The 135,068-nt window shown below is 27.3% G+C and overlaps 2 protein-coding genes and 1 pseudogene across 2 annotated transcripts in view; all 3 read left to right on the top strand.

Moving 5' to 3' along the window:
* The window catches only part of LOC113372656 (chitin synthase chs-2-like), a 40,486-nt gene extending 11,598 nt beyond the window's left edge, over positions 1-28,888 (top strand). The window contains 19 exon segments of the mRNA XM_026613011.1: positions 856-879; positions 882-931; positions 3,415-3,538; positions 6,325-6,527; positions 6,614-7,153; positions 8,955-9,219; positions 9,284-9,757; positions 9,815-10,108; positions 11,834-12,135; positions 12,227-12,532; positions 14,764-15,011; positions 15,836-15,974; positions 16,072-16,224; positions 18,262-18,438; positions 18,852-19,028; positions 23,188-23,355; positions 26,185-26,425; positions 28,323-28,465; positions 28,679-28,888. Coding sequence (XP_026468796.1) covers positions 856-879; positions 882-931; positions 3,415-3,538; positions 6,325-6,527; positions 6,614-7,153; positions 8,955-9,219; positions 9,284-9,757; positions 9,815-10,108; positions 11,834-12,135; positions 12,227-12,532; positions 14,764-15,011; positions 15,836-15,974; positions 16,072-16,224; positions 18,262-18,438; positions 18,852-19,028; positions 23,188-23,355; positions 26,185-26,425; positions 28,323-28,465; positions 28,679-28,888 — 4,238 coding nt within the window.
* Positions 28,889-35,584: 6,696 nt separating this feature from the next.
* On the top strand, positions 35,585-51,367 carry LOC113373339 (chitin synthase chs-2-like). Its single transcript, XM_026613648.1, has 21 exons — positions 35,585-35,673; positions 35,775-36,019; positions 37,010-37,176; positions 37,769-37,895; positions 38,002-38,078; positions 38,141-38,264; positions 38,672-38,871; positions 40,634-41,210; positions 41,279-41,470; positions 42,726-43,199; positions 45,140-45,433; positions 45,509-45,810; positions 47,442-47,756; positions 47,816-48,057; positions 49,114-49,261; positions 49,319-49,471; positions 50,239-50,415; positions 50,479-50,649; positions 50,712-50,934; positions 50,999-51,117; positions 51,236-51,367. The coding sequence occupies exons 1-21, from the start codon at positions 35,585-35,587 to the stop codon at positions 51,365-51,367; spliced, it is 4,548 nt and encodes a 1,515-aa protein (XP_026469433.1).
* Positions 51,368-54,072: 2,705 nt separating this feature from the next.
* Positions 54,073-127,715, top strand: LOC113373338 (annotated as a pseudogene).
* The last annotated feature ends 7,353 nt before the right edge of the window (positions 127,716-135,068 follow it).

Below are 135,068 nucleotides of genomic sequence, written 5' to 3'. Positions count from 1 at the left end.
TATTTTCTAAAAATAGTAAAAATTGGAATTGGGTTTAGTCTAGGTCATACTGAAGAGAAATCTCTAAAGAAGAGTCTTTAAAAAATTCAAATAAATCGGTTCAGTAGAAGTTGAGAAATCGTAGGTATCGTATCGAAAAGACAGTTTCGAGAAAAACTCGTCTAACATTTTCCTAAAGAGAGAATTAATATTGTGATCTAACAGCTTTATCTCCTAAAATAACGTTATTTTAAAAACCCTCTTCTATATATATTTTTAAAGAGTTACACTTAAACAATAAAAAAGATTTCTTGAAATATCTATACTAGAACATATAAAAATGTTCTTATCTTTAAATTATAAGAAATATTAGTTTTGGATAAAATATTATTTTTTTTGAAATATTTGATATATCTTCTCATGTTTTTAATAAATTTAAAAATGTATAGAAAAATAAGATGTTAATTAAAAATTAAATACCATCGTTTTGTTTATTCAAGTATAGTGCAGATATGTACTTTTTATAATTAAGAAATAATAAAATACTAATTAAAAATACCAATTCATACTGGTGGTAAAAGTGTGTTTTTTTTTAAATAAGTATGGAATATACATTTATGGAATCTCTCTATAAAAAGACATCAACTTTCTGGACTTGGTTCAAAACAATTAGACTCATTTACATAATATATTAATTAATACAATTTATCACCATTCTCAAAAATGAGAACCAAAACTAACTATAAGCTTTTGTTTTATAGGTATATTCATAAGTATAGATATTGATTTTATATAGCAAGTAACGTTTCAAAAACACAAATTCCTCACGTTGATAACTTTTTTAAGTATTTTTATATATAATTTAAATTATTTTAGGTTTACTATCCCGAGGCAGTAAAGATCTAAAAGGGCTGTTAAAGTAATCGTCGATCTTGTTGCAATTGCAGCTCAGGTAAGAAGAACTATAAATAATACTATATATATAAATATATATATATATATATATATATATATATGTATATATATATATATATATACATATATAATATTTATAATATTTGTCAATTTTTTAGTTTCAGCCAATTTTTTAGGATAAGAATGGACACTTTCAATTTTCGCAAGCCATTTTTAACCATCATATAGCAAAAACTGATTTCAAGTTATTGATTTGTATTATTTTGTACAGATTTTATTTTTAAGATGTTTTTTTTTTCATTTTAAACATATCTCATTTTAAATTAAATTTTGAGAGATTTTTTTCACGTAATATTTATAAGTATTTTTTTTTTTCCGCGACTTTCCGGGCTTTGTGCATTTAACCTGATTTGGCACGTCGTTCCAGGTTGACGGCAAACGCGCTATTACACATTTGCCGGACTTTGTAAAACCAAATTTTTTAAAACTAGCAAGAAATTAACAGGATTATTTTTGTACTTATTATTGTTTTATCCTTTGATGAATAATAAAGAATAAAGGCTAATATTTTGAATCATTTGATACACTTGTATGTATAAAATAGTGCGAAGTTACTTAGTGTACATATATCAACTTTGACTCATTAAGTATAAAGTCTTGTATAGATATTAAATTCAGTACAATGTTGTCCATAATCAACTTTAGTAAGTAATATTGCTTTAAATGGGTACAAATTTTATAAAAAAAATCTAGTTAAAATAAATATTGACAATGGGATAAATATTGCTTTTTAAAAAATCCGGAACTATAATAATTTGAGACTGTTATTGGCATTATATTTGAAAAGCTCGTGTTTTACTTAGGACAATCATAAAAATCGTTAATATTACGTCGTAAAAATATATTTAGCATGTCATGCATCTAGTATATATTATTAATTTTGTTAGTAATTTTATTAGCTCAGAGTTCAGTTTAAAAACAAAAATCAGACCATACAATTTAACATATTCAAGTATGAAAATTGGACACTGTGATATTGGAAACTTATTAGTTTCGGGTGGTCTTTTTACAATTTGTGTTATGTATATGTATATGTATTTAATTCACACATATTTCATATTATCTGTAGGTTTATCACACGTGATATTATATTATATTATGAAATTGTAACGCTCCAATTACATTACAAGACATTCGCATTGCGTTCAGAAAGTGTCTACGCCTTGTCGTTGATAATAGACAGACAGCTAGTAAAAAATTTCAAAATTTAACAAATTCAATTAACAACCCTTCAAATCCATTAAATATAAATATTTAATAATTTATCAAAAATAAAAAAGACTGTCTTGTAACCATGCAAATACCATGCAAAGCACTCTTGTTGCAGAAGACATAGGACCAATTATTATTAGTTCGTCGTTAGTATTGTCGCCAAATTTAATTACCACTAAATTTCTATCGGTTTCATTGTTATGCTACATAATTTATATTTGCATAGCATTGTCATCATTACATCTATCATATATGATCATTTATTAAACAAACTTAATATATTGTAATCACTTTGAATGAATGAAGTTTTCACGTTGAAAATCATTAAGGGGCACAACTAGTGTAACCGCCTAAAAAGGTGAATTTTGGGAATTTATATTAAAAAAACTACTTTATCAATCTGTTCTGAATTTTGGGATATATTTATACATGTTTTAAGAATACAGAGTAATAATTTTAAAGAAAAAAATTAAATATTTTTTAAGTTATCGTCGATCTCCAACAGCACGACAAAAAAAGGCCCTTCACTGCTGCAGTGATTCCGGCCTTCTACGTGGATGAAATTTGAAAAAAAAATCTCGTTAAACTAGATAATATTGTCTGTAAAATGAACTATGATAGAGAAAAAAAATCAAAAATTGATAAAATGACGGCGTTTTTTAAAAAAAAAGTCGAATTTTACCCAAAATTTTGGTCGTTTTTGGACTGCCAAAATTTGATTTTTGATCCGATCAAAAAATCGATAGTTCATTTTACGGAGAACTATATATAAAACATGTAAAAAAATTGATAGTGATCGAATCATTTGTTTTTGAGTAATCGCTGCAGCAAATTTGGAAATGCTGTTTCGAGAAAAACGCGTTTAAAGATTAAATAATCGTTATACTTTATAATATATACTCTTTAAATGGCTGTTATTCAATAACTATTTAAGATGTCGATTTAAAATTTTGGTATGTTATTTTTAAAAGTAAAACCTATCGAGATATGAAAAAATTGAAAATTCGATTTTTTGAAAATTTTACACTAGTTGTGCTCCTTAATTCAACTAGTTGTACATAGCCAAGTATTTTCATACTTGCTAGTAGCTCCTTTGTGTTCAACTAAATTTTTCATGCGTAAAATTGATGGAAAATCACGAAATTTCTTGTAAAATGATTTTCTCAAATATATTACTATTGGCTCTCGTTCAATGATTTATGTATATCTATATATGGATTTATCTATCGAGTTCTTGTACTTTCACAGGTGACCGGCTTTGTTGTGTGGCCACTTCTGGAAGGCAAAGCCGAGCTCTGGCTAATTCCGATCAGTATCGCCTGCATATCTTGTGGCTGGTGGGAGAATTATGTCTCTGATCAGAGCCCTTTAGGTAATAAAATAATTAGAATAAAAAGGATAATAGAAATATAGAGTTATTTGACAAAAACCAAAAAAATGCCCGAAATTTCTGCTAAATGCTAAAGAATGTGAAAGATCGAATTCAAAGGCGTTTTATCCTAAAGTTTTATATCGGAGTGTATATAAATGTTGGTACGGAATCGTAGTAAAATTTATCTAGTTTCTCCCTATCTAACTGAAAAGGGATGCTTTCATATGCTATTTGTGAGTTATTAGGTTGTCAAATATCTCCCTTCCGCTTTTTTGCTCTTGGTTTATAATACAAAAAGGCGGAAGGGAGATATTTGACAACCTAATATTTGACAAAAACCAAAAAAATGTTCCGAATTTTCTATTTATTTCCAAAGAATAATGAAAGATCGAATACAAAGTCGTTTTATTCCAAACTTTTATATCGAAGTGTATATAATTGTTGGCATGGAATCGTAGTAAATTAACTGATTAATTAATAATAAAAGTAGGGGTGCAAAACAATATAGATAAAGAAGGATACTTATATCTTTTTGATACAAAATCTGTAAAATCCGTCATTGTATTATTAAATATTTTTGACTGCGTCTTATCAAGAATATATCATTCTAAGACTTATAATTACGACACACAAGATTTTTTAATAAAATACATTAATTTCTTTATTTCACATTACAAATGTATCTGAATACATGAATTAAAAAAAATAAATAAAACATATTAAAAAAATATAAATAAAACATTTTTTGGCATAAAATACTTTTGTAAGAGACAAACCATCAAAATCAACCGAAATATTCAGGTTTTTTTTTAGATAAAGTATAATAATATAGAATTGATCTATGATTTGTTTTATGCTCTTATTTATTTTAATGAATTGATAATGTTTGACTCATCACATCACAAAAGCGACTTTTGACACAAATGACTTATAATATTTTTATATTACAAATGTATCTGAATACATTAATTAAAAATTAAAAAAAATAAAACTTTATTTTTTGGCAAAAAATATTTTTGTAATAGACAAACAACTAAAATCAACAGAAATATTTATGTTTCTTGTTTTAAATATATTCTATAAATATATAGAATTAATCTTTGATATATTTTATATCATTGTTAAATTAAATTTTTATAAGATAGTCTATAAAATCTAGATAGGTTGACCGTTGGGTTGCATAAACAGCGTTAAAAAATGTTTTTACCATCAAAAGAATTTAAAGATTTACAAGTCTTAAATAAACTATCTCAATATTATAACTTTTTTCCAAGTTATTGCATTACATAATACTAATGTTAGGCTTGATATTATTTTAGAGTTGTATTTTACTGTAATTAATTCAATTGAAAAAATTTATATCCTGTAATTACTAAATTTAATTTTGTATCCGTAATATAAATAAATAAATATAAATATAAATATAAATATAAATATAAATATAAATATAAATATAAATATAAATATAATATAATTAAATATAATATAAATATAAATCTAAATATAAATTAAATATAAATATCAATATAATATAATATCCCTATAAATATAAATCTAAATCTCCCTCTCCTCTCCTATCCTCTCCCTCTCCCTCTCCCTCTCCTCTCCTCTCCCCTCTCCCTCTCCTCTCCCTCTCCCTCTCCTCCCCTCTCCTATCCTATCCCTCTCCCTCTCCCTCTCCCTTCTCCTCTCCCTCTCCCTCTCCCTCTCCATCTCACTCTCCCTCTCCTCTCCCTCTCCCTCTCCCTCTCCCTCTCCCTCTCCCTCTCCCTCTCCCTCTCCCTCTCCTCTCCCTCTCCCTCTCCCTCTCCCTCTCCCTCTCCCTCTCCCTCTCCCTCTCCCTCTCCTCCCCTCTCCCTCCCCTCTCCCTCTCCCTCTCCCTCTCCCTCTCCCTCTCCCTCTCCCTCTCCCTCTCCCCTCTCCTCTCCCTCTCCCTCTCCCTCCCCTCTCCCTCTCCCTCTCCCTCTCCCTCTCCCCCTCCCTCTCCCTCCCCTCTCCCTCTCCCTCTCCTCTCCCTCTCCCTCTCCCTCTCCCTCTCCCTCTCCCTCTCCCCTCTCCCTCTCCCTCTCCCCTCCCTCTCTCCTCTCCCTCTCCCTCTCCCTCTCCCTCTCCCTCTCCCTCTCCCTCTCCCTCTCCCTCTCCTCTCCCTCTCCCTCTCCCTCTCCTCTCCCTCTCCCTCTCCCTCTCCCTCTCCCTCTCCCTCTCCCTATCCCTCTCCCTCTCCCGGCATCCGCGCTCTCAAAACAGAAGTTCTGATTGCTTTTAATAATGAGAATAAAAAATAACGTTTTGACTTGATGACATTTTAATTTCTGGCAATTTAAAAAAAATGTTGAAAACTGTTCAGAAAAATATTTAACAAAATACACGAATAAAATTTAATTTGATTCACAACTTTATGTGAAATAATACTATGTTGTGTATATGAGATACAGTAATTAATTTAGTTTACAATGAAAATTTTATACCATTAAATTAAATTTTAAATTAAATTAAATTTATGAAATTTTATTTAATCTTTTACCGTGATAATTTTAATAATATACTTAATTACATACTTTATTTTTTAACTTGCCCATGGAGAAACTTACGTTTTAGCTAGAAAATTTGGTTTGCTAATTATATTTTATTTTAATTATTTATTTATTAATTTTTGATTCAAGTCTGCAGTGTGAATTAATACAAAAAAGTAAACAAAAATATATTTAATATTCCTACACATATTAATATTTTATTTCTTATGAATTTTACTGTATTATCTCATTTTTTTGTTTTTTTTTACCCAGGATTTATGAAAAAATTAGGTCGCATGAAAGAAAACATGAAGCACTCTCGATATTTCTGTTATATATTTATTAGCGTTTGGAAACTAGTCGTATTTTTTGGATCATTACTTTTTATCATTTGGGCAAAAGGCGACGACGTCGGCAACTTTTTCCTCATGTTTAAGTCAGGATTTGGAGATCACAAAATAATCGTCGAAGAAGTCGTAAGTATAATAGACATATGTAATTTATTATTATTAAGATAATATATATATAATAATTATTTTTATTATAATATTTTTTTCCTCAGGTTCAACAGTTTCAAAGTGGTACTATATTATCTGATGCAAGTGAAATAGCTCAACAAGGCGATTCGATTGACAAAATGGCTGCAAACAACGCACCAATATTTTTGCTTATTATCCAAATTTTGTCGGCGTATTTTTGTTACGTCTTCGGCAAATTTGCTTGCAAAATTTTAATCCAAGGTTTCAGCTACGCTTTTCCTGTAAATCTTACCATACCAGTTTGCATATCTCTTCTGATAGCAGCTTGTGGTATAAGAAATGGTGATCCTTGCTTTTTCCATGGTACATTACCTGATTATTTATTCTTCGAAAGTCCACCAGCCTATTTTTTGGAGGAGTTTTTGTCAAGGCAAATGGCCTGGGTTTGGCTGCTCTGGTTGTTATCACAAACTTGGATAACTTTGCATATTTGGACACCGAAATGTGAACGTTTGGCGACTACTGAAAAATTATTTGTATCGCCAATGTATAATGCACTTTTGATTGATCAATCTATGGGGTTGAATAGACGTAGAGACGATCAAGCCGATGTCAAGACTGAGGTAATAAAAATCAATTAATTAATCTAAAGTACAATTTTACTGTTTTTCTAGTATTACTTTATAATTCAGAATTTTTATTTATTTTATATATTAATTTTTATTTTTATTATTATTTGCTTTTATTTTATATTAAATCCTTCGTTTAACCACAAATCGCTCCACCTATAATAAAATTGACGATAGATTTTGTAATAGTAAAATATTATACGATGTTCGATATTTTTCGGTTTTGAGCACCGTTATTTAGTTTGCAATAGGTAAATAATTTTTTAGTATGCTTTAGTTAATGGTTTTGTGAGGTTTAACAGTTAACAGTTTTTTCATAAAATTGCTCTCAAAAATCAATAAAATTTGTTATAAAATACTAGTCAGATATAATTTTATCAAAATTCGTTATCTTTTGTTGTTGGTTTTTAAGGAGCTCTCATGGACGCACCGTTTGTACTACAGTCTTGAAATTTTTCAATATAATTAAACAAAATTTCTATTTTAACAACAAATACTAAAATCAATAACTTTAGTTATAACATACAATTTAAAAATAATTTTATCAAACATTTCTTGATTAGTGCACAAGTTCATGTAAACAGTTGTTGGTTTTTAAGGAGCTCTCAGGGACGCACCGTTTGTACTACAGTCTTAAAATTTTTCAGTACAATTAAACAAAGAGTCTATTTTAACAACAAATACTAAAATCGATAACTCTTGTTATAAAATACGACTTAAAGGTAATTTTATCAAACAATTCTTGACTAGTACACAAGTTCATGCATACAGTTCTTAGATTTTAAGGAGCTCTCAAGGACGCACCGTTTGTACTACAGTCTTGAAATTGTTCAGTATAATTAACCAAAATGTCTATTTTAACAACAATAATTAAAATTAATAGTTCTTGTTATAAAATCCGTGTTATAAGTAAATTTAATAGATATTTCTATTCATACTCTATTTTTATTAGTTGCGAATCGACGGTTGGATATGATATAAGCGGTACTTTTGAAAAATGTTTTAAAAATATACAATATTATACTAGAGCTATGAAATTTTAGTATGTTATTACCTAATATATGTACTCAATTATAAAAATATAAAATCACATATGTTTCTGACAAAAAAGCTATAAATGTGCAATTTTATAAACAAATGCGCTCTTGCATATATAGTTTCCAATAATTGCTAGTCCACAGTTTGATGAGTATTTTGAAAAATATTTAAAAATATAAAACGTTATACTAGAGTTACAAAACTTTAGTATGTTATTTCTTAATATGTGTACTAAATTATAAAAATATAAAATCACACAAGATTCTCTTAAAAACAGCTAAAATCAATAACTTTTGTTATAAAATACGACTTAAAAGTAATTTTATCAAACAATTCTTGACTAGTACACAAGTTCATGCATACAGTTATTGGTTTTTAAGGAGCTCTCAGGGACGCACCGTTTGTACTACAGCCATACAATTTTTCAATATAACCAAACATAATTTCTATTTTAACAACAAACATTAAAATCAATAACTTTTGTCATAAAAAACAATTTAAAAGTAATTTTATCAAAAATTTCTTGACCAGTGTACAAGTTCATCCATGGTATTGGTTTTTGAGGAGCTCTCAGGGACACACTGTTTGTACTACAGTCTTAAAATTTTTAAATATAATTAAAAAAAATGTCTATTTTAACAACAAATAATAAAATCAATAACTTTTGTTATAAAAAACAATTTAAAAGTAATTTTTCAAAAATTTCTTGAGTTTATGCCTACAGTTGATTTTCAAGAAGTATTTCTTACCCTTTTAGGATTTGGCTGAAATCGAGAAAGAAAAAGGTGACGAGTACTACGAAACCATATCAGTGCACACAGACGGTTCAGCAAATCAAAAAACAATAAAATCATCAGATCACATAACCAGAATATACGCATGTGCCACCATGTGGCACGAAACCAGAGACGAAATGATAGAATTTTTAAAATCAATTTTACGCCTGGACGAAGATCAATGTGCTCGACGTGTAGCCCAGAAATACCTTCGAGTCGTTGATCCTGATTACTACGAATTCGAAAGTAAGGGGATAATTGACTCACATTTCAATATTTGGGTTAAATATACTCATTGTTTTATTTTCAGCACACATTTTCTTCGATGACGCCTTCGAAATATCGGATCACAACGACGACGATTCCCAAGTCAACAGATTCGTAAAACTTTTGGTAAATACAATAGACGAGGCAGCTTCTGATGTACATCATACAAATATTAGAATACGTGCTCCAAAAAAATATCCAACACCTTACGGTGGAAGACTGGTATGGACTTTACCAGGAAAAACCAAGATGATAGCTCATCTCAAAGACAAATCTAAAATTCGGCATAGAAAACGATGGTCACAAGTCATGTATATGTACTACTTGTTGGGGCATAGGTTGATGGAATTGCCTATATCAGTCGACAGAAAAGCTGTGATGGCTGAGAATACTTATTTGCTAACTTTGGATGGTGATATTGATTTTCAACCACAGGCTGTACAATTGTTGGTGGATTTGATGAAGAAGAATAAAAATCTGGGAGCTGCTTGTGGACGTATTCACCCAATTGGATCAGGTACTAAAATATTTGTCAAAATATAAATATTTGGGTTCAACTATTTTTTTACCCCAGGTCCTATGGTTTGGTACCAAATGTTCGAATACGCCATCGGTCATTGGCTCCAAAAAGCAACAGAACACATGATAGGCTGTGTACTTTGTAGTCCTGGATGTTTCTCACTTTTCAGAGGCAAAGCCCTTATGGACGACAATGTTATGAAAAAATACACCACAAAATCTGATGAAGCCAGGCATTATGTACAGTACGATCAAGGAGAAGATCGATGGCTTTGTACACTTTTGTTACAAAGAGGTTACAGAGTCGAATATTCAGCTGCTAGTGATGCTTATACACATTGCCCAGAAGGTAAAAAATTGTAAAAAATTTAGTAATCTTATATATAAAAATGGAGCTAAAACTCGAAAACGGCTAAACCGATTTGGCCAGTCTTAGTCTTGAAAAACTCGTGCTAACCAGTAGGTTGTCGTAATAGTGAGATATTATTTCAAAATCGCCTAGAAACTTTACATTTTTAATTTGATTTTTTTTTTGTAGAAGCGTAATTTAAATAAAACAATAGACGGTGGCTAATACGTCAAATGTCAAATGTTTTTGACAGACAATGTTCAATCGTAACGCCGCAACGGTGAGATATTATTTCAAAATCGCCTAGAAACTTTACATTTTTAATTTGATTTTTTTTGTAGAAGCGTAATTTAAATAAAACAATGGACGGTGGCTAATACGTCAAATGTCAAACGTTTTTTTACAGATTATGTTCAATTACATTTAATAGGATGTTTTACGTGAATATTATTTAATTATGATTAAATTGTAGCAAGTAGTTTTGTTCGTAGTTATATTTATACACATAAACGTTTTGACGTAAACAAATTGACGACTTAAAATATATTTTAAAAATATAAAGCGTTGTAATACAGTTATGAAATTATAGTATGTTATTTCTTAATATGTGTACTCAACTATAAAAATATAAAATCACACATGTTTCTAACAAAAGAAACTAAAAAATTGTAATTCACACTTGTATACTCTATTTTTATTAGTTGCGAATCGACGGTTGGACATGATATAAGAAGTACTTTTGAAAAATGTTTTAAAAATATACAATATTATACTAGAGCTATGAAATTTTAGTATCTTATTACCTAATATATGTACTCAATTATAAAAATATAAAATCACGCATGTTTCTAACAAAAAAAACTAAAAAATTGCAATGCACACTTGCATACTCTATTTTTATTAGTTGCGAATCGACTGTTGGACATGATCTACGAAGTACTTTTGAAAAATGTTTTAAAAATATACAATATTATACTAGAGCTATGAAATTTTAGTATGTTATTACCTAATATAAGTACTCAATTATTAAAATATAAAATCAAATATGTTTCTAACAGAAGAAACTAAAAAATTGCAATGCACACTTGCATACTCTATTTTTATTAGTTGCGAATCGACGGTTGGATATGATATAAGAAGTACTTTTGAAAAATGTTTTAAAAATATACAATATTATACTAGAGCTATGAAATTGCAGTATGTTATTACTTAATATATGTACTGAATTATAAAAATATAAAATCACATATGTTTCTAACAAAAAAAGCTATAAATGTGCAATTTTGAAAACAAATGCACTCTTGCAATAGTTGCAAGTCCCCTCGGTTTGATGAGTATTTTGAAAAATCTTTAAAAATATAAAACGTTATACTAGAGTTACAAAATTTTAGTATGTTATTTCTTAATATGCGTACTTAATTATAAAAATATAAAATCGCACAAGTTTCTTACAAAAACAGCTATAAATTTGCAATTCAGTAAAATCAGGTAATAGGGCTGCAAGTGTTACTACAAACTCAACAATATCAACTTTTTTGAAATGTTAATATGAAAATGCATTTTTTGACGTTGTAGCACTTTTTTTTGCAATACAGCATTGTATATAGTATTCAAACAACAGTATTATTTTTTTTTGATTCTTTAGAAATTATTTAGAATATACCATACTTATATGTCTACCTTACTTATCAGTATAGTACATATATAAATGTGGTGTTTTTTAAGGTTTCAACGAGTTCTATAACCAGCGTCGTCGTTGGGTACCATCAACCATGGCTAATATTATGGATTTGCTCATGGACTACAAAAAAACAATCAAGATCAACCCTGACATTTCTCTTCCTTATATTTTCTACCAAATTATGTTGATGGGTGGCACAATTCTTGGCCCAGGAACAATATTTCTCATGTTGGTGGGAGCTTTTGTGGCAGCTTTTAAAATCGACAATTGGACATCATTTTATTATAACATTTTCCCTATATTGCTGTTCATGCTGGTGTGCTTTACGTGCAAATCTAATATACAGGTAAGGGAGATATAAAAGTAATAATTACCCTTGAAGTGTTCATAATAATTATTTAATTTATATATAATTATTTAATATTTCTATTATCTAGTTACTTGTGGCTCAAATTCTCTCAACTTGTTATGCAATGATAATGATGGCTGTGATAGTGGGTACAGCCTTGCAATTAGGCGAGGATGGTATAGGTTCACCATCAGCAATTTTCTTGATAGCCCTATCAGGATCGTTCTTTATAGCAGCTTGTTTGCATCCTCAAGAATTCTGGTGTATTGTACCAGGCATAATTTATTTGTTATCCATTCCTTGCATGTATTTGCTCCTTATTTTGTATTCCATCATCAATCTGAACGTCGTTTCTTGGGGAACTCGAGAAGTCGCTGTGAAGAAAACCAAAAAGGTAAATGGTAAAGGATTTTTGGGTATGTAACACCTGCACATTATCATGCTTTTATTAAAAAATTAACTAGTGGTGTATGGCGTCGTGCCTTAAGGCAAATTAGTAATGGAATATTCTAGAAATTTTAAACGTTTTCAAATATATTATTACAAACACTGTAACTTTCATTATTTTTGCTATCTTGTTATATCTGAGCAAATCAAATGTAAATCATAAATCAAATTATCTTCAGAACATTAACAATCGTCATTTCATTTCGAATTCAATTTCAAAAAAATACCTAAATTGCCTAATTTGCACAAAATTGAAAAAGTGCTCCCGTATAGTCACAGTCTAAACGCACTTGTAAATAATTCTGTGCGACATGTTCACTTATACTGCGCTTAGCATGGCGGCATTTTCATATTTTTCAAAAAAAGTACGTTAGCAGTCTAAACGCACTTGGGTAAACATTTGCACCAGAGTGGCGCTTAGACTGTGCTTAGCCTGGGTAATTTTTTCAATTTTTTGACACACATACACACATCCATTTAGTTTCTGAGGCATGCCCCTTAAAAATGTTCAGAAACTTTCAAAACGTCGAGAAGTGCAAAAATTTTCATTTTCGATTTTCTGCCCATTACTATAACTTACCATACGGGAAGTTAAAAATTAGGAAGTTTGGCCTAGAGAATTAATAAAAGGGACTCTACTAACGAGGAAACTAATATTTGATATAAATAATTTAAGAAAAGGGACTCTACTGGCGAGCAAATTTTGATTTCGATTTTTAATCTAAAAAGGAACTCTACTGACGAGCGAACTTTGCTTTGATCTTAACATAAAAAAGACTCTATTGACAAAATTTTATTTAAGAAAGGAACTACTGACGAGCATAGTACAATAGCAATCTCAAATATAAAAAGGGACTCGACTGGCGAGCAAAATAATTTAGCAATCTTTAATGTAAAAAGGGACTCTACTGACGAGCAAACTTCAAGGTGATCTTAAATATTAAACAGAGACTCTACTGACAATCAAACTTTGATTTAGATTTAGAGAAGCAAAAGGGACTCTACTGACGAGCAAACATAATTTTGATCTAGAATATCAAAAAAGGGACTCTACTGACGAGCAAATACAATTTTTATTTTGAAAAGGGACTCTACTGACGAGCAACTTTGATTTTGATGTGAAAATTGAGGAGCAAACTGCAGATGTGATCTAGAATTTAAAAAAAGAGACTCTACTTAATCACACTACTCAATTACAAAAATATATTATGGAAAATGAAAAAAGATGTAATAACTTTTTATCCCCAAAAGCAATTGTTTTGTCAATACAAGCAGAAAGTTTTTTAGATCATTCAAATCGGACGCTTAGTTCACTCAAAAACTGTCATTTTTTGCACATTTAGCTCTGTATCTTCGAAACGGTGGGACCTGTCTTTGCCAAAAACTAATCACCTCTTCACCCAATTATTACAAATTAAATGTTTTTTAGATCATTCAAATCCGATACTCCGTGCTCTCAAAAACTCGATTTGTATTTCCTGCACTCTTTGCTCCGTATCTCCGTAACGGCTGGACCTGCTTTTTCCAAAAACTAATCAGCACATCTCCCTGTTAATAGGGATCGAATGTTTTTTAAACCATTCAAATCGGTTGATCCGTGCGCCCGAAAACGTGGACGAAAAAATGCGGACATACAAAACACACACATCCATTTTTTCTGAGGTATGCCAAAATGTTCAGAAACCTTCAAAACGTCGAGAAATGCAAAAATTTTTATTTTCGATTTTCGGGACATTGCCATAACTACCCTACGGGAAGATAAAAATTAATAATAGTTTATAATTCACTAGAGTAGCCTTACACATAACTTGCTTTGCATCTGATTTTTAACAAAAATAGTTGCATTTTTAACAAAAATAGTTGCATTTTTAACAAATTTAATTACAAAACCCTTGCAGGATTTTGCCCACAGTTCCTGTAGGCTTAGTGCTATGTGAGAAAAATTATCATAATTAGATTTTCACTAAAATTTTTTTTAATTTTGAGATGCCATATGATTCATACAGGTGTTGGTTAATATTTTGTCCATAACCGTAAATTTTATGATCATCTGGTGGAGGAAAAATATATTTTTGGTGCACAAGGCGAAGGAAACATTATTCCATCCTGGTACGTTCCAAATGAATCATCAAAATCCTGTTTTTTATATTTTTTTTAACATATCAAATTTTTATTTAGGAGTTGGAAGCTGAAAAGAAAGCAGCTGAAGAAGCTGCTAAAAAGGCTAAACAGAAGTCTTTATTAGGTTTCCTTCAAAGTGGAGGCGGAGGCAACGATGATGATGAAGGTTCCATTGAAATATCCTTTGCAGGACTTTTCAAATGCCTACTGTGCACCCATGGTAAAACATCTGATGAAAAAGCACAGTTGATACATATTGCTGACTCTTTGGATTCGTTGTCTAAGAAAATGGAAAATTTGGAAAGGTAAAAAAAATTATCTACATATATATACAAATAAGTTGGGTTTTCCTTCCTGACGATTTAACTTCAGAACGCACGAATCGATTTCGACATTTTTGCATTCGATGAAAAGGTCTCGGGCTCTGCAAGGTTTATAGCTCAAATTGAAAATTAGTGGTGCACGGCATCGTGCCTTAATGCAAATTACTGGAACTTCACGCACCGTAATTAAAAATTCGAGTAATGACATTAGTGAGACTTATCAGAATTATGCTTGGTTAAGTCAACGAGCAATTCTTGCCGCAAAGAATAATGATGTACACACACTGAATTTCACCATTCAATCAAAAATTGCTGGCGATTTGGTGATATACGAATGATTCTGACTGGTCTTCCGTTTGACTTCAAACGATTGCAATATCCAGTTCGCCTTGCTTAGTGTTTGCGGGATAAATTTCAATTAGATTATTTAGAAAATCATTATTTTTCACACGGACAGTTATACGTTGCCTGTTCACGAGTTGGAAAACCATCCGCTTTGTTTGTGTTAACGTCAGACCAAAAAACAAAAAATGTGGTTTACCAAAGAGCACTTGAATGAAACGGATAATTTGCGGATTCACTTTCATTTACTTAGAGAAGTTCAACTAAAAAACACTTCATTTTTGTAATCGAAATAAATTCATTACTGTTATATAATAAAATCAAATTTTTCCTTTTCAAATATAAAACTAACAAAAAATTTCTTCATTTTTCTGACGAAACCATCTGGTGGCAAAACGGAGTTCGTCGGGTTTGCTAGTTACTTATATGATTTGATTGGAAATTGTATTTTTTATTATTTTCAGGGCAATTGACCCCCATGCACCACGTCGACACAGAACAACATCATCAGGATCTAGGGATCACCATTTATCAACTTTGTCTGAAAATCATGAAGGCGACAGTAGTGATGAATCCAGCAGTGAAACTTCAACAGTTCCCAAAGTAACTAAAAAATACTATATATATATATATATATATATATATATATATATATATATATATATATATATATATTATTCATATGTGTTTTATTCCTCAGAATGAAAGAGATCCCTTAACAAATCCTTATTGGATAGAAGATCCAGAGTTGCGTAAGGGTGAAGTTGATTATTTGTCGACATCGGAAATTCAATTTTGGAAGGATTTATTGGATAAATATCTGTTTCCTATTGATGCCAATAAGGATGAAGAGGTATTTTGTAATATAATTATTAGAAAATTAGAAACAGTTTTTGGAAGATTTTTATTTTTGAAATGTTAGTCAAGGCAACATTCAGTCGAGTCAATGTAGTCTTCAGAATCAGCTCTGAGTTTGTTTATTTTTATAAAATTTTTGTTCGAATTTGAACTTAAATTTCAGTTTTTTTTTGGTTAAACAAAATGCATATCATTCACCAAAATTATTTTGCTTAAACAAAATGTATATTATTTATACAAGAAAATTAGTTTTTGAGTGATTTTTTTTAAAAAAAAATCGTGTATTAATTTTTGCGTCAAAAATAGTTATCGTAAATGAAGTTATTATTAATAAAATCATATTTACATCTTTGTTAGTTGAAAAAAATTTTTTTTTTCTTTTAAGTCAATTTCGTTCATAAGTGACATTTCTACCAAAATTACTTTTGTTCATATTACATCTAGAATTTACTTTAATATGAATAGTTTGATGTATTTTAGCAGTAAAATATATTTTAAAAAGTAGATTCTTTTTACATAAAAGACTATATAAATGGACAAATCTGAGTATGTAAATATTAAATTAATTTTTTTCTAATGGTTTTCATAAGTGCAATTTTTACCAGAAATAAATTTAATCGTATTTCATATAGAATTTACTTCAATATAAATAATTCGATATTTTTTAGCAGTACAACATTTATTAAAAATAATACAATTTCTAAAAAATAAATAAATATAAATGTACAAAATCGGAGCTGTTTCTTAAGACCGTCTGTGGAAAGCTCTATTGACTCGACTAAAAAGTACTATTTTCGTAGACAAAAATTTTAAGAACAAAATTGTGATAATTGTGGATAACAATATTCGTAAATTTTGCACATTTCTACATTTTTAATACAAATTTTAAATAGAAATTTAAAATTTAGCTACTACTACGTGTTGAACTAGATATAAGGGGCACAACTGTGTAACCGCCTAAAAACAAGGTGATTTTTGGGAATTTATAATAAAAAGAAATACTTTATCAATCATTTCAAAATTTTAAGAATATATTTACACATGTTTCAAGAATACATAGTAAAATTTTTGAAGAAAATAATTAAATATTTTTTAAGTTATCGCCGATCTCCAACGGCGGTACAAAAAGGGCCCTTCACTGCTGCAGTGATTCCGGCCTTCTACGCGGATGAAATCTAAAAAAAATTCTCTTTAAACTAGATAATATTGTCTGTAAAATGAACTACGATAAAGAAAAAAATGAAAAATTGACAAAATGACGGCGTTTTTTAAAAAAAAGTCGAATTTTACCCAAAATTTTGGTAGGTTTTTGGCTTGCCTAAATTCTATTTTTGATCCGATCACAAAATCGATAGGTTATTTTACAAAGAACTATATATAGAACATGTAAAAAAAATTGATAGTGATCGGATTATTTGTTTTTGAGTAAACGCTGCAGCAAAGTCGGAAAATGCTGTTTTGAGAAAAACGCGTTTGAAGGTAAAATAATCGTTATAATATATACATATATTATATATTTGAATATAATATATACAAATATATATATATATATATATATTTGAATGAATGTAACTCAAAAACTATTTGAGATATCTATTTGAAATTTTAATATGTTATTTTTAAAAGTGTAATCTATCAAAATATGTAAAAAACAAATCGTTTTTTTCGAAATTTCACACTAGTTGTGCCCCTTATACAAAAAACAGGATTTATTGGGAATATTTTGAAGGCAAATTAAAGCACAAACAAGTTCATGAAACATTTTAAATTATTATCAACTATATTGCCAATTATCAAGTTTTTGGCATATACAGGATTATTTCTATCTAACATTACATTTTGAGTCGTCTTCATCTAAATCCAAAATAGAAATGGATTTTAGAAATTTAGGCTATGGTTTCCTGATCCCTTCAGGGACCAAATCAAGGGTACAAATCCATGTATAGTTTTTAATTTTTTGAGTGGTTTTCTGGCCTTCTCTTGGGTCAATTACCAAAGGACAACTCTATATCCTCCTCCTGCTACATTTTAGAAACGTATCGCCAGCGATTTGAAGGAACTCCGAGATCAATCCGTGTTCGCATTTTTCATGCTGAACGCCCTGTTTGTCCTAATTGTCTTCCTTCTGCAGTTAAACAAAGACCTCCTACATATCAAATGGCCCCTTGGCATTAAAACTAATATCACTTATGACGAAACCACACAAGAGGTAAAATTAGTAATAAGATTTTAACCGTAACGAAAAAGTTGGCCGAGGTAATGGAAATTGGATTGAGGTTGAGTTTTGCTGGTTGGGAGGAAAATGATTTATGGGTGAAGCCAGAGATAAAAGATAATGAAAATAAGTACTGAAATTTAATGATTTTATTAAATTAAATTAGGTATGAGTGGCATTTTGCCCTGCAATATGAAAAATATAATTTGGCTTTGCCCATAGAACCATCATGTACTTTATTTTTCAGCACAACTTCTTTTTCAGGGCGTTCGTCGTAGGAGGTCATTTATATTATATTGTGTTTTTTTTACCATCACAATGAGCAAAACTCAAATCAATTTCGTTCAACTTTTTCAATTTCTATTCATCTATTTAACATATTTTTTTCCCATTAATCATTTACCCAGGCAAGAGTGGCCGCCGAATTGATCGAGCTCAGGAACAAATCAGTCTTCGCATTTTTCATGTTCAACGCATTATTTGTACTGATCGTATTTTTACTACAATTGAATAAAGATCAATTGCACGTCGATTGGCCTTTGGGAATTAAAACGAATATTACGTATAACCAGGAAACGGCCGAGGTACAGAGCGATTTTTTTTCAACAAAAAAATCGCTTTTTTGTCATTAAAAATAAGCGCACCAGGTTATAGATTAAACTGGACGTTATATGTGTTCCTTTTTTTGTTGGGACTTTTTGTTAATTCTTTTTCTTTTTTTTTTTTTTTTTTTGTTTTGTGCTCACATTATACACGTGCAAAATGGGTCTAAGGAAACATAATCGTCTAAATAAATTTTAAGCTAGTTGTCTAAGTCGTGCTCCCTAATAAGGCTGAAAAGCCATCCAAATAACATTTTTTGGACAGCTTTATGAAAAAAACTACTAAAAAATTTCTCATTTTTATTTAGTTGAAAGTAGAGTGAAAATTAAAGTAAAGAGTAGGGTTGCCTAAGTCGTACCCCCAAATAATGCTATAGGATTTGCAAAAGAACTTTTTTCTTGAAAATTCCTTAAAACTGATTTTTTGTCAATGTTTTTTTATTTGAAAGTAGAATGAAAAGTACAAAGTACTGAGTAGAGTTGCTTAAGTCGTATCCCCTAATGATGCTATAGAGCTTGCAAAATATTTTTTTTTTAAATTTCATAAAACTAAATATTTTGTCATTTTTTTATTTCAAAGTAGAATGATTGCAGAGTATAGGTTAGGGTTGCTTACATCGTACCCCTAATAATGCTAATAACTTATTTTTGTGAAAACCTCACAAAAAACTACTGAATATTTTCTCAATTTTTTTTTATTTGAAAGTATAATTAAAAGTACAGAGTACAGGGTTGCTTAAGTCGTACCCCCAAATAATATTATAGGCATTGCCGAACAACTTTTTTGAAAATCCTATAATAAAAATTCTTATTTTAATATATTTTTAATTTTTTTTTAATTTGAATAAAAAGAACAGAGTGTAAGGTGCAGAGTACATAGTAGGGTTTCTTAAGTCGTACCCCCTAATAATGCTATAAGGTCCGTCTTTTCTTTGAAAATCCCATAAAAAATTTACTAAAATTTTGCCAATTTTCTTTTCTGCTTGAAAATTCTATTAAAAAAATTCTACATATTTGCTTATTTTTTTATTTGAAAGTAGAATGAAAAGTGCAGAGTACAGAGTACAGCGTAGGGTTGCTAAGTCGTACCCCTATAAGGTCCGCCAAACAACTTTTTTTTGAAAATTCCATAAAAAAAATCTGAATATTTTCCTAGAATTATTTATTTATTCGAATAAAAAGTATAGAGTACAGAGTAGAGTTTCTTAACCCCCTAGTTAGAACCTAATTAATATTTTCTTTTTTTCATCTGAAAGTACAATAAAAGTACAAAGTACAAAAAACAGAATACAGAGTCGAGTTGCTTAAGTCGTATCGCTAAATAATAATAAAACTACTCAATATTTTTTAATTTTTTTAACTGATTTAGTTGGCTTTTTATTAACAATTGCTAATTTTTTTATTATTTTAAAATATGTATTTTTAAGTTTTTCAAAAGTCGGCTTTCGGCATTTAGTCGCCTAAATCGTACCACCTGTAACTTAGTCGTACCGACTACTAAAAAACTATAGAGAATTGATCTACGATTGAGTCAAAAATATTAATAAAATTCATACTAAAGGCTTATTTTTTCATTAGTTTCGTATTTATATTTATTCCATAAATATATATGAAATTTTTAAGACCCATTTTTGTACGTGTATATACAAAAATTATTTATAACGACTTGCTAAAAGTACTGACTGTAATTAAAACAGAAATAACAGTCGAATCTTTTTCAAATTCACACAGAAAAAATTAATGGGAATCTGGGACTTATGTGTTTTGTTTATAACGACATAGATCATGACTATAATCTAAATTTCATCATCATTTCAATAATATATTAATAAAATAATCGACGTTAATAATCGCCAATATCAAGATTCATTGCATTATTAATATGTGTAATTCATTTTATTTTATTTTTATTTAACTTAACTCTATTTTTATTTTATTAGTTATTAAACAGAGTACCTACATTATTATTAAAGTAAAGTATTATGATTAAAGTAAAGTATTTTTAGATTATACGTTCATATTTTAGGCACTTTAAAATTTTATTTTTAGAAACCAAGATTCATATTCTGTCAGACTTTTAATGGTAAAATTTAAAATTACAGTAAAGCAATTTTTTTATAAATCATTTAAACAAAATAATTTAATAGATTTAAACAAAACACACTTAATACAAAAATCAACTTTAGTGATAAATACCAAACAAAATTGGATGTATTTAGTCATTTACACGTTTTGTCAAAAATCTGGTTTTAATTTTGTGGAACTAATTAATGTGTGAAAAAACATAAAAAAATAATTTTTAATGATTGTATATATTTTGTTAGATAATTTGTTATCTACATACTTATGCTTCTATCTTTTGCTAATAATATTTCAACTTTAGTAGTTTTTCGTAGTATTAGAATAAACCTCTATTTAAAAAATTTGTAAAATTTTCTTATAAATGATAAAACGTTTTTAATTAAAAGACGCCATCAAAATAATTATATTACTTTATATATTTAGGAGATTACATAATATATATTTACACTACATATAAACAAATTAATATTTATCAATATAGTATAAATTTTACAATTTTATGATTTACATAAAAAATAAACAAAATAAATAATTTTTTATCAAGTCTGGCAGAACTAAAATCTTGGTTGTATTTATTCTGTTGGTTTTGCACCATCACAAAACTTATTTATTTAAATCACCAAAAAGTATCGTTCCTATTACAAAATTAAAACAATTTTTTAAAAATTAAGGAAACCATGCTTTTGTGAATTATTTTGCACTCACATTATATGACACGAAATAAAAACGATCACCTAAGGACTATCATACTGACGGAAAAAAAAATGTCAATATTTATTTTATATCATCATTGGCTTTGATAATTAATAAAAATATTTTCTTTAGCAAATTATTATTATTTCCAGCTGATGCCAGTATGCCAGCCCTCCAAAAATACATGTGCAATATAACACATCACCATTTGTGAGGAACACTGACCAAAATGCAGATTATTAATAATTTAATTGTTCAATAATTGTTTTTAGTTGGTTTATTTGATAGTTTGTGAAATTTTATATAAAAGAAAAATTTTGGAATATTTATAATACATAATAATACATATAATAACACGCGTTTTTGGTGATAACAACGGAGTTGCCTTGAAATACATTTGTGATAAGATTGTGTTCATTTATATTCAAAAAATTTAAAGAAATAATAAAAAATACTATGAATAATGTCAAAGTTTGATTTCAGAAATATCTAGGTTTTCAATACAATTTTTGTCACATACTATTTTTTTTATAAACAAATAATTTTCCAAGATTTGTGAAGAATTTACATAATTTATTAAAAAATCGAACATAATACAGATATAAAATATTTTGAGATTATGTTAACAAATCATGAATTTAATAACACACTCTTATAAATATTTTTTAAAATCAAATTTAAATTTCCACTACAATTTATCTATCAAATAAAACAATTACTATTTGTCTTTTTAATATACATATCACAATGGAGTGGAATAACTTCATATATGTGTTAACTTTTATAATACTGTTGAAATTTCTTAATAATTTTTGTAAAATAGTTTTGAATATATTTTTATAATATGATTTCATTTATTTAATTTCAACAGTATTATATTTTATGTGGTTTTGGTAAATATATGTTCTCTTCTGTATAAATGTGTAACACCTAATATTTCAGCACTATTTATTTTTAAGCCAAGTGCTTATGCTAAATTTTAAATTGAAAAATATTTTAAAATTATTGTTATGAAAAATCCAATCAGTATATAACATGCTTTTTACAAAATTTAAAATTTAGTATAAGCACTTTTATATATATATTATACAAAATTCTTATAATCTGTTTCTATTGGAATTTCGATTTTTAAATAATATTTAGTACAAAATTAAAATTGTTATAAATTCAGATATACATTGCAAATAATGCTTATTTTAACTGGAGTACTTTCATAATTTTTTTTCAAATTTTAACTAATATAATATGTTTAAATTTCACTACTTTCATATGTGATAAATTTTAATAGAGTTTTAATCGAAGTTCCAATCGCAATATCATATAACAAATTCATTTATAAATATTCTATTTATTTTTTATATTTTAGGTACACATTTCAAAAGAGTATTTACAATTGGAACCCATTGGTTTGGTGTTTGTGTTCTTTTTTGCATTAATTTTGGTGATACAATTTTCGGCTATGTTGTTCCATAGATTTGGAACACTTTGCCATTTCTTGGCTTCAGTTGAACTCAACTGGTATTGCAACAAAAAGGTAAGAAATAAAAAAAAATTAAATATATATATATATATATATATGTATATATATACACATAATATTCATATTTATCATCTTTTTTTAACAACAGTTTCTAGTTTCTATAAACTCATAATAGTAAACATCTACAGCTTGAGGTATTTTCAATTATAATTTTTGGTGATTCCAAAATTTTTTAGTTTCATAATTTCTCAAAAACGGAAGATTTCATAGTACTAATTTACAAAAAATATTGAGAAATTAGGAATTAAATGAACCATTTTTCAGAAAAACGGGAGGCTTTTATATCACGAAATAAAATCATAGATTAATTATAAATTGTAAGTAATAAAATAAATTTAAACAAGTCAAATTAAAAATTAAATTTAAATTTAGTTCTACCGTACACATTAATACTACACTTTTATTACATGATAAAAATTATATTAATCAATATTTGTAATCTATTATTTGGTCATTGTTCCACATAGTCATAAATATTATGGATTTCAAGATTAAATGATCAAATTCAGTTATGTCTTATTCAGATTATTCAGTTATATATATATATATATATATATATATAATTCAAGTCAGCTTATTTTATCAATGCCTACAAACGAAATATAATAATATTTATATATTCTAAATTAAATTTGAAAATTTTATAACATGAAAATTTTTGGAGACGATATAAGTATTAATTTCATTAATGAGAATAGATTCTTCAAATACCTATTTATTTATGGGGGTATTTCAGTGTATAAATTCCAAAACATCGTTTCCTTGATTTTCATATTTTCAAAGCTTAACTATTCAAGAATATGTGTACGATAGGATTTTTTAAAATTTACATTGTTTCTGTTTCTTTTCTTTTGCAACACTTTGAACTTGTTTTTCTCAAAACTATGTTTATAAATGAGATTTATTAGACCAATACTTGAAATTTCTGGAGAATCTTCTTTATTGACTTCTCTCAGACACATACTAGCCTTATCTCCAAATTTTAATCATTTATATTTTAAAAAAAATGGGAAACTCAAAAAAATGTAATAAGAAAATTTAATATTTTCAAACAGTCGCCATCAAAATAAAAAAAAAATGATTTGATCCTAGTATATGCCATTGCGATATCGTTATAAATTAATAATCTTTATTTTTATTCGGGCACGGTCACGTGACCATTTTTTGTGACTTCAAAAACTGCTAAATTTTGAAATTATTAACATTTTTGTTCACTTTTTTTAATACTCTTGTAACGTTGATAACTTAATTATGAAAAACTAATAGTAAATAAAATATTCACGATGATTTAAAAATGACCTAAAATTCATCCCTCTAACTAGAATGCCCTTTTAAAGATTGAACTTAAAATATATATATATATATATATATATATATATATATATATATATTTCTATGTACTTATGAACCTATCTATGAATGCAAAAATCTAAAAGTGGTTTAGAGTAGCCCTAGCCTCTGACTTCAACAATTTCAATCTTCAATTTTCAAACTTACAAAAATTAGCAAAAAAATTATGTAAACAAATTTTTTTATTGAATCGAACAAATGCTTCACGCGAAGTAACAAGACTCGACTTGGTATAAACATACTAAAAGTGATATTTTTTAATGAACTTAATTGTGAAAAACTATATATACAAGCGAAACTAAAGGATAAAAAAATACAAAAAAATGCATTTTTTGTCAGTAATCCTTTTTTTATTTAATTTATTCTGCAATCTGTTTTACATGAGCATTAACATTAAGCAGAGATTGTTAACAATGATTATCTTACAATATAAACTAGAAGATAGTAGCAACACCCAGCGGCGTGTCTACTAGGTCTAAGGACTAATTTGCTGACATCTTTATTATATGTGCAACTATACCCACGAGAGGCGATTTTCACTTGAGGCTATATTTGAGATCTATGACCTCAAGTGGAAATTTGACATCAAAGTTGCCTGATGTCAGGCTTGGCGGTAGCGTTGCCAGTAATTCTGATAACAGAAAAAATATTTATATGAAAAAAAAAGATTTTTATTGTTTTTTTAAATAGTCATTGTAATGTTAAAATCATATTCAAGTGACTTAGTATTAATATACCTCTTTCTCACGAATTGGTATAATATAATCATATAACGACTCACATCTGCGTAAAATTTATGATTATCTTAATTTTCTTAATTTAATAAACAAGGTACTATATATATGTAACATCAATAAAAAACATGAATTTCTTTCAAAAATTTATTTTAAATCCATACGTTTCGGCTATAATCCTAGCCTTCATTCAGCGGAAACTAAAAATAAAATTAAAAACTAAAACAACTGAATTGGAGCGAAAAGAAAAAATAAAATAGTAATTAGTACTTACAATTAGTAGATCTTAGTGTTAATTTGGAAAACTTTAATAATCCATGGTATTAGGATATGGTAATGCACTACACTATGTATTATAAACATTAACTTGAAATTACACAATATTTTCACAAAATACTGATTTGAAAAAATCACAAATGGTCAGTGTGTTATTCGTAGACTGGTTGAAGATGTAATGGAGAAAGACATTTTTTAAAAAATATTTTTACCAAGATTCTAACATGTGTGGAACGAATTGCGAATCCTTTGCACGAACGCTTTTATTGTTTTGTAAGAAATTTGGAAATGTTATCTAAATAGAAGAGATTTGTGTCGCACAGCGTGTTGAGTTCATTCCGTTTGTTTATTGTCTTATTGTTATAAATAGTTAAAAAAGATTCCTCTATAATTCTTCGTTTAAATAAATTTTGTTCGAATTTATAATATACATATACACACATTACATAAATCCTTTCCTCAGGTGGAGGACCTTTCGCAAGACGCGCTCCTCGACCGCAACGCCGTGCAGATCGTGAAGGATCTGCAGAAGCTGCGCGGAATCGACGGCGACTACGACAACGACTCGGGAAGCGGCCCGGACAGGGTGGGCCGACGTCGAACGATACACAATCTGGAGAGGGCGAAGCAGAAGAAGCGGCAGATTGGGACGCTCGACGTAGCCTTCAAGAAGCGCTTCTTCGGCATCAAGGCGGACGGACCAGGTAATAAATGGATAGATCCATAAAATAGATAGTATATAAATAGAAATATATCTATTCATCGAATTAAAAAAAAAGTTAATATGGAAACTTTTTTTATACGATTAGACACTTGATGTGTGTCATCATTTAACAGGCAAACCAGGGAAAACGCAAAAGACACAAAATTTGGCATTTTGGCATTTCAGTTTCGTTCTTACATTCTATTTATATAGTATGTCTTCTTTTTCATTTTTTTTTTTTTGATAATTAATTATATAAGTATGAAAAAATATTCATTATATTTGACATTATTTTTCTTACTTGGAGGAATAAGCTGAAAATTATTTCAAATATGTTAAAACGTCGACAAAACTATCAATATATATATATCTGTGTGTGAAATATTAAGCCTGAGATTGTTGGTAGTCACAAATTTTATGAAATTTTTATAAACTCTTGAAAATTAGTACTAAAACATATACTTAAAACATTACCCCAATTATATGAATATCATGTAAAGTTGCCTAAGTCGTACCACCGTACTATAAATAAAATCACATATATCTAACTCTCATAATGATGCTAATTATAGAATTATTATTGGGTCGTGAGGTTGCCTAAATCGTACCACTGCCAAAGCCCTACCCAGGCTATATTTTGTTAGAAAATTTTTAATCACATCATCTGGTTCTGCTAAATAGAATCATTTAGGTAAGCAAATATTTTCAATTGCAAGATTTTTGAAGCAGAATTAATTAAAAAGTAAGCTTTTGAGATGTTTCATCTAACAATTTTTGAATCAGTTGTAAACCTTTTATGGCAATAAAACGATCCAGATATTTATTATTTATATTACTAATTTTAATTTCCAATTTTGAAGTTCTACCAACCTAAATCGTACCAAATTTCTTACACGTATTTCATAGAGAGCGTTTTATAGCCTTTGTTCATAAATACAAATAAATAATGAAAAAATATGATTTTCCAAATTTTTACTCAATTTGAAAAACTTTTTGTGAATGGTTTTATCTCCATTCTTTTCACCCAGACTCCATGAATTTATATGCACTTTTTGACATTATTAATTTATTTTAGGTGTTATTTTGATAATTATGTTTGACTTAGTGAATAATTACTAAAAAAAGTTAATTTCAGACTATATTCAACATTGTTTTTTACTAGTAGGTACGACTGAGGTGACAAGAAGCTTAAATCACATATTTTTGAAAATCATAAAAATACCTATTTTGTTATAAATAAAAAGTCATCTAAATAAATTTTATAAAAATGCCAAATATTTTTTTTTAAATTTAATTGTATTAAATATTTTAGAAATATTTCCTTTGGGGGTACGACTTAAGCAACCTTAATTTACATAATTTTTTATTTTTAATAATCTTTGAATATGTGGATATGTATCATTTATAATAGATAAAGAATTTTACTGTATCAGGTTCTTGGATATTTTGAATATAAATTATCGTAGAGTCAACTTATACTCAAAAAAAGTCATAAGTTTGACCCTGTCTATCAAAATATAAGGATAAACTAATATTAAGTTCGATTTTTTTGCATTTTTATAAATCATTTTTAAATTATACCTGATTATTGAAATTTTCATATATAATAATTTTTTGTTCTATACTAGAATATGCTGATTGTATATTACTTCATTATAAATTCATTCGATTGAATATTTTATTAAATTTACTTTTTAAGGTATTATATGCAATGCAACTTTGATGCTAAGTTTTAAGTATAAACATAGATACAATTTACATAAAATACGCATTTTTAATTAATAAAAAAAAACTACCATAAACAATTAAAAAATCTCAATTATTGTATTGACTGCACCGAAATTACTTGTACTTGAATTTTGATACCAACTTCAATTTTAAATCATTTTTATATTTAGGTACGCCTATATTGTCAAGAAATATGACAATGAGACGAGAAACAATAAAGGCTTTGGAAGTTCGAAGGAATTCAGTGATGGCCGAACGTAGAAAATCACAAATGCAAACATTAGGTGCCAATAATGAATATGGAATCACTGGAGTTGCGGTAAGAAAAAATATAAAAAATCTAAAATTAACAATAAGGGAAAACCATATTATAAATTTTTAGATTTGGTAAAATTTGTCATACAATAATTACTATAGAGAAAAATTAAATCCTTTTAAAAAAAATTACTAAATCAAGGCATATACTTAGAAAACTATATCTTTGCCAATAGTATTCTTTTGTTATTAATTTCTATTTTTTTCTCAGATGAACAATAATCTAGGAGCAATTCCTGCACCTCGTCATCGTATCTCGAATGCAGGTCTTTCGGTAAAAGACATGTTCGAACATCCTGGTGGCCCTGGACAAGTAAATAGGGCCTACGAGCCTAATTTATCCGACGACGAAAGGGCCGATTCTCTGCGATTACAGACCAGGAATCAAGTTACGTGGAGTGCTAACAATAGTCGAATGTGAACGGTTATGTAATTAGTAAGTCTTAATTTATAATTGATAATTGATAATAGTTATTGATGATGTAAGTGAAGGATTGTTAGATTCTCTAAAAGTTGCCAGAATTTGGTAAATTTAAACAAATTGCGGACTTGGTATGCTCAAATGTTGATTTCAGAATTTTTGTTCTTTTAGTTGAATATTTAATGAAGTATAGTCAGGCTCGATAAAAGGTGCCAGAAGTTCACAAATTTTTCTATTCAGACTTGATATGCTCAAAAATTCAGTACAGTGTTTGACTTTGGTTATTTTCTATTTAGTAATTTTTTGGTTATTTTTGGGTCAAGGGTTTTATGTTTTGACGAATGGTACACTTTCACTTATTTTAACCAAATATTTCAATATTTTCATTTAATTTCATATTTAAAAAATATAATATTTGACATTTATAATTTTATTCGATATATCTTGATGATGTTCACAATCCACTGAATGTTTTTCGCTTCTTTAGACAGTAGTGTAGGGAAAAATTAAAATTTCAGTAAAAATTGAATAAACGATAAAGATTTTTTTTAAATTTAATTGCACTAAATATTAGAAATATTTTCTTGGTGGTACGACTTAGGAGACTTTGCTCTACCTATTTTAATCCATTATTATGAATATTTACAATTTTTTTTAATGAATTTTGATGAATTTAATTGCACTAAAAATTACAGCATTATTTTCTTAGGGAGTACGACTTAGCTTGCTATACTTGTTTTAAACCAATATTTAATAAATTATTTCAACGCATTTTTTTTAATATTTTCAAATATTTAGTAATGTTTTTCCAATATATCTAATATATTATATAATTTTTGAAGTAAAACTTCTTTAGGCGCGATATGGGTGTAAAAACTTCATTAGGCGCGACACGGGTGTAAATCCGTACAAATGCAACGAAAGCGCCAACGTGTAGTTGAACACTACGACGCCGTAAGCGCTGATGTCGCGAGTATACACTCCCGTCATGTCATGCGTAAGTCGAGCGCTAAACCCTATATGAACTTGCATTAATTGAATCACGTTTTTTTTACAAAAGAAGAGGTTGCTGTATTATGTCCTCATGGAATAAGACTTTTCTTAGAGAATAAATGTATCATGGAATATAATAAATTTATATTGAATCTCGTTGAAGACAAAATAATATCTACTGCCACGGATATTTATGTAGGTTGCCATGCGACAGATCAACAATCATACATTCGTCAGCAGTTTCAAAAAAATCGGTTATTGCTACCGGGGCTTTGCCGTATGAAATAATTTTAGTTCTGAATAAATTTTACATAATAACAACTAATATTGATGTAAGTGATGGCTTAGCTAATGGTTGTGTGGGAAAATTAGTGTACATAGAACGTGGCGATAATGATGAACTTCTACGTTTATGGTTTGAATTTCCCGGTAAGATAGGTAACAAAATTAGGAAGAAAGCTTCACATCATATTCAAACTCTTAATATCAGTAGGACAGCTATGCCGATGCTCAGGAGATCTTATTATTATTGATGTTATATGATTATTAAAAGATGATTTTTAAAATTCAAATATGATGTTTTTTTTATTTTTATCTTAATTGCCTACTCATACAATATTAAAAGTTTTACTTCAATCGCGTGTGATCCTTACGCGCACTCTTTTTTTTTCCAATATATCTTATAATAATGAAATAGCACCAAAAATTTAACCAATATTTCCTTAGGGAGTACAACTTGGGCAACTTTGCTCTATTTTTTTAAATTTAATTTATATTTTTTTTTCATATACCTTAATGATTTTCATCACTTTCACTCAAATCCAATAATTTAGTTACACTAAATAAATTTCCTTATGGGGTACGACTTAGGCAACCTTGCTCCAAGTATTTTGACAAATATTTTTTTATAATTTGATTTCAAATATGTGGATGATGTTTATCAGATCAACTAACAATTACTCAAATTTATCTCTTGAAGATAACCCATGACTACTGTGCAAAATATTCAGGAACATGAATCAGATATATTTATAATTTATGTTATTTGATTACATTTCTACAATATGATATTTTACAATTAAGATTATAATCTAAATCGATTCTACAAATTTTTACATATTAATTTTACTTTATCTTTAATGGGTAACATGATAAATAGATTATTTAAAGTCCACAGTTAATTTTTAAATTTGTAAAATACTTAATTTTTGAACCGATTTTCTTTATTTACCATTATAAATATAATAATATTAATAATAATGAGCTAATATTTTATCGTTAATAATTCAAAATTTAAAATTTCAAGTTAAAAATCAATTCGTTTTCAAAAAATCATCCTTCAATTAAAATGTTTTTTAATTATTTTTATTTTTTTATATTTTTTACAATTAAGCAACGTTGAGAATATTTTACTTTTTGTGATCAGTTTCAAAATTTGGCATATTTTTACCAGAATCTAACAAAATCCACAAATTTTCAACCCTGTGTATTTTTCGACTTATTATTCATAAGTTTGTACGTATGTTTAATAATATCTTCAATATATCTTTGATTTAATTTTTGCAAAAAATTATTTTATCAATGATAAACGAAGATATTTGTTAGTCAAACAAATTGTGTTAAATTTAATTTTAAATATTAAGAAAAAATATGAATAAGTAGGATTTTTTTTGTATATTTTGTAGAATAATGCCAAAATTAAAATAAATGGCTAACATTGCAAATGTGCAATAAGAATAATAATAATAATAATAATAAGATACTCACATATTGATAATAAGATACTTTAAATATTTTTATTTGACCAGAATTATTGATATTTTTATAAAAAATATTAATTGATACTAATTATTATTTAGTACCAATTATTTTTTTAAACACAAAGTAAAATTTAGTTTTGCCTAAAATACTACAGTTATTATTAGTAAATATCATTAGCGAAAAAATAAAAATTATGTTAGTAACTTTTTTTAGAATTAGTTCTATTACTTTTGTATATAAATTTTTGAAATTGCCAAAACAAATCCAAGACGATTTGTTTTCATTGTGATTTTAATTTATTATTAATATTACTACTTGTAAAATATTTTTATCTCATGACAAAAATACTCAAAATTTGTACATTTGTATCTTAAATTATATTTTGGATTAATTAACTTCGTCAATATAAATATAATAAGTATGACTGCTGTTGTAAAATATGTATTTTATATGTATATTATAATAATTTTGTAAGTACTCGAGTTATTTTTATTATGACGTTATTTTTTAAAGTCATTGTTCCTAAAATGTTTTATCTAATCTCATATAATAGTCTTTATATGGTTATCTGAGAATTTTTTTATTATTATACGCAATTTTTATTGAAGTAATTCGATAAGTATTGAAGATTATGAAAAACGTATTACAAATTAAATAATTGTTAACAAAAAATACAACACAAAAACAAAATACAATTTTATATATCTTTATGAAAAATTTGAATTCAAAGTTTAAAGTTTAATACATTTTTAATATAAATTCAAACTTTGAAATTTTTAAATAAAACAAATTAAAGTGTTCTATTTCTACAAAAAGTTTCTATATTTAGTATAATGAAAAAATCTAGTTATTTTTTATCTTTACAATTTATAATTAATTCTAATATATTTTTGCATTTCTTTAATTTTGAAAAGCAATCAGAATTTAACAGTTTTATGAGTTTTTTTTATTTAAAAGTTCCACAATTTATATGATTTTCAGAATTAAGTGCAACTTTGCAACCCAATGGTTTTCCTTATCTGGATTTAAAAAAAATATTATGACAATTTTTGTATTACATATATTTTTAGTTATATCTAGCAATTTCAGGATATGGAGCTTGATACTGCTTGATATTAGGCTGTCCCAGGTAGGTATCGTACTTGAAACGATGTGGTTACAAGGCCAAGGCTTTCACTATTTAGCCACGATAAAGCCATAATTTTTAAATAAAATTACAAATATTATTTGTATTCAAAAAAAGCGTGGATAGTAGTCCATGGTTTTAACTTGATATTCTCAAATTGAATAAAATTCGTTCGAGAGTGATTTTCAGTCAGAAACAAAATTTTTAAATTACGAATCTCAAAAATTAGATTTCATAAATATTATTATACCTTAGAATTTTAATTCAAAATATTTTTTGTATTTCATAATCTCCCAATACGGAACTTTGTATTACGATCAAATTCGCAATAAATAACACAACAGAACCTTATTTATAATCGTTGAACGGATTATAATGAAAAAATTCGATAAGCACCATATTTATTCAGTATTTAACTGTCTTTATACAATAATAAACTTTATCAATGACCAAAAATTGTCTATTATCTATATCTTATCGAAAAATAAAAATTTCGATGGTGTAATCGCATCGGTAAAATATACATTGGCAATGGGCTACCATTCTTTGGGAAAAAATAGGTTGGAGTGGTTATTTGAATTTTTGGCTGTGATTGTAAAGGAAATATTATTAATATTATAAATGAAATATTAAGTAATATGTTTTGTTTGATATATGTTATTAGTGTTGTTAGTTTGTGACAAAATGTAGTGACTATAAAAGTGTGAAATTTAGAAGATTTTGTGGATTATAACAATATTTTGGTGAGTATTGTAATTGAATGCAAAACTCTGGATTTGTTATTATATATATACATAATTTTGATGCTGAGATATATGAATAATTATTTGAAGGCGATACATAAATAAAAGTTCATTTTCTAAGTGTTTCGATATAAAATTTTATGTCATCACCAATGGATTTTTTTATTTTATGTTCGGTTTAGATTCAATTAATTTAGTACTTCGTCGTTTTTTTTCAATATATGTATTTATTGTATTATATATTTGTATATTAAATTATTTAGTATAGTATTGTATATTTAATATAATTACAATTTTTATGATTACGAATATTTGATTTGATTTTGATGAATAACAATATTTGAATATATTTTTTTAAATTTCTGAAAACGACATAAAATTTTTAATTTGTATGCATTAGTTGAAACTAGAAAACATATACATAAATCTAATAAAAACTATTAAAGACATAAAGAAATTTGAATTAAGGACATTTTTGTGTATTTTTTAAATACCTTGATAAATTTCATTCTGTCTTTATGTTTATTATATCAGTAACAAGTAGATGAAATGTTCTAAATTTTCGTAAAACCTGTCATATACACGTGGATATTAAAATTTTGAATAATTTGTAGTTGAAATGCAAGTTTTAATATTTCCATAAATTTCAAAATAAGGATTTAAAATTTTTTTTTAGTTTTCTTTAAATAACTTTTAATTTTTATTTCGGACATAATAATTTTTTTACATTAGTAAAAACTAGATTAAATTTACTATAATGTAGTGCGAACTGTTATATATACTTGGATACTAAATTTTGAATAATTCGAAGTTGAAATCCGGAATTTAGTATTTTTATAATTTGAATACATGGATTTAATACACTTTTTTGCTTTTCCTTAAATAACTTTTAATTCTCATTTTGGGCAATATAATTTTTTTATATGAGTGCAAACCAGATTAAATTTAATAAAATTTAGTAAAATTTTTTGTATACACCTAGATAATAAAATTTTGAATAATTCGTAGCTGAGATGCGTACTTTAGTATTTCCATAATTTGTAATATATGGATAATATCTTAAAATTTTTATTTTCGGCATCTTATTTTGTTTGTGCATTAGCACAAACTAGATAAAATTTACTAAAATGTAGTAAAAACTGTTGTATTCACTTGGATATTAAAATTTTGAATAATTTGTAGTTGAAATGCAGACTTTAGTATTTTCATAAATTGCAACATATAGATTTAGAACATTTTTTACTTTTCTTCCATTATTTCTTATTTTACTCTTCATAATTTACACTAGCAAAACTAAATTAAAACTACATAAATTTATTATAAACTGTTATTTACACGTGGATATCAAAATTTTAAATAAAATGATTTATAATAGTATTAATTGAAGTGACACTGAACTATTCCAACTCTGTTATATAATGCTCTTATTAATTTTATATTATTTTTTTTTTAAATAAACCATTTTCATAATTTAAATCCCTTTGCTTCTCGTTTATAATAAAATATTGTTTATTTTGTTTTATTTTTGTTTAGTATATATTAAATGGCAATCAGAACATTTGTATTCTTTAAACCATTGGGCTATAATTTTGAACCCCAAATTAAAATATAATGAAGTCTAATAAAGGTTCAAAAAGACTTATGAAAATTAATTTATGTGAGTTTTATCCAAAGCTGTGTATTTGAGTGTGTTACTCAAAAAATGATTAAATACGGAAAAGCAGTCAAAAAATAATGCAGATACTTTATATATAACATTTACCATAGATATTTGCTGGTAAAGAATTTGTAATAAATGGAGATATATTTTTATATAATATTTTTACAACAAAGTTTTTTAGCTATTACTGAATTATTATTATTTTTTACTGAATTTTGTAGCAACATTACAATGTAATATCTTTTCTAAGCAATATTATAATATAATTCGTTAGAGATAATAAATATCAAGTTATTTCGAGAAAGACAGTAAAAAGTGTGTATATATATTAGATATATATTAAATGATATGTTCAAAGTTTATTAATTTTATAAATAATTGATTTTCCGTTATTCTATAATTTTTTATTAGCCATGGTTGTCTCCGAAGCCAGATTTATCCACGACAGTGACTCCGAGCCAGACGAGAAAGTACCTCTTACATCATATCTAAATAAAAATGGGTAAATTTACTTTTTAAATTAAATTTTATCATATATATATGTATATATATATATATATATATATATATATCTTATATTTTTAATATTTTTTTATAATTTAGTAAACATAATGAAGATGAAACAAAAGGTTGGGACGTGTTCGAAGATCCACCGATCAAGAAAGAAGTGGGTTCTTTGGTCAGCACTAGAAAATTCGAGATATTAACTAAAATTACTAAAGTTTTTGCATATATTCTTACATTTGCAATAGTATTAGGGGGTGGTATTATTTCCAAAGGGACTATGTTGTTTATGACGTCACAAATCAAGAAGGGACGGAAAATCGATCACTGTAATTTAGATATAGGTAAGAGGAAAATATATACATATAAATATATATATATATATATATATATATATATATATGTATATATATAAATTTTATCAGGGTCACATGGAGCATTTAGCCATCTACAACATGTCATAAAATAAATTTTTAATAACCGAGATTTTTATAATAAGTGAAACGTGTCATGTCTTAAAAAATACTTAAGACTTAAGATAAATTTATAAATTTTTTACAAATTTACTTTAATACAAAGGACAAATGTGCCTGACCCTGTTTTAGTGTTTTCCGCACTAAACAGAGGGTATACAGTATTGAAATTTTGCACTTTTTTTGAAAAAATTGATTTGTTTAGTATAATACAAGTACTTTCAACGTTTAACATTTTTATTTAATAACCGAGATTTTTTAAAAAATATAAACCAAACGCGTTATGTGTTGGAAAAATAAATTTAAAAAATTACTAAATTTTGTGTTTTTATAGTACAAATGTGCTCAAGCATGTTTTAGTGTTTTTCGCACTCAATAGATGTTAAAATTTATCACTATTTTTGAAAAATTGATATGATTAATATAATACAAATACTTTCAATGTTTAATATTTTTGTATTAAATATTTTTGTAAAAACGTCAAGAATTTAGCTGAAAATTTACTTTATTCGGGTATATTTTGTTCAAATTTTGTTTCTTCAAACTAATCAGGTTTATATTTTCTATATCATATATTTAGTTAATATTATATTTTATACTCGTATGTTTTGTTCGCATTTCATTTATTAAAATTAGTCAGGTTTGTCTTTTCTGTATTATATATTTACTATATTTATATACGACTTTATATATGAATCTTATCAAGAATTAAACCTAAAGGTAAATTTACGTGCTACAGATAGTGGCGCCTCTATGGAGTGCAAAAACAATTAAAATTATAGTAATAGAAAATCGGTTTATGTTATTAGGTTACCCATAATAATCTTCAAAAAAATGTTTACTAAATATTTTTATTTCTAGATCGAAAAAAACAGTTTGTATCTGTTTTACCCGAAGAACAGAGATGGGCCTGGGTTTGGGCCCTAATTTTTGCCTATATGGCCCCAGAAATAGGAACTTTTATAAGATCGTGCAGGATATGTTATTTTAAAACTTACAGGAAACCTAGTTTATTTAGATTTTTAGTAGTAAGTATTACAATTATATTCACACAAATAGACACAAATACATATATAGAAACTAAAAATCTCTTTTTTTCTTCAAGATAATATTTATTTAATTTTTTATAAGGGATGATTTTTTTTGGAAGTATTGATAATAAATGAAAAAAATATTATTTAACATTTAGAAACTTATTTGATTATTTTTAAACTTGAAAAATGCACTTTTTGATTTGTACTTTTTATTTAGATTTTTAGTCGTAAGTCCTCAAATAAAAAGACACAAATACATATATAGGAACTAAAAATCTCTTTTTTACTTCAAAATAATATGTATTCAATTTTTATGTGGGATGTTTTTATCTGGAACTTTGGATAACAAATTAAAAAAATATTATCAAACATTTATACTAATATTTGATTATTTTAAAACTTAGAAAATATTACTAATTGACTTTATAATAATAAATGTTATATAATATTTATTCATGCACCAAAAACTCGTTTGAAAATGCTTTGAGGAAAAAGGAGGTTTTTGGTTCAGAAATTTGAAAATCTTAGACAAATATTAATTTATTAACAAATTAAAATAATAAAATTATTTTTTCAATTATTTTAGGTTCTTGTTTTAGAAACCCTTCATACTTTAGGAATGGCAATTTTGGTGTTTGTAATTTTACCAGAATTGGATGTGGTCAAAGGAGCTATGTTGACAAATTGTTTTTGTTTTGTTCCATCAATATTAAGTAAATTTAGTTAACAAAAAATAACATATATTAATGATAATATATATATACATATATATATATATATATATATATATATATATATTATTTTCAAATTTTATTTCAGGTGTATTATCTCGTAACTTAAACAAAAGACGAGGACCCCTCTACATGAGTTTAGACGTTTTTGCAGTTTGTGCCCAAGTAAAAATATTAAATATTATATAAAATTTATTCAACAAATTATAGATAAAAATTATTTTTAGATTACAGGTTTTGTGGTATGGCCAATTTTAGAAGGAAAAATGGAATTGTACTTTATACCACTTGCTACAATTTTAATTTCGTGCGGATGGTGGGAAAATTATGCTCTGAATAAAAGCTCGATAGGTAAAAATAGAAAAAAATCAAATTAATATAAAGTTTAGTAGTAAAAGTAGATTTTAACATTTTTTCCAAATGTCTATTTTATACCAAATGGTAATCAAAATTATATTAAATTTTTTACAAATTTTAATACATATTATTATCATCTAATATGAAATTAGTCGTATTGAACAATTGTCTACTTTAAAATATTTATACAACAAATCGATATTAAAATTCATAATAATGTATATAAGTTGTGTACAAATTTTTAATAATTTATTTTCATTTAATATAAAATTTAGTCGTATTTATCTATTATCTATCTTGCAGGATTTTTTAAAATAATCGAAATCAAAATTCATACTAAATTTTATACATAGTTATTAGTTTTCAAAATATTAGTCGTAAATGATCAATTATTTTTTTAGGATTTATACAACAAATTGGTGCCTTCAAGGAAAAATTAATCCTAGACAGATATTTCACATATATGTTTGTCTCATTATGGAAATGTTTTACATTTCTAAGTTTTGCAATAATTGCTTTGTGGATACAAAATGAAAACATCAAAGATATGTTTACAATGTACAAAACAGGATTTGGTAAAAACCAATATATAATTAAAGAGGTAAGTAACAATTTTGAAGCATACTACTTAAGCATATTACTTACCACTGTGATTGACAAAAATACTCGTCATCGAAAATTTGCAGAAAATACTCGTCATCTTAAATTTTTTAGATTTATTCGAGGCTATGACTGTATAAAGTTATAGTATATAGTTGCATGCAGCACTTTACCTTAAGGCAAGCTGCATGAACTTCCAAAATTACGTAATAAATTATAAATTAATCATTAAAATTTGAAAATAATTTAGTTTCTCTCAAAAATTGTAATTTAAATAGCTAAAACTGATTTATACGCATTACTAGTATACGCGTCACCACACAAAATTGTGCGCCAATTTGCCATGACGTGTATACACGCCAATCACAGTTCACTAATATTAATACAATATAGGCATTTTTTTCAATAATTTTAATATAATTTGGTCGAAAATGTATATCGTTTTACTCCAAAGTTGTAATTCAAACATCTAAAACTTATTTATATGCGTAACGAATATACTCGTCAATACCCAAACTCTACTACTTTGTCATGAGGAGTAAATATTTTAAATACAATTGCCATGACAGTTCGATAATATTTATACAATTTTGTCAATTTTTTTAATTAATTTTAATATAATTTTAAGAAAATATATTTGGCATATAAAGAATAACATAAAAGTGAAGAGTAAACTCTTCAATTGACGTGTATATGCGTCAATGACAGTTGACTAATATTAATAGAATTTGGCGTTTTTGTTAAATATATTTATTATAATTTTCTCGAATTTTCAAGATAAAATTTTATATTTATATTTTTTATATATTATTATATAAGTAGAATAAAATAATAAAATTCCTTAGTAATTAAAATTTGCAAATATATTATATTTTTCCCAAAAATTGTAATTTAGACTTCTAAAATTATATTTATGACAAATATACTTTGCAAAATTCTGCTTATTTGTCATGACAAGTATACACGTCAATCACAGTTGACTAATTAATACAATTTTGTCAGTTTTCTAAAAAAAAATTGAATATAATTAACTTTGTCGTAATTTTTCTTATAAAATTATTAAATTTATACCATTAAACTTAGAAAATAATTTTGTATTTCTAAAAAATTGTAATTTAAATAGCTAAAAATGATTTATACACATGACGAATATACACGACAATACACAAAATTCTGCTTATTTGCCATGACGTGTTTTCACGCCAATTACAATATAACTAATACAATTGTGTCGATTTTAAAAATACATTTTTTGCATCACAAAAATCGTAATTTCAATAACTAAAATTGAATTATACGCATTACGAGTATACTCGCCAATACACTAAATTCTGCTTATTTGCCATGACGTATATACACGCCAATCACAATGAAATTGATATAAATACAATTGTGTCGAATTTGAAAATGAAAAATGCTGGCCCAAAATGATTTATTTTAATGATTTATGACGAGCATACACATCAACACAAAAAATATGTTTTTTATCACAAAATAACTAATTTTTAATACATTTTTAATACGATTTAGAAAATACATTCTATTTTCTACTAATATAAATATAAATATAAATACTAAATTCTCCGCCACTTTGCCATGACACGTCAAGGACAGTTGAACCAAATTAATACAACTTTTTCGTTTTCTAAATTTTTTATTCAATTTTATGCAGCAATCTCTATGAATTTTTACATTAAGTAGTGAATACTGTCTAATGTATATAAAAATAAGGTGATGTAATAATTTGGATATATTTTTTTTAGATAAGTCCCATAGTATCACCATCAGATCCCAACAACGGACAAAGCAAACACCAACTATTTCCTTCCCAAGAAAACGTCATAACATACGTCATCTTTATCCAAGTACTTTCTGCATACTTCAGTTACATTTTTGGAAAATTTGCCTGCAAAATTGTCATACAAACCTTCAGCTACGCAATTCCAGTTTGCCTAACAGTTCCTGCCTTGGTGGCAGGGTTGGTGTCGATGAGCGAATTACGTAATACAGATCCTTGTTATTATCATGGAATTATACCGGATTATTTATTCTTTAATAGTCCAGCTCTGTACTCGTTTTCTGAATATATTACCCAGCAACATGCCTGGGTTTGGATTTTGTGGTTGATTTCACAAGTTTGGGTAACTTGGCACATTTGGACGCCCCAGAGCGAAAGATTGGTGCCTACTGAAAAGTTGTATGTGACGCCTATGTATAATGGGTTGCTGATTGATCAGTCTTTGGCTATGAATAGGAAACAAGATGATGTACCACCAGTAAGTAAAAAAAATATAGACATGCTAAAATTTGTTTCAAACTACTATTTCTATTACTATTGCAGCGTAAACATATACAAAGGCCGAAAAATATTGATCCTGAAGTTCAACTTCGTAGAAATCGTGTGCAAGAAGATGAGGCTGAAAAAGCACCTTCTGAAAAAACTTCTAGAATTATTGTTTGTGGCACCATGTGGCACGAAACTAAAGACGAGATGATAGAATTTTTAAAATCTATTTTAAGACTGGACGAAGACCAATGTGCTAGGAGATTGGCCAATCAATACTTCAATCACTACGACAATGATTATTATGAAGTTGAAAGTAAGATGATGGTTAGGGTTTATACAAAAACCGATATTTCAGAAAACCGGTTTTCAAATTTTCATTTTATTAAAAAACCGGTTTTACCCGATTTTCGATTTTTATATAGAAAATAAATTTTTGCTCGAATATTCTGTAATTTGTCCGCGAATTTAGTGTAATTTAGAGCAGTATTTGCCTGAATTTATTTATTGTTCAATTTCATAGATAATGAACAAAATTATTTTAATTTTAATTAGTAGAACTAAAAAATAATAGTTTATCTTGATTAAATAACTTTGAAAATAATTATTCGTTATTCATGCATCATTTTCACATATAAGAATGAAAATATTTTTATGATAGTGAAAGGAAAGTATTCGAATAAATAAAAATAATACATTTTTAAATAAAAAAAAGTTATTAAATAAAAAAAAAATAAAAGAATATTAGATACATGTTGATACATACTTGTTAATATGAATTTTAGTTTTAAAAACAATTAAGCTAAACTTTTATTTCTGTTCCGAGCTATTTTAATTAATTAATTTTAAATATTCTAATTATTTTTTATTTAATAAAATATGATTTAAAAAAACTGAGAACGTCTATCGAATTGCTACTTAGACATGTCCTTTGTTTACTCACAAAATTTCCTGAAATAGAAAATACTCTCATACTTGCGACCAAATTATGCTTAATTGTTTTTAAAGCCTGATATAATAATTCTAAGTTTTTTGTTCTTTAGTTTCTGTTTTTAAGTTTGAGTATAGGAAGTTACTTCTTCAAGAAGAAGTCACACTGATTTAAATTAAAATATACTCTGGTATAAAAATCTAAATTAATATTAGGTTGTCAAATATCTCCCTTCCGCCTTTTTGTATTATAAACCAAGAGCAAAAAAGCGGAAGGGAGATATTTGACAACCTAATATATAAAAAACCTTTCTGGGGACCATTGCAGACTGATAAGATATCAAATGCTATTGAACCGATATGATTTCAAGAATTAAAACGCTTTCATTTATCTTTTATATTTGGCTATATTTGTCATTTTCCATTTATACAGTGAAAACCGACTTTTTTCACTAAAAAACCAGTTTTCAAATTCCATAATTTTCGCCAAAAAACCGGTTTTTGAAAACCGACAAACCCTTATGATGCGTTTGTTTGTCAAATATCTCCCTTCCGCTTTTTTGCTCTTGGTTTATAATACAAAAAGGCGGAAGGGAGATATTTGACAACCTATTATAAGTAATACTGTGTTTTTGTTCCAGCTCATATTTTCTTCGACGATGCCTTCACAATCTGCAAAGACAACCCTGAAAATACTCAAATCAACTCATTCGTCAAACTTTTAATCAACACAATGGACGAGGCTGCTTCGGAGGTTCATCAAACCCACATTCGAATTAAACCACCAAAAGCATATCCCACACCTTATGGAGGTAGATTAATTTGGACTTTACCAGGAAAAACTTTGATGATTGCCCATTTGAAAGACAAAGATAAAATTAGGCATAAGAAGAGATGGTCTCAGTGCATGTACATGTATTATATGCTGGGTTATAGGTTGATGGACTTGCCGATACCTCAAGAGAAAAAGGATCTTTTGGCTAAAAATACTTATTTGTTGGCCTTGGATGGTGATATTGATTTTAAACCGCAGGCTGTTTTGTTATTGATAGATTTGATGAAGAGGAACTCTAATTTGGCAGCTGCTTGTGGACGTATACACCCGATTGGATCAGGTACTGAATTAGATTAAGTTAGGTACAATATTATTAACTTAACATTCCATTTTTTATTTTATTTTAACTTTTTTTCATTTTATATTTAATTTTTTGCATTTATTTGTATTTTTGTATTTTATTTTACTCATATCAATTTTGTAAATAAGACATTAAAGTCTTGATTAACAAAAATAAATTGTAACAAAAAATATGTATATATAAGGTATGCCAAAATGTTCGGAAGGTTTTGAAATGTAAAAATATATAAAAATTTTCATTTTCGATTTTTTTGTGATTACTATAACTTACCCTATAGTTATAGTAATCGCAAAAACATCGAAAATGAAAATTTTTATATATTTTTACGTTTCAAAACCTAGCATTTTGGCATACGTTAGAAATAATTGATGTGTGTGTGTGTATGTATGTGTGTGTGCGGATACAAATTTCTCAATGAAAAAAGTTACAAAAATGCTATTTGGCGGTCAAAAATGTTCATTAGACATATTTGCACATCAAATGATCAAATATTTAGATCCAATATTATTAACTTAACATACATCAATTTTTTATAAGGTATGCCAAAATGTTCCGAAGGTTTTGAAACGTAAAAATATATAAAAAATTTCATTTTCGATTTTTTCCCGATTACTATAGCTTACCCTATAGTTATACTAATCGCAAAAAAATCGAAAGTGACAATTTTTATATATCTTTACGTTTCAAAACCTTCTAAATATTTTGGCATACCTTATAAAAACTTGATGTATGTGTGTGTGTATGTTTGTGCGGATACAAATTATCGTCAACGATTTCCGACGGATCAACCGATATAAATAATTTCAAAAACATTCGATTCGTATTGATAAAGAGACGTGCTGATTAGTTTTTGGCATAGGCAGGTCTAGCAGTTTCGAAGATATGGTGCAGAAACAACCTAAAATCGTAATTGATTTTTTGAGAGAACGGGGCGTTCGATTTGATTAATTCAAAAAATATTTTGTTTGTATTGACTAAACGAAGAACTGTTTAAATTTTTGGAAAGACAGGTTCAGCCGTTATGAACTCTCTATAAAAAAAAGTTTAAAAAATGCCATTTTTGGCGGTCAAAAATGTTCATTAGACATATTTGCACATCAAATTATCAGATATTTTATAGGTATTTTAATAATGTGTACACATTTAGTGTCAAATTTTTTGGGTTCCGTACCAAGATAACCAATAATTAACTAATAATAAATAATAAACGATTTGAATGATTGAAAAAACATTCGGTTTCTACTCGATCACAAGGCGTTTCTGCAAAAGGCACATCTTGCCATTCCGGAGGTATGGAGTGCAAAGGGTGTAAAAATTGTCATGCATTTTCTGAGATAACGGATCATCCGATTAGATTAATTCAAAAAACTTCTTGCTTGTGTAGACGGTGTGCAAAAAATGGTAGTTTTGAAATTTTCAAAAAAAAATTCTGAATTTAAAAAAAAAATCAAATTTTCATAAATCTCATATTTTCGAAATTTTTCATTTCGAAAAAATCTAAATTTTGAAAAATATCAAAATTAAAAAAAAATGATTTTTTTCAAAAATTTGGGAATATTTTCAAAAAGTTCTAAAATCTCAAAAAAAATATCGATTTTTTTCAAAAATTCCAAAAAATTTCGAACTTATAAAAATTTTTCAAATATTTGAAGAAAATTCAAAATTATGAAAAAAATCAAATTTATAAAAAAATTGGGACAAATTTCTTGTAAACATACACATAAGTTGTTTGCAGAATATGGTTGTCGCCCAATTTAATAAGCACTTTTAAATTTATAATGAATAACTTATTTGAAATGATTTAAAACAATTATTGGTTATTTTTATTCCTCAAATTTTTAATTACGGGAAGTACTTGCAATTTGACTTAAGGCACAATACCATGCATCACTAGTTCTAAATTTATTTCATTTACCCAGGTCCTATGGTTTGGTACCAGAAATTCGAATACGCCATCGGACATTGGTTGCAAAAAGCAACAGAGCACATGGTAGGTTGTGTACTTTGCAGTCCTGGTTGTTTTTCGTTATTCAGAGGTGAAGCACTTATGGACAAAAATGTTATGGCAAGGTACACCATGAAATCTAGCCAAGCCAGACATTATGTGCAGTATGATCAGGGCGAAGATCGTTGGCTTTGTACTTTATTGCTACAAAGGGGTTGGCGTGTTGAATATTCAGCAGCTAGTGATGCCTATACACATTGTCCAGAAGGTAAAAAAGATAAATATTACAAAATTACTGGAACTTACTCAGACAAGTTCATTTTTTGTAATTATTTTTCATTAGGGTTCAACGAATTTTACAACCAAAGACGTCGTTGGATTCCCTCAACCATGGCTAATATTTTTGATTTGTTGCTTGATGCAAAACGAACCATCAAGTCCAATCCAGATATATCAGGCTTGTATATATTTTACCAGATTATACTGATGGCTGGCAGTATTTTAGGTCCTGGTACAATATTCCTGATGCTTGTTGGTGCTTTCAATGCTGCCTTCAAAATTGACAACTGGGATTCTTTGCTATACAATTTGATTCCTTTGCTGATTTTCATGTTTGTTTGCATACTGTGCAATTCTAAAATACAGGTAAGGGTGAAATCAACAATTTCAACCAAATTTGTATTACTGAACTAGATGACCCGACAGACGACGTCTTGTACTAATGTCTACATTTTTTTAATATAATATACTAATATTTACCGTTTACCTAAAAATAATAATTATTGTTTTTTAAATTACTCTTCACGGCAAAATGCATATACATTTATAATATGAGCGATATGTTAAATGTAGAATTGCTTTAAATAAAATGATGAGTCTCAATTCTCACACTATATTGGGAATTGAAGTCTTTTAAACGGTAACATAACACTGGTACTTCATGTTGGATTAAATTAATTTAATTATTTATTATTTAAGATATCCAAAATTGCATCTTAAACTTCTCCTAATCGATATCGTGAGGGCCGAATTTTATGTATTCATCTTTCCTTTCCCATTTGTTGTTTTAAAGTCAAGTTTTTACGAGTTTTAAAAATATTGTGGAAAGATTAGTAAAAGATGCAAAGAAATTAGATATTAAAAAAACTATATTAAAAATTTATTATTCGAATCTTGTGTTGGCGCCCCCTAAGGCGTGCGCTCGTATTTTTCACAGGCGAAGTGATTTTAAGTGAATTAATTTGTCAAATCCTGTTCATATGGGTATCATTCAATCTGCCATACATATACTGTATTTTATATTATTTTAACTTCCGGCACATCTCAGCTGCTTTTTGACAATAATAAAGTAGACATTTCATTTTTCTTATTCATAGTCATAAATTTATTATACATATTTATTATAATATATTACATTTATTATATATATTGTCTAGGCTCATAAAAAAATTTAAATTTTTGGCAGATGATATTTAAATGTGTGTGTGTGTTCTGTATGTCCGCATTTTTTCATCCACGTTTTCGGGCGCACGGATCAACCGATTTGAATGGTTTAAAAAACATTCAATTCCTATTGATAGGGAAATGTGCTGATTAGTTTTTGGCAGAGGTAGGCCCAGCGATTTCGGAAATACAGAGCTTAATGCTTAATTAAGCGTCCGATTTAAATGATTCACAGAACTTTCTGCTTGTTTCAACAAAATAATTGCTTTTGGAATAAAATTTGTTTCTAATTTTTTTTTCAAAAAATATTTTCTTAATTTTGGATTAGAAATTCAAAAAGCACCCAGCTAAGCACAGTCTATGCGCCACTCTGGTACAAATGTTCACCCAACTGCGTTTAGACTGTTAATGTATGGAACACTTTTCCAATTTTTTGAAAACTATTGAAAAATGTGAAAATGCCGCTAATCTAAGCACAGTATAAGTGAAATCGTCGCACTGAATTATTTACAAATGGGTTTAGACTGTGAGTATACGGGAGCACTTTTTCAATTTTGGGTAAATTAGGCAACTTTTTTATTTTGAAATTGAATTCGAAATGAAATGACGATTGTTAATGTTCTGGAGATAAATTGATTGATTTATGATTTACATTTGATTTGCTCAGATATAACAGGGCAGCAAAAATAATGAAAGTTACAGTATTTGTAATGATATATTTGAAAACGTTTAAAATTTCTCGAATATTTCATTACGGTACGGGAAGTTTCAGCAATTTGCCCTAAGGCACGATGCCATATACCACTAGATTCTTATTAAATTTTATGTTTCAGTTATTCTTTGCTGGTCTGATTAGTACAGTATACGGTTTGGTCATGATAGCAGTAATAGTTGGCCTGATGATACAGATCACAGAAGATGGCCCTTTAGCACCATCATCATTGTTCTTTTTCATAGTTGCTGGTGAATTGATAATTGCAGCCATAATGCATCCTCAAGAAGTCGGATGTTTGCCTTATGGCTTAATTTATTACGTAACAGTCCCCAGTATGTACATGTTACTGATCATTTATGCTGCTTTCAATATGAATGATGTCTCTTGGGGAACTAGAGAAGTTGTGGTGCCTGCTGGGAAAAAAACAGCCAAGGTAATAAATAGACAATTAAAATTTAATACTTTGTATTGAGTATTTTTTATTTTCTTTAGCAACTCGAGGAGGAGAAAAAAGCCTTGGCACTGAACAAAAAGGCATCGACAACCGACAAACTTTTGGGACTTTTCAAGACAAATCAAACCAAAGAAGAAGAAGGTTCTTTTGAACTATCTTTTGCCGGATTGTTCAAATGTTTACTTTGTACCCACGAAAAAAATTCTGAAGAAAAAATACAACTGATGCAAATCAATAACACCTTGAACTCTGTTTCTAGGAAGTTGGAACGCCTTGAAAAGTATGAACAAAAATGATGTAATTATTGGTATAATTAATTTCCCGTAGAGTAGTTATAGTAATGGTACGACAATCGAAAATGAAAATTTTTGCATTTCTCGACGTTTTGAAGGTTTCTGAACATTTTGGCATACCTCAGAAAAACGGATGTGTGTGTGTTTTGTATGTCTGCATTTTTTCGTCCACGTTTTCGGGCGCACGGATCAACCGATTTGAATGGTTCAAAAAACATTCGATCCGTATTGATAGGGAGATGTGCTGATTAGTTTTTGGCAAAGGCAGGTCCAGCCGTTACGGAAATACGGAGCAAAGAGTGCAGAAAATACAAATCGAGTTTTTGAGAGAACGGAGTATCGGACTTGAATGATCTAAAAAATATTCAATTTTTAATCATTGGGAGAAGAGTTGATTAGGTTTTGGCAAAGGCAGGTCCCTTCATTTCGAAGATACAGAGCTAAATATGCTAAAAATGGCAGTTTTTGAGTGCTTGTATTGACAAAACAATTGCTTTTGAAGATAAAAAATAATTACGTAATCTTGGATTAAAAATTAAAAAAATTACCCAGGCTAAGCACAGTCTAAGCGCCACTCTAAATTAGGCACAAATGTTTACCCAAGTGCGTTTAGACTGTTTATGTACTGGAGCACTTTTCCAATTTTGTGAAAACTATTGAAAAATGTGAAAATGCCGCCAAGTTAAATACCGTATAAGTAAAAATGTCGCACAGAATTATTTGCAAATGCGTTTAGACTGTGACTATACGGGAGCACTTTTTCAATTTTGTGTAAATTAGGCAACTATTTTTTTGAAATTGAATTCGAAATGAAATTATGATTGTTAATGTTCTGGAGATAAATTAATTTATGATTTACATTTGATTTGCTCAGATATAACAAGATAGCCAAAATAATGAGAGTTACAGTACTTGTAATAATATATTTGAAAACGTTTAGAATTTCTCGAATATTTCATTATGGTACAGAAAGTTTCAGCAATTTGCCTTAAAGCACGATGCCATACACCACTTGTTTTATTTAAATTTGTTTTTCAATTTAGAGCTTCTGATCCTAATTCTGGTAATCGTAGACGTACAACTTTAAATAATTTGAGAAGACAAAGTGGTTTACCACCGATTCCTCCTGAGGAAGATGTTGAAGTTAGTATGACTGAAGACAGTGATGATCAACAAGAAGAAAAACCAAAGGTGATACAAATTTATAATTCAATTTTGCTGTTACTAATTTAGATATTTTAATTTTAGGTAGTACGTGATTTTCTTCAAAACCCATTTTGGATTGAAGACGACCTTCTGCAAAAAAGCCAGATCGATTATCTCCCTGAGGAAGAGAAAACTTTTTGGAAAGATTTGATCAAAAAATATTTGGAACCTATTAAAAAAGATGAGGAGGAAGAGGTTAGTAATGCCTTAAATATGTAACTGTTAAGGGGCACAACTAGTGTGAAATTTAAAAAAAATCGAATTTTCAATTTTTACATATTTCGATAGGTTATACCTTTAAAAATAATATACCAAAATTTTAAATCGATATCTTAAATAGTTTTTGAGTTACAGCCTTTTAAATAGTATATACATATAATATATAGTATAACGATCATTTAATCTTTAAACGCGTTTTGCTCTAAACAGCATTTTCCGAATTTGCTGCAGCGATTACTCAAAAACAAATGATCCGATCACTACCAATTTTTTTTGTACATGTTCTATATATAGTTCTCCGTAAAATGAACTATCGATTTTTTGATCGGATCAGAAATCGAATTTTGGCGGTCCAAAAACGACCAAAATTTTGGGTAAAATTCGACTTTTTTTTAAAAAACGCCGTCATTTTGTCAATTTTCGATTTTTTCCTTTATGGTAGTTCATTTTACAGACAATATTATCTAGTTTAACGAGATTTTTTTTTTAAATTTCATCCACGTAGAAGGCCGGAATCACTGCAGCAGTGAAGGGCCTTTTTTGTCTTAAATAACTTAAAAAATATTTAATTTTTTTTTTCAAAAATTTTACTATGTTTTCTTAAAACATGTATAAATATATTCCTAAAATTTTGAAATGATTGATAAAGTAGTTTTTTTAATATAAATTCCCAAAAATCACCTTTTTTAGGCGGTTACACTAGTTGTGCCCCTTAAGTTCTAATGAGTCAATTTTAATTTTAGAAAAGAATCAAATCCGATTTGAAGGATCTCCGAGACAAAGTGGTATTTGCATTTTTTATGCTAAATGCATTGTTTGTATTAAGTATATTTTTATTGCAAGCAAATAAAGATTTACTGCACATCAAGTGGCCACTTGGTGTCAAAAGTAATGTTACATATGATGATGGAGTTAAAGAGGTAAATACTGCCAATATTGCAAAACTGTACACAATTTTAAATAACAATATTATTTATTTTTAGATCACAATTTCTAGTCAGTATTTAGAATTGGAACCAATTGGTGTCGTATTTTTAGTATTTTTTGCCCTAATTCTGGTTATACAATTTACTGCAATGTTGTTCCATCGTCTGGGAACTTTGTCACACATTTTAGCAATAGCTAAATTAAATATCAGATCTCCAAAGGAAAAGGTATACATCCATATTCCAAAAACATTATATTTGGTTCTATATTTGTTTTACCATTTTTGTAGAAAAAGATGGGTAAAGAAATTACAGTAGGATCTGATATGGTGGAACTGGCTCGTCGTATGATGAGTCTAAAATATGCCAATGAAGTCGATGTTGATGAAGATGAAGAACCTGCAGGAAGACGAAAAACTGTTCATCATTTGGAAAGTTTGAAAAATAAACGGGAAAAAATCTGGCGACTTGAGGATGCTTTTAATCTTAGATACGAAGATCCTAAACTTACAGGTAAGGAAGAAAATATTATGAACTATGACTTGGTTACTATTGCATTCTTGTGTTCAAATTTTAGATAACAAGAAAGTTTTCAAAGATCTACGAATCAGTTCGAGAGACCTGGAGATTTTTGAAAAACGCAGGACGACTGTTTTTGAAAACCGAAAGTCTCAACTTATGGCTTTACAAGAAGAGGTAAGTTGGTAATGAATATTTTACGTGTGTTTTTAATAATATTAAGAATTTTTTTTTGTATATTTGGTAATAAATTTATCTCGTGTGTTTTTATCATTTTTGTATTTTTTTAATTTAGGTGGAAGCAATTAATGGTGGCCCTCCTGGAAATAGCAACAGCGATTTACGAGAAAGACGAAGTGCCTATGAACCTTTCTATCCTGATCCTGATGCACCCAGGCCAAGTAAAGTTAAATTTGGAGATCAATAATTGTATATATACGAATAATATAGTATTATAATAATATAACACTTTGATTTTTATTTTTATATATTTTTTGTTAATTATTTAATTAGTTTTATTCTGGTATATCATTTTTTTCTGGTAGCTATTTTATAAATATTTCACAATATCGATTTCGTTCGTATCTTGAATAAGTTTACACCGAAAATAGTAGATCACACAATTCACAGATAGCACTAACGTTTTGATGCAAGAAATACAAATCTTTTTCCAAAAGAACGTATAAAGATTTTTTATAAAGATATTTGATTAAAAGTTTAAAGGCATTCATGAAAAATACATAAATAAATAGTGTATAGTGCACTTTGTTAATGTAATTGAAATGTAGTTTCTCTCAGTACAATTTCTCTATTAAATGATTTTTTAATTATTTTATTTATAACTTTGAGTAGTATTTTTTAATTAAATCAATAAATGTTTGTATGCTAATAGCATTTGTTTTATCAACATTTATAACATTCAACATTTTTATACTATATACAACGTTTTTTATTTAATTATTTGTTTCTTTTTCTAAATATAAATTCGTATATCTAATTCTCTTCATGGAATTTTCAATGATTTTTATAAAAATCTATTAAACTTTTATTTTTCATATTAAATTTTATTTTTTTAACTTTCCATAACTGTAATTGTCTAAAAATCAAAATGAACATTTTTACTTATTTTTATGGAAATGTGTTTGTGTATGTATGTATGGATACAATTTTTCGTCGACGATTTCGGGAACACGGATCAACCGATTTGAATGATTCAGAAAGTATTCGGTTTATATTGATGGGGAGACTTGCTGATTAGTTTTTTGCAAAGGTAGGTCCAGTCGTTTTGGAGATACGTAGCAAAAAGTGTAGAAAATAGAAATTCGGGTTTTGCGAGAATGGGGCATCCGATTAGAATGATTCAGAAAGTATTCAGTTTATATTGATAGGGAGGCTTGTTGATTACAAAGGCAGGTCCCGTCGTTTTGGAGATACTGAACAAAAAGTGTAGAAAGTAGAAATTCGGGTTTTGCGAGAACGGGAAATCCGATTAGAATGATTCCGAAGGTATTCGGTTTGTATTGATGGCAATTTTACTCATAACTAGATGACCCAACAGACGTTGTCCTGTACCCATGTCTACAATTTTTTAATATAATATACTAATTTTACCGTTTACCTAAAAATCATAATTATTGTTTTCTAAATTACTCTTCACGCCAAAATGCATACACATTTATAATATGAGCGATGTTAAATGTAGAACTGCTTTAAATAAAGTGATGAGTCTCAATTCTCACACTATATTGAAAATTGAAGTCTTTTAAACGGTATAACATAACCATAACCATAACATAACACTGGTACTTCATGTTGGATTAAATTAATTTAATTTTTTATTATTTAAAATAACCAAAATTGGATCTTAAACTTCTCCTAGTCGATATGGTGAGTGCCGAATTGTACGTACTCATCTTTACTTTTCCATTTGTTGTTATAAAGTGAAATTTTTGCGAATTTTAAAAATATTGTGGAAAGATTAGTAATAGATTCAAAGAAATTATATATTGAAAAAGAAAACTATATTGAAAATTTAATATCCGAATGTTGTGTTGGCGCCCCCTAAGGCGTGCGCTCGTATTTTTCGCATGCATAGCATTAAAAGTAGGACCGGCTCTGATTAATACTTAATTTCATATTTCAAGTGAATTAATTTGTCATATCCTCTTGATATGTGTATCATTCAATCTGCCATACATATACTATATTTTATATTATTTTAATTTCTGGCACATCTCAGCCGCTTTTTGGCAATAATAATGTCAAATTCATAATCATAAACGTATTATACATATTCTAATATTGTGTAGGTTCATAAGTAAATTGAAATTTTTGGCAGATGAAAGTTTTCATTTGTTTTCAATGCAAACAATAAGGACATGTCGTTTTTTGCAATGTTTTCCATTTATGTCTACAATATTGCACATACATCCCAGTTCTTTATAATCACATACATCCTAGAAAATTCCCTTAACAAATTTCAGAAAGATTTATCAAAATCCGAATAATCGTTTAGAAGGAGTATACAATGAGCGCTTGTAATTTAATATGAACTTTATATAATAGTTTTAAATTTTAGTTAGAAAACGTTTGTATGAGAAAAAGAAAAGAGCTGTTTCTAGAGTTTTCCCGGCAATTATTCGATTTTTTCTCGCCGTAAGAACCATCCTTGGACTTGAACGAACATTTTAAAAAAAGAATTGGCCAAATTGGTCCAGGTTTTGTTGAGTTATGCGCTTACCAACACATTTTGCGATTCATTTTTATATATAAGATTATACCATAATATTATAAACAAAAAAATACAAATTAAGGTAAAATACTTAGATCCGTTCAAATTCCGATAAGAATCAAATAAGAATCTCACTCAGTTCCTTCCCTTCCCAATTTCTTCCCGTCGATCCTTTACTATGTCCTTTCCCCAACGCATGCGCCCTGACTCCTGCCCCGACCACGTTGCCGTCTTCAGCGTCCGTCGGCCGCCGCCGCCGTCAGTCGCCGGTTCGCAGGCCTGACGAACGCACGTTTCCCCGGTTGAGTCAGTTGTCAGTTCCCGTCAAAACGCGCTCGTTGCTCTGTTATTACTATCAAAACATCCTCCGGATACAAACTTACCTGAAATTGTTTATTTTTATTTTTTTATTTTTTATTTTTTACAATGTGATTGATAAAAGTGTGATTCGCGAATGATATTGATTTATTTATATAGATGACATTATGGAAAATACATATCGGAAATTTAGTGAAGTGATCAATAGTTTCTTATTGTACAGGAAGTCGGTTCTGAAATAATAGTGGTGATATGATTTGGAGAAGTTCGGTGCTGATTGTCAAGTTAGAAATTTGATTTGCATGATTTGTTCAGGCGAAGGTATGTGGATTTTTGGATAAAGTTTGATTGACATTTTGACGTTTGTGAAAAATATTTAAATTTTATTTTATATTAAATTTTAAATATTAAACTTATATATATATATATGTATATATATATATATATATATATATATATATATATATATATATATATATATATATATATATATATAACGTTCTGGACTGGTTGCCCAAGTAACTATATGTAGTAACTATATATATAGTAACGTTATAGTTATTAGAAACCACTGATTAGACTTTTCTGTTTATTTTTATTTTTTGTATATAAAGTAGGTGTAAGGTATTATTGGTATAATGATGTATTTCTAGGCCGTTAGGCTGAAATAAAAATAAATAATAATAATAATAATAATATATATATATATATATATATATAATTCTTTTTGGAACATTTAATCCAATAAATAAGTTTTTTCAAGATGTTAAACTAACAAAATACTTAAATAATTAAAATTATTTCCTTTTACCTATATTAATCATTAATTTGGTTACTGAAGAACTTTGAAATAAATCATTAGAGTAATTATGTACCTTATGTAAAAAATGAAGAAACTTGAAAATTTTAATTTTTTTTTTTAAGTTTAAAGAAATTGTGAAACAAAAATTGTTCTGCATCTGACCTATGAATTCCTATACTCATTCATCAATTTTTTATATCCTTTAATTTTCTAATGTTTTTTTACATAATGAACATAATCCATTACTTTAACAGTTTTGAATCATTATGTTAACATTATTTTGAAATTATACTGTTTTGACTATGCAATCTCTTGCATTCATATATTTTAAACAAATAATTATCATATACATTTGAATATTGTTTGTTAAATGGTACAATATTGAACAAATTTTGATTTGCATAACATATTTGAATATTGCAATGTTGTTGAATTAAATTATAATGTATTATAGTTTTCAAATATTTTGTGTGTAATGTAAAAATAATATAATAATAATAATGGGTAGTACTGTCCTAGGGCAGTATAATAATAGTATAATAATAATATATAAATAGTTAACTTATTACTCATAAAAATCTTAAGTTTGGAATATTGTATTACATCAAATTTGTTCAATATTTGAAATTCATATAAATTTTCTTAAATTGTATTAAAGTTAATTGTTGTCAAACTATATTCTATATATCATAGACAACTTATTACAATGTTAATATATCATAATATAAATTAAATTGGATTCCAATTGGGCAAAATAAATTATTTACAATAACTTAGTACTAGAAATTTATCAGAAAATTATAAAATCCGACTTTTTACTAGAAAATATCAATTTCACTCACTCACTTTTAAAAAAAATCACTTTAAAAAAATTGGAAATGGTAAATGTATCAGATTGTTAAAAATAGAAATTTGCGATAGCAATATTCTGTTTCCTAAAATTAAATATCATTAAACAAAACTTAAATAGTATATTGAATTATTTATTAAAATTTCCCGGAATAGAAAATACTTGGTCCTTGGCTTTGATTTTAATTTACATCATATGATACACAGTTATATTTTTTTTAAGTATTCTATCTGAATTTTATAATATACTTTTTTTAGAAAATAGTATAGTTAATATAAAATTATTAAGAAAAAATATTTTTTATTTATTCGAACCATTTGCTGAATACCACTTTTTATTATCATAAAACTATTAAATTTATTATTATTAAAATTTAACAGTAAATAATCAGACAAAAACAAATTTTATATACACTTTTTTAGTTTTAATTTTTAATAGTGATGTAGTTAAATAAATGATTTTTAGGATGTCGATTATATTTTGTATTTTATAGTACGGTTCTGTATTTTAATACTTTACAAACGTAAATAAAAATTTTATATTTGTTATCAAAGAGCAGTTAAAAAAATATTTTAGTTGCGGGCATCCACGGAATGTTGAATATGTAAACATTTATGTATTCGTAAACATGCTAATTATATTAGTATGTACTTGTACCAGTAAGTGAGATCATGAATATGTTGAAAAGAATTTCTATTAAATAGAAATTATTATTTGCTAATATTTTAAATCAGATTTCTTCTAATTGTCTAACTTAATTCGTTGTTAGTAAATCTGAATTAAATTAGGCTGCTTGGGTAATACTAATTCAGATATCAGATTGGCCAGGAAGATCAGATTTATTGTTTTACCCCTACTTTATAACTTTATTTTTATTTTAAATCACATATATTCTAGTTGTATTACTGTTTTAAAAATTAATCTAACTTAAATTAGGCTTCTTGAGTAATACTAATTTCGATATCAGTTTGTTTACGAAGATAAGATTTATTGTTTTAACCTTATTTGATTTATATTTATTTAAATAAACTCAATACAATAATACTATAATCTTTGATATACTTTTAGTCACAATTTTGGTATTGAGATTGTCATAATTTGTTCTAAAAAAATTATAAATATTTTATAATCTACAAATTTGTATGGCAAATATTTATTTCCAAGCTATTGTTTTTTTGTATAAACCATAGAGGAATGCGTGACATAATATTTTTTCACAGACGTTTTTTTTTCACAAGTTATATAAATTGCTATAAATTAGTGTAATTAGCATAATAACGTAATTATTTGCTGCATGCTATTGAGATGACTCTTCATTTTATTTCGGTTATTTATAAATATTCAGAAATGTTTCTCATCTTTGTCTTGACATTATAATTTTTTAAATTGTTTGAAGGTATTCAGTAAAAATGAATTGATATTAATTTTTTTCAAATTTTTTTGAAGGTCAGTAAAAACGATGTAACTTGTATATATATATATATATACTAACGATTTACTAACACTCACTGAACCCTTATTATAACGGTTTAGAAAATTAATAGTCCATGTTTCCCCTAAAATGCAAACTACCCCAATTTTATTTAACATCTGCATATAAGTCGAAACGTTTAGAATATATAATTATATACATATGGGAACAAAATTATATTATTTGGTCATTATTGGTATAAAAGTTCAATGACATATTGAAGAAAAATTTTATGTATTTACAATACATATTTAGCAAATATAAATATAGGATTGATATACACATTTATTGTAAATTCATTGTTTTATTTGTTGGTAAATGATCTATGTTGCTTATAAACAAGACTCTAAAATAGTTTTTATTAAGATTTAGATAATACACTTTTTTATAACGGTTTTTAAAAAACTATCTTGTAAAGAACTGACCTTATATTATTGGAAAATTGAAGTTATGAATTATCAAAAATATCAAGAGTTATAAGTTAATAAATAAGTAAAACTTTACAAAACTAAATCTAAATCTAGGTAAAATCTAACTTAATAACAATTCAATTAATTCCATGAGATTATTCGTTTTCAGTCGAAAAATGTGGCTTGTATTATATAATTTTATAGCGTTAAATTCGTTGATGATTTCTTCCTAGTAATTTAAAATTTTTAAGAAATTTTTTATTAATTTTGAATTTTTTGATTTTACTGTCATAGTACTGATTATTTAGTAAATCTACAGTTTATTAATTTTGGATGCTCAACAAGAAATAAATGCAATAATAATATTTTTGTACATCGAGTGCTTCAACGAATTTAATATGTTTTAGAATCGGAATCGTAGATATCAGCAACATTAGTAGCTACATTATTAAAATCTAAAATATAGGTTATTTAGATACATGTAATAATAATTAGAACCTATCTGTACTTTTATTAGAGTTTTGCCTCAACAATTTAGAACGTCTGGTATCATATTATGACTTCCCTGAAGAGTGTTCCAAAGCACCGGCTAACATTTATTTAAAAAAAAAGATAAAGGAACATGTGGTGATTTGTTTTGATGATTTTACGTAATGTAATTTAAGCTATCTCAGCTTATCAAGAACTCATAATAATGAACTGTAATAGATCCAATTCTACCATAAAATTTTTAGTAATATGACAAAAAAAAATTCTATAAGCAAAAGTTTATAATTAGGTATATGATAAATTAATAAAGTTTATAACATATTACCTTATGTGTTAAAAATATATATGATTGTTTACATTTTCATACAAACTTTTGTTTCATCCAATTTTTTTTTTCATTTTTTTTATTTTATTATAGAAAGCAATTAACATATTACTTATTAGCAATTAATATATTACCTTATGTATTCAAAGTATATATAATTGTGTACATTTTTATACAATTTTTTATCTCATTTTTTTATTTTATTAGAAAAAGCAATTAACATATTATTTATTAGCAATTAATATATTACCCTATGTATTCAAAGTATATATAATTCTGTACATTTTTATAAAAAAATTTGTTTCATTTCAATATTTTTTTTTAAACTTTTTTTTATTTTATTAGATAAAGCAATCAAGATACAATTAAATCTTATGAGCTGTTGTAGATACATAAACGAGAGCAAACAAAAAAAAGTTAGAACAAACAAAAAAAAGTTTTATTATATCCAACGCAATTATACAATTTTCTATATAATCACAAAATTTAAATTTAATATATCAAAATTGAAAAAGCTTACTTACTACTGGGTAACCTTTTAGACCTAATGTTTAATATTTCATATATCATCGAAATTACTGAATGTCTCCCTTTTTGTAAAGACAGATTGTAATTCAAAAAAGAGAATAAAAAAAACAATTAAGCAATTATAGATACTGGTGGTGTATAACTTAAATTAATACATATATAAAATACCTATTATATTAAACGAAATATAATTTAAAAGACAAATGTTTACTCATAACCTTATTCTAAGTTTCGCCTTTTATATGAAAGGAAAAATACTTTTATATGAAGTCTAGTGTTAATCTTATTAAATAATCCGCCTTTTACCTATTTCTCTGGTTTAATTCTAATAATATCCAAGAATGAATAACCGGTTCCCCAACATGTTCTGCTATCTCTTATATACGAGTGACGTAATGAATTCACATATGGATTCTCATTTCCTGTTTATAACACTACAATTCTTGGTTTGTTAGAGGTTCACGGTCAATTCGGCTGATCGAGTCTAGAAAAAATCAATTCATTTTTTTTATAAAACACTTTCTATCTACCTATGTACACGAAATTGTTAAAATTAAAAATAATTTCTTTCTTATTCGAACTCATCTGTGGCTTTTTAGTAATAGCTGTGATCTGTTGTAAAAAGTTTTGCAACCATACGGTTTCGGGATCAATTTGCGTCTCGGACAGCTTGATATCAAGCAGTAGTGAAATCGGTTTGCACTTAACAATAAAGATCTGAATTTAATTCTAAGTGCCACCTTTCGGTACAATTTCTAATACTATTCTCGTCACAAAGAAATTTATGGGCAACCATCAGGTTGCTTTCTTAAAACACTGGATTAAAAAATTAGATCACAAAAGCTTGTAGAACACTTGCTGTTCAAAACGACTAAAAAAATCAAATATTTTCGAGACCATCAATTTTTCACAGTTTAATGATTTATTTCTATGAATAATATTTGTTTATTTTGAACAATATTTTTTTAAATTGTTTTTTATCAAACATAATATTATTTTTTGTTATACCATTTGTTGTGCATCTTCAACTTTTCTCCTTTAATATATCTTTTCATTTAATTTGGATATTATGGTATAATTTTTATCAAAATTATCCTATATTCTTTATTAATTTTTTTTATTTCTTATATTCATTTTTTATCTTTTTTTGATAGTGATTTGAATTAAAAATCTACGTATTCTGTGAGCTGTGTTGCATTAATATTTATTTATATAAATTTATTTTATATCAATATTTTAATTATATTATATATTTTATTGGTAATAATTTATAATATTGGTAATTTTATTTTATATATATTTTCTTGCTAGCTTTTAAAAAACAAATATTTTATAATATTTAATGAATTTTGATTAAATATCTAAATTTTTTTTACTAAAACATAAATAATAAACCTATGTAATATATAGACATTCAGACCTATATAATTATTCATCCATAAAAACTAAATTATTTAATTTTTTACACCTCTTGAATTTATTTCAAACAAACTGTAAATTCATTTTATTATCAGAATTTTATTGTTGTTTTATTGTATTTATCAATTCTAATTTATAAATATCCAATTAAAACTGTATCATTTGAGTTTCATATGTAATTCGTTGTGGTATACGAGATATTTGGACCAAATATAATAGAATTAATTCCAGCACTATATATATACATATATATATATATATATATATATATATATATATATATAATTCCATAGCATTTAATGAGTCAATATTTAATCATATGTTCCAACGCCTGGGTTTTGCGAAATATTCTGTTATTACCATTAATAACATCATCATTATCTAGATATATATTTATACAATTATAATACAAAATTTAAGAACTACTTTAATATAATTGTTAAATTAAATTGTTATCAATATTTAGGATAAATCATTGAAGAATTTGTTTCTGAAAATATTATATAAGACAGTTATTATTATTATTTATTCAAAATAGCTGTAACATATCGCCTCGAACAAAAAAAAATTATAATAAATATTAATATTCTAATTGAACAAAACTAAATTATAATAAATAATAATTTTTTCATAAATTTTAGTTACTAGATACTAGCCTAGTATAAATAAGATACTCTAGTGGACAACAACTAGACTAGACTACAAACCAAAGATACTAGCTAAAAATTATGTAAATAAAACGAAATTTTATAAAAATATATTTATATTACCTAAAGTCTACATTTATGATTTTGAATAAATTTTCAATTTTATCTTTATTTAATTATTTTTTTATTTTTTTAGGATTTATTAAGAGCGGAGAGAGATGGCGAACTACTGGCTGTGTGTTCTTATACAAAGGGTCGGCCTGCCCATCTGTTTGGGCATATGTAAGTCATTTTTTTTAATTTATATATATATATATATATATATATATATATATATATATTATATTCATGTATTTCGTAACTTGGTAAGAGATACTTCAAATAAAACTTTTCATTGTTCATAAAAACCAATATTGTTCCACGATTCATTTCTACTGGAAAAATTGTCTGTTTTGTTATTATTGTAATTTTCATAAAATTGCATTTGTTATAAATCTCCTAATCTAAACCAACAACAATAATCTGCGTATAATTACAAATGTCTAGAAACATAATACAGAGGTCAAATGTTAAAGATATCATTTTAGATATAATTACACTAAGTCTACTACTAATTAGGTTGAATGACCTAATTTTTTGTAATAAAATTCTAATAATTATTTGAAATCATCAATATGAATTTGCATCAATGAAATCAACTTATAGAAAACATAGTTAATAGATAAATCATCGGTTCAATACAGTTATAGAAAAGTTAATTAATTAATTAGTTTGAATACCTTATTTGTGTAATAAACTCCTAGTAATTGTTTGGCATAATTAATTTTAATTTCAATCAATGGAATTAACTATTAATGAACTTATTCATTAACATAACATTAACATTAAAATAATATTATTTAAAAAATAAAGATGCATTAAAATTTCTAAAAAGATATAAAAAACTTAAATATTTAATTATCAACTAACTTACATAGAATATTTTTTTTTACAAAATATTTCTTTTACAAAATATTTCTTTTACAAAATATTTCTTTTTAAATTATTTATTTAGGAAGGAGAAAAATTTATCTATTGGTTATATAAGTATAAGGATATATATGTATAAGTATATTAAATTTTTAAACTTATTTTTTATTAAACATTGTTTATTTTACAATTACGTATTAAAATTTAGATAAAATGCGCATGTTCTTCATATTTACATAATTATCTCGACCTGCAATAATCAAATTAATCGCCCGAACAAACATGAAAAACACATAATTTAATCTAAATTTAAAAAAAGACTTTCGAAAAAAAAATTATCATTTTTATCTCCTTTAAATTAATAAACAGAAGCTGAATTAATTGCTCTATATGTGCACGGTTCTGGTAATAGAAAGTTTACTCACATAATATATATTTCTGTGTATGTTTATGAATATAATTTCTAATCATAAACACGCATATGATAAAAAAACAACGATTTTCCTTTCGTGATATTTAGATTTACTGGAAAATGTAATTAATGAAAAGCTCATGAGTTTGTATAAAGATGGTTCGTGACAAATGCCATAAAAACATTTCATCAGAATTCTGTGACAAAACAAAGTTTCATCAATATTTGTAAACTAAAAGAATTAATTTTTATTGGGGGATTATGAAAATTGATTTTGTTTTTTATTTTATCATCAAAATTTTATGTAAAAAATATCACCATAATTTATCGTAATTAGAAAGTAATGCAATTATAATCTTTTTACAAGATACTCGAGAATACATTTTTTTGTATCATTATTTATAAATTTCACTTAAAAAATGATATGAATGATATCTTACGAATGATTTTAAAATTTTTAAAATCACTTTTGCATTTTTTGTGGAAATTTAAATAAAAAATTTGGCACTGTAAAGAAATGGCTTGATGAATCGTTTTGCAAAAATAATCAACGCTAGAACTTATCGAGATTCATAATTGAATTTTTTTTTTTTAAATCGGTGCAGCCGTTTCTGGAGAAAAATCGAGGTCAAAAATTTGCTTACATACATTATTCAAATTTGAGGTCAAAATATTAAAAATCACTCAAGAATAAATTAGCTTATTTATGAATTTCTCCTTCGGAAGTTAATAAATTAATTTCTTTCACATAATTCCAGATATTATAAATTTGTTTGTTTTTGGAATATTGTTAGTGAAATACAAATTTTATGCGAACATTTTTTTTTAACTTAATTTACTTTTTATTATACTATTTCTTATTGTTTATACCTTTACCATTGTGAAGGTTCAATTAGTCCTATTTAACCCACTCACATATAAAGTTTTATAAAGGTTATATAAAAAATGTTGAATCTACTTTAAAAATAGCAATTCATCTTATAGAACAAATAATGTACATCTAAAAATTATATTCAGATATCATTAACTAAATACAAGAGCTCAAATTAAAAAAAAAACTAGTGCATGGCATCGTGCCTTAAGACAAATTGCAGTTACTTCCCGTACCGAGAACTAAATTAATAAAAAAAAATTGCTAAATTTTTGGAGAACTCCGCACACACACACACACATACATTCATTTTTTCTAAGGTATGCCAAAATGTTCAGAACATTTGAAACATAAAGGTATATAAAATTTTTTATTTTCGATTTTTTTGCTATTACTATAACTTATTCTACGAAAAGTTAAAAACAACAAATAACAATTTTGGTTGTAATTTTTGGTGAAAGCGAAAAATTAATTTTTGAGATAGTTAGAAGGTTCTTCACCCGTTTCGGGAAACACTGGCACTTTTCTTAGAAAGTAATACACACTTACAGCTACTTTAAAATTTCCACTAATCCAATTAGTCAAAATATCAAGATTTTTCGTCCAATTTCCAATTTCATTTATCTTTAGATGTGTTAAGGTATTCTCGTGTGTATGTGCAACAGTTATTTAGCTATTAACCTGTTCTAAAATCTGTGTCATTGCGGTTATACCCTACATAATATATAGGGTACCTACTATATTTTAACCATAAAGGTTGCGTGTGTGCCGTTCACGGGCATGATGATGCCCTTAATGTTCTGACAAATGCGCCAACGACGACGTCTTCCCTTAATTAGAACGCTGCAGTAGGGAAAATATTGCGAAATTGAGATACCTTATAATAAAAAATCCATACGTACAGTGTAAAGTATTTATTTTGGTGCATTAAACGACTTGTCTCTAAACGACAGTCACAATTGGTCAAGAGTTTCTGACAAAATTTTATTAATGCCCATAGATTTTGATGGTAGCTTTGTTTGATTATTTTATGGTATTTGTCAAAAGTCATGTTTATCTTAATACCTATATAGTTAAAAAAATTTTTAGTTATAATTTTCCTAATTAATGTAGTTACCCCAAAAAAAAATTCATGTGTCCATCGTCCCCGTTTCTGCGAATTCTAGTCAATTTCCCTGTCGCCAAAATGTCGCTCTTTTTCGACTTTAAGCAGAGAATTACCACGTGAGCCCTTCTGTCATTAGTATTATAGCATATATAGTGCGATAAGGCTACTCTGACTGACTGACTTGCTAGTTATCTGTGCCATCTGAGTGCTGAAAAAATAAGGTCATTGTAATAGTAACTGTTTTAGTCGGAGCGCCGGTCGGGAAAATAAATTTTCACAAGGGAAGATTTTTCTTGATATCTTTTATTTTCAATCAGATTTTAATAAAAAGTTATAAAATTTTGTTATTTTGCGATCTACGGAAACTAAATCTATATGGTTAAATAATCAACATATCAGCACATTCGCCTTCTTCCAATTTTAGTCTCAAACGAGTAAGAAACTTTAGCTTTATATGCATTGCAATTTAAAAAAAATGGGATATTTCCTTGTATTTATTATCTCTGCATATACATTTTATACCTTCTAGTTTTTATCTCACATTCAAAAAATATATATATTACCAGCCTGGGTATTACTAACACGCCCTGTACCATCAGGGGTGGTTTTCGAAGTCGTAGAGCATCCGGCGATCGTCGTAGTCATTGCCGTAACCTACCTTTGCGCTCAAACAAACAACCCGACGTCGACGACGCCTATAAAACGATGCCCCATATATGGGGTAGTACATTTCATTTTAGGGCAATCCACTAAAATAAAATATTTGACACACATCTTAGTTAAAATTGAATATGGCACACATGTAACTTATATTTGAAAAGGGAGAATGGTAAAAAAAATAAAAACAGTTTGAACGATTGGGAATAGGAAAATAAATATTGAAAAGGAAAGCAATTGAAAAATTTTATTGGTGTTATTTGTATTTTTATAAATTCATCTATTTGACTATTACATGATCTATTATGGTATCTATTTTTTATCTATATGACAGATAAAAAACGGGAGAATGACATTTTGAAAAAAGCACTATCAGTTATTAGGGATAGAAAAATAATATTGGAAAAAGATGAATTTTACGCATTTGTGTCAATATTGATGTCATTTATATTTTTATAAATTTATCTATATAACGGAAAATAATATTGGCAAAAAGATGGATTTCAACAAGCCTTGTGAAGAATTATGTAAAAATATAATAATGAATTTGTAAAATTGTATTGTTGTAATTTGTATATTCATAAATGTATCTATTTGAAAGACGTATAATTCATAAATTTATAAATTCATCTGTATCACAAATATATAAAATTTGAGAATGATATAGTGAAAAAAATTAATAGTATTAATAAATAGGCTAGAAGAATTATATTATGGGAGGACCATATTAAAAGGACTTTTGTAGAGAAACGATTAATACGAGTTTGTAATATTTTGTATGCGATATTTTTATTTTTATAACTTGTAATATTTAATTTTATTTTATAAATCAAGCATGAAGAAAAGGTCATTTCTAGGAATTTATTTTTACTCGTTATTTTTGCTATGGAACTAACAAATCTTGCTTGTATTATCCTGAGTAGATGCACTTGCCAATTTCAAATTTATTCAATAAATAGTCTAAAATCCAGAAAACTTGAGACATTTCTATTATTATTTTTAACTGTGGTCTTATTAATTTCATTATAAATTATGAATTATAAATTTTATTTGGTCTTACAGTTCCAAAATTTAAATGTGCAGTTTTAATAAACTTTCATAGATTTAACTTAAAAACTTCATTGAGATTTTCAAATTTTATTGAATAAAATTTTACTTTATTTTTTCTATGATGTCATTAAATTTGAAATGAATTTCTATTAACTCACATTGCAAATAAATTCGATATTACGTTCATGCGTAATTGAAATATAAAAATTCATGCTCTATTTTCAGAACATAAATTTTATCGCATTTTATATCTGTAGTATGATTTTTGTAATAAAATTTATAATCAAAATTTGTTTTGATAACTGTATATATATATATATATATATATATATATATATATATATTGTTGCGCTTTGAATTGCTTCTAAATAAAAAAAAAGTTCAAACAAAATGATTTATTGTCGACGATTCGGAACTTTGTATGTTCATCCTCAGGATATTATTTGTTGTTTATATTTATTTTGGATTTTTTATTCAAATTTGTATTACTATACCTATATTTAATATTTTATATATTGAATAAATTTAATACCTTTGCAATAAAATAATATATTGTATGCAATTTAGCAATTTATTCATCCAAGCTTTCTACAACCTAGAAAAGCATTTATTTTTATTAAATATTCTATTAGGTATAATTTAAACAAAAACTTTTCGCTAATTATTTGTGAAAATTTAGTACTGTAAAAGTTCTAACTATATTAGATATAGTTGTGAAAAAATATTTAAACTTTTGTCTTCTCAATTTGCTACGATTATTTACACAAATACCATATACCTGTCATCACTATTATTAATTGTTATTTCTCAAATGTGACATTTGTATCTATGGAATGTTCTGTATTGAGAAATACTCAGAATATTTACAAATAGAAATTACACATACTTGAATCATTATCGATAAGTTAAAATAGTCTCGTTTTATGTTCACTTGTTATTTTCAACAAACGAGGAAAATAATTCTAGTATAATCTAGAAAAGCACTTATATATTTTACAAAAATTAAGAATACTCTATAAATTAATTTCTTGGCTCGGAATTTAAAATTTCGAAACTACCTGCAGCAAAATTTGTTATTTCTTTCAAAAACAATGTCCACTAATGTAATTGGCCCGTGTCACATTTTTCCTACGAATTTCATTTTATTTTTATTCATTTAGTATCGTAAAATGTTGGAAACGAGGCTGAACTCGTAAATGTATGATGTATGGTGTACCTATATATTTTAAGTGTTATTGAATAGAAAAAAAAACAAATAAAAAAATAGCTAGGAAAATACGAGTTGCAAATTGGAAGCTTTTTATATAAGATATCTTAAGTAAGTAGATTTCTTTATAGTAATATTAAATTAAAACACCCAAACAATTTTCGTACGATTTATCAGAAATGTCTATTTGGCACGTTTTATTAAAGCAATTATCAATTCTTCATTTTTTTAAACAATTTATTAGTCTATGAAATGAGTATTTAAAATTTGCAATAAATTCTTTAGATTTTTGCGAACCAAGACCAAAAGGCAATACACTATTTATTAATAAATTCGAAATGCTTGTGACCTTTAAATTTCTCCAAAAAGTGGTATAATTCCAAGTAACAGCCAAACCATTTGCTGAAAAACTTGAATGTGAGGATATTTAAATGTCAGACACATGTCGTGGACGTAGTTTGATATGAAAGTTTAGAATATTCTTAGAGGATAATCTAAAAAATTAAATATAAATATAACATAAATCTAATAAATTATGTATGATCGATTGGCATAAATAAAATGAATATAGAGAATATATAATTAATATTATCGACATACTAAAAATTTAATATACTTACTAGGCGACATTGAATATTTGGGAAAATTTAATTTATTATTAATTAAATGATTTTTATAGAGTTTTGTAAAACTATTGATTTAAGTCTTCAAATTTAAAATTATCTTTACATACCAAAATAATATAAAAAATTCAATAAAGTTTCTTCTCTTTAGTGAAATAAAAAAAATTCTTTACCGAAATAATAAAAAAAATCAATGTTTCTTCTCTTCAGTATGTTTCACCATATCTTGATCTAGTTTTAATTCAAGAAAAATCTAATCAAATATTAAAATATTAATAATTATATTGCAAAGTTTTAGCTTTTATATACACAAGATAAAGGTCTTTTTGGAGGTAATGATTTAAATTCTTTTTATATAGTACAACAGAAAATTTTCAATATTTTTTTCTTATAAATCTACTTACATTTTTCGTATTTTTTTTATATTCTCCACCGCGTGCTTAAAAAGTTTAAACTAGTTTTAATTAGAATAAAAGACAATTAAACGTCTCGTAAAATTAAATTTGCTAAATTTAATTAACAATATAAAATAAATTATTTTTAGATTAGGTTTTGGCAAGTACTTGAACCTTACACGTTTATTTGTATAAAAATACCTGGGCTATAAAATTTATATAGTAGGCAAATGTATTTAAGATCTTTAAAATAGTTAAATAAAGAAGTGTTTTTATAGAGCATCTTGTTCTAACTTAAGATTAGTAATTTCATTTTGAAAAATTTAAAAATATCCACATTTGCTAGATATTCATTTCGAATGAAACGACTTTGAATTCGATATTTCATTCTTTAGCAATAAATAGAAAATTTGGGACATTTTTTTGGTTTTTGTCAAATAACTCAAAAATTTCATATGGAACTATTTATTTTCAGTTAGATTGGGTAAAACTAGATAGAATTTACTACATTTCCCATTTTTTTTTATAAATTATTTATTACCTTAATGAAAATGTTCAAATAAACAGCTATTAAAATCGATAAATTATTTGGGTATTTTTAGTAATTAAACTCATTATTTAAAAATTTATTTTTATAGTCTAAGAGCCTTTGGTGCTGTTCATAACGTGGCTAACACAATTTAGTCCTGAGTTTGATTTTTACCTCTGGTAGCTTGATATCAAGCAGTTTGATATGGAATCTTTACTCGATATTTTAGATTTCTTATGTAATTTTAAGTAAAAATCGTGGGTATAATATATATAGTCATTTTTAGGAAGTTGACCAATGGGTTGCAAGCTCGAAAAAAATACTAGTCTGCTCATAATTAGAGTGGTTGACCACTGGGTTGCTCTTTTGAGAAAAAATACTAGTATAGCAAACACAATTCATATACCACGTACTTCCGATCTCTGTCACAAAAATATTTTACAAAAAAATTTGAAATTTTTTTTTCTATTCATTACGATTTCGTTTAGATTTTTCAATACGTGTTTTGCATTGATAACACAATGAATGCAGAAGGTGTGCCAAGGTTGTTCTCGTTGCTTTCAGTATGCAAATATAAAATGGACAGATAGCCAATTGATGTAGTACGTTATAATGAACTCATGCCAAATTATAATTCTGCTAAAAAAAGAATTTTATTCTAGATGATACATCTCCTGTATCAAAATGTTTCTGAAAGTACACGGTTACTAATTGGGATTTCCTGGTAGATGAATATAATCAATAGCTTTACTCATTTCTGTTAAAAGACGTATCTTATGAATGTATGTATGTAGATTTGTGATCAAAGTATTTGCAACTAATTCTCACAAGGCCAAACTTATCTTTGTTTACTGTCGTGAATATCGACGCACTATCAATATCAGTAGTAATTCATAACAAAATACATTGATAATATTTGTTGAACAAAATGCAAACAAAACTGCAACTTTATGAATACAATCAGCAAATATTTTCAATAACAAAGGTGTAGTTTTATAAAAATTTATTATTAGGGCTGTAATTGCAAAATAAAAATTAAATGTTTGTTTAAATTTTAAATTTGGCTACTGAACGCTTTATCAATTTCAGTAATTCGTAACAAAATATATTGATAATATTAGGTTGTCAAATAACTCCCTTCCGCTTTTTTGCTCTTGGTTTATAATACAAAAAGGCGGAAGGGAGATATTTGACAACCTAATAGTTCTTGAAGAAACTGCAATAATATTTCTATTACTATTGTGTATCGATCTAACAAGCTTGCCAAGTGCAGTACAACAATAAATTTTACAGTTTCATAAAATTTTTCAACTGTACAATAAATTAGAAGTGTGATTACAGTTCTAGATTTTGTTTTGGCAAAAGTCCAATAATGCAGCAAAAGTCGGCGAGAGAAATTGATCGATACTTTAAGTTAGCGCAGTGGAAAATTCAATAGGAATAGGAAACTTATATGCATTTTTAAGAAAACTGAATTAGAAAGGAATTATATACAGTAAACCCTTCTACAACGCAAAGAGTTTGTGCCGTGTAATATGGAAACTGCGATCTAAGATCCTCAAAATTAGAGCAAACCGCATCATTTTTACCGCGTTATATGAAGACTAATAAATATAGAAAACATGATTAAAAAATATAAATTATTTTTATTTGAATCTCGAAAATTACTTTTAAGTTTCAATTCATCACGTCCTGCAGAGCTAAAAAACTGCCTGTATGTCCCAAATAAATTTCTAAAAATAATTTCTAAAGAAATCTCACCAAACGCATTCCGAATGTCGCCTTCGTTCATGTAAGCTACCTTTCAACGAATTGTGAAATACTATGTTTGTTCTGATTAATGATAACAAGTTCATTTGGTCTTAAATTTATTGAGTATTTGTGTAAAATACACAACACGATGGAAGAAGAGAAAATAACTTGATTGCCATTTTATTGGGATCGATTGCTCAAATAACAATGAATAATAAAAGAAGTCTCAATGGCGAAAATGTTATTTCGGAACTGTAATGATCATTCAAATATCTCAAATGGAAGAAGATATTGGCACTCAAATAAATGGAAATGGAGTGAATGAGAATTGATGGCGAATAATAAATTATTAGTCTGGGTAATAGACAGTGCAAATTGTTCATTGTGAATCAAATTAATCTAAGAATCATGAATGCCTTAGAAGAACAAAAATAATTTATCAAAATTATTATAAAAAATTAAACTAGAAAATTTTGAAGTATTAATCAATTATTACTGTGTTAAGTAATATTAAATAATAAATCCATCAACCGTCTCAGCTTTCGAGCAAAAGCATTAGTGTTATTAAATCCATATATTATTTTATAGTCTCGTTTTGCATTACGAATGGCTGTAAATATTTTTAATTGCCGGTTGCAGTTGTGGTTTACGAGAAATATCACCTGTGGGAAATCAAACAATAATAAATTCAATGAACTGTCGCACTTCATTTTATTATTAGAACCATTTTATGAATATTCAACAGTTCCGCAAATAGACATTTAAGTAGAAATTACTGCTACTGAAATAGCACCTAATTTAATTAATAAAAAATAATAAAAAAAATAATTGTATAGAATGTTCAATTTTAATTACATACTGTAATATGTTATTGTTTATTTAAATGCAAAATATTCTAATTTAATTTCTCATTCAATTATTTGTAGATTTTTTTACAAATGCATGTTTTGTCTATTACTGATTTGTTGCTCAATTTCATTAAGTTATTTACAAAAGCTAATTCATTCAAAGCTTTTGATCTAGTTGTATATGCAATAATTAACACAAAGTATGCACATATGTTTTAGTTATAAATTTATGTTGTTTTTCTTAATATATTACAATAGTTTGTGGTTCACATTAATGTCTTTGAGGAACGTGACAAAATCACAATTTAGTTTGGCTTCGCGCCAATCGAAATTTGAAAATATTTCTGGTACGTAATTTTATAGTAATTGTTTACAGTTTTGTATTATTATATCAGATCGGAAATTGTTTTATGTCTTTGGAAAATTTAGATCAAATCTCTATAAACAGATTTCTATATTTTTATAAATCAGAATTCAAATTTTAATAATAATTTGAATTTTCTTTGTACCAGATTATAATTTTTGATTACTGTTTTTTTTCAGTGATTGAAAAATAAAAAAATTGAAAATAATAACTTGATGTGTTTCATTTTTTATATAATTAGTCCATATACTTGAGAAATATCTTTTTTATATAGAGAATACACCGCTGAATTTTACGTGGAAATTAATAAAAAAAGAGAATGTAGAAAAAATTACATTTTAAATTCAGTTATATAAGAACAAGTTATAGTTCTCTTGAAGATCTCATTAATAATTAGGGCTCCCTTCATATTATATTCTTAATATTAGCTATAACACTAAACTAGTACAAAACAGTTTCCTTTGCTTTTAGATTTTTTTGTTAAAATTGTTATTGTAAAAAAAAATTAATGTATGTACGGGACTTCAAACAGGCGTTTTTTAAAAGGTTGTTAAACTATTAAAATATTTTTTGTACGGATTGAAGCTAATGTTCCACGGGCCAACTCAGTATACAGAAGTGTGCAGATGCGTCATATTTTGCAGAAAATATAAAATAGTACTATCGACTAATTTTTGAATTTTATATATCTAAAAGTTAAGTTAAATATCCAAAGTTAAGTTATATCTTAAGTGAAGTTATTGTAATCGTCAAAAAATCGAAATTGAAAATTTTTGCATTTCTTCACGTTTTGAAGGTTTCTGAACATTTTGGCATACCTCAGAAAAAATGGTGTGTGCGTGTGTATGTGTGGATACAATTTTTTGTTGACGTTTTTAGGAGTATCTCTTAACCGATTTGAATGGTTCAAAAACATTCGATTCCTATTGATAGGGAGATGTGCTGATTAGTTTTCGGCAAAGGCAGGTCCAGCTGTTACGGAGATACGGTGCAAAGAGTGCAGAAAATAAAAATCGACTTTTTGAGAGAATGGAGTATCTGATTGGAATGTTAAAAAAAATATTCAATTTGTAATCACGGGGAGAAGTGCTGATTGGTTTTTGGCACAGGCAGGTCCAGCCGTTTCGAAGATACCGAGCTAAATGTGCAAAAAATGGCAGCTTTTGAAAGAATTAAGCATCCGATTTGAATTATTTAAAAATCTTTCTGCTTGTGTTGAAAAATCAATTGCTTTGAAAAAAAATTAAATTTTTTTTTGATATTTTTTTTTTGAATTTGATTTTAATTTTAATTCTGGCTAAAGTTCTGGCTGATGTACTTTGAATGAATAATTTTAGCTTTGCAATTCAGTTTATAGATTTTCAGTATTTCTAATAATCTATTTGAAATATCTATTTAATATATTTCTCAAATATTTTGTTTTGGTACGGGAGGTTCCAGCAATTAGCCTTAAGGCACGATGCCATACACCACTAGTTTTTTATCAATTTTATCAATTGTAACATTTTTTGCGATTTCAATAGTTATTTTAGTTGTAAAAAAATTACACCAGTATAGATGAAACTTAAAATATGGGACTAGTTGTTACATAATTTGTTTTTATTTATGTTTTTATTTTACAATATAATTACAACTGTCTTTAGTCCACATCTAGTAAATTTAAAAATAATATAATTAGATTATATATGACAAATAATTTGACAATAGTAGAAGTAGTCAGTGTTACTTCTACTTTAAATACAAAATACATTTGCTTGGGTTACAAAGGAAAAGATAAAAAAGAGTAAATATATATATATATATATATATATATATATATATATATATATATATATTTACAGCCCAATCGTCGAATTAAAAAAAGATTCAATAACAAAATTATTTATTTCATTAAACTTTTCGACACTTGATGTGTGTCATCATTCAGTAATCTAAAAAACATATTATAAAAATACAAAGTTGATAATAAATATACATATATAAAAAGGAGAAAATTATACGTACCAAACCAGGAAAAACAGAAAAAAACTAATTATGATGTAAAATTGATTGAACACTAAATTTGTGTAAAATAATACTAACAATAACTAATATATTAACAACGAGAAATTGAAGGAGCACATATTGCCCTCCTATATTTTATGTTATTAATAGCGGTGCATTATGGACTCTCAATTTCTCGTTATATATATATACAGGGTGGCTGATATGTATTGCAACCAATTTCAGACCGCTATCATTTCTAAACCGCTCATCAGACAGATGACAGATTTATTCCAGTGATTGTTTATTTAATTGTTTACAAGCGTACAAAAGCATTTTGATCTATTGCATTCAGAAAAAAAGTTATTCGTGATGAAAGTCAAGCGTGATTGTGCGATTGCTTCATAATTGGCTGAAAAACCTTAGGTGGCTATATTTCAAGCCCTCCAATATTTAAATGCGAACAAATATTTTGTTTCTCGTACCATAACTCGTAACGGTGATACACTCAGTGTTGCACCGCGTCCAAAAAGTGGACGAAAAAAAACACTAACAACCCCAGAAATGATCCAAAAGTATAGACAAAAATCAATCGAAATTCGTGTCGCAGTGGTAAAAAAATGGCCCGTGAGCTGAACATTTCGCAAAAACGGATGCAACACATATTGAAAAATGAGCTTGAACTAAAACCATTGAAGATCCAAAAAGTGCAAGAGCTCATTGATGCACAAAAAAAGTTATACGGAAAGAAGCGAAGGGGTTGCTTCGCTTGCACGAAAGTGGCTAGTTACCAAATTTGGTTTTCTCAGATGGGAATTCCTTCCAAATCGAGCAGTTTGTGAACAAACAAAATGATAGGGTTTACTTGCCAAAAAGGTCAGCTAAAAATTTACACCTTCGATTGACCACCAGAACTCGAGCGCCGCCGACGGTAATGGTGTGAACCACCGTAACGGCCGATGGTGACATTCCACTCTTATTCATCGACCGTGGGATCAAAATAATTGCCGAAATTATCGGGAAAATGTCTTAAAGGCAGTATTGAAGTCCTGGGTAGACAAAAATTTTGATCGCAGACCATGGTCATTCCAACAGGACTCAGCACCATCAAACTCAGCACGCGCCTACCAAAAATGGCTTATAAAAGAGGTTTTTTGCTTCATTTCCATCGCACAATAGCCACCAAGATCTCTGGATCTAAATTTGCTGGACTTTTGTGTCTTGGACATTTTGAAGAGTAAGGTTCGCACTAAAAAATACCAAAGTGTCGATCATCCCAAGAAGGCGCCTCGCCGGGAATGGGCCAAAATACCCCAGAGCCACTTTCGTGCAGCGTGTTATGGTTTTTCTGCCGTTTGAAAGCCATAATTTGTGCCAAAAGTGGCCAATTGGAACAAATATGAACAAATTCTAAAATTTGATGTTATTTCTGATATTTTTGCTTTTGAACAATGAAATTTAAAATGAAAATGACAAAGTTATAGCGCTTTACTTTGTTGCAATACATATCAGCCACCCTGTATATATATATATATATATATATATATATATATATATGAATTTAAATTGCATCTCTATTACAGAGTTCTGATGGATGAGTTCGTTTTAGTCTCCTTGGAATTTTTACACATAAAAATTTAATCGTCAAAGCAAATTGGCTCTAACAACCAATCCACAAATTTCGAGTATTTCATATTTTTCTATTCCACTGTCGGTAATTAAATTAATTCGTCGACTTTTCGCGCACCACAGCCGAGCCTATATATACTACTATGCCTATGTATAATTAAATCCAACACGAAAGTCCCTTTACGGCCTATCTCTCTACTCTAGTTCTGCGGCTGACTCTAGTCTAAATGAATTCCTGCCTCAATAATTCTGAGTGGCATATAAAAAGTAATTGTCACACGAACTAGGGACATGTGAATCGTTTCTCTAGTTTTTAACCTAATCATACAAATGTACCTGAGCTAAAGCCAAAGCCAAATGAAAGCCTCCTCGTGTTGTATTTCGCGATTGCGTGCGCCTTTCTGCCGCCGAGATAATAAACAATGTGAGGAGCTAGGCGAGGAAATCATCATTTGATTATGGGGAAATATTTTAGGAAATTGGCGGTAATTGCTGTCGTAATGGATAGAGTTATTTAGAAAAGAGGCGGAAGAGCGATAGATTATATAAAAAATTTAATCAACTAAATATGATATAATTTTCTGCTTAAATTTCATTATGCAAACTACACATATCCTGTGAGCTTTATGACATACTATAAATTCAGAGACCTTAACAATAGATTTTAGGTATCATTATTCTGAAAGATAACACCATGTGTGCAAAAGATGTAAAATATCTTACACAAATATTGTTTTGAAATGCCAAACAATTTTACCCCGACTAGCTTGATATCAATCAGTATATTGTATTTAATGTTCGAATGCTTTTTTTCAGCTCTTTTTTTTGGAAGCGAAATTCGTGCAATTGGTGGCAATTTTTGTGATAATGCATAAAGTTATATAGAATAAAAACGAAAAAGTGTGATGGAATTTGATAAAACTTATATATAAAATTCAATAGGCTTTTTCTACTTAACTCTCATTATGCAAACTGCACATAAATACTATAAATGTAGATTGTTAGCCAATTCTATTTTTTCCTTAAAGATCACACCATTTCGACAAAAATATGGAATGTACCAAAAACTTTTCAGAGGCAATTTGTGTACTAAGACTCCACGTAATCACAACTTTGTCCAGCTCGATATCAAGCAGTATGACCTCAAATTTCAATTTGAGGTTTCAAAATATAATTTGATATTGAAGAAATGTTTTACAAAATTTGTGGTAATTATTGTAGTAATGGATAGAGTTATTTGGCGAAGAGTATATTTTTAATAGAGTATAATATTATATTGTTTTCTCAGATTTTTTTACTACTGCACACGACTCCTATTAGACTTTTATTGATCAAATTCATATTCGATCTTAAATAGACACAAATCAAGATATACATGAACACTACACGAGACAACACAACAATTTTCACATTGAACGCAATAGAAAAAAGAATTTGAGAGAAAATGTCATATGGAGTGCTACCAAAATATATAACGAATTGCCAGACTATATTAAGATGACCAATGATAATGATAATTTTAAAAGAAAAATAAAGAAGTACTATATGGAAATTGAAGAAAAAGAAGACTGAAGAGTTATATATAGATATTATATTAATGAAATAGATATTATAGTCAAATGAAATGTAAATATTATATGAAAACTGTTTTTCATAATCTCTCATACCAGGCACCTCTGTCTGACTGAGATATGAAAATAATGTATATATGTAAATAAATAAATAAAATAAATAAATTATTGTTAAGGCAAGGGATTGCCTAAAAAAAAAAAAAAAAAAATATCATCTGTGTTTGATAAAAGCTATCTATATATAGCAATTAATCATACCTGGACAAACCAAAACTTTGGTTTATTTTTAATTTTAATTTACACTACAATATCAAAAATCGTTATGTTTTGTCGCTAAAATGAAAAACAATGCTTCTATTTTGTGTTTTGTTCTTCCTGAACGTCGAAAATGCAAAATCGTTATTATTAATTCATTCTTTAATTTGATGAATTGGTTCTTATATCATGGTATCATTTTACCATACGTAGCAAAAAATTATACATAATTGGGTTTTATTTTTAATAGCTAGGTGGAAGCTTACTTAAAAAGTTCTTTCTTTTTATTTATATATCTATCTCCATATGAAATATCGATACATACACATGTGTACGTGTATGTGTATGTGTGTGTCTGTTTATATGAAATTTGATACTTCCAATAGCAATTAGGTTGACAAAATATATATCATCGACAAGGTTAACAGAATCGCCTGAATCACACCCATCGATTTAGAATTATTTGTATATGCGGTTTGTTTGATTTGATTTGATTTGTCTGTATCGTTTTATATTTCGACACGTTTCTGTGAAATGAATTATGAAATCATGAATCATTAATAGACAATCGCAGATGGCATATTTTTAAATACACTTAAAATATAGTATAGTAGAAGCTATCTAACGATGAATGTGATGGAAACCTTTAAAATTTATTTGAAATTTTACTTAGGAAAATTGATAGATATACATTTCCGAGTGTGTATATGCAAATATAATATGAATGTATGTTTATTAATATGAAATTAATAATTGATTTTTCTTTATTTTCAGCAATTTCCTTCAGACCATGTGGCTTATCATTCCTGTACTTGTTATTATTACTTGCATTGCCCTGGGTACCGATTGCAACTTCGGATTCTATGAAAAGTAAGTAAAAATAAAAAAAAACTGCAAAAAATATTTATTTATTATATTTTTCTTATGTTTTTATTCATTATTTTTATTATAAATTAAATCTAATTAAATTTTGATCTCAATTTTTACTGACGATTATTATTATTTTGATTTTAATTACAAAAAAAATGAAATAATTACACTAAGAAAGTACTTGGATGAGTTCAAACAGTATTGGAATATATTTTAAATAAAAAAAATGATATTGAAAAATTCAAAAATCAACATCCAACTAAAGCGTTTGCTTTGTAGATTAGTAACGATTTCAAAAACTTTGAATACAAATAATTTTTACATTTTTGAGGTAAGGTTGCTTAAGTCGTTAACTTTCTTAACTCCAAGAAAATACGTCCCTAGATTTAGTGCAATTAAATTAAAAGAAAGTAGTTGCCTTTTGTTGAATTTGTACATAGTTTAACCACTACCAAAATTTATATTTTATTTATAGAAATAAGTATTTTTTCCTTTATCAAAAATGTGCCTTCGGTACGATTAAGGAGCCTAGTCGCCTAAGTCGTACCTATAAATAAAAAACTATATAGAATTTAGTTTGTGGAACAAAATTATCAAAATAACATTAAAATTAAAATAATAATCTAAAAAAAACAAATATACTCGTATTATAAAATTATCAAATCTGTAGGTACTAAGAATACAGATAAACCTGTAAATAAGGTATCAATATTTATTAGCAAAAGTTGATGTTTCCAACTTGAACAAAAACTTTGCAATATTGTTAAACTCTCTCCATTAAACCGATACGAATAAAGAATTTTACACAGGCACGACTCAAGCTACTAAGTCTTTAAAGTTTGAAATTATTACTTATCACAGGACTTCAACAAATTCTACCATTTAAAAATGCCTAAACAATTATCGAATATATATTACATGTAAGCATTGGCAAGAAAAAAATTCACACAACTTCACAAATTGCCTCACTTTCAAATTGTTAAAATTTATTTATTCATTTATAATTAGTACAATTTAACCGTACTAGATAATGTAATTTATTAATAACAGATACATTTTATTCGGTGGTACGACTTAAGCAGTGGTACGACTTAGGCAACTTTTTCTCAATATTTTGCAAATTTTCATATTTTTTGAAAAACCCTTTTATTCTTGTATTTTTGTTTTTTTTTCAGAAATCACAGGAAAATTTTGGAAAATTCTTCTAGTCCTCGCCTTTTTAACAGCCATCGCCCACGTAGTCTTCCACATAACATTAATCTGCTTGGCACCATACGGAGCATTTTTAACAAATTGTAGTAATATAGAGTTCATTCTTAGGCAAATCGGTTTCGTTAGATTGAATGATTTGTACGCCAGAGAGGTAAGTAGAATTTAAAATTTATCATTACAAAATATTTGTCTAAATTAAATTTTTTCCAGATAGTGCGATGGGTGATGCCAGAAGTCTTGACCTTCGTGGGATGTTTTTTGATGTACCTGAGTGTGGTAAAATTGAGCAAACAAGGACCAGCTGATACTAATCCTTTGTTGCCCCTGGATGCTGAAACTGGTGCTGATAGGGGTAGTGGTGACGGTGCCGCCACTGCCGAAATTGGCATCGGCGCCAGTCTTCATAGTGATATGCACAGTGGGAAAAGTAATGAGAAAATTAAGAGATTTTTAGCACAACTAGGTAAAATGGTAACCAAGTAAATAAAACTCATTCTATCAAGGTTTACAATTTATTTTTTATAGGTAAATATATGCTCTTAGCATTCCTGTGCATAGCTGGTTCTATGCGGCCTTCCATTCCCAACAGTGTTTATTTTTTAACATTTTTGGCATCGGCTACTTGGTGGTCCTGTTGCCGAAGTTTAGGGCGCAAATTCGCTTTAAGTTGCCGCCTTTTTGTAGCACCTTTACTCATAGTTCATATCGTAGTACTTTATTTGTATCAACTGCAAATGTTTCAAGATTTGCTACCGCCTTCAGTAAAATGGACCAGGTAATAAAACTAATATATGGTTTATTTTAACGGGGTATTTTAGTGTAGAGCGATGAATTTTAGGTCATTTTTAGAAGAAAGCAATGAATATTTTTGCTATCCACTTTTTACCACTTGTTTATTAATATTATTAAAATACAAGACAAAAATTAAAAAAACAAAAAGTTGAAAATTTAAGGAACTGGCGAAGTGGGGGTCTCAAAAAATTTTCACCTCAGTCTTGATATGATTTCAGCCCTCCGAAATAAAAGAAATAACTAGTGGGGTGTATGGTATGGTGCCTTAAGACAAATTGCTGGAACTTCCCGTACCGTAATGAAATATTCGAGAAATTTTAAACGTTTTCAAATATATTATTACAAATACTGTAACTTTCATTATTTTTGCTATCTTGTTGTATCTGAGCAAATCAAATGTAAATCATAAATCAATTATTACATTAACAATCGTCATTTCATTTCGAATTCAATTTCAAAAAAAAAATTGCTTAACTTACACAAAATTGAAAAAGTGATCCCGTATAGTCACAGTCCAAACGCATTTGCAAATAATTCTGTGCGACATTTCTACTTATACTGTGCTTAGCTTGGCGGAATTTTCACATTTTTCAATAGTTTTCACAAAATTGGAAAAGTGCTCCAATACATAAACAGGGTAAAAATTTGTACCAGAGTTGCTCAAAAAAATCCTCAACATCGGGATTAAATGTCTAGATTTCTTCTTATCATATTATAGAAAATTATATTGTGACTTTGTTTTAGTCGATAAATACAAAAACTTAATTACAATACGTATATTGACAGGTGGACTATAAGACAGGGTGATTTATTAGTCGTTTTGCCTATTGGCAAGTTGCTCAAAAAATCCTCAACATCGGGACAAAATTTCTATATTTCATTAGCTATTTAAGATCGAATTTTATAAAAAAAAATATTTTGACTTTGTTTTAGTTGATAAATTCAAAAACTTAATTACAATACATATATGAATAATTGCAGTATGATACAGGGTGATTTATAAGTCGTTTAGCTTATCGGCAAGTTGCTTAAAAAAAATCCTTTATATTTATAAAATTTATCCATCAATCGCGTTAATATCTCTCTTGAAAATACTCATACTTACACCATTCGTTTGATATGAATGATCTCATGAATGGTGGCGCTTAGACTGTGCTTAGCCTGGGCATTTTTTTGAATTTTTAATCCAAAATTACAAAAATAGTTTATGGAAAATAAAAAAAGATGCCATATTTTTTTTTTCTCAAAATCAATTGTTTTGTCAATACAAGCAGAAAGTTTTTTAGATTATTCAAATCGAACGCTTAGTTCACTCAAAAACTGCCATTTTTTGCACATTTTAGCTCCGTATCTTCGAAATGGCGGGACCTGTCTTAGCCAAAAACTAATTACCTCTTTTCCCAATCATTACAAATTGAATGTTTTTTAGATCATTCAAATCGGATGCTCCGTTCTCTCAAAAACTCGATTTGTATTTTCTGCACTCTTTGCTCTTTATCTCCGTAACGGCTGGACCTGCCTTTGCCAACAACTAATCAGTACATTTTCTTATCAATAGGTATCGAATGTGTTTTAAACCATTCAAATCGGTTGATCCGTGCGCCCGAAAACGTGGACGAAAAAATGCGGACATACAAAACACACACACACACATCCATTATGCGAAAATGTTCAGAAACCTTCAAAACGTCGAGAAATGCAAAAATTTTCATTTTTAGTTAAAAAGATTATTACAATGATGTCGTAATCGCCCGAACTAGCGATGAGTGAAAAATTTTTTTTTACAATTGGCGACAAAGTGTCTTTTTTTACTGTTTCTTTGAGTTTCTCGAATTTTTTAAATATAGTAAAAATTGGAATTTGGGCATAATGCTAGTTTGGGATACAGATAGGTCTATAAACAAGACTCTCTGAAAATTTCAAGTGAATCGGTCGAGTAGAACTCGAGAAATCGTGTCAAAAGTAGTGAAATATTCTGTTCTGAGAAAAACGTATTTAAAGTTTTGCGTGAGCCAAACCAGTATGGAGACCGAGTCAGTAAAATGCCTATATCTCCGAAAATAATTCAAATTTTCAAAAACCTTTTCGTACCCATTTTCTTAGATAAATAAGCTTTGAAAATATGAAATAAAAAAAAAACATTTTTTTGAATTTCTACACTAGAATACCCCCAAACTAAGTTTATGTTATTTACTATGTGGTTTAATTTAAGTACCTTTGCCAACGTTTTGTTTTTTATTTCCCAGATATTTTGGTATCACACAACTGTTTACGTGGAACTGCCAAAATCCTCGTATAATAACAATTTTGGATGTAGAATGGGCATCGTTTGTGAACCCAGTAGCCTTGTATCTTTTATACTACACCATGATTTTAGAAACAAAAGTTTTGCTCAAACCACAGGTTAGTAACATCAAACATTCACCTTAAGTAGATTTTTTTGGATTCAATAATTCTGGTTTTCGAGTAGTTTTTTTTATCATAATCATTTATTCCCATGCTGCTCTATGGTCTCGGATTATTATTCTGTAGAGGGAAAGAAAATTATCAAAACTTGACGCTGGAAGTTTTAGCGGCTCTTTGACGCGTCAAGTTTCTGCACGTTTGTCCAGGGCCAAACTGGTGCGATCGACCTCTGATTCTGCTAAAACTACCACTGATAAATGGAGAACGGCCACTACAAAATTACGAGTAGATTATTCAATTTTTTTCAAAATCTACACTAAAATTCTATGCTTTTTGTTGTGATTACACGCCGCTTCGATAGATGTCGACACCTGTCTTTATATTAATTATATATATGTAGTAATTTTTTGCAGATCGGCCCAAAAATATTTGTATCACACTTAATTTTCTTATCATTGTTTTATGTATGTTTTTACTAATTTTGCAGTACTAACCACAAAATTTTCTTGCTTTTATTTGTTTTTGTTTTAATTTGTTTTAGGTTCAAAATAGAACAAATAAAGCACGTCGAAAGATGAACGAAACGACGCCTGTACGTATCATTTTTTGTATAACATATTTTAATTTTTTTTAGTTTTAATATATTAATATACATGGTGAATTTTTATTCAAGATTTTTTTACGTATTTTCATTAATAATTGGTTTTTGTTTACTGCACTGCATCTTCTTTTGCACCTTAGATTTTATATTCATTTTTCTCATAGGTGGTGGATTTTATATATTTCAAAAAATAATATATTTGTTATTAATTTATTTGAAGTATTTTAAATTAATAGTACCTTGTGAGTATGTAATATACTAAAATTTATTAGGCTTTTTATTTTTTTTTTCAAATATATATTTGGAGTACAAAATATATCTAACGAAAATATTATATTTTTCAAGAATTTTATATATTTTTTTATTCTTATTTTATATTTTTTCGATTAAATCATATTTTGTAAATGCTTTAAAATTTTTAAAAATATATATTATTAAAATTTTTACATACTAATATATATTACTGCTATATTATTTTTTATTCAAATCTTTTGGTATAAAAATGTTATTTGATAGGCTTTTATATAGTTGCAGATTTTAATAAAATAAATTAAAAATTATGTTTAGTGTTAAAGTACTAACTTATGGAATTATAAATAATAATTATGATTGTTTAATATGTGTAATATTTTTTTGTTCAAAGTCCCTAAAAATCGTTTAAAAAAAGCAATAATTTTAGAATTCTATGAATAATTTATTACAATAAAAGTAAAATGTTTAAGTTTATTTTTAAGTTTTAAATAATGAATATAAATGTTCTCATATTTATAATTATGAATCATTATGCCAAAAATCATTAAAAAAAAATTATTAAAAGTAGCAATAATTTTATAGTTCTAAACAAAATTTATTTATTACTACTAAAATAATAAATATTTCTAAATTTATTTCTAATTTATAATCTTTTAGCAAAGAGTCTCTAAGAAAATTCTAAAATAAATTAATTTACTATAACAATAAATAAATATAAATTTTTATAAATAGATTTCTAAATTATAAATAATATTATAAGGTTCTTATATTTTCAAAATCATAACACAAAACATCTCTAAAAAAATTACTAAACCAAGCAATAATTCTAAAATTCTAAACGAAAATAATTTATTATAATAAGTAAAAATATTTTTTTATAAGTAATTTTCTAAAGTATAAATTTTGATAAAATATTCTTGTTTGCTTAAAATCTTTACACAAAAAATCTCTAAAAAAATAATGAAAAGAAGAAACTATTCCAGAATTCTGAACAAAATTAATTTATTATAACAATTAGTAAAATAAACTTTTATAAGTAAATTTCTAAATTAATAATATAATAATAATATTGTAAGATTCTTATATTTTTAAAATCTTCACACAAAAAAAACTCTAAAAAAATAATCAAAAAAAAGCAATAATTCTGAAATTCTGAACGATATTTATTTATTTCTGCACACGTAAAAATAATGTTTTCTAGTCGATGGAAATGGTTTCTTTAAAATAATTAAAATAATACTTTTTTTAAATTTATGTAATTAAAATAAATACATACTTATATAGTTGTTACTACTTGAAGTAATTTTTGTTTTTAAATTTAATATTTATAAAATTCTCGTTATTCTGCAAATTGTAAATAATTCGTCTGCACTTTTCTTGGTATTACCAATTTAGACAATTAATTATTTAATTTTTAATTGTTATATAATTATTAATTTAATTTATTATGCTATTAATATAAAAACTACGTAATAAAAACGTAAATATATCTAAATGAATTTTTAATACTGTTTTATTTATTTAGTTAATAAGAGGTGTAAGTCCTGGTAGAAGATACATGAAACAGACTTCTACTCAAGAGGCAGTTGGAACCACAAATAGTGAGGTACCTGAAGAAAATATACAAATGCAGGACATGAATGGTAAAAATTTAATTTAATAATTACTAGATTTTGAATAAAAATTGTTAATAATTTTGTTTTTGTTTTTCCTTCAGAAACTGTGGAAGAAGATGGAACTTTGTTGGAACAAATCATTCTTGCCATTGTGTCAATATTTCAAGTTATAATAATGTCTTCCTATATCTTCACCAATATCATCATGATGGTATGTACACAAAAAATATTTTTATTAAATTTTTATTTACTTTTATATCGGAGTTTATATAACTGTTGGTATGGAATCGCAGTAAATTTTATCTAGTTTCTCCCTGTCTAACTTAAAAGGGGTGCTGATATTTGTTAGTAATTTCAAAAAAATCAAAAAAATGTCCCAAATTTTCTATTAAATGCTGAAGAAAATAAAAAGTCGAATTCAAATTCATTTTATCTTGATGATTTATTTTATTTGTCCTTATGACATAAGGAAAATGCAAAATTACAAAAACATAAAGGCACACAAAACTGGATTTTTTTATTTATTTTGATATTATAATTCTAATTATATATTATTTTAGCATATAAGTTGATTTCTGACAAATGGTGTGAAATTATTCAGTTACGATTTTGGCTTAATTCACTTACAGCAAATTTTTCTTTGCAAAATGCACATATCAAACGAAATTTTGAACTTTTCTTTTATTTAATTAATAACTGTTATATCAACGTAAAATTTAGTTTTAAACTTATTACTAACTGACTTCAATTTAGGATCTGATATACTTAACATATTGCTACTTTAATAATAGTTTTCTATAACATATATTTGTGAGATGAAAGTAAACTGAAAGTAATCTGCAAGGAACAAATGAGAATGACGTTCTAATATATATTTATGTAAACAAACGAGAAACGCTCTCACAGCCATTATATCTTGAGTGCGCGTGTGCTCCTGATAATTGAAAAGATGAAAATAATATTCTCGAAGTCCCAAATGCGTCCGAACTGCGTATGTATAAATATACCAGAATGGTTTTTAGCGAATATCTCGGAAACGGTTAGAGCTATCATAAAAATTTTTGCACCTGCAGATACATATTTTAAATGCGAATATTTCATTCATACACATCATGACCCTATGTTGAATATTTTTCGAGATATAGACGTTTAACTGTTTCAAACTTGATAATTTGAAACAGTTTTTGGGCTATATCTCGCGAACGGTGAGAGGTATTTTAAAAACTCTTATACTGGGTTAAAGATCTTTTGATTTAGAATATTTCATCCGAAAACATCAATGTCCTATCATGATTCGTTCAAAAGTTATGGGCGCTTAAAGATTTCACGAGTAAAAATGCCCAAAAAATGGACGAAAAATTTGTTAGTTTTTTTAATTTTTCACCGACTTCCCGGGCACGTAGAGGCTTCAATTAAACGGCAGGCGAATTGTCTTGTGGGCTAGAATAACGTGAAAAAAACTGCACTTTAATATTCTCAACGGTTGCCGAGTAAATAAGAAAAAACTGAATTTTGGATTCCGATAGCATCACGTTTTGGATTCCGATTTTGGATGAAAATTTTTTGTTTCCGATTTTGATGATTTTCACAACGTTGATACCTTATGACATAAGGAAAATGCTATTAAAAAATTTCGATCGCACTTCAAATAGTTTTCGAGAAAAACGCATTTTTAATATGTGAAAAGGAGCGAATGGTTTTTAGCTAATATCTCGGGAACGGTTAGAGCTATCATAAAAATTTTTGCACCTGCATATACATATTTTAAATGCGAATATTTCATTCATACACATCATGACCCTATGTTGAATATTTTTCGAGATATAGACGTTTAACTGTTTCAAACTTGATAATTTGAAACAGTTTTTGGGCTATATCTCGCGAACGGTGAGAGGTATTTTAAAAACTCTTATACAGGGTTAAAGATCTTTTGATTTAGAATATTTCATCCGAAAACATCAATGTCTTATCATGATTCGTTCAAAAGTTATGGGCGCTTAAAGATTTCACGAGTAAAAATGTCCAAAAAATGGACGAAAAATTTGTTAGTTTTTTTAATTTTTCACCGACTTCCCGGGCACGTAGAGGCTTCAATTAACGCCAGGCAAATTGTCTTGTGGGCTAGAATTTCTATTAAACCAAATCAAATCTATTCAAATTAATCTAGTTATGAATAAGGGTTACTCCGAATTTTCAAAATGTGTTTTTTATTAAGGCGCCTAGTTTGCATTAGTCGTACCTATAATATAATAATTTATTTATTTTGCAGACATGGAGTATTACATATCACAGCTGGTTAACGTTCATCCTTCTCTTGTGGGCTAATATTGTATGGATAGTTCCGAATCAAAGACGTACTATGTTGAGGACAAGCCCGTTGCTGGTTTTCTATGCACAATTTCTCCTTTTAGCACAATATATTTATGGAATGGATTTAACTGAAGAAGAACTACCTTCTGTAATATCAGTAAGTATAACTATACATATTTTGTACAAAAATTCCTGTTGATCATAATTGTTTTCCTTAGGGGATGAATATGGCACAAATAGGCTTCGACAGGCCCAAAACTCTACCTTGCAGTCCTCTGATTATAAAATCCTTGTTTACCATAATGTTTTGGATAACTTTGAGGCAAATGATGCAGGAACGTAAACAGGAAAAAAGAAAGTCTACAATTGCTGATATGGTTGCTCCTTTGCAATTGACAGTCGGAGCTGCAACATCTAGTAAATAAAAAATTAAATAATTTCTTTGGCTTAAGGGACACAACTAGTGTGAAATTTTCAAAAATCGAATTTTCAATTTTTTCATATTTCGATAGGTTATACCTTTAAAAATAACATACCAAAATTTTAAATCGCTATCTTAAATAGTTTTTGAGTCACAGAGTAAGAGTATATATATAGTATAACGATCATTTAATCTTTAAACGCGTTTTTCTCGAAACGGCATTTTCCGAATTTGCTGTAGCGATTACTCAAAAACAAATGATCCGATCACTATTATTTTTTTTACATGTTCTATATATAGTTCTCCGTAAAATGAACTATCGATTTTTGATCGGATCAAAAATCGAATTTTGGCAGTCCAAAAACGACCAAAATTTTGGGTAAAATTCGACTTTTTTTTTCCAAAAAAAACGCCGTCATTTTGTCAATTTTTGATTTTTTTTCTTTATCGTAATTTATTTTACAGACAATATTATAGAGTTTAACGAGATTTTTTTTTTAAATATCATCCACGTAAAAGGCCGGAATCATTGCAGCAGTGAAGGGCTCTTTTTTTGTCCCGCCGTTGGAGATCGACGATAACTTAAAAATATTTTTTTTTTTTTTTCAAAATTTTTCTATGTATTCTTAAAACATGTATAAATATATTCCTGAAATTTTGAAATGATTGATGACGTAGTTTTTTTAATATAAATTCCCAAACATCACCTTTTTTGAGACGGTTTCACTAGTTGTGCCCTTAAAGAATATATTTTTAGGAATTTTCTAATTATTCTGATATTTTTGTAAAAATTGATTTTTCAAACAATTTGATATTTTTTAAAATTATACAAATTTTTATTTTGAAAATTGTGACAAATTTGTAAATTGGACTTTATTCAAACTTATTTAAAATAACGAAATTTTTTCTATTTTCACATTCTTTGCGCTTCATAATAATATAAAATTTGTATCCGCACACACACACAGACACAAACACGATGTTCAGAAACCTTTGAAACGTAAAGATATGAAAATTTTCATTTCCGATTTTTTTCGAATACTATAACTTGCTATGCTAAATTATACTATTTTCACTATTTTAAAGTAGAGGGCAAGACTTATGAACCAGCCATGGAGCGATGTAGATGTCAGATGTATTTTTTTCAATTTTGAGCACAGTTATTTAGTTTGATACCCTTGTGCTTCGTCTTACCCTAATAGTTGAAAAAAACTCAAACTTTCGAAATTACATACTTTTCAAAAAAAAAAAATTGTAAAATTTTAAAAAAATACTATGTCTTCTTAAAACATGTATAAATATATTCATAAAATTTTGAAATGAGTGATAAAGTACTTTTTTTAATATAAATTCCCAAAAATCATCTTTTTTTAGGCGGTTACACTAGTTGTGCCGTTTAAAGGATATATTTTTAAGATTTTTTTTTATCTTTGCAGCAATTCCTAAGGAAGAACCTGAAATGAAAAGCAAATTTATGGTGAAAGCAGGAAATATTATCAAAAACATCATGACCAAATTTTGGATTTGGGTTGTTGCTATAATGTTATTTGTTAGTGGCGTTACTGGACAAAGGATGACAGTTTTTAGAATTATTTACATGTCCTTGTTTTTGATATTCATGCTCACATTTCAAGTAAGATAAACCGAAAATATGTAACTTTTAGATGTACACAAAATATTATATAAGATATCTTTTACTTTTTAGATATCCTGGAAAATTTGGCGCAAAATCATGTACGGTTTTTGGTTAACCGTAATAGTCTTCTCCATGTGTATTTTAATTATGGTCTATACATATCAATTCGACAACTTCCCTGAATATTGGCAGGATTATGCCAAAATTCCAAGTAAATTGTAAGTTTAAAATAAAACTAGTGGTGTATGGCATCGTGCCTTAAGGCAAATTGCTGGAACTAAATATTCGAGAAATTAAAATTATTCAATAATTAATAACAATTGTTTTAAAATAATTTAAATAACATTAATCAATAAATTAAAAAATATATCTAATGAATGTATACTGTGAATTTATAAGTGCTTATTAAATTCGGCGATGATGTTTACAAGAAATTAGTTCTTGTTTTTTCAAATTTAGATTCTTTTTTGAAAATTCTGAAACGTTTATATAATTTGATCTTTTTTCAAGATCTAGTCAATTTTTTAAATGTCTTACACATTCTTTTTTAAATCTTTTACAGTTTTTGAAAAAAAAAATCGTTTTTTATATCTTGAGCATTTGGAAATTAATGAAAATATTAGGTTTTATTGAAAATTTTGATATTTTTGAAATTCTCGAAATATTCTGATATTTTTGTAAAAGATATTTGACACTTTTTCAAATTTTACAATTTTTCCATTTTAAAAATTATGAAAAATTTGATTTTTTTTTTCAAAATAACGAAATTTTCTGTAAAAAGAGTTTTTTCACATCGTCTAGATTTTTTTGATAATTTTGAATCGAAAATAATTGGATCTCTTCTCAAAAATTTGTAAATTTTTCAAATTTGCAAAAAAATTTTAGTTTTTGAAAAAACGCGTTTTTTAATTTTGTGAGAATTTTGAATTTTTTTAAATATTAGGTTTTATTGAAAATTTTGATATTTTTGAAGTTCTCGATATATTCTGATATTTTTGTAAAAAATATTTGGAGTTTTTCAAATTTTATCATTTTTTTTTTGAAAATTATGAAAAATTTGGAAAATTGGAATTTGTCGAAAAATTTTCTTTCCTTTTTTTCGGTTGCTATAACTTACTATGCTAATGTATACTAATTTTAACCATACTATTTTAAAGTAGGGGGCAAAACTTATGAACCAGCAATGGGGTGTTTTAGATATCAGGAGATGTATTTTTTTTCAATTTTGAGCACTGTTGTTTAGTTTGATACCCTTGTTCAACTCCAATTTTCGAATTTTTTCATAATTTTCAAAAAAAAATGTAGAATTTTAAAGAATAAAAAAATTAGAATAAAAATATTTTGAAAAATCCATTTTTCACAATAATATCAGTATATCCCTAAATTTTCAAAAATATTAAAATTTTCAATAAAACCGAAAATTTTCAAAAATTTTCAAATGCTCAAAAAACAAAAAAAAGATTTTTTGTCAAAAACTTTAGCAGATTTTGATATTTGATGAGAAAAGATCTAATTATTTAAACGTTTCAAAATTGTCAAAAAAATCTAAATTTGAATAAAATGGAACAAATTTTTTGAGAACATCATAAAAATCTAAATTTGAATAAAAAGGAACGAATTTTTTGCACACTTCGTCGCCCAATATAATTAGCTTTATAAATTTACAGTATGCATTTATTCAATTTATTTTTACCCTTAGGTACTGATGGATTTTAAAATATTTTATAATATTTTAAATTTTATATTTTTATATAATATTCTATAATTTTTTTTTTCAGACAATTAGATATAGGTTTAGAAAGATACCAGACCAGGGAGTTGTTCATAAAACTTGTAACGCCTACATTTTTCGTAATAATATCTGTGATTCAGTTGCACTATTTCCATAAGGATTTCTTGGCGTTATCTGACATGAAACGAAGGTAATAAAAGATATATATTATTTAAATGAAATAAAATCATTTTTCAGAAAAAAATCTTGATTTTGGGTAAGAAAAAAACAAGAAAATCTGAATTGTTTCGGACGACTTCTGATTGTGCGTGTTTTAGGCTCCACTCGACTAATTTTATTCCTAGCGAATTTTGGTTTAATTTAATTTTTTTTCCAGGACTAGTAGTGTAGGTAACAGAACCCAATTTTCAGCACGTTCAGATGCAAGTTCTGCACAAGGAGGACCTTTTAGTATTTATGGTTCAGAACCCGCAGATGTCGAAGAACCTACTACAAAAGAACCACCATCTGTGTAAGAACAATGCAAATTTGGGCTTAGTGATTTTTTTTCTGAAGCCTAAAAATTTATGTGTACAATTTTCAGTATTTTAGAAAGAGAACTATCCAGTGACTCCTTAGTCATACATCAAGGCGTCCAAAAAATTAAAAGTATCCTTAAAGATATTTACGAACTTACTTTCCAAGCCTTAGAACTGCACATGGTGAAGATTATAATGTTTTCCATAATGATTATGTGCATATACGAGGTAAGGATAAAAAATAATGAAATAATTAAAATTTAGGATATATATTTTTATTATTTTTACAGGTTTCTGCAATGCACATCCTCTTCGTCCTGTTAATTTCCTTATGCCAAATTTTCGACAGCAAATGGCAAGTAATTGTCACCAAAATAATCACAGTCGTCGTTTCGGTTTTATTTATACTAAAAATGATATATCAAATTGAGTATATAGAACACACTGATTATGATGTCAACTGCACAGTAAGTACCTAATTTTTGTAACTAATTTGTTTTGTAAAATTTGTTTATAATTTTTTTGTATTTTTAGGACAGTAATGGCGAGGAACATGTATACAATACTGCTGAATGGATTGGGTTCGAAAAAATTAGTTCAGGAGTTTCTTTGTCGAATCTTTTGCAATGTTATATAGGAATTATTGTTGTAACGACTTTGAATGCATTGGTTATTATTAGACAACAATATGAAAGGTAATAAAAATAATTTTATTCTGATCCCCTAATTAACATAACACAGAATGTGCATGAATTTTGTATTCGAATCTTAAAAGAGTTACAAATTTTTGGAATCGATTTCGGCATAAATTGAATACTATAATATTGAATTTTACTGTATTATAATATATATAAAATATAAGTATTTTATTATATGTCTGAATAATATTTTTTTAATTTTTATTATTTTTGTAGGTTTTTGCAAGGAAAACCCCAAGCCCGTCCTTATTACATGTTTCCTGGTATAACAAGAGCTGATGCCGATAAAGATGTACGACACTGTCTTAAATATTTGGCGAATTTTGGATATTATAAATTTGGATTAGAGGTAATAAAATATACTCAATTTTATATAAATAAAACTTGAAAACTTAAAGACAAAATTACTCTTAAAATCCACAAACCAATCTTCAACTTATTTGTGCTCTGATGGAATAATAGATGATATTTTCTAATAAATATGACCATTTTATATATTTTTATCAAAAAAAGCACAAAAAAGAGAGAGCATATTAGTACAAAGTCTACAAAATATATTTTTACATGCAATAGGTAATTATTATAAATTCTAGCTACTTTTGTAAAAATATGTCTTTTTATTTATTTTTAACAAAAAAAAACAGAAAATTCAGAACGTATTAAGAACGTCTAAAAAATATAGTTACGTTTAAAAGTTAAGAATTTCGTGCTAATTTTTAAAAAATATTAAAATATTCTAAAATGTTTTTAAAGTTCAATCGATTTTATCATATTTCAAGCCATTTTCCAAGAAATATGATAATAATATATAGATTTTTAACGAAAAAAATTTAATAAGGAAAGAGAATATTGAAAAATATGTATAAAATATATTAATGAATGTTAACTATTATTTTATGCAATTTTCCAAAATTATGACGTTTTAAGGTTGATTTTCAAGAAAAAAACAGATTTGAGATAGTAAATATTAAAAAAAAGTTCTGAATTATATATTTTAACGTGCAATATTTACTTAATATAACTTTGTTATTTATTATAAATATGACCTTTTTATCATGATTTTTTAACGAAACAACAGAAGTAGAGACAGAAAATATTTTTTAAAAAATCTATCAAATATATTATAACATGTAATAGTCATTTGTTATAATTGCGTGCTATTTTCCAGAAAATATGATTTTTTTATATATCTTTAACGAAAAAAAATAGAAAATAGGCGGAGCATATTAAGAATAACGTCTAAAAATATATTTTTACGTTTAATAGATACATATTTATTATAATTCCATACTATTTTCCAAAAATATGACTTTTTTAAAGGATCTTTAATGAAATAAAAGCAATTAAATTTGTGGATATTAAAGAAAAAAATATATAAAAATATTTTAATGTTTAATAGATATTTATTATAATTTCATACTATTTTTCAAATATGACTTTTTTATATTGATTTTTATCCAAAAAACATACACTTAAGACATTGAATATTAAGAAAAAGTTATAAAAAATATATTTTAACGTTTAATGATATTTATTATAATTTTAAGCTGTTTTCCTGGAATATGATTTAATTTTTAACAATTAAGAACAAATTGAATTAGTATAGAAAATATTTGGAAAAAATTCTATAAAATACAGTTTAAATTTTAATACATATTTACTACTATTTTCCAACAAAATTGATTTTTTTATATTTATTATCAATGAAAAAACGGAATTAAGACAGTGACTATTTACAAAAAAATATATATAATATTTTAACATTTAATAGAAATTTTATTATAATCACATGCCATGTTCCAAAAAATGATTTTTCTATTAATTTTTATTTCAGATAATTAATTACAGAATAACATTTAATATTAATTATGAGAATGGCTAAATTATTAACTACTGGCTAATTAAATTCATATGAAAAATTATGAACGACATTTAAAGTCCACAATTAATTCAACGAATGTTTATGAAATTTTATCAGGCAAATATTAATAAAAAACGTCTATAAAATTCTTATAAAAATACAAATATTATAAGTTTTAAAAGATATCAATTACAAATATAAACACTATTTTTTAAAAAATATATTTTTGTAAAATTTCTATATTTTCATCATTTTACCATTGATTTTTATTTCAGATAAGTCTGATAGCAACTGTAGGAGTAATCTGTATACGTTTGGACGCCTTTGCAATTTTTTATGGAATTTGGCTTTTGGTATTATTTGGCCTAAAACGTAGAATGGCATCCAAAATTTGGCCTGCTTATGTCATCTTTATAGTAGTCATAATTCCTTTACAATATTGTATGGTCGTCGGATTTCCACCATCACTTTGTATACGTAAGTAGATAATAATTAATTGACACAAAAATAAATATAAACAAAAATAACTAGATAACAAAAATAAATTAATTGACACAAAAATAAAAATATTTTCACTTCTAGCTCTTCCTTGGGGTGATAGTGATATTTTACGACGAACTCAAGAATTCATGTTTTTGGCAGATCCTGTAAATCCTCCGCCGGTTCAGAAATTGATTTGCGATTTTTTGCTTTTAGTTCTTGTTTGTCGACAGGTAAATTTTAAAAGTCTAAAAGAAAAATTTTGAATTATTTAATTTGTTAATTTATAATTATTTTTTTAGCAATTAGTATTTCGTATAGAAAAGCGATATGCTGGTGTCGAATATCCTGGTGGAAGCAATAGTAGTATTGTAAAACATGCAGAGGAGCCTTTTTTCAAAAATCCTGTTCCTGATTTTATAAGCGATCTGAGGTAAATAAAAACTTAATAATAAAAATGATGCAGAGTTTTTTTTTTTGAAAGAAGTAACGTTAATAAAATGACCTTACCTAACTACATTGCACCATTCAGAAAATAATTCGTATTTTTTAACTCTTTCAGATTTCTTATTAATTGACAAAATTAAAATAATAAATTCATTGACGATATTTCAAATTTTAAACTCTTTTGGATTATTTTTATTAATTTGCACAAATCTAATATTATCGACATTTAATGGTATTTTAAACTCTTCTAATCTATTTCGTGTTTGACGTCACTAACATGTTAGTTTTTTGGTTTCTATGTTTCATTTTGTGTAAATGTTTATTCAAATATACATTTTATTTTGTTTTGACTCGAGTGTAAGTTACTTATTAATTACTTAATTATTTTTTTTCAAAAGTTTAGTTAATTACATTTTTCAAAAGCATTTATTAAAAAACTCTTCATTCAGTTGCCGAATTCTAAGAAAACACATAATTTTAATCTTGGATTTTTTTTTCAATTTTCCATGTTACTAAACAGAGTATTCCAGAACTTAACGTCAAGCCCAAAGGTAGTGATTGTAACTATCATAAAAAATAGAAAAAAAAATTATTCCATGTATTTTGAAAATTATGAGCTTTCAAGGGCAACTTAGAACTTTGGTAAAATGTATCAATTTTTGTTTATTTAAACTATGGAACTGTAACCATAAATTATATTTTTAGGACACAAGTAAAAATACTGACACAATTGACCTCAAGTTTTCTTGTATTAAAAGTATTTTTTAAACTGTGAATTTAAATTGTTCAAAATTGGTCGACTTCAAGTGGCCCTCTTTTTAAAAAATGTAATAAAGTATATTAGTAAGTTACATTCGCTAATAGTTGTTAGTAGTCATAATAAAAAAAAATCGAGTAAAGAAATAAAAACTTAAAAATAACACGATTTTTGCTTGTACATTTCGTTCACAGTCAGTTCAAATATTTCGATATCGCACATTGAGCTTTAGATTATTTTTTGAGCTTTAAGTTATTGTTAGGGTTTTATTTTCTACTTTATTTGTTTTTATTATATATATGCAAAGTCTTTAAACTTATTAAGCAGTGATAGAGATGTTCATAAAAATAATAGAACACCCAAGGTACTAATTTTTTATCAAAAATATTATAAATGTTTTTTTTATAATTTTAGATCTTGGCTAGATGTGGTAAAACGTATTTTATTCACATCATTTTTATGGATCAGTTTGGCAACAGTATTTTTAGCAGGCAGTTTAAGAGTCAACATATTTTCTTTGGGGTACCTAATTGGCTCTTTTTACTTTTTGTGGCAAGGAACTGATTTATTACTACGACCTATCCCTATGATGATCAAAGGGTAATAAAAATAAATATAAAAAAAAATTATATTATTAATAATAATGGTAAAAATGATTTTTTTAGATGGAATGGTCTAATGGCTTTCAATGTATCAGTAATCGTATGTAAAGCTGCCTTACAAATCGTGGTTGTATTTTTATAAAAGAAGTCGAAGTCCATGCTTGTTGGGCGATTCAACTTTTAGGCATAGGTTGTATACAAAAGTTTTCGCCTTCGTCACAATTTTTAGATCCTTCAAAGGTCTGTTCATATATTTTCAGATTTATTGATTTGTTTAATTTTTTTAATTTTTTTTTAATTTTTTAGTGTTCGGTACCGAGAGAAGACATCGGTTTGGCGTGGGATGGTGCTTGTTTTGCATTTTTAATTTTGCAGAGGAAAATATTTAAGAGCTACTACTTTTTCCATATTATTAACGAAGTTAAAGCTATGACAATGCTTGCATCTAGGTAAGAAATTAATTAAAAATAACATTTTTGTTGTAGTTTCAATAAAATATATTTTTTTTAATCCTATTTATAATAAATCACCTTGACCAAATTTTTAAGTCAAGAAAGTTTTTTACTATAGTAATAAAATTACATAAATCAATTGTCTCTTACTGATTTTGGTTTTCTGTTTTTTTATCTAATTTTTTTTTTATCTTTTTTTATTTTAGAGGTGCAGAATTAAAAGAAGAACTCCAAAGAAAAAGAGTTGCAGAGCAAGAAGATGAAGAGAAAAATATTCTTGAAAAGATTAGGCAAAAAATGGATCGTATTAAAGCAAATCAAAAGCGAATTCAAGGACCTACTTTTATGGAAAAACAACATAAAGAAACTTCTCATTGTGCTGGTAAGTCGATTTTAATTTTTATAATTGATTCAAAAATTTTAACTTGTGGTATTACATAAAATTTGGGAAATAACAAGGAAAGTATATTTTATGGGTAACTGTAAAATTTATATCTTCAGAGGTACCCTTTAACATACATCTTTGTTATAATTTGAATTTTATAAAATCAAAATAATTATTAACAAAAAAAAGTAAAATCGATTAATCAATTGACAAAAAAAATTGTATAAGTCTTGTACTTCAGGCGCTATTTGTTATAATGAAAATTATATTTTATTATTAAAGATATTATTAACATTTTTATATTTAGATATAACACTTTATTTTTTGATACTCTATAAGATAATTTCAAATTTCCTACAATGAAAAAAAGGGTTCGGCATTAATATTTTATTTAAAAAAAACTAGTTTCTGGAATTCCAAAATAAATTTCAGAGGCGTTTCACGTAAGTATCGACTAATTTATTGGAATATTACATATAATTTTAATAAATCTATATTTTAACACATAATAATACATGATTTGAATCTTAAGGTAAAAAAATAAATTGATAGGTTGTTCGAAAAATATTTGCAAGATATAAATATTTGCAAAATATTATAGAATTATGAATGAACAAAATTTTGATTTTAACACATATATGTATATTTGTGTATGATCATAAAATAAGAAATTTCTTTTATGTAAGACACATGTATATTTTGTATGAATAGTTATTTCATTATCATGGTCAACTATCATTACATTCTTTTAATAAATAGAATAAATATCAATAACAGAACAGTAAATAATTTCAGTAAAAAACTTATTTTTTTTGTTTGAATTACAAAATATTATAGGATGAATTTCTTATATAAAAATTCGAAACCGGTTTTATACAAAAATTAATCACTATTGAAAAACCAGTGTTTTAATATGCCAAATTTTTCCATGTTTTCGACAATTTTTTTTCCTAAATTTAATTTGCTTGTCAGTAGAGTCCTTGGTAGAGTTCTATTTCTCTTTTTTTTCTTTAGTTCAAATTTAGTTTGCTCGTCAGTAGAGTCATTTTTCTTTTTATATGAAAGTCATTTTTGTTTAAATATTCTTCGTCAGATTTTTGTGACAAATTTAATTGCTCGCAGTAGAGTCCTTTTCTTCCTAATGAATTTTTTTATAATCAATTTGCTCGTCGGTAGAGTACTTTTTATCATATTTTGCCTGAGTTCAAATTTAGTTTGCTCGTTAGTAGAGTCCCTTTTTGTCTATCTGGGAGTCATTTTTGTTTTAACATAAAATTTTATGACAAATTTAATTTGCTCGTTAGGACAAATTTTTGTCACGAGTCTAATTTGCAGAAAAGAAACTTTCATAAACTCAGAATTTTTTGTTCAATTTATTTTTCGAATAAAAAAAAATATTCAAACATACATTTTTTAAAATGTTTGAAACCGGTTGAAACAGTTTTTTCGAATATTTGTATGTTTTTATTAATTTCTTCTAGGATACGTAAATTTTTCGTACAAGTCTTTATTTAATTGATCAAATCCACGAAATTATAATCAGTCCATCAAATTTTAAAAATGTGAAAAATCGTGGATTCTTGCGACAATTTTCGGTATATTTTTTGGAGCTGAAAATTGTGATTATTACAAACCAAGAAAACTTCAAGTATTAGTCTCTCTAATTTGTATAATAAATTAGATACCCTAGCCCAAACAAGTAGCATGCGTTCCTGCACTTCTGGACGCACTGCAACTCCTCCTGCAGGATATCATACACAATCGATGATGATGATGATGTCCAACTCATCCTGATGATGACAGGACTGATGATGAAGAAGATCAACTTGAAGATGATTTAGCACCATTGACTCCTAGAGGAGGAAGTTTATTGCAACCTCCGTCACCGTCATCGGCATTGATGACTGTCTCTTTAGGTGAATAGGATAAAAATTTATGGATTCGTGGCCACGATTTGATTTTTGGTGGAAATGATCAGTTGATGTTGTAATAACATTTTGGGTTCTGATGTTGCTCTCTGGCTAATTTTGCACTCTTAAGGGGTTATTCTAGTGTAGAAATTCAAAAAAATCGATTTTTTTTATTTCATATTTCCAAAGTTTAACTATCTAAGAATATAAGTACGAGAAGGTTTGAATTATTTTCGGAGATATAGGCATTTTACTGACTCGGTCTCCATACTGGTTTGGCTTCACACAAAACTTTAAATGCGTTTTTCTCAGAACAGACTTTTTCAGTACTGTTGACACGATTTCTCAAGTTTTAATCGACCGATTCACTTGAAATGTTCAGAGAGTCTTGTTTATAGACCTCTCTGTAGCCCGAATTAGCATCATCTCCTAATTCCTATTTTTACTATTTTTAAAAAATTCGAGAAATTCAAAAAAAAAAAACAGTAAAAAAACACTTTTTTTTCAAACAGTCGCCACTTTGTAAAACAATTTTTTGTTTACTCTAGTTCGGGCGATTGCGACATCATTGTAGATTAATAACATTTTTATTTCTTTTATTTCGGATGGCTAGGAGGGTTGAAATCATGGCAAGACTGAGGTGGCAATTTTTTTAGACCACCCACTTCATCAGCTGCCAGTTTTTACAATTTTCAACTTTTTTATTCTTTAACTTCCCGTAGGGCAAGTATTCGCAAAAAATCGAAAATGAAAATTTTTGCATTTCTCGACGTTTCAAAGGTTTCTGAATATTTTGGCATACCTTAGAAAAAATGGATGTATGTGTTGTGTGTTGTGTGCGTATGTGTGTGCGTATGTGTGTGCGGATACATATTTTCGTCGACGATTTCGGGAACGCGGATGAAGCAATTTCAATGTTTTTTAAATTATTTAAATCGGTTGATCGGTGTTCTCGAAATCGTCGACGAAAATTTGTATCCGAACACACACACACACATACATCCATTTTTTCTAAGATATGCCAAAATATTCAGAAACCTTTGAAACGTCGAGAAATGCAAAAACTTTCATTTTCGATTTTTTGCTATTACTATAACTTACCCTACGGGAAGTTAAAAATGTTCAGAATTTCCAAAATATGTCAAATAAAGAAAACATTTTCTTTTCAAAAAAATTTTGTTTAAAAAAAAAAATTTTTTTTTTTCAAAAAAGTATTTTTTAGTCAAATTATAGTTTTTCAAAAATGTTAATCGTTTTTAAAAAAATAATTTTTGGTACGGTAAGTTCCAGCAATTTGCCTAAGGCACGATGCCTTAATTTGCCTTATGACAGAATTCCACTTACAGCTAGTTAATTTTAACTTCCCGTAGGGTAAGTTATAGTAATCGCAAAAAAATCGAAAATGAAAATTTTTGCATTTCTCGACGTTTCAAAACCTTCTGAACATTTTGGCATACCTTAGAAAAAATGGATGTATGTGTGTGTGTGTGTGTGTGTGGTATGTATGTATGTATGTATGTATGTATGTATGTATGTATGTATGTATGTATGTGTGTGTATGTATGTGCGGATACAAATTTTCGTCGACGATTTCGGGAACACGGATCAACCGATTTGAATAATTCAAAAAACATTCGATTCGTATTGATAAGGAGACGTGCTGATTAGTTTTTGGCAAAGGCAGGTCTAGCCGTTCCGAAGATACGGGGCAAAAGTGACAAGAACGGTACCTCCGTTTTTAAGAGAACGGAGCGTCCGATTTGAATAATTCAAAAAACATTTTACTTGTATTGACAAGATGTAGAATTGATCAAATTTTCATGGAGGTAGGTTTAGCGGTTTCGGAGATCTAATGAAAAAAGTAAAAAATAATGCCATTCGGCGGTTAAGAATTATCATTAGACATATGCACATCAAATTATCAGATATTTTATAGAGATTTTAACAATAAGTATATTTTTTTTTTACATTTTTATGGGTTCCGTACCAATGCTTATGCGTTAGACGGCGGCGCGGCACATGCGCGCTTTGACATTTCGTCTCTATGCACTTCAAGCAGTGCGATTGCTTTGAAAAAAAGTTCAGAATTTCCAAAATATGTCAAAATGAAGAAAACATTTTTTTCAAAAAAATTTTTTGTATCCAAAAAAAAAATTTTTTTCAAAAAAAAATATTTTTTTTCATATAAATTTTTTTTTTCAAAAAAAAAAGTATTTTTTGTCAAATTTGTAGTTTCTCAATCTATTTTTTTTAATTAAATTTTTTTCAAAAATGTTAATCGTTTTTAAAAAAATAATAATTTTTGGTACGGGAAGTTCCAGCAATTTGCCTTAAGGCACGATGCCCTAATTGCCTTAAGACAGAATTCCACTTACAGCTAGTTGTTTTGTATTTTAATAATATTAATAAACAAGTGGTAAAAGAATGGATAGTAATTGCTCATCGCTTTCTTTTACGACATTTTAAAAATGACCTAAAATTCATCGCTCTACACTAGAATACCCCCTTAACGTAAATGTGAAGTAACACCAATTTGCACTTTCTATACTTCTCATAATAAAATACAATTGCAAGTATTTTTTATCTATTATTCCAACTGTCGATTACAATTCAGATGGATATCTGGATCCCCAGCGAATATCCTTCAGTTCGCCTCCAGATTCAGACTTACAGCCTCCTCTAAGGCGACAACCTTCCTTAGACGAATCGTTCCCAGTTTTTTCGCCTCCTCCGGAAAAAAGCATTCAAATCACCGATACAAGAGGAACAATTCGTGCAGAAAGTTTTCCTCCGACGACTTCTATCGGAATAGGACCACCTTGGATGGAAGGATCTTTAAGGACACCTTTTAGAAGAAGACACTCCTCGTCTTTGGCATCGAGATCACCAAATTCTCATCACACATGTAGGATTGGATTCGAGTTCTTGATGTTGTGATAAATGATAGTGATTTTATTTAATTTTATTTTAGTTTGCGTTGTTTGTATTATAGCTTAAGATTGTGAAATTATAATTTTTAGCCGAGTCAATAAAAGGGCGAACTCAAAAAGTCTTTCTTAAATTTAAAAAAATGCTCAAATCGGAGCTGATATTGAAGTCTTTATAAAAGACTTTCCCCGGTATAAAAGTTTGGAATAAAATGACTTTGAATTCGTCAGTTTTCGTCAAATAACTCACAAATATCGTATGAAAACACACATATTTGGTTAGATAGTGAGAAATTAGATAAAATTTACTGCGATTCCATGCCAACATCTATATACACTCCGATATAAAAGTTTGGAATAAAACGACTTCGAATTCGATTTTTTATTGTTCTTTAGCAATTAATAGAAATTTTGGGACATTTTTTTGGTTTTTGTCAAATAACTCACAAATATCATGAGAAACTAGATAAAATTTACTATGAAACAATTAAAATTATAATACTAAAAATAAATGAATAATTGAATATTTATATTAATTACATAAAAAACCAGGACGCACTAAAACAGCAAAAAAATTGCTATTCTATTTAAATCGACAAATTAGCAATCCCAGAACTCAACGTCAAGCCGAAAGGGAGTGATAGTCCTGAAAAAATGAAAAAAAATATTTTAAGTTTTTTAAAAATTATAAACTTTTAAGTGCAACCTAAAGCGTAGAATTATGACAATTTTTCGGTTGTTGTGGTTGATTTTTAATGTTTTTGTTTATTTAAACTTCGTAACCGCAAATAACATTTCTAAGACAATGACATCATTGCCCTGATTTTCTAAAATTAAGACTATTTTTTGAACTATGAATTTAAAATTTTTAAAATAGATAGACTTTAAAATGCCTTTTTTCAAAAACAATTATCAAAGTATATTGGCAAGTATATTGGAAAAAGAATCTTCTCTTTATATTCTCTTTAATTTTTAGCTCAGATTTGTTTCTACTGCAGAAAATACGGAAAGAAGTGTAAAATTCTTAATCATCATACATATTCTTGATAATATTTAGACAAAATTTGTTTCTACTGGGAAAACTATATAAAAAATGTAAAATTCTTAATTATCAAATATATTATACATTCGACATTTTGTTCAATATAAAGCGTTATAAAATAAAGTTTCACGATTCACAGCGTTATATCATATATGGATATGAAACATTTCGTCATAGAACTTTTAATTTTTTATCTTGTACATTTTAATTTGTTTATATTGGTGAAAACTAGATGAAATTCACTAAAATCTAGTACAAACAATTATATACATTTTCATGTTAAAATTTGAAATAATTCTTGGTTGAAATACGGACATTAGTATTTTGATACTTTGCATTATATGGATTTTGAACATTTTTTTAGTTTTCTTCAAATAACTTTTAAATTTTGTTCTGGACATTATAATTTGTTTATAATGTAATGTATAAATATAATGTATTTGTAAAAACTAGATAAAATGTACTAAAATCTAGTGAAAACTGTTATATATACTTGCATATTAAAATTTTGAATAATTTGTAATTGAAATGCGGACTTAGATTTTGATATTTAGCATTATATGGATTTTGAACATTTTTCAAATAACTTTTAAATTTTGTCTTAGACAGTATAAATTGTTTATATTATTAAATACTGGATAAAATTTACTAAGATATAGTACAAACAATTATATACATTTTCATGTTAAAATTTTGAATAATTCTTGGTTGAAATACGGACATTAGTATTTTGATAATTTGCATTATATGGATTTTGAACATTCTTTTAGTTTACTTCAGATAACTTTTAAATTTTGTCCTGGACATTAAAAATTGTTTACATTATTAGATAGGGAGAAACTAGATAAAATTTACTACGATTTCATGCCAATAGTTATATACACTCCGATATAAAAGTTTGGAATTATAAAACGACTTTGAATTCGATCGTTCATTATTCTTTGGAAATAAATAGAAATAGATAAAATTTACTACGATTCCATGCCAACATTTATATTCACTCCGACATAAAAACGGCAAAAAACCTTTATTGGCTCGGTTATTTAATTTTATAAAATTGTAAATATTTATAAATATTTAAAATTTACCTTACAGTTGCCTCCGAGTTGGAACCAGTACACCAACCTGTATATAAACCATCATGTAAAGTGTAAATATAAAAAATATAAATTTCTCAAATAAAACCTCGATGTTGTACTTATTTCTTCTACTGTTGTAAATAATTTCTCTATTTACCGATATTAATTATATGTTATTATTTCTTATTAACCGATATTAATTATATGTTGTACTGCACTTTATTTCTATTTTTGGCACCATTTTAGATTTACTATTTGGATCCGAAGGTAGACCAAGGTACCGCAAGAAAGAACCAAAAACATACCTCGAGGGTAAACCCAAAATTTTTTTGTTTTTGGTACAAGGGTTTTTTTTTGTGTATACTAAAACCGCATGAGGAATAGACTTAGTTGTGTTTTGTACTAACGCATGTTGAATTTATATGTGTGCCTAACTTTATTGTCTAACTTATTATTTTTTTTTATATTTATTTTTTACTAGGATATTGTATTGTAAAAATAGTACATCATATTTTATTTTAAGTGCAAGCATTTGTTTTTGGAAAAAAATATAGAGAAATCATTATTATTTACTTTTTTGTAACATATCTACCTGAACCAAAATAAATAATATTTGTATTGAAAATAAATATAGATGTTCGTTTTGTAGAATTGTTCAGAACCAAAATAAATGCATCCACTTAAATTATAAATCACCCTGTAGAAGTAGATTTTGGTTATTAAATATGTAATTAGAAACTTATTCAAACTTGTATTATAAATAATTAGTACTTGTATTAGGTTGTCAAATATCTCCCTTCCGCTTTTTTGCTCTTGGTTTATAATACAAAAAGGCGGAAGGGAGATATTTGACAACCTAATATTTGTATTATCTTAGTACTAATATTTAGACTTTAGCACTAAATTTTCTTCATCCATTTATATCACCTTGTGCAGTATGCATGCTTCATTTGAACTTTTATGAATTTATTATTTTTTACTAATTTTTTTTAATATTTTGCAGCAATTCGTTCAGGAGATTATTACATGTTCGATGAATTCGATGATATTGAAATCGATTTGGAACAACCAAAAAGTAGTATTGATGAACATGAAGATGAGGAAGATGCTATTCCAAGGAGACTTACTATTAGTGAGGTAAGAGATTATATTTTTTTATATAATTATTTATTCATATGGTTGAGAAATTTTCTTTGTTGAAAAATTGAATGCTAAAGTTGTGTGATGTCCAACTTGTTTAGAGGGAAAATCATGTCTGTTGGAATAATCATGTTTGTCGAAATTAATAATAGGCATAATAATTATTTAATTGTGTAGTATTGTTATATTGTCTGTCATCATTTTAAATGTGTCGTGATTTGTTATTACTTCATATAGAAATAGAGGGTAATATCTAATAGTTTATTTTTTCCATCATATCAATTTTATTTACTAAGAGCTTAAGCATTTTATAATAAAAAATAAACTTGTAGGATTTTTTTCTTTATATTGTCTGGACTAATAAATTCCCAAAATTTTTTTTTGTGTGAAAAGAGAGTGCAGTATTAGAAAATAAAATGCTTAAATAATAACAAAGTTTATGAAATAATTAAAATGACAATACTAAAAATAAATGAAAAATTGAAGATTTATAAAAATTACATAAAAAACAGGGCACACCAAAACAGCAAATTCAAAATAAAATAGTTATTATATTTAAATCGACAAATTAGCAGCAAATTATACTTATAAAGGGTATCCCAGAACTCAACGTCAAGCCGAAAGGGAGTGATAGTCCTGAAAAAATGGAAAAAAATATTTTAAGTTCTTTAAAAATTATAAGCTTTTAAGTGCAACCTAGAACGTGAAATCGTGACCATTTTTCAGTTGTTGTGGTTGATTTTTAATATTTTTGTTTATTTAAACTATCTTTGTAAATCGCAGAAAAGTGAAAAATTTTTCGTTCACGTTTTAGCTCGCAATTCTGAATCGATTTTGAAAATTCAAAAACCGTTCGAAAGATATTGGTTGGGAATCGTGCTGATTAGTCTTTGGTAAAGATCAGCTGGGCCGTTTTCTTGTAATAAAGTTTTTTAAAAAAAAAAATCGACGATTTTTATGATTTTTTTTGACGGTAGATATCATAGTCTTCTAGATCATACTAAAATATCACCGTCCTACAACAACTCGTTTAGCTTTAAAAATTCATCAAAGTTTGCAAAAATTGGTATCGTTTTTTTGGCATTTGTCAAAATTAGACTTTTCATCGACCTTTGCTCAAAAACGCCTGAACCGATTTCAGAAATTTAAAAGCCATTCGATGTATCTCAATGAGCCCTATAGTTTGTCAGTTTTGTGAGACGATCTGCCAAGCCGTTTCTTTGTAATTTGAAAAAAATTGTTAAACTTTTCGTCCACATTTAAGTTCATCCTACCGAACCGATTTTAAAAAATCAAGAACTGTTCGAAAGATATTAGTTGGGAATGGTACTGATTAGTTTTAGGTGAAAATCTACCGAGCCGTTTTCTTGTAATTAACTGTTAAAAAAAATGTAAGTCGATTTTTATGAAACATTTTTTGGCGATATATATCATGGTCTTATAAAACTTCCTGAAATATACGGTCTTACGACAAGTAGTTTAATTTTAAAAAATCATCAAAGTTTGAAAAAATGAGTAGTTTTTTTGACGTTTGTTAAAATTAAAATTAGACGATTTACTTCGTACTTGGTATTAATAAACCATTAAAGTCTTACGGAAACTGTTTCAAATATAAAAATCGAAAATTTGCTTCTGGAAAATACTCCGAGTTAACGTGTTCGTTCGTTTTCAATAATGTGTAATAAATCCTCTCGGAATACTTCTAATCACTCATAAATTAATTTGTTTATTATTGATTAAGTCTATTAATCACACATATCTGGAAGTTCATGTAACTTGCCTCAAGGCTAAATACCAATACCAACTAGTTTTAAATGTATTCTACGCCTAAGAATTTGATTTGAAATCAGTTTGAAATCCAAAAATTGACAAAAATTATAAACGAAATTATTGAGCCAACGTTATGATTTTTTCTATAATTTTATGGTCTATTTTAAGATTTTATTGGTAAGAAACTGAAGTATTTTTGCATATTTAATAAAAAATATTGAAATATATTAATTTTTAAAATAAATGATTTTTGAAAGGCACTTCTTTAAGAAAATTTAAAAAAAACTGAAGTATATTTGCAAATTTAATAAAAAATACTGAAGTATATTAGAAAATTTAATGAAAAGTGCGCGCATTTAATTGTAAAGTAGTGAATTTATCGTTTCATAAAAAAATCGAATAAAGAATAAAAATCTTAAAATAAGCTAAAAATATTTTTTCTAATTTTCTTCATGATAGTTACGATCAATATTATCACCCCGTTTCGGCTTGACGTTGAATTCTGGGACACCCTGTATATATATACATATATATATATATATATATATATATAATTCATTAGGGTAAATATTTTTTAACACGGGTAAAAGTTAATTTTAATATTAATATATAGCTCAGATCCGTTTCTACTCGGAAAAATGAGGTAAAAATGTAAAATTCTTAATCATTTAATATCTTTTCTTTATATTCTTAATAATTTTTACCCCAGATTTGTTTTTTCTAGGGAAAATAAGAAAAAAAGTTTAAATTTCTTAATCAATAAATATCTTTTCTTTATATTCTTAATAATATTTAGCCCAGATTCGATTCTACTGGGAAAAATATGGAAAAATGTAAAATTCCTAATTATCAAATATCTTCTTTGTATATTCTTAATATATTTAGCCGAGATTCTACTGGAAAAAGATTGTAAAAAAAATGTAAAATCCCTAATTATCAAATATCTTATTTTAATATTCTTGATAATATTTATCCCAGATTCGTTTCTACTGTGGAAAGTATGAAAAAAATATAAAATTCTTAATTATAAAATATTTATTTTATATTTTTGATAATATTTAGCAGAGATTCTACTGGGTAAAATATAGAAGAAAATGCAAAATCATCAAATATCGTTTTTTTATAACATTTTTAATTACAATCTGACACACTTCGGGCATTCAATAATTGATTTGACTTTATTATATGGACTTTTTAATGGTTAGCAACCTAGTAGTTGTCCAATCCAATTATGACTAATTAACTATTCTCGAAGCATTTGCTGGCATTTGAATATAGTATTTATTCCACATTTTGTTCAATGTAAGGCGTTTCAAAAATAAAGTTTCAAAATAATTATTGTATTGCTTATATTGTCTAATATCAAATATGGATATTTCTCATATATCATTTATCTTAAGCTCTTAGTAAATCTCACCCACCCCATTACACCACTAACACTTACTTTATCAACACCATCAACTAATCATTTACTAACACCATTTTCGCCCTGCTCTAACACCTACCCTTAGCTCCTCCATTCCGCCCTCGTGACCAACATCGACGAGGCGACGAACCTGCAGCGTCAGAGGGCGAGCGCGCGCTCTCATCAGGCGGCCGTCCATTCGGCGCACTCGAGAAGGTCGTCGGCGCCGCTCGAGAGACACCAGTCGGCCCAGAGCTACCTGTCGGCCGTGTCGCATGTCTCGGCACCCACGCCCGTTGTGGTTGTGAGTTGGTTAATAGTAAAGGGGGGAAAGGATTGAGGGGAAAGGGTTTTTTTGGTTTGGTTTGGACTGAATTTAGTAGTGTTAGTACTATGAAGATTATTTACTTATTTATTTTATTATATAGTCCACTTGAAGGGCTTGAAAATAAAACTATATATATATATATATATATATATATATATATATATATATGATTCTGAATTTGATGTTGACATATGTATTAACACAGTGTAGTAATCGGGCATAACATCAATAAAAACATGGTAATAAACGGAATGAACTTAACGCTGTGCGACACAAATTTTATTTAGAGAGTATTTCCAAATTTCTCACAAAACAATAAAAACGACGCGCAAAGGATTCGCAATTCGTTCCACACATGTATAGAATCTTGGTAAAAAATATTTTTTAAAAAAGTCTTTTCTCCATTATATCTTCAACCAGTCTACGAACAACATATTATCTAATTGTGACTTTTTAAATTAGTATTTTGTGAAAATATTATGTAATTACAAGTTCAATGTTTATAATACATAGTGTAGTGCATTACCATATTCTGATACCATGGATTATTAAAATTTTCCAATAAAACACTAAGATTAACTGATTCTAAGTACTATTTACTATTTTATTTTTTCTCTTTACTTCAATTCAATTGTTTTAGTTTTTTATTTTATTTTCAGTTTCCACTAAATGAAGGCTAGGATTATAGCCGAAACATATGGACTTAAAATAAATTTTTGAAATAAATTCATCATTTATTGATGGCATGTCCGATTACTAAACTTTGTTAATATATATATATATATATATATATATACATATATATATACGTGATACCTTAAGCGCGATATGGGTACAGATGATAATTAGTTATTTTTCTGATGTATATTATAAATATCGGTATCTTTCGTAATTGAGTTAAAATTAGAAAATATTAATACTATACCTGTATTCAGGCTTTGAAAAGGATATTACTATTACAGACTGTCTATATACTCAAGGTGAATAATTTTTGTTACATTTTTTTTATTTTCTCCATAGTTTACGTTAAATCGAATTCATGATATTCACTAACTTTAAAATAGGTTTACATATGATATTGAAAGAGCTAAGTGGTAGTTTCCGTTTAGATTCAATTGATTTAGTTTTTTGTCGTTTATTTTAGTATTTTAGTAGTAATATGATTTTAGGATATTTGCTGATACGTGAATTTTAGACATTCTTTTATTTCTTAGTATACTTTAGAATTGTTTCCTCGGTCACTTTATTTTATATACATCAGTGTAAACTAGATAAAATTTACTAAATTGTAGTAAAAACTTTTAAATATACTTAGATATTGAAATTTTGGATAATTTGTAGTTGAAATGCAGAGTTTAGTATTTCCATATGGATTTATGACACTTTTTTTCAAGTATCTGGTAATTATTATTTTAGGTATTATAATTTTTTTACATTATTAAAAACTATATAAATAATTTATTCTATGTGTAAATTCAGTCCAAATTAAATATTTCTTTAAACTTTGTCCACTTATGGTCGAGTTTTTTCACACACTTTAATTATTAGATAATCCTTCAGCCAAATAATTAAACACGTTGCTTTTTGATTTTGAATTTTTCAAATATGCACATATAATTTCTTTACACTAGTAATAATTTATAATAAATAAATAACCAAAGCCTGTGATTTTACTACTTTAATTTTTGATAGAGCAAAGGATCTTCATTTTATTCATTTAGTTATTTGTGTTAAATGTTAATAAATAATATTTTTGTTTGTATGTATGTCATTTGACTAAAATATTAACTTTATGTGTTGCATTTGTATTATTTTATGTTTTTTGTTCACTTTTTTGGAATTGCATGCTCATGCTTAAATATGTTATTTGTTGCACAATCACTTTCATCTAATAATAATTAATTTAATTAAATTAATATTTGAATTATATTAAAGATATCATTAATTTATTTGTTTTTACATGTATCATACTTTGCCTTGTGAAAGTATCAGCTTTATCTAATAATTTATTTAATTGAACAAATTAGTATTAGTCATTAATTTTAATCTCTATAAATTTTGCTCTATTTACTACTTTACACGTTAGCTTATGCACAAGCACCGATTTAATTCTAATAATTTTCCATGTTAAATAAATAAATATTGTAATTAATTTTGTACTTAATATTTCTTCTAAAGGATGACAAAAATATTGAAGTCGAATACATAATGCCTACAAAGGAACTTGAAATTGAAAGGACTATGTCGACTACATATGAACCTTCTGAGTTGGGAGGATCTGCAACGGAAAGGACTACAACTAGCAGTAAATAAAATATTTATTTATAAATTATCAAAATTATTATAATACTTATACTAATATCATACTTGAAAATACAATTAAAAATAATTTTAATAACTCTAAAATCATTAAAATCGCGATAAAAACCAAATTAAGATACATAAAAACGCTACTTACATTATTTTTCCAGTTACTATGCGCCTAGAGTTTTATTTAATTTTCTTGCTTGATTTTTGTCGAAAGATTGTGAAATTTTTTCCATACTTCAGGCAATATAATAATTATGAATTTACCATTATTAATTTAATATTGTATGATTATTTTTTAAGAAACAATTCGCCGAAATGTGTTCCGGTGGCTGAGGTTTATATGGGCTTTCATAGAAAGCTTGATGGTTTCGATGACTCTTCGTCTTCATGCTTTTTCGAGAGATTACAGATATGTTGTTAAAGTTTTGGCTAGAGAGAAGATTATTTTAAAGGTGAGATAATAAAAAAATCGAAGACATTATTTTAATAAGCAATGAAAACTTTTTAAGTAAAAATTTCAATATATAATAAGTCAAAATTTAGAGGTGTTGATTAACTAAGTTTGTAGAGTTCTAGTTTGAATTCAGATTTTTCTCCGGCAATGAAGAAGGCTTTTTTGATAATATTAGATGCAGAATCAAAACATCATGTGATTTTGTTTTATATTTAGTATAATGTCTTATAATGCATGTACTTTTTCTGTTATTGCAATTTTTGCACATTGTTCTCTATATTAGTTTTGTATGTTCTGAATTCATATAATATTATAATACAAAAATATAAACTTGCACCTGGTTTTTTTTTTTATTGATCTTTTCGTATGACAATTTAAACAAAAATATTATAAATCTGCTTATTATTTATTTATATTTAAATATATTACCCACAGACTAGTTCCAAGAGGACTTAAAAATACAATTATTAAATTACAATATATAGTATAATATATAATGCACTTAATAACACAAAATTACATAATAACAATATTATTTAATTACATAGAATAAGCTAAAATAATAAAAGATATTTGAAAAGAAATAAAAAGGTTAATTTGAGCAGATAGAAATCATTTGATGAGTAATTATTGAATATATATTTAATATTTTTTTATATTTTCATTCCAGTCTAAGCCCGATTTTGGAGTAGGAATTCGCCACGGATATTCTATGATTTGGACACCTTTGCCTCAACAAGCTTCTTCTAAAAGATTGTCGTATGTATTTATTTTATTTAACATTTTTTATTTATAACAAATTTAAAATATTAATTTAGGAAAAAATTAAATATCAAAGAGTGTGTGAATGAATGTCTGTTTAATATTTACTCAAAGCTTTAAAGTTTATTTCTTAAATTTAATTTAGTCAAATAAATTGGATTTATTAACTTTTTTACTAAAGATACAAATATAAAATTATACAGATTTTGTTTCATTATTTTTTTTTATTTATAATTAGAGTTTCGGAGTTTTTTAAAGAGATTCTAATGAGATTCTGATCCATGATATATGGATAATTATTATTAATGTTTTTTATAATTATTGGATTTTTTTAACATATGTAATTTTGAAAATAGTTCTCAAAAACGCAGTGAATGGCAAGACAGTTTGCTTCGTAAGTCACTTCTAGTTGGAATTTATACAGATAATTTCATTGGAAGTGAAAATGAGTATGATGTTTTCTTATTATTTTATTTTATATATAATGTAGGAAGATAATATATATATATATATATATATACAGATATATATATATATATATATATATATAGATATACATTTACATCTTGATTATTTTTTGCTATTTTAAAATTGCAGCCAATTCGTCGTATTATAAATATAAATTGGATTTCAGAATATAAATTGGATTGCATTTCTATATACATTTATTTATAAAAAATGTTTTATGTATTATTTTTGTAAATAATTTGCTTGTAAAAATTTAGTTTCTTCAAAATAGTATTTATGTATTTTTGATATCCTATTATTTTCCTTACTAAAAATAAGTATATCATAGGTGTTTCAAAGTTTGTCCTTATTTGATTTACTGAATGATGACACACATCAAGTATCGAAACGTATACATATAGAAATGAAATTTAATTTATCTCTTATTCAAATAATTTTCTTGGTATAGTGAATGTGTATCTAATATATTGGTTTTTATACCTATGAAAAATGCTACTCATAAATATTAAATACAAGATGAATTTTTCTTTATATATTTTAATTCATAAAAGCTATGAAATTTTTAAAAATAATACTTAAGAATGTTGAAAATAGGAAAAAAATTCTTTTGATATTTCATTTCATTGAAGCAACAAAATAAAAAAATATGTTATCAGTATATCAACGATTAATATATTTATATAAAATGCTACTCTAAAATATTGAATTACAAGCCGATTTTTATTTGAATATAAAATTTATAACGGCGATAAAATATAATGTTATTGATATTATTTTATATTGCAGTAATACGGACACTTCTACATAATTATACAATTGTCTAGTTTAATTATTTTCTGCATTATTTAATTATTTTATTGTCTTTTATCCAGGGATGATCAAATAGCAACGACATCTGAAGGAAAAGCTGATGCCCAACAGAAACTGAAGTATCACCCAAAGACCAGGACAAATCTGATGACATTGTTCTCCAAATCGGCGAAAGGTTAGCATATTTGTATAATATTTATTTTGGAAAAATTAGTGGCATATGCTCGGTAGTTGCAAAAAAATCTATCTAGTGAAGTAGTGGAAGTTTTACCAAGTAGCGTTTTGTTGGCATGAATGACAAATATTAATAGTACTAGGCTGCTTCTTTTACCAAGTGTGTTTTATGGAATAATGTCTTTGTTGAGGGTGGAAAAGTTTTCAAAAGTTGTTCATTTAGGCGCAAGGAAGCGAGTTGGGAGTGCCTTCTATAAGGATAATGGCACCCAGTTTGGAACGAGGCCTCGACAGTGATCGACCTTGCGATACCAGGTACAGGTACAACCAACCTGCACCTTTTGAAATAATGGCCTTGATTTATAATTTTTTTATCGATCACTGTTTATTTTTTTCCAAAGTTTTTTTTCCATTGCCTCACTGCTTCTTAGCAATTATTTGTTACTAAAGTCGACGCCTATTATTTAATTTAATTTATTATTTTGATAATTGCTTTTTTATTTTTGATCTTGTTTTGTATATTTGGCAATTTTTTTAAGTGTTTGCTTTTTTCTGCAATTTTCAGTATGATTATATGTTACATGAATCGGAGTGTTGTTTGTATACCTTATGCAAATTATTGTTGGAACAAAAATAATTAGCGTGAGGTTGCTTAAGTCGTACACCCTTAGGAAATACAAATGTTACAGCATTTAATTAGCATATTAATTAGTGCAATTAAATTACAAGAAATTTTTTACGTGTATGTAATCTTTATTCATTTGGTTTATGATTAAAAACTATTGACTGAATTAAAATCTACATCCTTAGTCATACCTACTACTGAAAAACTGTATAGAATTCAATCCAAAATCGATTTTTCTTTATTCATTACTTAGATACTTTTACATATTTTTTTAAATTGTTTTTGATGCGATTTAGTCTAGTCTAGTCGTACCTACTACTAGAATTCAGAATAATAGAATTCAGTCCAAAATCGATTTTTCTTTTTTCATTAGTAAGGTATTTTTACGTTTTTGGAAAATGTACTTTTATTACGATTTAGACACCTGGTTGCTTAAGTCGTACCACGATACCCTTAGTCGTATCTATTACTGAAAAACTACATATATAAAATTTGGTCCGAAGACAACTTTTATTTAGTTTTCAGTTAACTAGTATTTCATTTTTCAAAAATTTGCTTTAATTAAGGTGTACAGTCGCTTAAGTCGTACCCCCTGAAGAAATAATGCTGTAATATTTAGTTCAATTGCAAGATTTTTTTTACGTTTATTGAATTTTTAGTCATTTGGTTTATGAATACAAATTATTAACTGAATTTAAAATAAGTTCTTTATGATTTTCATGGTTTTTAGGATTAAGGCGTTTAGTTGCTTAAGTCGTACCTACTACTGAAAAACTGTATAGAATTCAGTCCAAGATCGACTTTTCCTCAGTTATCATTTAGCTATTTTTTACGTTTTTCAAAAATGTGCTTTTAGTGCGATTTAGGCATCTAGTCGCTTAAGTCGTACCACTAAGCCATAGTCTCCTAAAATTATATATAGAATTATATATGGAATTCAGTCCCAGATTAACATTTCTTCAGTTATTAGATGCCAATTCGTACTTGATTATTAAAATAACTTCTAAAATAAATTACTAAGCTCGAAATCTAGAAAATGTGCTTTTTAAAATTGTTGTGACAAGATCGTAATTTTTTTTAGAAAAGAGTGAAGATAAAATTGTTCATAAAGATTTTGGTACCTCAGCTTGGTGTTAAGTTCCAATTCGAGCAAAAAACTTTCAAAAATTACATTTAACCATTATTTCTTCGTCTTAATAAAAAATATCAGCATAGCTGTTTATATTAAACCGGTACGAGTTAGAAATTTTCGAAAACTTACTTTCTAATTATTTCTATTTTACATAGCCTATTTTAAACTTTTGCAAACTCAACTAAATATTTCTAGTTGACGGTTTTTAATTTATAATTATAAGATAAAATATAGCTTAGATACGACTTAGGCAGTGGTACGACTTAAGCAACTTTAACCCTAAATAAAATTTTATTTTATATGCTTATTGTTAGCAAGTACGAAATTATTATCGTCTTAACCTCAATTGCTGATTTGCTTAATTTTGTAAAAAAAAAAATTGTAATTTATTTTACATACTTGTGTAAATTTTTACATGGATTGTAAATATTTTATTTTTTATTTTTGCTGTACATTGCCAATATTTTTATTATTTATAATTTTGGTCGTTGTTAATAAAAACCTTGCTTTTATTAGGTAAAAAATCATTATTTCAATCAAATCAATCATCATCTATATTAGATATTTAGTGCAGTCATTGGAGCCTATATCGTACCACCTAGATTTTCAGTGTGAGTCAAACTTTTATAAAAAATCAGATGAACAACACTTCAATGACTGCACTAATATATGAAACATATATGGAATATCTACTAAAATTTATTATATATTATACAAAAAATATTCTGAAATTTGAACAAAAAATATAAATCATAATAATTCTTATATGGAAAAAAGTTTTATGCAAAGATCCACACTTTTTCAGATGGTTTTACAGATTTAATTCAATGTTTTATCACTTGTTTATGAACAACTATTTAGACACTTTATACATATTTATACGTTTATAAAAAATTGTGACATCTTGGTATATTTTTCAGTCAATCAGGAACCGGTGTAGACTTCCACCTGGACGATTACGAAAGGGCTGATCTTTCTTCGATGGACAAACCACCATTTATAAGACTTGTTCTGTCTCTTTGGTACTTATTTTTGTCACATACAGATGTTGCCTGCTATGTCATGATTTTCTTACACCAGGTAAAGGATTAAAAATAATCAAATCTATTAGATAATATATGTATTCATTTTCTTTTTTTTGGTTTTAGATCAAATCTGCAAATATTTTGTCACTCCCACTGCCCTTAATGGTGTTCTTTTGGGGAACTTTGTCGGTACCAAGACCGTCCAAAACTTTTTGGGTTACTTTAATAGCATACACACAGGTAATAATTGACTTACCTAATCAATTAATCTACCTGGCAAATTATTTTTTTATTTTATTGTTTTCAGACGATTGTTCTGATCAAGTGTATGTTCCAATTTGAGTTCATGCCATGGAACAGCAATTTGGTGGTTTTGCCAAATACACCATTTACACCTCAAAAAATCATAGGCATCCAGAAAAAACAATATTATGCAACTTACGATTTGTTGCTTCTTCTAGTCGTATTTTTCCACAGGTAAAACAATTATAAATACAAATTTATTATGGGTGCAGTATTTTTAACTTCCCGTAGGGTAGTTATAGTAATGCGGCGAAAATCGAAAATAAAAATTTTTGCTTGAAGGTTTTCTGAACATTTTGGCATACCTCAGAAAAAATGGATGTGTGTGTGTATTTTGTATGTCCGCATTTTTTCGTCCTCGTTTTCGGGCGCACGGATAAACCGATTTGAAAGGTTTGAAAAACATTCGATCCCTATTGATAGGGAGATGTGCTGATTAGTTTTTGGCAAAGGCAGGTCCAGCCGTTACGGAGATACTGAGCAAAGAGTGCAGAAAATACAAATCGAGTTTTTGAGAGAACGGAGTATCGGATTTGAATGATCTAAAAAACATTCAATTTGTAATGATTGGGGAAAGATGTGATTAGTTTTTGGCAAAGACAGGTCACGCCATTTCGAAGATACAGATCTAAATGCACAAAAAATGGCAGTTTTTGAGTGAACTAAGCGTCCGATTCGAATGATCTAACTGTCTGCTTGTATTGACAAAACAATTGCTTTTGAGGATAAAAAATTATTACTTTTTTTTTTTATTTTCCATAAAATATTTTTGTAATTTTGGATTAAAAATTCAAAAAATTACCCAGGCTAAGCACAGTCTAAGCGCCACTCTGGTACAAATGTTTATCCAAGTGCGTTTAGACTGTTTAGGTTACTAGAGCACTTTTTTCAATTTTGTGAAAACTATTGAAAAATGTGAAAATGCTGCCAAGCTAAGCACAGTATAAGTGAAAATGTCGCATAGAATTATTTGCAAATGCGTTTAGACTGTGACTATACCGGAGCACTTTTCAATTTTGTGTAAATTTTGACAACTTTTTTTTTGAAATTGAATTCGAATTGAAATGACGATTGTTAATGGAGATAAATTGATTTATTTAAAATCTACATTTGATTTGCTCACATATAACAAGATAGCAAATATAATGAAACTTACAGTATTTGTAATAATATATTTGAAAACGTTTAAAATTTCTCGAGTATTTTATTACGGTACGGGAAGTTCCAGCAATTTGCCTTAAGGCACGATGCATACACCACTAGTTGATTGTTGTTTTTTAGGGGAATGCTGAAATATCTTGGTCTTTGGAACATGAAACAACCGGATGAATATTTAGAAGCCGGCGAATACCAAATGGACATTGAATCAAAACGTACGGGACCAGATCCAAGTAATTTCCCAAAAAGCAAAGAACCATCTAAAAAATCCATGGGGGCCCAAAGTAGCCCTAGAGTACGGTAAGTTTAAAAAACCTAATAAATCCTTATCAGCCACTATTCCTTTAATCCTTTTTTAGACCTCTCCTCATCCCTCAAGAAGACAAATTGATCGACGACAAATACGCAACCGAGAACGAAATAGGTAATTTTTTTTTAATCCTTATCGGGATTCCTGAATTCCGCCTCATCCAGATTTTCCTATATCTGATCCAGATTTTCCTGTGTCCATTTCCTTCAGAGTTGTACAATACCAACTTGGATGAGAAATATTTGGAAGAATTTCATACACTAAATCGTATCAGATCGACGGATATTTTGAGGATGTATAAAAAGGGTAGTAGGAAGTACGGAACGCTTTTAACTGGGATGCAAAATAAATATCGGTAGTAATTGATACATGATTCCAATATTGTACCCTAATACGTCTTTTTATTTAACTATTTTATGGAATTTTTTTACTATCTATTTATTTTGCAGGAAGTTGCATTCGGCACCAGGAATGGTGGACATTTTCAAAGACCAGAAGGATGGTGCTGGTGGTTCTGAAGGTGATGATTCCTTAAAAAAAAGTGTCCATGGGTCATTTAGTGGAAGTAACGTCGTTATGGTTCATAATGTGAGAGGTGATCCTTGTGATAAATTTCCAGGCGTTTTGATAATGACGTAAGTCGAATATTATAGTGCAATTCAGTTAGTTTCTAGTACTCTGGTTCTTAGCAAAGGTATCTTAGCATCGATTCTCATTTAAACTGTTTAAAAAATTGCCATCATATATTATACACGATAATTCACAATACCAATGTTTTTCCAATTTTTAGGTTCAAAAAATACACAGAATCAGTAAAATCATTTTTCGAAGTCCTCCTAGATCCTGCACTAAGAGTCACTACAAACGTTTATGCTGCTATGTTCATCTGCGATTTTTACAACTTTTTGGTCATAATCTTTGGATTTTCATCATTTGGTGTAAGTGCCATATCTAATTGATTCAAATAATTTATATTTTAATCATTTTCAATTTTTAGCAAGGAAACAGTAGTGTAGTTGAATACTTGGAGGACAACAAAGTTCCAATACCTTTCTTGGTCATGATAATCCTACAGTTTATATTAATATTGATAGACAGAGCTTTATTTTTACGAAAATGCATTGTTGGAAAAGTTATTTTCCAGTATTTGTTGGTTTTGGGAGTACATATATGGATGTTCTTTGTTTTACCTGCAATTACTGAAAGGTAAGAACTTTTAAAATGAACTTATATATGCTAATTTTATTTCATTGTTTTATGTCTATTTGCAGAGATTTTAACGCAAGTTTGCTTCCCCAAATGTGGTACATGGTAAAATGCTTCTATTTACTACTATCAGCTTACCAAATTCGTTGTGGGTACCCGACACGAATTCTGGGTAACTTTTTGTGTAAAAAATATAATCTGTTGAATCGATATTTATTCCAAGGGTAAGTACATAGGTAAAGAAATTATATATATATATATATATATATATATAGTATATATATATATATATAGTATATACATTAGGGTGGTCCTTATTATGGACATTTTCGAATTTCCTTGCTCCCAAGGGCTCAAATGGTTCCAAAATGATAAAAAACAATTCTCTAAAAGTTTTAGCTCTTAATATTGTCTTTTAAATAGAGCGCAATTCAATCAAAGTTTTGTATGGAAGTAGTACAATAAAAAATGACACGAATTTTCACTTTTAATTCATTTGTCGCTAAGTAATACCTAAAAATTTTTTTTAATTTTCGAAATTTTTTTCATGCTATTTTAATACGAAGTTTGATTGAATTGCGCACTATCTAAAAGTTAATATTAAGAGCTAAAACTTTCAGAGAATTGTTTTTTATCAATTTGGAACCATTTGAGCCCTCGGGAGCAAAGAAATTCGTAAATGTCTATATTAAGGACCACCCTAATATATATATTAGGTTGTCAAATATCTCCCTTCCGCTTTTTTGCTCTTGGTTTATAATACAAAAGGCGGAAGGGAGATATTTGACAACCTTATATATATATATATATATATATATACCAAAAATAGACCAAAATTATAAATAATTAGGATAGTTGGCAATTTACAGCAAAAATAAAATATATATATATACAAAAACAAGTAAAATTTTACACAAGTATGTAAAATAAATTACAACAATTTTTTTACAAAATTAAGCAAAGCAGCAATTGAGGTTGAAACATTGTTAGGCATATAAATTTTTTGTAATTGAAGATAAGGTTGCTTAAGTCGTACCACTGCTTAACAATAAGTGGTACTTATACCTAGGCTATAATTTGTCTAATAATTATATATTAAAAACCGCCAAATAGAATTATTTAGTTGATTATACAAACGTTTTAAACAAGCTATATGAAATAGAAATAATTACAAAGTAAGTTTAACGTAAAGTTTATAACTCGTACCGCTTCAATAATGATGTAGGTTGTAATTTTATGAAGACGAAAAAATAATAGATAAATGTGATTTTTAAATTTTTTTTCTCTAATTAAAAAACACCAAGAAGTGGTAACCAAAATCTTTATGAACAATTTCATCTTCACTCTTATCTAAAAAAAAATTAACATTCTTATCTCAACAATTTAAATAGTACAATCGTTACTTCTCTAGGATCCACATGGTACGACTTAAGCAACTAAGCATTTTAATCATATCTAAAGCACATTTTTAAAATACTCAAACTAATTCATCAACTTAAAAAAAAGAGTTTCAGTAATTGTTTAATCATAATCCAACTAAATAGTCATTGACCTAATCAATCGTCAAGGAAATTTGAAAATGTTTTTATTAAGAACCACCCTAATATATATATATATATATATATAATATATATATATATTCATTGATTTTTTTTAGGTATATGTTGATTCCTTGGTTATTCGAATTAAGGACTATAATGGATTGGATTTGGACGGACACATCAATGTCTATGTTCGATTGGTTAAAAATGGAAGACATTTTCTCAACAATATTTCAACTAAAAGTAAGAAAAATAGTTTATCTAAATTCTTCATATCATTTTTATTCTATATTTTATTTCCAGTGTGCAAGAAACTTCGAAGAGCAATTTCCAGTGGCTCGTGGCATGAAGAAAAAATGGGCGGTAAAATTGTTAATGGGAGGTGGTGCTGTTTTACTAATAGTTATGATCATGTGGTTCCCTTTGGTGTTCTTTGCAATTGGCAATACAGTTGGAAGCCCTAATATCCCTTATGAAGTAACTGCTGAACTCAGAATTGGTAGTATGGAGCCTGTTTTTAAGGGAGTGGCGACTAGGGAAGATATCACTCAGTAAGTAATTAAAAGGAATACTTGTATTAAATTTGTATGGAGTGTATATAACTGTTGGCATGGAATCGTAGTAAATTTTATCTAGTTTCTCCCTATACAACTGAAAAGGGGTTCTTTCATATGATATTTGTGAGTTATTTGACAAAAACCAAAACTAGTTGGTTTGGTATTTAGCCTTGAGGCAAGTTACATGAACTTCCCGATATGTTTAAATAATCGACTTAATAAATAAAAAATAAATTAATTTATGAGTCATTAAAAGTATTCCGAGTGGATTTATTACACATAATTGAAAACGAACGAACACTTTGACTCGGAGTGTTTTCTAAAAGCAAATTTTATATAATTGAACCAGTTTTCAGGACATTAATGGTTTATTATGTTCAAGACCAAGTACTCTCATTATACCAAGTAAATAGTCTAATTTTAATTTTAACAAATCTCAAAAGAACTACTCATTTTCTCAAACTTTGATGAATTTTTAAAATCAAACTATTTGTCGTAAGGCCGTAATATTTCAGTAAGTTCTATAAGACCATGGTATATATCACTAAAAAAAATCAATAAAAATCGGCTTAGATTTTTTTTTCAACAGTTAATTACAAGAAAACGGCTCGGTAGATTTTCACCTAAAACTAACCAGTATCATTCCCAACTGATATCTTCCGAACAGTTTTTGATTTTTTAAAATCGGTTCGGTAGGATGAGCCTAAATGTGGACGAAAAGTTTTACACTTTTTTTCAAATTATAAAGAAACGACTTGGCAGATCGTGGCACAAAACTGACAACCGACAGTCCTCACCGAAATACATCAAATGGCTTTTAAATTTCTGAAATCAGTTAAGGCGTTTTTGATAAAACGTCGATCAAAGATCTCATTTTGATCAACCAATTTTTGCAAACTTTGACGAATTTTTAAAGCTAAACGAGTTGTCGTAGGGCCGTAATATTTTAGTATGACCTAGAAAACTATGGTATCTACCGTCAAAAAAAAATCATAAGAATCGTCGAATTTTTTTTTTTTAAAACTTTATTACAAGAAAACGGGCGGCCGATCTTTACCAAAAACTAATCAGCACGATTCCCAACCAATATTCAAAAACCACGAATGGTTTTTGAATTTTCAGAATCGATTCAGAATTGCGGGCTAAAACGTGGACGAAAAATTTTTCACTTTTCTGCAATTTACAAAGAAACGGCCCGGTTGATCGCCGCACAAAACTCAGAAACGATAGTCCTCATCGAGATACATCGAATGGCTTTTAAATTTTTGAAATCGGTCAAGCCGTTTTGGAGAAAACGTCGATTTACGGCGAAAAATCTGTTCACACACACACACACACACATACACACACATACTTTTTCCAAATTTGGTCTCATTCGATTCAGAATGGCTTGAAACGTCGAGAAAACATAAAATTAGCCAATCGGGTTTTTTGATGAAAACATAAACTTCTCCTCCGGGAAGTTAAAAATGTCCAGAATTTTCTATTAAATGCTAAGGAATATGAAAGATCGAATTCAAAGTCATTTTATTCCAAACTTTTATATCGGAGTGTATATAACTGTTGGCATGGAATTGTAGCAAATTTTATGTAGTTTCTCCCTGTCTTGCAGTGCTTTTTCTTGATATTTGTGAGTTATTTGACAAAAACCAACAAAAGTCCCGAATTTTTTATTTATTTCAAAAGAATAATGAAAGATCGAATTCAAAAACGTTTTATTCTAAATTTTTATATCGGAGTGTATATAACTTGTACTTGCATATTTTTTTTATCCTATTTTTTTTTATTTAAGATTTAATGAGAGACAGTGGCAACAATTGAGCAATGCTTATAGAAGAGACAGGACAGCTCAAACATTTTTATCAAACTATGAATACAGGGATGCATCAGCTGTTACTTTCCGATCAAATTCGCTTACAACTTGGAGAGTTGCACCTCCTGATGTTAAGCATTTAGTACATGAAATCAACAGCAGTAAGTAAAAAATTTTATTTATTTCCATCTACATTATTTTCACAAATAATAAATTTTTAGATCGTACAGTACGTGTAACTCTACGTTACTCCATACGCCACAGCGTTAACAGTCCTAATCATCCCTTGATAATCGAGGTTGAAAAATTTGTCTTGCTTATGGACCCTGTGCAAAGGCAAAACTTGGCTGCTCTTTTATCAGGAAATGGAACAAAACCTGTGAGAATCAAACAGTTGTTCCCAAAATTCCTAAAAGTTGCCAACAAGGGAACAGCTACCAATATCGCCCAGTTGATGACTGACCCTAGTACTTTGCATCAACCAGGTAATAAAATTTACATCAAATTGTACACCAGTTGTACATACAAGTTTTTTTTTATATTTTTCTAGTTGTGGAAGTCGATGAAACTCCCAGCAAAAATGTCGATGAAGATGAATACGAGAGTGAAATGAGAAACGATGAACACGGCCGAGAATATCGAGACGTTTTCATCAATCTTTCCTCAACAAAACTAAATAATACATCGGCTCCAAATGCCCTAGCAAATGAAACTGATGAACCCAGATGGTGGAATTTAAGGGAAGTATGTAATACCTCGGAAACTTTTTATAGCAAAGTTTTGGAAATGATACCGTTTGCTGATTGTTCGGGATATGTGATGTACTTCTTTAATGATAAGATTTTCCCTGCGAAGTTGAACTTCATCTCTGGATCAGGGTAAGTATCAGTAGTACTTGAAAATATACAATATAGGATACATTTTAGTAATTAACCAAAATACCAATTAAAATTTTCAGTAACTGTAATTTAACAAAGTATCAATAATAATTGGAAATTTACAAATTAGAATACATTTTAGTAATTAACTAAAATACCAGGTAAACATATTTTATTAACTGTAATTAAACAAAAATAATTTACTTCAAAATTCGACTCTGGATGTTTTACCACTAAGATTTTCCTTTTACTACTACGATTGCTTAAAATTTCTGGATCTATTTTTTTAATACGTATTTAAAAACATACACACAAATCTAAAATTTCACCTTCTAATCACAAACACATATTTCGTAAAAATCATTATAACATTTCCATCATTTTTTTTAATTAAAGTGCTTATCTTATTTTGTCCACCCCTAACACTTTGTTCGAATATTCAAAATCATTTTCTTCTATTTTTTTTAATATTTTTGACAAATATATTCGTCATGGAGGAGTGGCAGGATTTTGAGTTCTGACGAGTTCATTTATCATGTGTATGAAACGATTTGGTATTTCATTTGAAATTTTTGGCAAAAACAGTATGTATTCTGAATATATATCTGTGATTGACGGATATATTCGTCACGGAAAAGTTGGAGAATTTTGTGCATTGACGAGTATATTTGGCATTCGTATAAAACAATGACAATTTGCTTTTTAAATTGCAATTTTTATAGTAACAAAGTATATTCTGAAATTATATGACATTTTAACTGTGGTTGACCAATATACTCGTCATGCAGAATTGATAGAATTTAGAATATTGACGAGTATATTTGTTATGCGTATAAAACAATGACCATTTGCTATTGAAATTGAATTTTTGGCAAAAGTTAAGTATGTTCTGTATTTATATGACTGGTTAACTTTAATTGACAAATATACTCGTCATGGAAAAGGGGCAGAGTTTTTGTACAGACGAGTATATTCATCACTCATTTGCTATTTAAATTGAAATTTTTGAAAAAACAACGTATATTTTAAAATTCTACAGCCAGTTCACTGTGATTGGCGACTATACTTATCATGGCGAAATGGCAGAATTTTATGTATTGACGAGTATATTCGTCATGAATATGAAAGAGCTATTTAAATTGATTTTTTTGGAAAGAAAACAAATATATTCTGTAATTGTATGACACAATTTACTGTGATTAACGAATATACTCGTCAGGAAAAACTGATACAGTTACGTGTTTTGACGAGTATAATCGTCACGCCTATAAAACAACGATCATTTGCTATTTAAATGAAAATTTTTGAAAAAAACAACACATATTCTGAAATTATATGACCAGTTCATGGTGATTGACAAATATACACGTCAAAGAGAATTATTAAATTTTTATGTGTTTACGAATATATTCGTCACGCGTATAAAACACTGATCATATATTTTTTAAATTGAAATTTTTCGAAAACCAAAATATATTTTGAAATTCTATGATTCTGTTAACTGCACAATTTACTGTGATTAACGAATATACTCGTCAGGAAAAACTGATACAGTTACGTGTTTTGACGAGTATAATCGTCACGCCTATAAAACAACGATCATTTGCTATTTAAATGAAAATTTTTGAAAAAAACAACACATATTCTGAAATTATATGACCAGTTCATGGTGATTGACAAATATACACGTCAAAGAGAATTATTAAATTTTTATGTGTTTACGAATATATTCGTCACGCGTATAAAACACTGATCATATATTTTTTAAATTGAAATTTTTCGAAAACCAAAATATATTTTGAAATTCTATGATTCTGTTAACTGCAGTTGACGATTATACTTGTCACGGAAAAGTAGTAGAATTTCATGTAAAGACGTGTTTATACGTCATGCGCATAAAATAGTGAGCAATAATCTGCTATTTCAATTAAAATTTCTGGAAAATATAAAATATATTCTAAAACTGTGATTGACAAAAAAACTCGTTATGGAGAAATTGCAAAATTTTGTGTATTGACTAATATATTTGTCACATTATAATTGCTATTTAAATTGAAACTTATGAAAAAAAATACTTTTTCTGAAATTATATGACAAAAAAAACTGTATATATTCGCCATGAAGAATGAGCAGAAATTTGAGTATATTCATGTGACAATTTGCTATTTAAATTGAATTTTTTTGCAAAACCAAAACATGATTAGAAAATTTATCTGTTATAAACGAATATATTCGTCATGGAGAAGTGAGATTTTTGTGCACTGACGAGTATATTCGTCACACGTATAAAACAGTGACTATGTACTCTTTAGATTGAAATTTTCGAAAAAAAAAATTTATATACATATATATATATATATATATATATATATTAATTTTGAAATATGAACAAACAACACTTTTTTTTTGCACTAATTTATTAAATAATAATTTTCACAAACGTTTCGAGACTAGGTTTGTCTCGAAACGTTAAAATATGGAAACCTAAATTTTAAATTTTAAATTATAACACACTGATGATGAGACAAACCTAGTCTCGAAATGTCTGTGAAAATTATTATTTAATAAATTAGTGCAAAAAAGAGTGTTGTTTGTTCATATTTCCAAAATAATATCTATTTATCCACTCAGAATACATTTGTTATATATATATATATATATATATATATATATATATACGAGTATATATATATATATATATATATATATATATATTCCGAAATTATAACTGTTATAGACGATTATTCTCGTCACGAAGACGTGATAATATTTTATGTAGTGACGTGTATATTCGTCACGCTTCTAAAACAGCAAACATTTGATATTCAAATTGATTTTTTTTTTTAAAAAATAACAGAATATATTGTTTGGCAAATATACTCGTAATGAATACATGAAAGAATTTCGTCTATTGACGTGTATATTCGTCATGCATATAAAAGTGACCAAATTTGCTATTTATTCCAGTATTGCCGGTATATACGTCTCGATGGTATTTGTTGCTTGGAGAATATCCAAGAACATAACATCTGGTGGAATCACCAAAATCATCTACGATGAACTTCCCAATGTCGACAGAGTTTTGCAACTTTGCCTGGACATATATCTGGTGAATAAAATAATAAAAAAAATACAATTTTTACAGCACTTAGAATTTTTTGGTCAACATTTTTTTAACCATAGGTTCGTGAATCTGGTGACTTCACCCTGGAAGAAGACCTTTATGCTAAAATCGTCTTTTTGTTCCGATCTCCTGAGACCCTTATCAAGTGGTCAAGGCCTGTTGAAGAAGCTGCCGAAGACGATGATGATGATAGTGTACATAGACGAAGCCTATAAATATCTAAAAACTACTTCCATTTAATTATCATCGAATTATTATCTCTGCACCTCGTATTTCGGCTTTCGTCATGATGATAAACTTGCGATCGTTTTAATGACTTTTTTGTATATTAGTACGAAAGATTATTTAACTAAGCTAAGTTTAATATATAGTATATAATTTCTTTCTAATTTTAGATGTAATTTTCTATAGATATTAAAGCGAAATACAATTTTATATTAATATATTTCTAATTAATTTGAATCGAATCTCGTAGTTTAATACGGAAAAAATATATTCTTAAATAAGTATGTTTACTCGTGATTAAATAGTTTTTAATTTATTATTTGGATATTATTTATTATATATAGAAAGAAAATAAATAATATACAAAACATAAGTAATATTTTTTTATTTATACTTTTAATACAATCACTATTTGTAATTAAAAGTAATCATTAACAAAATTTCGGGTAATAATAAATAATAACCAACGAATATGGATGTGTGTGTGTGTGTGTTTTGTATGTCCGCATTTTTTCGTTCACGGGTCAAACGATTTGAATGATTTAAAAAACATTCGATTCGTATTGATAAAGAGACGTGCTGATTAGTTTTTGGCAAAGGCAGGTCCAGCCGTTACGGCGGTAGTGACCAAAGAGTGCAGAAAGAAGAAATAGAGTTTTTGAGAGAATGGATCATCCGATTTGTATGGTACAAAAACATTCTGTTCGTATTGACGGGGAAGGTAGGCCCAGCGGTTTTGGAGATACAGAGCTAAATGTTAAAAAATGACAGTTTTTGAGAGAACTAAGCGTCCGATTTAAATGATTCAAATGACTTTCTGCTTGTTTCAACAAAATAATTGCTTTCGGAAAAAAAAATTGTTTCTATTTTTTTTTTCAAAAAATATTTTTGTAATTTTGGATCAAAAATTCAAAAAATTACCCAGGCTAAGCACAGTCTAAGCGCCAATCTGGTACAAATGTTTACCCAAGTGCCTTTAGACTGTTTATATAATGGAGCACTTTCACAATTTTGTGAAAAAACTATTGAAAATGTGAAAATGCCGCCAAGCTAAGCACAGTGTAAGTGAAAATGTCGCACAGAATTATTTGCAAATGCGTTTAGACTGTAACTATGAAAACGTGAGCAGTTTTTGAATTTTGTGCAATTTCGGCAACTATTTTTTTGAAATTGAATTCGAAAAGAAATGACGATTGTTAATGTTTTGGAGATAAATTGATTTATGATTTGCTCAGATTTAACAAGATAGCAATAATAGTGAAAGTTACAGTATCTGTAATAGTATATTTGAAAACCGTTTAAAATTTCTCGAATATTCCATTACGGTACGGGAAGTTCCAGCAATTTCCCTTAAGGCACGATGCCATACACCACTAGTTTTATTTTACAATTTTATATAAAAACGCACAAATTAATAAGACGCAAATACAAATAAAAACGTATTTAATACAATACAAATTATTAGCAGTAATAATTTCGACCACCTCGCCACGAAGGTTGAATTTAGACTGATTGTGAGGTACAATAAACTTTTCGTATTGCACCCTCTATGGTTCCGTACCCGAAACTATTCAATTAGATAACAATTTTTGAATTTTTGAATTTTAGTATCATCTGGTAACAATTCATAGTTTTGTCCCTTTCTGACCCCAATAAAAGAAGTTCGCAATAACAACTAAAATCATTCTGTATTTGGACCTCTCGGTCGACACTACACTACAGTCAGTGGTAAGTCTTTTGAAAAATATTTATGTATTATGTAATCATTTCGTGCATTCAGTTTCAAATACGTGTCATGGAACTTGTTGTTTTGGTTTATTCGATTTGACTTGATTTTCTGTTGAATTATAAGAATGTAAATAAATTGAAGTAAAAATTCGTTTCTTTAATATTAAACGATTTGCGTTACATTTTCTAATTCAATATATTTGTGCTGAAGTGTCGCCTTAGTGTTTATTGTTGTGAAAATATTTAATTTTAGCCTTTGTACTTTTTTGGGGTTGTTCGCGTACTTTTATTCAGAGCTCAAAAGGGTGGCGTCATGAAAGAACCTCTCTTATATTTTTCGCGCTCTTCTTTACATTAATTAATTATTCATCATTTGTCCTTAAACTTCATAGGCTGGGAACCTATGAAGTTTTTTTCCAAGTGTTTACATGGTGGATCTGGGGGGTACATCATGTAAATGCTCTTTTTTTTATAAATTTACAATCACCGCTAAAATACTAAAGTACACATTTTATATTGATTTTTTGCTTTACCGCGAGAGGTTCTTTCATTTTTAAAAACCGAAATTTTTGGGTACATTAGGTCATTTCGCAGGGGTTCTTCTTTTCGCGATATATTCGGGTCAATTAGGTATAATTAGTTTGTAAATTAGTTTAGGTGGATTAGGGCTGCACAAATCGATACTTAGTAGTATTTACACTATATCCATTTCCATCTGAAATGTTAGAAACGTAAATATGAATACAAGTATCTATTTCTGTGGCGACACCACATTAAAAAAAACGCGCCTGGCAACTCTACCCCATGGGTGGTGAGGAAAAGAGTTGCATCCTAATTAAGTACATATAATTATCAAAATTAAAATATTTAAATAATTATGTTAATTAATGAACATAAATGTGTCAATATGTGTGCACGTCACTGATAATTAACTAATATCGAAATATCTTAAAATAAAATTTTTGCAAAATAATCTTTGCTTTTTAATATGTAGTTAATGTTATTTTTAAATTTTTTTTCAGAACTTCATAAAGAATTATTAGATGCTTTCAGAAAGAACATTGTCAATAATTATTAATTTTGAATTAGTTGAAAAAATACTATAAATACTACAATGCAAAGAGTTATACGGTTTTTGATAAAATATATTTTATCTCTTTGCATTGTAGAATTTTTTCAACCTTTGATTCAAAATCAATATCTATTATTCTTTTTAAAAGCATCTAAAAATTCTTTAGCATATGTGAGATTTAAAACTTTAGTCAGAATTAAAAATAAAATTTTTATTTGAAGTTGAAGGTAATAAATGCTTAATTCTAAAATTTCATACAAATTCACATTTTGGGCATAACACCCAATTTTGCTCTCCAATGACTTCACTATAGAACTGAAGAGTTTCCTTAGAGTAAAGAGGTAAAACTTAGAGTTAAGGGTTAGTGCAAAACCTAAAACCAAGTATTAGTGCTAAAGTTAAAAATAAGAATTAGGGCAAAATTTAAAGCTAATAATTAGTGCCAAACTTGAAGGTAAAAGTTAATCCAAAACTTAAAGCCAGTTATTAATGTAAAAGTCAGTGTAGAAATTTAGTGCATAATTTAAAGCCAAGTGTTATTGCAAAATTTAAAACTAAGTGCTAGTGCTAAATAGATCCAGTAAAAAGAGGCAGAAATTTATATATTAATCAGGAATATATAAACCAAATTTACGCAGATTTTGTGGTAATTATCTGGACAAGTCAGGATGTACTTTGACAAGGTATGTTTACTCCTAGTTGAAATTACTACATTTTTTGTAAAAATTGGTTTGCTTATTTATTTTTCATGAAACCCAGTAAAATTTGTTTATTATAATTGCTTAAGTGGGTACATGGAATGACAAAATGTGTATTAATTTTTATATATTTTATTTTTAATATATTCTTAATGAATTTATTTTATACAGATAATGTAATTGGGGCCAAAAAATTGAACAAAAAAATGGAAAATTCAAAATTATCATTTGGGTAATAGTTAAAATAATATAATTATATATGTATAAAATATTTATAATTTGTATAATATATATATATATATATACTTAATTTATTCATATCGTAAACATATTGAGCTTTTAAATATATTGAGCTTTTCCAGTTGCATGAAAACTGGATAAGCTCTTCGGTTAACAATTATCAGTCTAATTAATCTAGATGAGTTTTATAAATATAAATAAAGAAAATATTAATTTTAGCTTACGAAAAACAGCATTATATAATGTTATATTATATAGTGTTCTTTAAATTTACAAACATTAATTAGATTATAATAAATTCTAGTTATCTGAGCTGCGTCCAAATCTCATATGTCCATAGTCATCAAATTGGTCATCACCACGTTTTCCAAAACGCATATGTCCATAGTCTTCAAATGATGATGGTCTTTTAGCTAAAAAATTAAATAAATTTCACTTGATTCATACGAGCAATTTTTCATGACAAAAACGAAAATTAAAAGTTATTTGAGGAAGAGTAAAAAATGCTTTAACTCCTTATATTGCTAACCAGAAAAATACACAAGTCCGCATGTCAACTACGAATTATTCAAAATTTCAATATGCAAGTGTATATGAAAGGTTTTACTAGATTTTAATAAATTGTATCTAGTTTTCAATAATGCAAAAAAGTTATAATGTACGGAATAAAATTTTCGAGTTGACAAAATCTAGAAAAATGTCCTAAAATCAAATATTGCTAATTATAAAAATACACAAGTCTGCATTTCAACTGCGAATTATGCAAAACTTTAATATCTAAGTATGTAAACTTAGTTTTCACTCATGCCAACAAGTTATGAAGTCCAGAAAGAAAATTAAAAGTTATTTGACAAAAAGCAAAAAATGTTCTAAATCCTCATATTTTGCTAATTAGCAGAATACACAAATCCGCATTTCAATTGCAAATTACTCAAAATTTTAAAATACAAGTGTATATGAGAGTTTTTACTTATTTAGTTTTCACTAATGCAAACAAATCATAATGTCCAGAATGAAAATTTTAAATTATTTGACAAAAAGTAAAAAAATGTCCTGAATTCACAAATTACAAATCACCAAAATACTAAACTTTGCATTTCAACTACAAATTACTAAAAATTTCAATATCCAAGTGTATATAACTGTTTATACTAGTTATTAGTGAATTTTATCTAGTTTTCACTAATGTAAACAAATTATAATGTCTAGAACTAGAATAACAATTTTAAATTATTTGACGAAACGTAAAAAAATGTCCTCAATTCACATATTGTATATTATGAAAATACTAAAGTCTGCATTTCAATTGCGAATTATTCGAAATTTTAATATACAAGTGATATAACAGTTTTTACTAGATTTTAGTAAATTTTATCTAGTTTTGAATAATGTAAACGAATTATAATGTCCTGAAGTAAACTTTAAAATTATTTGACAAAAAATATAAAAGGCTTGAATTCACATATTACAAATCATCAAAATACTAAAATTTGCATTTCAACTAAGAATTGTTCAAATTTTAATATCTAAGTATGTATAACAAATTTCACAAGATTTCAGTAAATTTTTTCTAGTTTTGACTAGAAACTGCAAACAAATTATGAAGTCCAGGAAGAAAATTTTCGAGTTATTTGACAAAACGTAAAAAAATGTCCTGAATTCACTTATTACAAATCATCAAAATACTGAAGTCTGCATTTCAACTGCGAATTATGCAAAATCTTAATATAAAAGTATATATAAAAGTTCTTACTAGATTTTAGTAAATTTTGTCTAATTTTCACTAATGTAAACAAATTATAATGTCTAGAACTAGAATTAAAATTTTTAATTATTTGACGAAACGTAAAAAAATGTTTTCAATTCACATATTACGTAAATCTTTAAAATGCTGAAGTCTGCATTTCAACTGCGAATTACTCAAAATTTCAATATCCAAGTGTATATAACTGTTCTTACAAGATTTTAGTAAATTTTATCTAGTTTTTATTATTATATACAAATTGGAATACTTGAAATCATGTTGACAAGTTTTAAAAAATGTAAAAAAATACCTACATAAATGTCGTAATATAATAAATACTAAAATGCTAAAATAAATGACAAAAAATTTAATCTATTAAACAAAAACTATTAGTTAAATCTTTCAATATCAAATGTAAACCAAATTTGGAGTTATACCAGTTTTACCAATGTTTTATTAGTGTATTGATTATTACAAATTTTTCCTTCTTACCTCTTGCTCGATTGCTAATTAGAAAAGTATACAAGTCCGCATTTCAATTGCGAATTATGCAAAATTTGAATATACAAGTGTATATAAGGGTTTTCACTAAATTTTAAGTTATAATGTACGGAACAAAATTTTTGAGTTACTTGACGAAATCTAGAAAAATGTCCTACAATCAAATAGAAACCGAATTTGCTTAGAGTTAGTAATATTTTAAGAGCTAAAAATTATCAATACCAGTTTTATCAATATTCTAATAGTGTATTATGTATTACAAATTTTTTTTCCTACCTCTTGCTCGATTTGATCCAGAAATATCCAGCTCCTCGTCAAGGAATTCCTGGTCATTGGGCCTCGGAAATCGCCTTCCAATTCCGTAAAATAACGATATCGTTCTCGGCCTGGTTCTATGTCCTGGTACTGCATTTTCTACTGAACCAGCTTCAGAAGTTGCATCAGAAAATGACCAGAGCATCATGGACAAAATTAACAGAGTTGACAGCAATGGTAGATGGGTATTGATATGCATCCTAATAAAAGAAATATTTTATAATTCAACAGCTTATCATAGACCTATAATATTAGGTTGTCAAATATCTCCCTTCCGCCTTTTTGTATTATAAACCAAGAGCAAAAAAGCGGAAGGGAGATATTTGACAACCTAATATTTTAGTATGTTGTTTCAGACTACGAAATCTATCAATATATAAAGTTCCATCAAATTCGTCGTAAAATTTATTTTTAATATTCCAAACGTGGACGGAAAATTTTGCACTTTCCGCTAAATAAATTAAAATATGTTTTTATATTACTTACGCAAATTAGATGCACCTTGTGCTGTTTTCTTTGGCCTGGCTATTTTATTCCTCGACGGTTCTGTTATCTTGTAAGAACTGAATCTTTACTACCCGATTCCTTCCCTTATATTTATGTGAAATTACAAAATCCCACAGGATTTGAAAAATGCATTATTATTCAAACTGCGCAATGTAAGCCCTCATGAAATGTGTCAAAACAGTAATCGCTTTATACGAGTCAATCGCATCAAAGTCAATTATGGTAAAAAATAATATCCAGTGGATGTTAATATTTAAATAAAGCAGTAAATTATGTTATGAGTTATTGAAAAACACTATTGTATTGTACGCATTTATGGAATTTTATTTATAATAATAGAAATCTAATCTACTCCAATCCAATTGATCGTGGTGGCTAGTAAAAGGTGAATCTTATTGGAAACTCATGAGGAATTTAAACTTTATGAAAATTTCAATGGTTAACTTAAAATTTTAATAGTTTTAATAGTTATAAGCGTAATTTATTGAAAGTGCCTTGTGATAGGTTTGGTTTAGATTCAATTGATTTAGTTTTTTTCATTTATTAGGTTGTCAAATATCTCCCTTCCGCTTTTTTGCTATTGGTT

This window comes from Ctenocephalides felis, unplaced genomic scaffold (assembly GCF_003426905.1).
Source record: "Ctenocephalides felis isolate EL2017-DRISC unplaced genomic scaffold, ASM342690v1 CF-g0.4_SCAFFOLD_01604, whole genome shotgun sequence".
Taxonomy (NCBI): Eukaryota; Metazoa; Arthropoda; class Insecta; order Siphonaptera; family Pulicidae; genus Ctenocephalides; species Ctenocephalides felis.
The sequence above is the reverse complement of the archived record's forward strand: the minus strand, read 5'-3'. Positions and strand labels throughout refer to the sequence as shown.

Excerpts from the sequence above, each read along its gene's own strand:
- LOC113373339 (XM_026613648.1), top strand. The coding sequence starts at position 35,585 with ATGGTTGTCTCCGAAGCCAGATTTATCCACGACAGTGACTCCGAGCCA. Across the intron at positions 35,674-35,774 it reads TCATATCTAAATAAAAATGG|TAAACATAATGAAGATGAAA; the intron begins GTAAATTTACTT and ends TTTATAATTTAG. Across the intron at positions 48,058-49,113 it reads AAGTTGGAACGCCTTGAAAA|AGCTTCTGATCCTAATTCTG; the intron begins GTATGAACAAAA and ends TTTTCAATTTAG.